The following is a 144,179-nucleotide window of genomic DNA, read 5'->3' on the forward strand; positions in this document are numbered from 1 at the left end:
CTAGTAGAAATCCGTGGGTAACAGAAGAGATACTGAATTTAATTGATGCAAGGAGAAAATACAAAAATGCAGTAAGTGAAGCAGGCAAAAAGGAATACAAACGTCTCAAAAAGGAGATCGACAGGAAGTGCAAAATGGCTAAGCAGGAATTGCTAGAGGACAAATGTAAGGATGTAGAGGCTTATCTCACGAGGGGTAAGATAGATGATACTGGCTAGAGGAAAATTAAACAGACCTTTGGAGACAAGAGAACCACTTGTATGAATATCATGAGCTCAGATGGAGACCCAGTTCTAAGCAAAGAAGGGAAAGCAGAAAGGTGGAAGGAGTATATAGAGGGTCTATACAAGGGCGATGTACTTGAGGACAATATTATGGAAATGGAAGAGGATGTAGATGAAGATGAAATGGGAGATATGATACTGTGTGAAGAATTTGACAGAGCACTGAAAGGCCTAAGTCGAAACAAGGCCCCGGGAGTAGTCAACATTCCATTAGAACTTCTGATAGCCTTGGGAGAGCCAATCCTGACGAAACGCTACCATCTGGTGAGCAAAATATATGAGACAGGCGAAATACCCTCAGACTTCAAGAAGAATATAATAATTCCAATCGCAAAGAAAGCGGGTGTTGACAGATGTGAAAATTACCGAAGCATCAGTCACGGCTGCAGAATACTAACGCAAATTCTTTACAGACGCATGGAAAAACTGGTAGAAGTCGACCTCGGGGAAGACCAGTTTGAATTCCGTAGAAATATTGGAACACGTGAGGCAATACTTACCCTACGACTTATCGTAGAAGGTAGCCTATCCCCGATGTTATTCAATCTGTATATTGAGCCAAGCAGTAAAGGAAACAAAAGAAAAATTCGGAGTAGGTATTAAAATCCATGGAGAAGAAATAAAAACTTTAAGGTTCCCGATGACATTGTATTTCTGTCAGAGACAGCAAAGGACTTGGAAGAGCAGTTGAACGGAATGGACAGTATCTTGAAAGGAGGATATGAGATGAACATCAACAAAAGCAAAACGAGGATCATCGAATGTAGTCGAATTAAGTTGGGTGATGCTGAGGGAATTAGATTAGGAAATGAGACACTGAAAGTAGTAAAGGAGTTTTGCTATTTGGGGAGCAAAGTAACTGATGATGGTCGAAGTAGAGAGGATATAAAATGTAGACTGGCAATGGCAAGAAAAGCGTTTCTGAAGAAGAGAAATTTTTTAACATCGAGTATAGATTTAAGTGTCAGGAAGTCGTTTCTGAAAGTATTTGTATGGAGTGTAGCCATGTATGGAAGTGAAACATGGACGATAAATACAGTAGTTTGGACAAGAAGAGAATAGAAGCTTTCGAAATGTGGTGCTACAGAAGAATGCTGAAGATTACATGGGTAGATCACATAACTAATGAGGATGTATTGAATAGAATTGGGGAGAAGAGGAGTTTGTGGCACAACTTGACTAGAAGAAGGGATCGGTTGGTAGGACATGTTCTGAGGCATCAAGGGATTACCAATTTAGTACTGGAGGGCAGCGTGGAGGGTAAAAATCGTAGAGGGAGACCAAGAGGGGAATACACTAAGCAGATTCAGAAGGATGTAGGCTGCAGTAGGTTCTGGAAGATGAAGAAGCTTGCACAGGATAGAGTAGCAAGGAGAGCTGCATCAAACCAGTCTCAGGACTGAAGACCACAACAACAACATTTTTGTATTGCACTGAAAATTTTTGCACGACAGCAAATTTTAGCTAATGGTCGGCTTGTGTCGTTTTGACATAACATGTAGCCGGCATTGATTACGTACTGTAGTGTATAATGATAGAACAGTTGAATACAGTGTGATAAAATTGTTCGTGTTTCGTCTACGGGCTGTTGCATTACTCTGTGCATTATGTTGTACGTTATGGTGATCATGTTGCGAAGGTAAGGTGTAACAAACAGATAAAATGACATTGACGTCAGTAGTCTGTCAAGAGCCATCGTAGATCATAGGTCACTTACTCCAAAATACTCAGAAAGTAACCTTGAACAAAACCCAAATTTCGCCTTAGAAATTAGAGCTCACCATGTATGTTTTGTATTCAATCTCCAAATAATTAATTTTAACCATTCTGTCTAGTGCATTCACTGGAATACTGTTGTAAATATATCTTTTTCAACAGAAAACCCAGAGATTTCCAGAAAAGTTATTGTATTTTGCAAATTTCGTGTTTTCTTGCCTTCGAGATATGAAATTACGCAGTTGAAGTAATAACACGATGAATAGTATGTACTGTAAAGTTCCAGTGTAACACGTTTCTAAGGCTTCCTAAAAAATTTTCATGATAGAAATTTCAGGATTTGACATGATATTGGCCATTACTTTTCAAGAGGAATGATAGCGGTAGGTCCGTACTTGACTGAAATGGTTCAAATGGCTCTGAGGACTGTGAGACTTAAGTTATGAGGTCATCAGTCCCCCAGAACGTAGAACTACTTAAACCTAACTAACCTAAGGACATCACACACACCCATGCCCGAGGCAGGATTCGAACCTGCGACGTAGCAGTCACGCGGTTCCAGACTGTAGCGCCTAGAACCGCTCGGCCACCCCTGCCGGCGATTGAAGAGGACTTTGATGAAAAATAAGAGGACAACAGCTGAAAAATTCACTGCGGAACTGAATGTCACACTCGTGAAGGCTGTCAGTTAGCAGCAAAACAGCAAAAGGATATTCGAGAAGCAAGGAATTGCGGGGCGAGCTGGAGTTTCAAACCCACTCGCCAGTGATGCAAGTGCTAGTAACGGGAAAACTTGGTACCAAAGTCTTAAAACCTGAAGTGTGGAGCAATGGAAGAAAGTCATTTGGTCATATGAATCTTGCTGCACACTGTTTCTGGCCGAGTTTACGTCCCAAGATTGTAACACGACGGGGGTTCGGAGATGATTTGGGCAGCCAAGGATTATCTGCCCGTTTTGGCTAATCAGGTCCATCCCATGGTAAAGTGTTTCTTCCCCAATAGTGATGCTATGTTCCAAGCTGTTCCCACGGCACTGGTTTTGTGAGCACGAGGATGAATTGTTGCATCTTCTCTGACCACCGCAGTCACCATATCTCAGTATTATTTAACCTTTATGGTCTACTTTGGAGAGAAGGGTGCATGATTGCTATGGATACCTCCATCATCGTTACCTGCACTTGCCACTGTGTTGCAGAAAGAATGGTGTAAGCCCACTTGAAAACCATACGAAGCATGTATTTATCGATTCTGAGACGACTGGAAAGTGTTCGGAATGCCAACGGCGTTCTACACCGTATTATGCTCGATAATCTGATGTGCTTTTGGTGTTTTGATATTTTTGCCCCACCCCTCTGTAGCTTGGTGGTCACAGCCCCATTTTCAAGCAATCAGACTGTAAGGCTTGTATATGTCTGGGATCTACACTACTGGCCATTAAAATTGCCACACCAAGAAGAAATGCAGATGATAAACGGGTATTCATTGGACAAATATATTTTACTAGAACTGACATGTGATTACATATCCACGCAATTTGGGTGCACAGATCCTGAGAAATCAGTACCCAGAACAACCACCTCTGGCCGTAATAACGGCCTCGATTCGCCTGGGCATTGAGTCAAACAGAGCTTGGATGGCGTGTACAGGTACTGCTGCCCATGCAGCTTCAACACGATACCACAGTTCATCAAGAGTAGTGACTGGCGTATTGTGACGAGCCAGTTGCTCGGCCACTATTGACCAGAGGTTTTCAGTTGGTGAGAGATCTGGAGAATGTGCTGACCAGGGCAGCAGTCGAACTTTTTCTGTATCCAGAAATGCCCGTACAGGACCTGCAACATGCGGTCGTGCATTATCCTGCCGAAATGAGGGTTTCGCAGGGATCGAATGAAGGGTAGAGCCACGGGTCGTAACACATCTGAAATGTAACGTCCACTGTTCAAAGTGCCGTCAGTGCGAACAAGAGGTGACTGAGACGTGTAATCAATGGCACCCCATACCATCACGCCGGCTGATACGCCAGTATGGCGATGACGAATACACGCTTCCAATGTGCGTTCACCGCGATGTCGCCAAACACGAATGTGACCATCATGATGCTGTAAACAGAACCTGGATTCATCCGAAAAAATGACGTTTTGCCATTCGTGCATCGAGGTTCGTCGTTGAGTACAGCATCGCAGGCGCTCCTGTCTGTGATCCAGCGTCAAGGGTAACCGCAGCTACGGTCTCCGAGCTGATAGTCCATGCTGCTACAGACGTCGTCGAACTGTTCGTGCTGATAGTTGTTGTCTTGCAAACGTCCCCTTCTGTTGACTCAGGGATCGAGACGTGGCTGCACAATCCGTTACAGCCATGCGGGTAAGATGCCTGTCATCTCGACTGCTAGTGATACGAGGCCGTTGGGACCCAGCACGGCGTTCCGTATTACTCTCCTGAACCCACCGATTCCATATTCTGTTAACAGTCTTCGGATCTCGACCAACGCGAGTAGCTATGTCGCGATACGATAGACCGCAATCGCGATAGGCTACAATCCGACCTTTATCAAAGTCGGAAACGTGATGGTACGCATATCTCTTCCTTACACGAGCATCACAACAACGTTTCACCAGGCAACGCCGGTCAACTGCTGTTTGTGTATGAGAAATCGGTTGGAAACTTTCCTCATGTCAGCACGTTGTAGGTGTCGCCACCGGCGCCAACCTTGTGAGAATGCTCTGAAAAGCTAATCATTTGCATATCACAGCATCTTCTTCCTGTCGGTTAAATTTCGCGTCTGTAACACGTCATCTTCGTGGTGCATCAATTTTAATGGCCAGTAGTGTAACTTGAACGGCTCGTGTAGGGAACGTCGCCGGACCACGCTCGCAAGCCTAGATGTTCTGCTGGTGTTGCTGGTGTCGGCACAGTGCGCCGTGGCCCCGTGGTGTGGCAGACGAAGCTGCTATCGCAGTTGACGTCCGCCCACCGCCTCGCCCACCAGATTACCACAGCAGACGGCGGGCCGGCTCTGATCGTCACTTCCGCCGCCATCCAGCGGCGAACGCTCGGCACGGCCAACTGTGGACAGCCAACACAACGAATGTTGCCAAGGCGAAGATCTGACTAATGAAGCGCAGTACGTTATACTGCCACCAAACGTGCGCCAGAAACAAAAATAACATCGTTTGCCAAGGAAACGTAATATGAAGGGGTTATTTCAATAGTGGTACAAGTCCATTTTTGTTCATTCTGAGATACAGAGTTCTAAAGTCAAATGAGCGCTGAAAAATCTGCAGTTGAGGTACCAGAAATACTCAAGTATATACAGGGTGGTCCATTGTTAGTGACCGGGTCAAACATCTCACGAAATAAGCATCAAAAAAATGTTCAAATGTGTGTGAAATCTTATGGGACTTAACTGCTAAGGTCATCAGTCCCTAAGCTTACACACTACTTAACCTAAATTATCCTAAGGACAAACACACACACCCAAGCCCGATGGAGGACTCGAACCTCCGCAGGGACCAGCCGCACAGTCCACGACTGCAGCGCCTTACACCGCTCGGCTGATCCCGCGCTGCTAAATAAGCATCAAACGAAGAAACTATAAAGCACGAAATTTGTCTAGCTTGAAGGGGGTAACCAAATGGCGCTATGGTTGGTCATCTATATGGCGCTTCCATAGGTCAAACGGATATCAACAGCGTTTTTTTTTTTTTTTAAAAAAAGGAACCTCCATTTTTTTATTGCGTATTCGTGTAGTACGTAAGGAAATAAGAATGTTTTACTTGGACAACTTTTTTCGCTTTGTGATAGAAGGCGCTGTAATAGTCACAAACGTATAAGTACATGGTACTTATAATCCGTCATGATTGCAATTTTCTTTTTATTCATATGACCGGTTTCGGTTCATTCAGAGCCATCATCAGATCTGTAACGATAATGATACTAATTTACTATTTCACAAAAGCAAATCTTTTTCATCCTATCTAATCAACATCAAATGTACCAAAACGTACCTGATATTTCAGGTACAGGAATAACCCGTCCAAATCCAGCAACTTTCACATGCTGCGTCACATAAAATTGGTTGGCAGAATGCACGTCATTTATATTAATTATAACACTATGTAAGTAGGCTGTTTAGGTTTTTATGTTGGTAACGCCACGTAGCGCTCTGTATTGAAATCACTGAGTGTGCTGTGTGCAGCCTGTGACTGGCTTCCATTGTTGGAATATTTGCTATTGTGGTCTTGGGCAGTTGGATGTAAACAGCGCGTAGCATTGCGCAGTTGGAGGTGAGCCGCCAGCAGTGGTGGATGTGGGGAGAGAGATGGCGGAGTTTTGGGAGCGGAAGATCTGGACGTGTGTCCATCAGAGACAGTAAAGTTCTGAGACTGGATGTCATGAACTAATATATACTATGACTTTTGAACACTATTAAGGTAAATACATTGTTTGTTCTCTATCAAAATCTTTCATTTGCTAACTATGCCTATCAGTAGTTAGTCCCTTCAGTAGTGAGAATCTTTTATTTAGCTGGCAGTAGTGGCACTCGCTGTATTGCAGTAGTTTGAGTAACGAAGGTTTTTGTGAGGTAAGTGATTCATGAAAGGTACAGGTTATTGTTAGGGTCATTCTTTTGTAGGGATTTTTGAAAGTCAGATTGCGTTGCGCTAAAAATATTGTGTGTCAGTTTAAGCAGTCATTTATAATTTTTCTAAGGGGACGTTTCAACTATTACCGACAGGTGGCGTCTGGTACATTTGTTACATTCCATTTGCACATATTGTATTCAGTAGATTTGTTTTGATTAACTTTTATCTCCAAAAATACTTATTTTAAATCTGTACATGTCAAGGTCTACCGAATACAATATGTGCAAATAGAATGTAACAAATGTACCAGACGCCACCAGTCTGTAATAGTGTTATAATTAATATAAATGACGTGCATTCTGCCAACAAATTTTATGTGACGCAGCATGTGAAAGTTGCTGGATTTGGACGGGTTACTCCTGTAACTGAAATATCAGGTACGTTGTGGTACATTTGATGTTGATTAGATAGGATGAAAAAGATTTACTTTCGTGAAATAGTAAATTAGTATCATTATCGTTACAGATCTGAAGATGCTTCTGAATGAACCGAAACCGCTCATATGAATAAAAAAAATAATTTTGCAATCAAATGGATTATAAGTAACATCATACAATCACTGGTTGCTGCTATCCCACCAGACATTATGTCTGTTATTGCAAAGTATAAGTACGTGGTATCACGTAACATTCCGCCAGTGCGGACGCTATTTGCTTCGTGATACATTACCCGTGTTAAAATGGACCGTTTACCAATTGCGGAAAAGGTCGATATCGTGTTGATGTAGGGCTATTGTGGTCAAAATGCCCAACGGGCGTGTGCTATGTATGCTGCTCGGTGTCCTGGACGACATCATCCAAGCGTCCGGACCGTTCGCCGGATAGTTACGTTATTTAAGGAAACAGGAAGTGTTCAGCCACATGTGAAATGTCAACCACGACCTGCAACAAATGATGATGCCCAAGTAGGTGTATTAGCTGCTGTCGCGGCTAATCCGCACATCAGTAGCAGACAAATTGCGCGAGAATCGGGAATCTCAGAAACGTCGGTGTTGAGAATGCTATATCAACATCGATTGCACCCGTACCATATTTCTATGCACCAGGAACTGCATGGCGACGACTTTGAACATCGTGTACATTTCTGCCACTGGGCACAAGATAAATTACGGGACGATGCCAGATTTTTTGCACGCGTTCTATTTAGCGACGAAGCGTCATTCAACAACAGCGGTAACGTAAACCGGCATAATATGCGCTATTGGGCAACCGAAAATCCACGATGCTGCGACAAGTGGAACATCAGCGACCTTGGCGTGTTAATGTATGGTGCGGCATTATGGGAGGAAGGATAATTGGCCCCCATTTTATCGATGGCAATCTAAATGGTGCAATGTATGCTGATATCCTACGTAATGTTCTACCGATGCTACTACCAGATGTTTCACTGCATGACAGAATGGCGATGTACTTTCAACACGATGGATGTCCGGCACATAGCTCGCGTGCGGTTGAAGCGGTATTGAATAGCATATTTCATGACAGATGCTTTGGTCGTTGAAGCACCATACCATAGCCCTCACGTTCACCGGATGTGACGTCCCCGGATTTCTTTCTGTGGGGAAAGTTGAAGGATATTTGCTATCGTGATCCACTGACAACGCCTGACAACATGCGTCAGAGCATTGTCAATGCATGTGCGAACATTACGGAAGGCGAACTACTCGCTATTGAGAGGAATGTCGTTACACGTATTGCCAAATGCATTGAGGTTGACGGACATCATTTTGAGCATTTATTGCATTAATGTGGTATTTACAGGAAATCACGCTGTAACAGCATGCGTTCTCAGAAATGATAACTTCACAAAAGTACATGTATCAAATTGGAACAACCGAAACAAAATGTTCTAACGTACCTACGTTCTGTATTTTGATTTAAAACACCTACTTGTTACCAACTGTTCGTCTAAAATTGTGAGCCATATGTTTGTGACTATTACGGCGCCATCTATCACAAAGCGAGAAAAGTGGTCCAACTAAAACATTCATATTTCTGTACGTACTGCACGAATATGTAATAAAAAATGGGGGTTCCTATTTTAAAAAAAACGCAGTTGATATCCGTTTGACCTATGGCAGCACCATCTAGCGGGCCAACCATAGCGCTATCTGCTTTCCACCTTCAAGCTAGACAAGTTTCGTTCTTTGTAGTTTTCTCGTTTGATGCTTATTTCGTGAGATATTTGGCCCGGTCACGATCAATGGACCACCCTGTATACTTGAATATTTCTGGTATCTCAACTGCAGGTTTTTCAGCGCTCATTTAACTTTAGGACTCCGTATCTCAGAATGAAAAAAAAAAATGGGCTTGTACCACTGTTGAAATAAGCCCTTCATATGAGCCCTTATGTTCTCAAACTACAGCGTGTTTCAAAAAGATTAACTCGATTTCACGGAACTGTACACTGTCTGGTCAATAGTATCCGGACACCTATTAATGGACATTAATACTGGGTGTGGTTACCCTTCGCCTCATTACGGCTTGAGCTCTGCTGGGGACTCTTTTAGTGAGGTTCTCAATGTCAGTGGAGGAATGGCAGCCCATTTTTCCTCAAGAGGCGAAACCAGAGCAGATAGTGATGTTGGACGCTGATATGGGAAGGGAAGTCGACTTTTTAATTCATCCCAGAGGTGTTTTAATGGGTTCACGTCAGGATTATGCCCACCCAGTCCGTTTCAAGAAAGTTACTGCCCCAAACGATTGCTCACAAATGCTACTTTACGAGAGGGTGCATTGTCATGCTGATAAACTATCATCGTCTCCGATTTCTTCATCTATTGTAAGCGGTACATAGTGCTGTAAAATGGTTTCATATCCTTCCGCATTTAGTATTTAATTAAGTACCATAACGGGACCACGCTCTAACCATGGAGAACATCCCGTAACGTAACACTACCTGGTACATATTTCACTATTGGCACTACAAATGATGGCAGGCAACGTTCTCGGAGGATTCACAAAACATAAAGTCTTTCATCGGATTGCCACAGGGTACAGCGTGGATCATCACTTAATATCACTCGAACACAGACATCCACCATTCTACGCCGTTCTCTTCAATTCCCTATGTGCAGTCATTGTCCTACCTGGACTGCTGGTAGCTTTTGGGAGCTGACGAGTTATTGTTCCCGCTGATATCATGCGATTTTTTACAACCGTCCTCCAAAATGCACGTCGTCCTCTGCCTGTCAGAACTTGAGGTCTGCCTAGAGTAGGTGTAGCTCTGGTTGTCCCTTCGGGTTTCCACTTCGCAATCACATCACAAACTGCCAACTTGGGCAGCTTTAGTAGGGTTTAAACGTCGCTGATGTATTTGTTATTAAGATGACATCCATTTACTATTTCATGTTCGAAGCTACTGAGCTCTTCCGACAGGTCCATTCTGCTGTATTGCCTCATTCCTGACACCAGAGATTTTTGTTTGTTTTTAAAATTGGGTGGAGCCCCTCCACGCCCACACCGCATGATGGCCAACACAAAAGGTCTACTACCATCTCTGTATATTGGTTAGTTTTCACTAAGTGAGATTTCACAGGATGTGGGCACTGCGATATCTGCGTACGTCTGCTTAAGATTAATCATTAATACACGCTCATCTGGAGATATATTGGGTCGAAAATTGAACGAAGGGTAGCGGTTTGAAGGGCAGAGGGAAGAAAGTGCCAAGGCAAGAGCCAAGGGAAAAAAACCTCCGCGATAGTTGGGTCGGTTTGCAAGAGCAATAGTGGTTTTCTTGCTGCCTGCGACAGGTCATGCAAGGGTGGAATTTGTTAGTAATGGGTATCACGTAAGTGGATACCTCTGGCGTTGTGCAGCGGCGTTACCCAGCGGCTGCAGCTGGGTGCCGGTGTTAGCTTCTCGGTCACCATCAGCATACCTGTAACAGTTGGGTTCATCATCGTTTGGTGTCCGACGGGTCATATATCGGATTCAAAGTGTAGGATAGTGTTGGCGGTTTGTTTGTGCGTTAGCGTGCGAGCTACTCGGCTTCCCTGCTGTAGCTTGTTGGTCGGCTTTGATAGCAGCTGGCATATCCAGTCAATGTTGCTGAGTTGCAGGGGCTTGCCGTAGTCGTCGCTTGCGAGTGTATGCTAGCTCGCCATACGTGGTTATGCACTAGCTAGCAGTGTCTTTGGCCGCTTACGCTTCCACCTATGGTTGTGACAGCAGAGTACTCCCAGTTTCCTTTTATACTAGCGGGATCGCCTCTCATAATTTTTAGTGGTCAATTCCGAATTACATAGGGTTGTCCAGATATTTTTTGAGTTGGAGGTGTACGTGTAGAGGTACCGCATCTCACTACTGTTGCTGTATGGCGTAGCAGTTCATCCAAATTTGTGGGGAGGAGAGGCAAATAGATAGAATCACTCAAGAGGACGACACAAAAAGAAAATCACATAGATCAGATCGGGCGGCCTTGGAGGCAGTGCGAGGTGTGTACGTCCCTTACCCTGCACGAGGTGCAATGCCGTACCCCCGACGTACTTCATGCCGCACAGTTGTAACTGGATTGCATCTGGTGGAACTGAAAGCACGAAAAGCCTTTTGCTGCTGCTGTATTGTCGCCATCTCGACTCAACGCTGAGTAGATAATGGACGAGCCACTCAGCCAACTAGCTGCAGCGACTGGCAGCCACATGGTCGGCAACTTACTCTGCATCAAAGTTTCACTATGACGAGCAAGTTAAAATTTGCCCTAAGTTGCTTTCAATACTCTTGTAGAAGATATACTCTTGTGAAATCGGATGATTCGTTTTTAAACACCCGTGTTGTTGTTGTTGTCGTAAGTCGGACGTCTGGTCCTATGCAGCTCTCCATACTCGTCTGTTCTCAGGACGCCCCTTCTTCTCAAAATACCTGCTGCAGCGTACATCCATTTGAACCTCCTCGTTCTATTCATGCGTTGGTCTTCTTCTACAATTTTCACCTCCCTCACTTCCTTCCATCACCAAACTTGATGCTCCAGAATTTGTCTTATCAACCGATCCCTTCTTATAGTCAAATTGTGCCACACATTTGTTGTTTCCCTAATTCGATTCAGTACCTTCTAGCTAGTTATTCCATCTACCCATTGCTACTTTTGGTGTCTCGTTTCCTAATGTACCAGTGTACGAGGTGTGTGAGAAAAGTAAAGATGCTGATTTTTTATCTACCAAATATTTTATTTTTTCGCCCAACAATATTGTCCCCTTAAAATTAGTTTCATTCGGTAGGTATGCACCGGCGGAGAAGTTGTTCCCAGTCGTTGTTCCCAGTCCTGGTAGAAGCGCTGAAAGGCTTCAACTTGTAACGTCTTTTAACATATCGGGCACATTTCTTTTAATGTTCTCCAGAGTCCCAAAACTGACGTCCTTTAAAGACATTTTCCAATTTCGGGAAAAGAAAAAAGTCGCGAGGACTCAGATCAGGTAACTACGCGGCTGTGGAACAACAGGTATGAGATCAAAAATTCCGTGATGGAAGTGGCCATGTGACACCGGGCTGTGTCATGATGCAGCAACCACTTGTCTGCAATGTCCAGCCTCACTCGATTAATCATTATCCTGGGCCTTTCAAGGGCTTCTTCGTAAAGTAATTTGTTGACAGTTTCTCCCGGAGGAGCAAATTCTTTATGCACGATATCCCTGCTGTGAGAAAAGCAAATCAGCATTGTTTTGATCTTTGATTTGCTCATTTGAGCATTTTTTGGTCGGGGAGATGTATCATCGTGCCACTCGTCTCAGGACTGTACTCCAAAATCGAGGATTCATCAACCGTGATCTCACAACTGAACCATTCGTGGTCACTGGAAATCCTGTCAAGAAGATCAACGCACACGTTTCTTCGATTGACCTGCTCAGTTGTGAGGGTTCTCGGAACCATTTTGGCACAAATCTTTCGCATATGCAGCCGACCGGAGTGGCCGAACGGTTCTATGCGCTTTAGTCTGGAACCCCTCGACCGCTGCGGTCGCAGATTCGAATCCTGGATGTATGTATGTGATGTCCTTAGGTTAGTTAGGTTCAAGTAGTTCTACGTTCTAGGGGACTGATGACCTCAGATGTTAAATCCCATAGTGCTAGGGACCGATGACCGTCGCAGTCTGGTCCCTTTAATCCCACAAACCAACCAACTCATAGTGCTCAGAGCCATTTGACCTTTTTTTTCGCATATGCAGAACTTTAGTCAAAATTTGATGTACCTTGAAAGTGTTTTAAGTTTGGCAGGTTACCCAACATCGTTATTGCTAAACGTTCGACGTTTTCGTCTGTTTTTGAAGTTAAAGATGTCCCTAAGTGAGTTTCATCCTCAATGTGTCCTCGGCCATCCAAAAACAATACGTGCCAGCGAGAAAGCTGTGCTCTTGACAAGTAATGTTCTCCACAGGTCTGTTTCTCCTTTCCAAAGGTCACACTCGTGGGTTCCCCAGGATTAACAAAAAACTTGACAGCATAACGTTGCTCTAAATTCCGCTGTTCCATTTTCGTAACACAACAAAGACGCAACTTCACTGATGGCACTCTCAAAAATCACGTGATGGCTGTACTGAGCTGAAACTCAGACTAAACATCTGGAAGGGATGAACACACAGGTCTACGCAAGTAGAACAACAGTAAGTTGTAGATCGCTCGCCGTGTTGCCAATTTCGTTACTTTTCATATACATCTCGTAATTCCCTCAGCAATGTCTGATTCAATGCAACTGCGATGAGTAACATTTGCTTTACTTATTCTAAGATTTATCTTAAACACTTCTTTTCTAGACTTTATCCAATTTATTCAACCTGCTCATCAGTGTCCTTTCTTGTTTCTGATAGAATTACAATGGAAAACATTAAAGTTTTTATTTCTTCTCCCGATCTTTAATTTCCTCTCCAAATTTTCTTGGTCGAGCATAGGCTGCAACCTTGTCTCAATCTCTTCACAACCACTGCTTTCTTTTCATGTACTTCGACTCATAACAGCAGTCTGATTTATGTACAAGTTGCATATAACTTTTCGGCACCTGTATTTCATTCTTGTTACCTTCAGAATTTCAAAGAGTATATTCCAGTCTATATACTCAAAACCTTTCTCTAAATTTACAAACGCAATAGATGCAGGTCTGCCTTTCTTTAAGGTTAATGATAACACACACGATCAGTAGTAATCGCACGTTCCTATATTTGTTCTGAAACTCAGCTGATCTTCCCCGAGGATAGCTTCCACTGAAGTTTTTGTAGGATGAAAGATTTAAGACAAGTGCATCTACAGAGAGTCTCTGTCTCCAAAGATGAAAAAAGTTGATGTTAGATTTAGGAATAAAACGAGAGGAATTTCTTCTGTGAAAATGCGATGTAGGATTATTTAACTGAGATAAAATATGTGACACATTATCTGTCGAACTACGGAACAAATTACAACAGTTGTTCTTAGAGGGAAATAAACTGAACAATAAATATTATGACATCTTCCAAGAGTGTAACTGAACAAAATAATCTTGTCTTTAATAGGTTATTAATTACAAACATACAAGATATACTAGTGAAATTAAGCAGATATGTGAAGGAGCTGTGATTATACAAAGTAAAATTTTTTAACAGGACAAGAAAATTATAATAACTGAAATGAAGGAAAAAATGGGGCATGCGAATGAGCGGTAATTTACGATATGGCATTGACGGAGTTATGAGTAGTACCTGCAGTTAGAAGTGGCGAGATAGGAAACTGTGACTGGTCATTCAAAACTAAGCTTCAGCAGATGTCCATTCAGTTCCAAGCTTGGGCAGATGTCCATGTTTCATGTCACACTATCTAAATTATATATATATAATTTAGATAGTGTGACATGAAACATGGACATATATATATATATATATATATATATGTCTTTATAACTGTGTAAAACGATCAAAGGAAGATTAAATATTGTTATTGTATCTGTAAACTGTTTTTCCAATATTAGGTGCGGCGTCGCAACGCATTTCCTTTCCGTAACTGTCGTTTCGTTGAAATTCACAAACAAGAATGTTGAACTCTGTTATCACGCAACGGAATAGTCCTTAACGCATGCCCATCGGATGGATATAATTATGTAAAAACGTCTGTTCTGTGCTCTTGAAGGTGACTGGGTATCCACTTGTTATTAGTTGTACAATGTAAATAAAGAAGAACAAAACAAAAGTGACTGCTAGCTGTAGTTGTATTAATATCTAAAATAGTTTTCCACCTTCATAGAGTTCTCTATAAGCCGAAAATGTATGGACGCAGGCGTGGAAAAACAACTTCACTTCAGAACCGCCCAAGTGGCAGATGTATCATGCAACACGTCCACTACGCTTTCGTGCCATTGATCTCAGAGCTGCTTTATCACAGGTTAAAGGCTAAAAGGGTGACGTGGCAACACCGGCTAGACAGAATGCTGTAATAAAACTACGAGGAAAACCTCCGTAACCTCCTATCAGTTCCGCCGGCTATCCGAAGGCGGAATTCTGGGGCAGTGACCGGACTTGGCAATGAGGCAAGCAGCAAAGACAGAGAGAACCGCGGACTTACAGTTGAAGCGTTATGAATACCGGCGACAGTGCTGACAGAAAACCAGAGAGTCTCAGACCGTAACTAACCAGCTCAGACAAAAGATGAACTAAGCTAAAGTAAATGTAACTAGAGCATTTAGAGAGGACCGAGCGAGGTGGCGCAGTGGTTAGCACACTGGACTCGCATTCGGGAGGACGACGGTTCAATCCCGTCTCCGGCCATCCTGATTTAGGTTTTCCGTGATTTCCCTAAATCGTTTCAGGCAAATGCCGGGATGGTTCCCCTGAAAGGGCACGGCCGATTTCCTTCCCAATCCTTCCCTAACCCGAGCTTGCGCTCCGTCTCTAATGACCTCGTTGTCGACGGGACGTTAAACACTACCCACAACAACAACATTTAGAGAGGTATTAAGTGAATTCGAAAGTAAAATATAGACAAATGATTAGACGAGAAACACTAAGAAGTCAATAAATGGATTGAAATCATAAACGCAGTCGCTCAGCGGCAGTACTGGTACCAAAACGGAAGATGACAAACAGGCGGCTGAAATACGGAAGTCAGCGTTCTGAGATTGTTTTGTTGTGGAAGACCACAATACGGTTCCTCCTTTCCATCATTACACTAACCTCGAAACGCAGATATTGAGATAAGTGATCGCGTCACGGAAACTCAACTAATATCGCTCAAGGCGCCTGGATCTTATGACATATCTGTGAGATTCTGCAGAGATTATGCAAGCTAACCTGCCCCCCTTCTATTAGCAGCCTATCGTTGGTAACTGAAGAAACGAAGGGTATCTTGCTATAGGAAAATAGTGTTTGTCTTTCTCTTTTCAAGGGTCGTCAGGTAGATGCACGTACAGTGTCTGATCAAAAGTATCTGGACACCCCTAAGTAACGCGGAATTCACCACCAGATGTCACGGGCATGGATGTGTGTGATGTCCTTAGGTTAGTTAGGTTTAAGTAGTTCTAAGTTCTAGGGGACTGATGACCGAAGATGTTAAGTCCCATAGTGCTCAGAGCCATTTGAACCATTTTTTTTGTCTGGGACTTACGTTTGAGAATTTCACTGATGGATAGCGGGAACTATATCTGTGCTATTGACTATTCAGGTTGTTGTGGAAAATATCTGTTATCAACTAGTAGTTTGCGTCTTTTTAGAAAGGTATACTTTCAAAGTTCATGTGGCCTGTTGCAGCTAGGCAGGCTGTATTGTGATAGTTGAATGGTGGAACAAATGGCTCTGAGCACTATGCGACTTAACTTCTGAGGTCATCAATCGCCTAGAACTTAGAACTAATTAAACCTAACTAACCTAAGGACATCACACACGTCCATGCCCGAGGCAGGATTCGAACCTGCGACCGTAGCGGACGCTCGGTTCCAGACTGTAGCGCCTAGAACCGCACGGCCACTCCGGCCGGCATGGTGGAACAAGTTTTCATTGTTAGTTACATACTTGTGAGTGGGAGGGAGGAGATATTGTTGGTTTGGACGGTGTATGGTAAGTGGTTAACCACTACCCACACCCACTCAGGTGGTCACGAGTAAGAATCTTCTTCAGTGGAATGTGTATTCATTTTTGCATATCTTGTGGGTGCCACATACATTGGAATTAACGATTTTAGTGATTCTGATAGATTTATTAATCCTCGAAGGAGTATACTGAACTTTGAAAAACTTTTCCTGGTGAGAAATGAAGTGCTCTTGAGTCTTGTGTGTTGAACTTTTGGGTCTCTCTCTCTACTAGTACTAACTATTTACTGCTTGTACTCAATATACAATAGATGCTTTTGTGAGTTATTTTTCTATTTTATGTGTTACTGCGAGAAACTTTTATTCTGAAAGCTTTTCTGACTTCATTCTGTGACCTTAAGCATACTGTTGGGTCTTGAGGAATAATATTTGATAGTGTTGTTGAATATTTCTGCTTTGCTGGAGCTATACGGACATTCTGGTGGGAGACTAGGACATTATTTCTTTATTGTCTATTGCCTAAGTCATAATTGTTACATTTGTGTCTGGTGTAGTGAGGTATTCATTGGGAAGCTTGCTTATTGCTTTGATATTTTCATCTTGTATTACAAAATGGAAAGAATTGGTGCAAACCAAAGAGAGACTGGGAGTAATAGATTGGATAGGGGCACTGATAGGTACCAAGAACTTAGGTCTGGGGCACAGCCAGGCACTAGTAGTACTCTGCTTTCTTCAAATCTATTACATACATACTCCGCAATCCACCATACGGTGCGTGGCGGAGGGTACCTCGTACCACAACTAGCATCTTCTCTCCCTGTTCCACTCCCGAACAGAACGAGGGAAAAATGACTGCCTATATGCCTCTGTACGAGCCCTAATCTCCCTTATCTTATCTTTGTGGTCTTTCCGCGAAATATAAGTTGGCGGCAGTAAAATTGTACTTCAGTCAGCCTGAAATGCTGGTTCTCTAAATTTCCTCAGTAGCGATTCACGAAAAGAACGCCTCCTTTCCTCCAGAGACTCCCACCCAAGTTCCTGAAGCGTTTCCGTAACACTCGCGTGATGATCAAACCTACCAGTAAAAAATCTAGCAACCCGCCTCTGAATAGCTTCTATGTCCTCCCTCAATCCGACCTGATAGGGATCCCAAACGCTCGAGCAGTACTCAAGAATAGGTCGTATTTGTGTTATAAGCGGTCTCCTTTACAGATGAACTACATCTTCCCAAAATTCTACCAATGAACCGAAGACGACTATCCGCCTTCCCACAACTGCCATTACATGCTTGTCCCACTTCATATCGTTCTGCAATGTCACGCCCAAATATTTAATCGACGTGACTGTGTCAAGCGCTACGCTACTTATGGAGTATTCAACATTACGGGATTCTTTTTCCTATTCATCTGCATTAATTTACATTTATCTATATTTAGAGTTAGCTGCCATTCTTTACACCAATCACAAATCCTGTCCAAGTCATCTTGTATCCTCCTACAGTCACTCGACGACGACACCTTCCCGAACACCACAGCATCATCAGCAAACAGCCGCATATTGCTATCCACCCTATCCAGAAAATCATTTATGTAGATAGAAAACAACAACGGACCTACCACACTTCCCTGGAGCACTCCAGATGATACCCTCACCTCCGATGAACACTCACCATCGAGGACAACGTACTGGGTTCTATTACTTAAGAAGTCTTCGAGCCACTTACATATTTGGGAACCAATCACATATGCTCGTACCTTAGTTAGGAGTCTGCAGTGGGGCAGCGAGTCAAACACTTTCCGGAAGTCAAGGAATATGGCATTCGTCTGATACCCTTCATCCATGGTTCGCAAGATATCATGTGAAAAAAGGGCGAGTAGCGTTTCGCAGGAGCGATGCTTTCTAAAGCCGTGCTGATCCACGGACAGCAACTTCTCTGTCTCAAGGAAATTCATTATATTCGAACTGAGAATATGTTCGAGAATCCTACAACAAACCGATGTTAAGGATATTGGTTTGTAATTTTGACGATCCGTCCTTCTACCCTTCTTATATACAGGCGTCACCTGCGCTTTTTTTCCAGTCGCTCGGGACTTTACGTTGGGCAAGAGATTCGCGATAAATGCAAGCTAAGTAAGGAACCAATGCAGTAGAGTACTCTCTGTAAAACCGAATTGTAATCCCATCAAGACCTGGCGATTTATTTATTTTCAACCCATTCAGCTGCTTCACAACCGCAGGGATGTCTATCACTATGTCCTCCATACGCGAAACTGTACGAGACTCAAACGGCGGTATGTTTGTACAATCCTCCTGCGTGAAAGATTTCTCAAATGCTAAATTTAAAATTTCAGCTTTCGTTTTGCTGTCTTCCGTTGCCAGGCCAGACTGATCAGTGAGTGACTGGATGGAAGCCTTCGACCCGCTTACCGATTTTACGTAAGACCAGAATTTCCTTGGGTTTTCAGCAAGATCTTTTGCTAAGGTATGACTGTGGTAGTGGTTGTATGCTTCGCGCATCGCTCTTTTTACAGCAGCACGAATCTCTACTAACTTTTGCCTGTCCTCATTCTCCCGATCTTTCTTGTACCGCGAGTGCAACTGTCTTTGCTTCCTGAGCACTCTCCGAATTGAGCTGTTAAACCACTGTGGGTCTTTTCCGTCCGTAACCCACTTTTTAGGCACATACTTCTCCAATGCGTGAGTGTTTAAAATTTGCCCGTAATTCTTCCACGTCCATCGCACCGGAAGTAAATAAAGTCGATTCATTTACTAAGTGGGATGCTAACAACTGCTTATCTGCTCTTTCTAGTAAGAATACTCTCCTAGCCTTCTTTACCGACTTTTTAACTTTCGTAACCATAGTCGTAATGACAACATCATTTCAAAATAGTGCAGTTCAAAATAATGAAAATACTATGTCTAATGATACTAGTAGGATAGTCAAGTAGAAAGTATTGATGTTAGTAGTGCTGACGTTGTAATTCAGGAAACAAGTTGCATCAGTGTGAGTGGAGGCTCAGGTGGCGCTGAAGTGATGACGTCACTTGAACCCACTGGCAGCTGTGAAGTTCCGTTAGGTAACTCTTTACCTTCTACTATCTGCAATGCTCAAGTTGAACTTCAGAATGTTGTTCCAAGTGCCAAAGGTATTCTTAATCAGGAATGGTTGAGTGTATTACTGGTATCTATAGGGGAGAAGTTAGAGACTAACGCAAAGTAACAAAATGAAGAGTTAGTTGAATAACTGGAGACCAGCACAAGAGTGCAATTAGAAGATAATGCAAAAGAATTAAACGAACGGCAGAGATAGGCATGAGATGAGACTAGGACTAGCATTAAAGAAGTCAAGGGACTATTGCAAAATTTGGAAAGCAAGTTCTTTAGTAGGGGGATATTTTGAGTAAGTTTAATGAGCTCAGTAATCAAATTTTGGAACAGCTGCAATTTGAATATGATGGAAGAGTTACTGGTGTTGAGAAAAAAAATCATGTTGAGTTGAGAGGAGCTGTGGAAGATCTGAATAAATCATTACAAGAAGATTTAAGTGCCTTGCTCAGGACCCATGCAAGAGACAAGACAGATATTTCAAATAGGTTAGATGCTGTTCCAAGTGAGGAGTTGGGGATCAGATTATGGAGCAAGTAACTAGTCATGCTACAATTCTGCGAAACCTCATACAGAGAGTAGAAGCACTAAAAGCCAATACTGAAAATGCATTTTCAGATAAGAAAGGGGAAGTACAGAAGACTGCCATGGAGCTTGAGGAGCTTCCACGAGAGGTAGCACAGCAAACTTAATGTTGAATGACCCTGACTTCTGTGAATGCAACGATAAACTCGAAATTTCGTTTCGAGTTGCCTAGTGCATTAACAACGCAAACACTGAACATGAAACTGGGTTTATTAGGCATTCATTGTAGCTCTTCGAAGTGAGTCATGCTGATCAACCACCTGACCAAACATGTGTAGTTAATCAGTGACATAATTCTCACCCTGGCAACATACAAGAACACCACTGTGAAGACAGCATTGCTACAACAATTGCTCACACTCCAGAGCAAGAAGTGCGCCAAGTGATCTATATTAAACAGTTAAGTAGGTGATCTTTACAATTGTGGTGCCAAGCACATTCTCTGGTGGACCCTCACTTTGATGCTGGCCTGATACTCTGGATATCGTGGATTCTCGATCTCCTGCCTTAGCTACACCTTGCATATGAGGCATAACCGTTGGATAAGAAACTCGCCTTGATGGACAGCACAGGCAATGCACCTATGTGTGTAGTGTTCTGCGGTAGTCAGGAAAGAAGTAACAGTCAAGTCTGAACACACTTTATTATAATTAAAGAAAAACGCCTTCTTGGCATGCACTATTTTTTAAACGCAAGAACAACAAGAAAAACCCCACAATTCTTGCGGTGGCAAAAACCAGATAAGAATACAGGACAATGAAAGAAAATAATGACCAAAATCTACTCTGCCAAATACGAGATACAACGTGCTACTGAATGCTACGGCGAGTGCATACTATGCCAGAGCCGGCGTAAGTACTGGCCGGAGCTGTTCTAGTGGTAAATAAACACTGCCGGTCTGACTGTCCGGGCGTGCTTATAAGGCAGAGTCGGCGGAGTGCTACATGAGTTCACATCAGTTCCGATTGGTGGAACACTGTCACATGTTGTCAGGCGACGTAGTTCCGTGTTTATTCGGAAAGCCTGTTATTGATGTCCAGATGTGGGTGAAATCTTACGGGACTTAACTGCTAAGGTCATCAGTCCCTAAGCTTACACACTACTTAACCTAAATTATCGTAAGGACAAACACACACACACCCATGCCCGAGGGAGGAGTCGAACTTGTGCCGGGACAGCCGCACAGTCCATGACAGCAGCGCCTTTAGACCGCTTGGCTAATCCCGCGCGGCAAAGCCTGCTATTGCTTAGATCCACTAGCGATGTTTCGCTCTGCGCTCTTGAAGGAAGGTTGGCAGCCCATCTTGTTTGTCCATTGTGCAGGCCCTCTAACTGATAAGGGGCCACTACGACAATGTGAGTGACACTGCGACCACCACCCAGTCAGCCGGCATGCACCCCGAACAAGTACACCCCTCCAAGCACTGGACAGCAGAATTCACATGGCACCCCATCACCAGCAGACAGCATTGCGTTAGCTGATCCCGTCATCTTGCAATTCCAGCGTTGTTGAAGTCATGAGCAATTTGGCGACAGTGCACGCAACAGTCAGCAGCTCTACTCTTACCCAAATGACAGAGGCAGGCTGCAGAAGGTGCGCCAGCTCACACCTCAACAACAAGTCACCTCTCTACCAAGAAGTTGACACCTGTTAAGGCCGTTTGTTTATCTAGGTTCAATCTACAAACAGGTACAGTACTTGACATCTTGGGTTGTCGGGTGTTCTGCCGGATATCAGCGTCGTACTTGCACGATATTTCGGTCACGTAGCTCGAGACCTTGATCAGGAACGACCTGAGACTGCTCCTCGAGTGAGTGGAGTGTCGGATGGGATATCTGTATCCCTCGTTTGTGATTCGAAGGGCCGGACTGCTCGAGCCCATACCTTCTGTCGGATAATAAGGGTTTCGAAATGATGGGTTTAGGAGAATCGTGAATAGTGTTTCTTTGGATGTTGGTAGGATTGTATTGGTAGGACAATTCTGGTATGGCTTAGGGTGTGGATTGATCTGAGATCGGGATAGGTTCGGATATCGACTTCTTCTTGGCTTCTCTGGCCCCAATGTGCCGACTGCGTTGTGGCTCGGCGAACGAACTCCCCCCCTCGAGGAGGAAGGCGAGATCGTTCCCGGCGTCTCGTGGTTTGGTCTGGACGTCTGTTGGCTGTCGTGAAATAGCTTTCTTCTGTTATTTGATGGAGACGGAGATCGGGGCTGCGTGTTCCTTGGTGGCTGCCTCAACCTTTTCGGAGGCGGCCAAAGCAAGCAACCCTTCCAGGTCCTTGGAGATCCGCATCGTCATCTTCTTCTTGGGAGGTGGTGGTGCTGGATCTGGGTCCGTTTCCATAGCGTCCATTTCTTTTGTGGGCTCCCCCCCCCCCCGTTGGGGTTGGAGCAGGTGGGGTGAGCCGCAGGGCTTTGGCCTATGGCCTTCCCCCTCCACCAACGGCTGCAGGCGCTTCCTCTGTGGTCCGCGCCCATTCCCTGTGACCTGCTGGAGCGTTGCTGCTCCGTTTTCCGTCCGCTGCGGTTCTGGGTGTTCCCTCTGCGGTCCGCGCCCACCAAACCCGCTCCTGGGGGTTTCATCTACGGTCTGGGGTACCAGGCGTTCCCCCTGCGGTCCGCGCCCGCTCACCACGACCTGTTGGAGCGTTGCCGCTCCGTTTTTCGTCTGCTGCGGCTCTGGATGTACCCTCTGCGGTACAGTGTTATAAGAGAATCGATTGAGATTAAAATGGCTGACGATCTTATGAATCGTGGACACAGGGTACCAGCTAAGCAGAGCCTGGGATCCGGCTCTGGAATTGTTAAAGGAACAACGGGGCCAGCTGCAACACTACACAAACAGAAGAACCAGAGACATGGAGATGGTAAACGAGCCCCTGACGGACTGCCAGGAGCACCAGACCGACGATGGAACACCCAGAAGTGGGACTGGTGGGCGCGGACCGCAGAGGGAACACCCAGAACCGCAGCGGACGGAAAACGGAGCGGCAACGCTCCAGCAGGTCACAGGGAATGGGCGCAGACCACAGAGGAAGCGCCTGCAGCCGTTGGTGGAGGGGGAAGGCCATAGGCATAAATACTGGACCAGGTCCACTCGAGGAGCAGTCTCAGGTCGCACCTGATGAAGGTCTCGAGCTACGTGACCGAAATATCGTGCAAGTACGACGCTGATATCCGGCAGAACACCCGACAACCCAAGATGTCATTAGATCGCCGGGAAAGCCTGAAGAGTTACAGGTACAGTACTTTCTTATTGATACTGGTTCAAACATATGCAAGGTACTCTGCTAAATGTTCAAACCGTGTTCCAAAGCTCTTGAGTTGCAGCTCTACGGATCTAACGACGCTAGCATCTGTGTGCATGGCATTACAAACCATGCCATACAACTTAAGAACGAGCTACGCTGCCCTTGGGCTTTCTGCATCACCGACATCACTGAATCTGTACTAGGGATCGACTTTCTCCATAAATTCGTCTTTCCATCTATATCGATCGTGTCAGTCAACCTGACAATATCAGAGGAGATCTCTTCCGAAAGCTCGTGGGCAGTAAACCACTTGACGCGGCTTGAAACCCGACAATGTTTTATTATCTTGACCTTATTGTTCAATTCGTCCAAACAGGACCAGCGTGCTGTTCTTCTTTTCTTGTCTGCCGAAGTACAAACACCACTAAAGATCCATCGAAGAATGAAGAATGTGTACGGGGCAGCACGCCTGCATCATTCTGGAATGCTGCTGCGTCATGACAACCCACATCCCTCTTTCGCAAATGTCGTAACGCAGAAGTTACGCCAACTCAGGGGGAGACATTCGAGCACCCGCCCTATAGTCCTCATCTCTCCCCACGCGATTATCACAACTTCAATCCTTTAAAAAAGTCCTTAAAGTGTCAACGATTCCCGTCGGATAAGAGGTGCAGCTGGCAATAACTGACTTCTTCACGCAGCGGAATACAGTATTTCACCAAACAAGTATCTTTACCCTGGTGCGTAGGTGGGATAATTGTCTCAACGCTTACGGTGATTTTACCTAATTGGCATACCGATTCTGGATAGTAAGACCTACGAATGGGAACTTTCTGACCGCCTATTATATATAGAGTGCTAACACATAGGCATACAAGGAACGCGATTGAGCTCAAATATTAAGCCATAAAATGGAAATAAGTGTGGAAAAATACTGACAACCGCATCCTTAATTCCCACATACTTTCAGTTGGTATGCAGTGGTAAATGAAACAGTACCAATACCACAGAAATCATACAAAATAAAATAAAGTCACATGCTATGCTGTGAATATTGACTGATACCATAGCTCACAGAGTAAGATCCTGAGAGAAAATATAGGTATGGAAATGGACACTCTTCATTATGAACAGGATGCCAGAGGAAGCAATACGTTTATGAACAGTACCTCTGAGGAAGCAATACATTTGAATCCGGTCAGCTTGGAGTGCTTACCCTGAATGAAAGAACAATACTACAATATGGCCTACAGGGCATTACATATATTTTTTCCTCACTAACAGGAAAGCAACAATGCAGGAATACGTCCAGCACATTGCAGAAGAGCCCTTATTTCGCAAAGAAATAGCCGAACTACAAGAAAATGTTCCAAATATGTCTTTACCTGACCTGACCTAGCTGAGCGGTTTAGCGGCGTTTGTGTTGTATTATATTTACTTCATGTTTCAGCTTCAAGGTGATAATCCATCCAACTGTTGTGTACCTTGCAATACAGACGTAACATATATGACGTAAAGAAATGTTTGTTGTTATTATATTTTTTGTGTCAGTTATGTAGTATGCTGTGATGAAATTGCATACTAATGAATACCATTCAATAAAAGTTTATAACTGAAAAAACTAAAAGTCAGAAAATACTCGACTACTGTTCTGCAACGCTGGGTTTCAATCCCATTGCCGTGCTCCTTTCACCTGTGGCAAAGATTTACTAACGTGAAAAATGTCTAGTAGCATTGGGGCACGGAGCACACTGGATTTCCAGTTCTGAGGTTAGGTTAGTATCCCCTGTTAGTGCTCTATGGTATGGAACCCACGTGCTCGATAAATATTCAAAAATGAGAGGCACAAGTTTTTTCTAAGCATTCCCCCGTTCAAAAGCTCTCATTAATTCTTCTCGGAACATGCTGCTTTGGGAAACTACAGTGCTTTCCTTTTCATTTGGGGTCTTCCATTTTTCTTGAAGCTTGCAATGTGCGATCCCAAAATCTCGGTCCTCACAGTAATCCCATGTTACTCGCACTGTTATGCAGTGTTTTCTAAATCTCATTTGCATCCACAAACTGGGCACATCAGTTATTTCACAGATATTCTGTTTATCATGTACCGTGCAAACACGATGCTTCAAATGAAAAACTCCACAGTTGTGACTGTAAATTTAAAACAAACGATGCTCTCGTGCTAACAAGAAGTTTCGTGGATCTATCTACACTCCTGGAAATGGAAAAAAGAACACATTGACTCCGGTGTGTCAGACCCACCATACTTGCTCCGGACACTGCGAGAGGGCTGTACAAGCAATGATCACACACACGGCACAGCGGACACACCAGGAACCGCGGTGTTGGCCGTCGAATGGCGCTAGCTGCGCAGCATTTGTGCACCGCCGCCGTCAGTGTCAGCCAGTTTGCCGTGGCATACGGAGCTCCATCGCAGCCTTTAACACTGGTAGCATGCCGCGACAGCGTGGACGTGAACCGTATGTGCAGTTGACGGACTTTGAGCGAGGGCGTATAGTGGGCATGCGGGAGGCTGGGTGGACGTACCGCCGAATTGCTCAACACGTGGGGCGTGAGGTCTCCACAGTACATCGATGTTGTCGCCAGTGGTCGGCGGAAGGTGCACGTGCCCGTCGACCTGGGACCGGACCGCAGCGGCGCACGGATGCACGCCAAGACCGTAGGATCCTACGCAGTGCCGTAGGGGACCGCACCGCCACTTCCCAGCAAATTAGGGACACTGTTGCTCCTGGGGTATCGGCGAGGACCATTCGCAACCGTCTCCATGAAGCTGGGCTACGGTCCCGCACACCATTAGGCCGTCTTCCGCTCACGCCCCAACATCGTGCAGCCCGCCTCCAGTGGTGTCGCGACAGGCGTGAATGGAGGGACGAATGGAGACGTGTCGTCTTCAGCGATGAGAGTCGCTTCTGCCTTGGTGCCAATGATGGTCGTATGCGTGTTTGGCGCCGTGCAGGTGAGCGCCACAATCAGGACTGCATACGACCGAGGCACACAGGGCCAACACCCGGCATCATGGTGTGGGCAGCGATCTCCTACACTGGCCGTACACCACTGGTGATCGTCGAGGGGACACTGAATAGTGCACGGTACATCCAAACTGTCATCGAACTCATCGTTCTACCATTCCTAGACCGGCAAGGGAACTTGCTGTTCCAACAGGACAACGCACGTCCGCATGTATCCCGTGCCACCCAACGTGCTCTAGAAGGTGTAAGTCAACTACCCTGGCCAGCAAGATCTCCGGATCTGTCCCCCATTGAGCATGTTTGGGACTGGATGAAGCGTCGTCTCACGCGGTCTGCACGTCCAGCACGAACGCTGGTCCAACTGAGGCGCCAGGTGGAAATGGCATGGCAAGCCGTTCCACAGGACTACATCCAGCATCTCTACGATCGTCTCCATGGGAGAATAGCAGCCTGCATTGCTGCGAAAGGCGGATATACACTGTACTAGTGCCGACATTGTGTATGCTCTGTTGCCTGTGTCTATGTGCCTGTGGTTCTGTCAGTGTGATCATGTGATGTATCTGACCCCAGGAATGTGTCAATAAAGTTTCCCCTTCCTGGGACAATGAATTCATGGTGTTCTTATTTCAATTTCCAGGAGTGTAATTTATGCGATGCACGTGTCTGAAAACTTTGAAATTCATTTAACACTTCGCTACAAAACCTAAATATTAGCGCTATGAAGGGGCACAGTACCGTGAACAAATTGCAAACATCGACTACCACGAATGAAATTCAACTGCAAAGAATGCCAATACATCTATCGGTTAGTACTAAACCAGCAAATTGTCTATCTTATGAAGTGAAGAAGGGTACCCAATCTGAACAGCTGATACCCTGGCTGCTGCAAGCGGCAGGTGAGTACCTCAGCACGGGTGCCCGCGGCTGAGATTGGCCGGCTACGTCTCCAGCTACGAGGCGCCCGAAGGTCCCGTTCCAGCCCAGCGGATGGGCGCTAAAGCCGTCTTCCTTGAGTGACGCCGACAGCCGGTCTCGTCAGCACAGCTTGCGACGGTCAGGCACTTCCATGGGCTCAACTGGAAGCGTAGCCGAATGACGACATGCTTGTGGCATGGGGAGAGCTGCCCGGGCTTGCTGGACCGCTGCTCGAAAGTTCGAGCCATTGCAGTACTAGTTAAAATCTCGCAGCTGCCGTTCGTCGCATTAAATTTTCGACCAATGGCAATCCTCATTCCACACCGCAGCGTAGAACATTATTTTTCCTTCATACATTCACTGTCTGCTTCAAATGGTGCAGGTCGTAAACAATAGCATGTTACGTCTCATTATTGTCCTTCCTTTATGTAGAATATGTTATCTATATTTTGTTTATATTATGCTAATGTTTATTTCTGACGTTTCTGCCGAATATCCTTTATCATTTAGCTACAAAATAGCAGGTCAGCAACTGGAAGCAGTTAATACCATAACTTATCTGGGAGTACGCATTAGGAGTGATTTAAAATGGAATGATCATATAATGTTGATCGTCGGTAAAGCAGATGCCAGACTCAGATTCATTGGAAGAATCCTAAGGAAATGCAATCCGAAAACAAAGGAAGTAGGTTACAGTACGCTTGTTCGCCCACTGCTTGAATACTGCTCAGCAGTGTGGGATCCGTACCAGATAGGGTTGATAGAAGATATAGAGAAGATCCAACGGAGAGCAGCGCGCTTCGTTACAGGATCATTTAGTAATCGCGAAAGCGTTACGGAGATGATAGATAAACTCCAGTGGAAGACTCTGCAGGAGAGACGCTCAGTAGCTCGGTACGGGCTTTTGTCAAAGTTTCGAGAACATACCTTTACCGAAGAGTCTAGCAGTATATTGCTCCCTCCTACGTATATCTCGCGAAGAGACTATGAGGATAAAATCAGAGAGATTAGAGCCCACACAGAGGCATACCGACAATCCTTCTTTCCACGAACAATACGAGACTGGAATAGAAGGGAGAACCGATAGAGGTACTCAAGGTACCCTCCGCTACACACCGTCAGGTGGCTTGCGGAGTATGGATGTAGATGTAGATGTAGATGTAGATATGAACCCATTCTGTGCACGTAATATGAAAGGAATCCGTCAGAACCATTGCGTATATTTGTGTTACCTAATTCTGTTTTTTCTGGGGTTTCGGTGCCTCGGGCTTCCTGTAAGTAATGCAAGCGAATCTTAAGGAAGGAAAAGAGCCGTGTTGCTTTTTCTCACATATTGTATCTATGTTTTGTTATCATAATTCTTTTTGCCATGCCCCAACCCAGTGTTTCCATTGTTCCATTGTGCTTGTCTAGCTTGAGCGAGTGAGACGACTGTGTTTTCTTGTAGATGAAGAAAGTCTTGTAGTCTGCAAGGACAGTTTAGCCAGCGTAGAGGGTTAGGCAGAAGGGCAGAAAGGTTTATCAACAGTCAGAGAGAGAGGATTTTGCATGAGAGGTTACAGAAGGGCTGGTATCAGGTAGCAGTAGTCTTTGCCTTAGCGCTCACTCCCTGTCTGGCTTCTGGAGCAGAGGAATGCTGGTCAGTGGAACCACTGCGCGCTCTTGTTCGAGCTCTCCGTAAGTCATGTTGTATCTCTCGAAGACACTCCGAGATGTGGATACAGGCACTGGAACGGTCATGGTATGTTTTAATTTTGTTTCACAGAGAGGTTTAAGATTTACAACGTTAGAAGAAAATATGAGTAATTTTGAGTATGATTTCGTATGTGCACGAATCTCTATAGACTGTATAACGACCACCCGGGGTGGTAAGGCAAAGGAACCATGCTTAATTAGATATTTTATTAAATCGTTTCACCCTCAATGTTTTAGATAAATTAGAGGGGTCTATTTACTTTTAACATGGTTTTGGTATTATAAATTTCCCGAGTTTTAAAGGACTTAATCATTGTATTTTTGTATGACTAATCGAGTGCTTGATTCTGTTTTCAGTTCTTTTGCTTATTAATCCAAATATTTCCTACTTAGTCCTCACATTACAAAGCAACTGTTCTAGGTTTGAAATAAACCACAGTACGTTTCCTATAATCTGATATTTATGGTTAATCTTATTATGAATGCAGATTATTGGCTTACATAAAGTACTGATTGCCTCATATAAATTGTGGTTTCCGTTGAAATTGAAAATAAATCTTATTTGTGAAGCCTTAAACAAACCCCAGGTCTTCTACTTTGCAAGCCTTGTCCCATCCTGGTCCATTCAGACGTAATTGATGTACAAAGTAGTTGCCCTAAATTCAGACAAAAAATGTTGCGTTTCCTTTGCCCAAATTAAATTTGAATGTCACTGAGCTTGATTTATGGTCAATGATAGTGAATTTGTCCCCCAGTAGTCACAGGATATGTTGCACATTTCAGAAAGGATGTTCCGCTAAGCTACAAAGCTCAGAGTAAATTAAATTCTATTACTAATAACAGCATATAGCTTTAAAATGTTATGTGTGAAAATATTGTATGGTTTACAGCGCCGATAGACTTTTAAGTATAGGTTAAGAAAAGCTGGGGGCAGTCCTTCTGTGTTAATGAGGCAAATGCACTCACATGAGTAAGGTGGAAGGCACATGGGGAGACTGCCAACTAATGACAGCTAATGAAAGTGAGCACATCCTGACTTGGATATGAGGTTAAGAGCTACACAGCTACATGGAATTATTTTCTCGTATCGTCATTAGCACCAATGGTAAAAATGTGGAATGTTTAAATAGTAGTCCATGCCACCTGTTAATTAGAATGCGAGCCATGTAAACTGTGATGATAAATCCACGTAATACTCTATGATACCTACACAAGGCTTCACATAGTTGTCTCCCGGCATTGTACTGTTTTGTTTAATATTGTAAATCACGTGGGCCAGTAGTTATTGTGTGTTATTTTGTCAATATAGTCTAATTTACGTGTGCATACTGACTGTTATTTAGCCGATTCACATTACCTGTGATAAATTCCTTGTCCAAATCCTAAAATTTACCTGAGTACCACGTACAAAACGAAAAACTGTCATATTTTCTCGACAAAGGCTGTCAGGAATTTTTGCCGATTGAGACTACGTAAGTGGCGCAGTGACTGAGTTGTACAGTGTTCAAGAGAAGTTAACTATTAATCCAAAAGAAATTAAATCTGACGGTTATATTCAACAAAAAGTTGTGATAAATGAGGAAGTTGGGTTTAGCATTTCATTGTTTGCGAAATGTAGAAAGTGTACATCCATTTACTTGTATTTGTAAATATGTTAGGGCTGCGAATTAATTTCCTCAGTTACTTTAGAGGTTGCTTTACTCAAAGCCTTGTAGAGTTATTTTTTAACCGTTAATGTGATTTTATGGCTAGTTAGTGCCTCACAACAAAGTGCATAATCAATATTAACACGTAAAAGTTGCTTCAACAGCTGTATCATGAAATATTTTATGTAGACAGTTAATTAGTCATTGAAATTCCCGGTTTAATTACTAAAGTTTTATTACTCAATGAAAAAATTGTCCGAATTGGACCGACGATCATAATTTTACCTTGCTATGACTCATAATTACACTTTTGTATGACCTAGCAGAAATGATTTACAATTCGCTTTGTTTTGTGTACTGACTGCGGCGTACTTCAGGAAAAAATACGAGGTATACAGGGTGTTTCCATAATACTTTTACAAACTTTGGAGACAGGTTACTTACAACAAAACAAGAAAAACAGTTCTTACAATATGTACGAAACTCCTTCGTTTTCGAGTTATTAATAAAAGTTGGCACCTAAGGAGCGTCGGAGGGGTTGCCTCCCCTCAGGCGCTACAGGCAGCTGCGGTGTACCACTCAGCTGAATGGATGTCGAAGTCTCTGTACAGGTACATTTTTAACGTGCTCAACAAATGTGCTTGGATGCACAGAAGGAATTGCTGAACTGGAGGGTTCTTAAAGGGCCCCTTTGCCCTTTTATTCACGCACATGTCAATGTTGCATCCTTCCAGGATCACACAACAGCAGGGCACGAAACAGGGGCGATGAAAAAACATAAAGACGCTTCGCCCCTCTGGGTCACGTTCGAATTTAGTTGAGTGCTTTTGAAGGGCCCCTAGTGGCTTCACCTGGTACACCAGAGCAAAACTTGCGGTCTCACTACACTCCAAAGGGGTTAGATCTTCTTCAATGGGGTTGCAACCCCACGATGTCCTTGGAGGAGGGCTGAATCGTCTGGGGCGTGTCAGCAGTGTCTAACGTTGTCAAGAACATCGTTTTATTGCTCATGACTCTGCGATCTACATCTACATCCATACTCCGCAAGCCACCTGACGGTGTGTAGCGGAGGGTACCTTGAGTACCTCTTTCGGTTCTCCCTTCTATTCCAGTCTCGTATTGTTCGTGGAAAGAAGGATTGTCGGTATGCCTCTGTGTGGGCTCTAATCTCTCTGATTATCCTCACGGTCTCTTCGCGAGATATACGTAGGAGGGAGCAATATACTGCTTGACTCTTCGGTGAAGGTATGTTCTCGAAACTTTAACAAAAGTCCGTACCGAGCTAATGAGCGTCTCTCCTGCAGAGTCTTCCACTGGAGTTGATCTATTATCTCCGTAACGCTTTCGCGATTACTAAATGATCCTGTAACGAAGCGCGCTGCTCTCCGTTGGATCTTCTCTATCTCTTCTATCAACCCTATCTGGTACGGATCCCACACTGCTGAGCAGTATTCAAGCAGTGGGCGAACAAGCGTACTGTAACCTACTTCCTTTGTTTTCGGATTGCATTTCCTTAGGATTCTTCCAATGAATCTCAGTCTGGCATCTGCTTTACCGACGATCAACATTATATGATCATTCCATTTGAAATCACTCCTAATGCCTACTCCCAGATAATTTATGGAATTAACTGCTTCTAATTGCTGACCTGCTATTTTGTAGCTAAGTGATAAGGGATCTATCTTTCTATGTATTCGCAGCACATTACACTTGTCTACATTGAGATTCAATTGCCATTCCCTGCACCATGCGTCAATTCGCTGCAGATCCTCCTGCATTTCAGTAAAATTTTCCATTGTTACAACCTCTCGATACACCACAGCATCATCTGTAAAAAGCCTCAGAGAAATTCCGATGTCATCCACAAGGTCATTTATGTATATTGTGAATACCAACGGTCCTATGATAGCGTTCTCGCTTCCCGCGCCCGGGTTCGATTCCCGGCGGGGTCAGGGATTTTCTCTGCCTCATGATGACTGGGTGTTGTGTGCTGTCCTTAGGTTAGTTAGGTTTAAGTAGTTCTAAGTTCTAGGGGACTGATGACCATAGCTGTTAAGTCCCATATTGCTCAGAGCCATTTGAACGGCCCTATGACACTCCCCTGCGGCACACCTGAAATCACTCTTACTTCGGAAGACTTCTCTCCATTTTCGACGGCGAAACGTGTGGGAATCAATGCCCCAAGGGAAGAGTGTTTTCATTGACGACCTATTTGCTTCCTCCTGAGGACCTCTCGTGTCGATTCTGAGCGGCGTTTTACCTTAAATGTTTTCCTCGGCAACCCAAAAGAAAACCGTGTGTCTCCAACGCTGGATGTCGCAGTTCTGACTTGCATAGCAGAGGCATCAAAAGAAGGAACAAAATGAGGGTAAGAAGAAGTATAATGACCTTCCAATCCGTGACACGTCCATGATCGTCTTGGACAGAACTGTGGTGCAATTTTGTGCTAATGTAGCATCATTAACCCATCTTACACCTCATATGTTCTTCTGAGCTGTAGCTTTTTTCCCGTATATTTCGACGCTATGCTGTTTGAAGCTTCTCCCAGTCCGAGTGTTACGTCATCGGGAAAATGCTTTTGCATCATTAGAGAGGAAAGTTGTATGCATCTTTGAGCCAAATTTCAAACGTATACTTCGCAATGAGAGACAGTTACAGGGGTTTCGCAAAAGTGACAACTATTTTCTTTTAAGTACTGGCAGTGTATATTTCGTCCATAATGGACGTCATTATTAGGGCTGCAACTTTTGATCAGTGCAAATAAAACAATTTCTGCGTGACTGACGCAGTAACTGTTTTATTTGTACCGGTAATGTACATTCATGTATGTTTTTGATAAGTTGTACATAATAATGTTTTTGATAATAACGAAGCATGTTGTCCAGTAATCAAGTTAAGAGTCCTTGCCAACTTATCATTGTCTAAAACTTAATTATGAACTAATCAAATTGTACTGAGTAATACATGCACCTCTGTTTGCATAATCATCTGCACTTCATCATGCTATGGGCCTTTTCTTACCTACATGGTAAACGTTTCGGCCCTATAACTTTATTGTTTAAGTCATACAAATTGTTCTATGTAGTTGATGTAAGAATGCTTGGGTCAGACTGCTACAAAAAGAAATAAAATGTCACATCTTTCTATTAATGTGCTTTATTAATTAATTCACAGCCAGAATACAATTGACAAATGAATCCATAAGCTATCCAGGATAGCTTTAGCTACTGGATAATAACATTACTTTTATAAATACATATGTTTGCGTAGTAAAAATATACTAGAACTGTGGTAACGTTATTAGATTCAATTACAGATACAAGGTGCAAGACACCATGATTCAAAGTTCACTAAATGAAAGAGAAGGGAAAATACCTATGTGATTAATATATCACATGTTTATTCATTATTAATTTTAACATCTTTTTCTTTGTTATAACAATATGGTGCTGTCGAAGCACATTTTATTCATCTGTTTTTCTATGGTCAACACGTTTAGTGTTTGGCGTCATTGAAATCGGCGTTTCATCGTTCACATTGTTATGGTTTTTGCTTAACTATAGAATCTTAAGTACAAATATTATAGCAAAAATGCTGTGTGGTGGCGTGTTACAGCAGCACCCTTACTACGCGTAGTGGGAGTAACGAATATAACTACGGTAGCGAAAGCCTGGAAGCGACTTCTTGCAGCAGTCACCAGACAGGGATCTACGTTAAGCGTGATCATCAGATCGGCCGTACGGCTGTGGTACTGAGACCAATTATTTTGTTTTTCTTTTTTTGCAATATCTTCGTAGGCGAGAGTCGTGATCTTGAGCTTTTGGAAATGTTTGTTGTGGGAAGATCATCATTTCGCGGTGCAGTCGGCACTTTATAGCTTAGCGTAGGTAGTTGCTTTGAACTATGAATTATTTTTTGAAACAGCTCACGTGCAACTTGGGCGGAATTTTGTTCTGTGGTGGACTATGAATTGTGTACTGAATTAAGTGATATGCTTCCTTGAATTACGAATTTCGTTATAGTTCGCTCCACCCTCCAATAACAGAGCACAGGTTTGCATTTTGTTAAATAAAACTGTGGCTCTACTGAACTTTAATTGCGGTGAGAATTGGCTACAGTTTTGCTGCAGCGACTGTTGGATTAGTAACAGTGATTCCAGTGATGACACGTTGTAATCGAGAGCTTCACTAATACAAGTGCAGTGATAATACTACCAACAACCATTCAGTCGAAATAGTCTGAGTGACCAAAAAATTTCAGTTTGCTGTAAACGTTATTCAGTAGTCCACGAGAAAATAAATACCAATAAAATACTGCCGTGTATATCCGTAAAGCAGTTTGGCTCTGACTGCTTTATGGCTATGTTATGAGCTCCCCTTGAGATCATCTTTGGCCAGATTGACGATATTAGATAAACTGAGTAATATTTAATCTGATGAAATTAAGTAACTTTTTGTTGTCTTTTAATAAATAGCAACTGATGAGTGTAGTGAGGAAGTCTGTGTCAAGCCTTGCTCTCTGCGTGGGATGTGTTTCAGAGTGTCTTAAGTGCCCACAGTTCGAGTCCCGCGTTGAGGCAGAACGTCAATGGAAGACGGCTTGTCTCAGTACGTCTATGGCAGCGGATATTGATCAAAATGGAGAAAAAATCTTAGGTTTTGTACGACGCATGCCGGCGACAGAAGCACCTTCTATTCTGAAGACGTAGATACTTTTTAAACACAATCCGCTTTCACTGATTTAATGCTCCAATATTTTCGAAATTAAGCAGGAAATGAGGCTGCTGGCCATTGACTATCGATTCAACTCAGGCAGCATGTACTTGGGAGGATACTCAATTATCAACACATCATAAAGTATAAAATGTGTAGCATCAATTAGTAAGCATTAACATATTAGCTGACCAATATTGGTTCAACAGGAACCAGTACATCTGGTAATGCCGTTGTTTGAAAGCGACTTTTACAGTTAATGAAGTGTCGGGCACATACACCTGTCTCAAAAACTAGGTAAGAATCCGGACCATTGTTCTTCTAAATGTATCTAACTCCGAAGGACTTGGTTGATCGTCCTGAGCAGAGGGTAGGTTGTAGAACTATTCAGGCCTTTGAAATCGTCTGTCTCCAGGCTCCAGATCATTCCACCGGCCAGCCCCATGTTGAGAACGTACTGCGACTGGAAACAAATACAAGAAATCATAGTTGTAGCTGATCTATAACTTTTTTATCAAGGTAGTTAACGCTTCGATATTTCTTATAGAATCACAACAAAGAACAATGAAAGATAGTAAGGAAGATTGCCATCAGTAGAAACTCAAACTCTACATGTTCCACACTGTTCATTTATCATGTTAACTATTTTTTGGCTTGCAAGGCTAACTTAAGCGAATAGTTTCACTCCAACATACTTTTTGTAAGCAGTGTTTCCCAGCTTCTAAACAGCTGAAGAAAGTCTTTTGTGACCCCCAAAAAGCTGCTGCATAGAATTATTGAGACTGGTTTGCTTCAAAAGATCATCTGCAGTCGAGAAAATTTGTAAGATTTTCCTGCAAAGAAAACTTTTGACGACTTAAGATGATTTTTTTTATCGAAATTAGCCTCTACAATAAAGAATATATCATTGCAACATCTTTATATGGTGAATGATGACGGTCTTCAAATGTTACTATCTCACTTATGGTCTCTAAGCGGGAAATTGGTCAACGAGGCTCAGATTAGTGTAGAACGTTCGTAGTTTGTGTTTCAAATTTATAAATACCAAACTTTTCTTTCAGGTTGTGAGAAAAGAATTCGACGCCATAAATAAGGAAGAGATGGAGGATTAGACTGTTCACTGTTACCTTCAGCCGGATGGACTCTTCGTTGTCATAACCAACCCACTGGTTTTCGTGAACTGCATACGGTACCTTCTGCTCTTCGTCCCATGTGACTTTCCACCCTCCAGATTTCAGTTTTTCCAGGATCTGAAAACATGAATAAGATTTGAGTATTTCCTGTAGCTGTGCTAAAAAATTGTGTCGTTGTGACCGCCCCTATATTCGTCCTGATGTGAGCTCAAGATTTGGGTTCTTTTAATTAGGAGTACAATGGCAGAATCAACGGAATGAGGAGGAAGAAGCTTCCTCATCGATTGCTTGTAGCAGATTTAGCAAAGAGTAGGGCTTCCAACTACAATATATTGTTCAACAACAAAATCAATTTATTAAGTGTAAATTTTACAGTTGACACTGGAAGCAATACTATTTGTTTCCTTTTTTTCCATTTCTCTAGTTGTTCACTGTTAATTTATTCACCATCTGCCACGACCAGTGAAGAGGTAAAGAGGCATACGAAATGTTTAATGACATATATTTGAAATCTCAACGAATGTTATTCTTAAAAATAAAACGTAGAGGTGTTATGTCCTAGCATATCACTAGATGAATGGATGGGGCACTCGTATGCGCATCACACCTCGCAGGTGGAACCGTCCTAATGGTAAAAGAGGAAAACAGTATCATGTGGAACATCAACCATGATGCAACTGCTTTTTCCTTACATAGACAGGTACCCACATATTCCGTATATCAAAATTGCAATCTCTCATTACGATGTGGAATGTGTCAGTTATTTTACAGCTGATACATCTTTCTCAGTGGAAAACATTGCAGTATGCTGACCATTTACATAATTATTTCTTACATTAATCATAAATTACAGTGCCTTTAAATTTTTTGTTCTGGTTTACATATAACTCCTCTCTCTCTCTCTCTCTCTCTCTCTCTCTCTCACACACACACACACACACACACACACACACACAGTTCAGAAATTATTCTATGGGCTATGGAGTAGAAGTAGTCATGCTGGAATGATTTAAGTTTGTGTTTGAAGTTATATAAGTTTATTTATTTATAAACTGCGACTGACGTATGCTTTCACAACTGGAGAACTTAAACGTGGCGCAAGTGGTGATTTGTTTCATAACGAACTTTAGCGGACAGTGTGGCAGCATCATTGATGAACGTTTACAGTACTGCACTGTCGGGGTCTTGACTTCGGTTTTGCTTAGGAGTTACCTGATTTAACTGGCGAATCTGCCAAATATTATTTGCAATTCACTTTGGTTTTGCTATCGAACTGCCCGATTTAACTGGCGAATCTGACAAATATTATTGCAGTTGACGCAGTGTTAACTGCACTGAGCTCCGATTTTAACTCTTTAACTTAAGGTGGAAACCAAAAGCCATATGCCGCGCAGGGTAGCCGCGCGGTCTCGGGCGTCTTGTCGCGGTTCGCGCTGCTACCCCCGTTGGAGGTTAGAGTCCTCCCTCGGGCATGGGTGCGTGTGTTGCCGTTAGCGTGAGTTAATTTAAGTTAGATTATGTAGTGTGTAAGCTCAGGGGCCGATGACTTCAAGAGTTTGGTCCCATAAGAATTTACCACAAATTTCCAATTTCCAAAATCCATTTAATTATTTTTTGTAGGGCCATCGTCTTTCTTTGTGTTTTTATTGCAAGTACATTACTCAACAGTCACCTTTAACTTATTTTACTGTTATTACTGCAGTGTGCGCTGGGTTTTATATGTTTAATAGGTACTTACCTAGCAAAACTTAGCATAGACAGCTAGGGCCGTTATTAGCGCAGCAACGCAGCGGCGGATGACCCACCCCTGCGACTACAAAACCGCACTTTCTCGCCAGAGTTTTTTACTGGCCCGGACTTCAACAGTCCTAGTACTTATCTGAGAACACGGTCGCGGATTGTCGTAATTATTTTCTCAGCTAGGAGGAGTCGGCTTGTAGGCTAGTGATAGAAACAGACAAGTGCAGGAATCTGCCAGTGGAAGCGGAAAGCTATCATACAAATGATGTAAAACGTTCAGTCCGAATTGCGTTTACTGGGCGCCGCCTTCAGTGTGAACTGCACTGATCTATTAATCATGTTGCCTTCAGCACTTATTATTAGTTGTACACTGAATGACAATACAATACAAAGATCGACCCAACATGCATGAGTTATCAGAACCATGCCAGAGATACTCAGTTAGCCTTATCAGGACTTCACATTTCGAACAATAGCTCATACATTATGGAGAGGGGAGACTCCCGTTCCTAAAGTCATCGGTACACGGGACGAGGCGGCTAACGTGGATGTGGAAGCAGACGGGATATCCCATGTCACGAGACAGAGAGCCATCTGGTTAACGTGAGTTTGCACTCTCAGCACTCTCCAGTTTGTTCACGAAAATGGCCGCGCGTTTATTAAAACTGACAATTTCTTTCTTGACCATATACTAGTCACGTTATCCGTCCGTGTTATATAAATAAAAACTTCAGTATCCGTGAATGTGTGATAATAGAAAAATGAAAGACATATGTCCACTGACGAAGGACATCAGCTTATAAAAGTTCACCAAATTGAACTAACTCATTCCTTATTGAGAGTGAACTTATGTTGGCATAGCAGTAAATATTACAGAAAATATTCCTATTAATTTCACAGAAATTCCCACAACCTTTCAGAAGGCACGAAGGTTGAAAGAAATTGGATACATCGGGACGCGAACCCTCTTCGATACGCCCTCGGTTTCGAATTGCGATGCAACGAAGTACACTATGGTGAAATTCGGCTTCTATAGGCCCCGTATATTAGCTCAACTTCTAAAGGTTTCAATGGCGGAAATGTCATAATTATAACAAATCCTAACAAGGACGAAACGTTATCGTGAATATTCATAGGTAGTTGGATTAACATGGCGTACTCTCAAAGCACGCGAGTTATGAGGCGGAAATAACTAACAAGGGGAGGCCGCCAATTGCGAAATTCAGATTCGATTCATACTGCGCATAATAAAAGCTCATGGCCAGAGGTGTAATGTGGCAAAGCACCAAGATGCACTTCTCAGCCGTTGTCGAGAAAATCGACAGTTAAAAGAAACCGTTGCAGTGAAATACTCTCTACGATTAATAATTGTCTATAGCGTCGTGGCGCAGCGGTAAGCGCTCTGGTTCGTAGTCCGAAGATCGCCGGATCGAATCTCGCGCTATGCAACTTTTTTTTTAGTATTTGTTTTTTACAATATATATATATATATATATATATATATATATATATATATATATATATATAATTCCCGGCGATCAGTTGCAACAATTATGCATATAATAAGTTGTTGAAAGTCGTTTGCCGTGGAAAAACTGGCGACTTCGAACATCATTATGTTTTCCGCAAACAAAGTTGTATTTCACAAATGTTATTAATTGTCTTCATAATGTTAACCACGTATAGTTAACGGAAGACCTAGAAACGAATACGTATAGGGTAAATCAAACGTTCGAATTAGAATAGAGACCCCACGAACACAAATTTGCTGTGGCAGGTATGAAATATAAACTCCGTTACTCGCTCGTTACACTTGAATTTCAAATGTTGAATGGGCCGTAACGAGCCGCCGCATAACAACAGCGTAGTTGCCTGCTAACTTCGAAAGAAGGTGGATGCGGTCCCTAGCGCAACTTATTAACATTGTCGAAAATCAGTGCGGACGGGCGAGCTTTGGTACACCCTGTTAAAAAAACGGAAAAATGGAGGCGGTACAATTGGAGAGCGATCCACCTTCACCAACATGCATAAGCAATTCATTAATAATTTATATATATATACAAAAACTAATAATAAAAAAGATTGCATGGCGCGAGATTCGATCCGACGACCTTCGGATTACGAAGCCGAGCGCTTACCGCTGCGCCACGACGCTGTAGAAAATTACTACTCGTCGAGAGTATTTCACCGCAACGGTTTCTTTTAACTGTCGATTTTCTCGACAACGGCTGAGAAGTGCATCTTGGTACTTTCCCACATTACACTTCTAGCCATGAGCTTTTATTATGCGCAGTATGAATCGAATCTGAATTTCACAATTGGCGGCCTCCCCTTGTAAGTATGAATATTCATTGACCACTGATATGACGTTTCGCGTCATTTTATTACAACAAATCGTACCAATAACGATTCGTTCTTGAGACATTCAGTGTGCTAGTCCTTGGAACTTGCGTGTATTCATAAGGTGTAGATGTAACGTAAAACGCACCGAATATGGACTTGTATTGAACATGACAAATACAGTATGGCGTCTTGCTTTCTCATTGTGACGCAGGGAGCGGCATTGCTTCCTATTGGTTCTACTTTAGATGGCACGTTGCCAGAATATCGGCGAACTTACTGTTACGGCACACAATAGTAAGGAGTAGAAATTAGAAAAAAATGTATTAAAACTCACTCACATTGCCTCAGGGAAATTAAAGTCATGCCAAAGACAGACGCGGAAGCAGGAACCGTTCCATTACCAGGGGATCAGGTCTACGACACTACTTGCTGAGTAAGGAATAAGCATTCAACAGGAAAAAGGATGGAAAACCAAAGGAAGCAGATAAGAATATTTGTTAGCTGGTTAGGAATGTTGCAAGAGCCTGTTCTATTTGATAAGAACTTGCGGCCAGGGACCGACAGAGCAGTTAACAACCTGTTAAGTGAATTCAGCAGATTAAGGAAGAGAATCGGTCATTACGAACCGAGATTTGCGTCATAGCCTCGCGCTAGCTCCCATTAAATACTCCAGCTTTTGTCATGAATTGATCACTGGAATTGAAGACATTCACAGTAATAGCACTCGATTTCATGATTACGATAGTGCAGTGAATCTGCGTCCTAGACGTTCCAGCACAGTCTATGAACTAGCCAAAGATCTACTCATAGTTATGGTCTTCACCAGACGAATCTCATGCAGCTAGCCGCCTGCTATCTACTGATGTAGAAACTGGTAGTCTTCTGAGAACACCACATCGCGGGTGCTGCCAGTACCCAACTTCAACGTGGAGGCCAGCAACACGGCCACATTGGGTCCGTGTTCCTGCTCAACATTGACACGCCTTCGAGAGATGGAACCTACCAGGAGTAGGGAGGAGATCAACCGAGCACACGACATCGCAGGTGGGTCATCAAGGATCATCGTAGAATACGGAATGGGACCGAGCACGTTCCGCAGCCGGCGCGAGGACGACTTCGCGCTGGCCAGCAGCCGCCGCGCCAACAGCGTCGCTGACGACACCTCCTGAGCGTGGAAACGCTGAGCTGACTCGACGGACGTCAGCTAGAATCCAGCACGCAGCTGAATTAGCAACAGCCAAGGACGCTGCAGAAGAACAATGACTTGTAAACACTGTGAATAAATAACTGAACTCTAATAACGTTTTACTTGCGTCATTAGGCTTCAAGGGTTCTCAACAATTGTTCTGTAATACACTACTGGCCATTAAAATTGCTACACCATGAACATGACGTGCTACAAACGCAAAATTTAACCGTCAGGAAGAAGATGCTGTGATATACAAATGATTAGCTTTTCAGAGCATTCACACAAGGTTGAAGCCGGTGGCGACACCTACAACGTGATGACATGAGGAAAGTTTCCAACCGATTTCTCATACACAAACAGCAGTTGACCGGCGTTGCCTGGTGAAACGTTGTTGTGATGCCTCGTGTAAGGAGGAGAAATGCGTACCATCACGTTTCCGACTTTGATAAAGGTCGGATTGTAGCCTATCGTGATTGCGGTTTATCGTATCGTGGCACTGCTGCTCGCGTTGGTCGAGGTCCAATGACTGTTAGCAGTATATGGAATCGGTGGGTTCAGGAGGGTAATACGGAACGCCGTGCTGGGTCCCAACGGCCTCGTATCACTAGCAGTCGAGATGATAGGCATCTTATCCGCATGGCTGTAACGGATCGTGCAGCCACGTCTCGATCCCTGAGCCAACAGATGGGGACGTTTGCAAGACAACAACGATCTGCACGGACAGTTCGACGACGTTTGCAGCAGCATGGACTATCAGCTCGGAGACCATGGGTGCGGTTACCCTTGACGCTGCATCACAGACAGGAGCGCCTGCGATGGTGTACTCAACGACGAACCTGGGTGCACGAAAGGCAAAACGTCATTTTTCCGGATGAATCCAGGTTCTGTTTACAGCATCATGATGGTCGCATCCGTGTTTGGCGACATCGCGGTGAACGTACATTGGAAGCGTGTATTTGTCATCGCCACACTGGCGTATCACACAGCGTGATGGTATGGGGTGCCATTGATTACACGTCTCGGTCACCTCTTATTCCCATTGACCGCACTTTGAACAGTGGGCGTTACATTTCAGATGTGGTACGGCCCGTGGCTCTACCCTTCATTCGATCCCTGCGATACTCTAATTTCAGCTGCCCTGGCCAGCGCATTCTCCACATATCTCACCAATTGAAAACATCTGCTCAATGGTGGCCGAGCAACTGGCTCGTCACAATACGCCAGTCACTACTTCTGATGAACTGTGGTATTATGTTGAAGCTGCATGGGCTGCTGTACCTGTACACGCCATCCAAGCTCTGTTTGACTCAATGCCCAGGCGTATCAAGGCCGTTATTACGGCTAGAGGTGGTTGTTCTGGGTACTGATTTCTCTGTGATCTATGCACCCAAATTGCCTGAAAATGTAATCACATGTCAGTTCTAGTATAATATATTTGTCCAATGAATACCCGTTTATCATCTGCATTTCTTCTTGGTGTAGCAATTTTAATGGCCAGTAGTGTAATAAAAATGTCGAGTGGCGAGGGCCTCCCGTTGGCTAAACCGGCCGCCTGGTGCAAGTCTTTTGAGCTGACTCCACTTCGGTGACTTGTGTGTCGATGAGGATGATATGATGATGAAGACAACTGAAACACTCAGTCACCGTCGGACAAAATCTCCGACCCAGCCGGGAATCGAACCCGGGCCCCTCTCATGGCATTATGCCGTACCTGACCATTCAGCTTTGGAGGTCGACAAACAGGTGTCCTGACTTCACGCAAAGGGGTCTCCGCTCAGCCCTCTGTATTATTTTGTGTTTCCCGTGACGAAATCGCTCCTCAACTAGAAATAGCAGGGAGTGACGTCACAAAACTCGTAGAGTGCCACGTCAAGATTAGATTAGATTAGTACTTGTTCCATAGATCATGAATACGACATTTCGTAATGATGTGGAACGTGTCAGGTTAATAAAAGGTGTCTATACAAGATTACATTACACAAAATATTACATGACACTCGATGTTTTTAATTTTTTTTTCTTGTGGCGATTGGGGAAATTACCCATTTTCTATATGCAAAAATTCATCTAATGGGTAGAAGAAATTGCCATTAAGAAATTCTTTTCATTTCCTTTTAAATGCTATATGGCTATCTGTCAGACTTTTGATGCTGTCAGGTAAGTGACCAAAGACTTTTGTGGCCGCATAATTTACCCCATTCTGAGCCAAAGTTAGATTTAACCTTGAGTAGTGAAAATCATCCTTTCTCCTAGTGTTGTAGCCATGTACACTGCTATTACTTTTGAATTCATTCGGATTGTTAATAATAAATTTCATAAGTGAATATATTGTGCGGCTACAGTGAAGATTCCTAGCTCCTTAAATAAGTGTCTGCAGGATGATCTTGGATGAGCTCCAGCAATTGTTCTGATTACACGCTTTTGTGCAATGAACACTCTTTTACTCAATGATGAGTTACCCCAGAATATGATGCCATACGAGACCAGAGAATGAAAACAGGCGTGGTAAGCTAATTTACTCAGATGTATGTCGCCAAAATTTGCAATGACCCTAATAGCATAAGTAGCTGAACTCTAACGTTTTAGCAGATCTTCACTGTGTTTTTTCCAGTTCAACCCCTCATCAATGCATACACCTAGAAATTTTGAATATTCTACCTTAGCTACCGATTTCTGATGGAAGTCTATATTTATTAATGGTGTCATTCGATTTACTGTGTAGAACTAATGTACTGTGTTTTGTCAAAGTTTAATGAGAGCCCATTTGCAGAGAACCACTTAATGATTTTCTGAAAAACATCATTTACAATTTCACTAGTTAATTCTTGTCTGTTGGGTGTGATAGCTATACTTGTATCATCGGCAAAAAGTACCAGCTTTACATCTTCGTGAATGTAGAATGGCAAGTCATTAATATATACACTCCTGGAAATTGAAATAAGAACACCGTGAATTCATTGTCCCAGGAACGGGAAACTTTATTGACACATTCCTGGGGTCAGATACATCACATGATCACACTGACAGAACCACAGGCACATAGACACAGGCAACAGAGCATGCACAATGTCGGCACTAGTACAGTGTATATCCACCTTTCGCAGCAATGCAGGCTGCTATTCTCCCATGGAGACGATCGTAGAGATGCTGGATGTAGTCCTGTGGAACGGCTTGCCATGCCATTTCCACCTGGCGCCTCAGTTGGACCAGCGTTCGTGCTGGACGTGCAGACCGCGTGAGACGACGCTTCATCCAGCCCCAAACATGCTCAATGGGGGTCAGATCCGGAGATCTTGCTGGCCAGGGTAGTTGACTTACACCTTCTAGAGCACGTTGGGTGGCACGGGATACATGCGGACGTTCATTGTCCTGTTGGAACAGCAAGTTCCCTTGCCGGTCTAGGAATGATAGAACGATGGGTTCGATGACGGTTTGGATGTACCGTGCACTATTCAGTGTCCCCTCGACGATCACCAGTGGTGTACGGCCAGTGTAGGAGATCGCTCCCCACACCATGATGCCGGGTGTTGGCCCTGTGTGCCTCGGTCGTATGCAGTCCTGATTGTGGCGCTCACCTGCACGGCGCCAAACACGCATACGACCATCATTGGCACCAAGGCAGAAGCGACTCTCATCGCTGAAGACGACACGTCTCCATTCGTCCCTCCATTCACGCCTGTCGCGACACCACTGGAGGCGGGCTGCACGATGTTGGGTCGTGAGCGGAAGACGGCCTAACGGTGTGCGGGACCGTAGCCCAGCTTCATGGAGGCGGTTGCGAATGGTCCTCGCCGATACCCCAGGAGCAACAGTGTCCCTAATTTGCTGGGAAGTGGCGGCGCGGTCCCCTACGGCACTGCGTAGGATCCTACGGTCTTGGCGTGCATCCGTGCGTCGCTGCGGTCCGGTCCCAGGTCGACGGGCACGTGCACCTTCCGCCGACCACTGGCGACAACATCGATGTACTGTGGAGACCTCACGCCCCACGTGTTGAGCAATTCGGCGGTACGTCCACCCGGCCTCCCACATGCCCACTATACGCCCTCGCTCAAAGTCCGTCAACTGCACATACGGTTCACGTCCACGCTGTCGCGGCATGCTACCAGTGTTAAAGACTGCGATGGAGCTCCGTATGCCACGGCAAACTGGCTGACACTGACGGCGGCGGTGCACAAATGCTGCGCAGCTAGCGCCATTCGACGGCCAACACCGCGGTTCCTGGTGTGTCCGCTGTGCCGTGCGTGTGATCATTGCTTGTACAGCCCTCTCGCAGTGTCCGGAGCAAGTATGGTGGGTCTGACACACCGGCGTCAATGTGTTCTTTTTTCCATTTCCAGGAGTGTAGTAAGAACAGCAGAGGACCCAAGACCGAACCTTGCGGCACCCCATTCTTGATTGTTCCCTAGTTTGACAAATCGCCAGTTTTTTGCATATTATGTGAACTGCTTATTTCAACTTTCTGCACTCTTCCAGTTAGGAATGATTTAAACCATTTGAGTGCTGTCCGATTCATACCACAGTACTTGAGCTTATCTAGAAGTATTCCATGATTTACACAATCAAAAGCCTTTGAGAGATCACAAAAAATCCCAACGGGTGACTTCCGGTTACTCAGAGCATTTAATATGTCATTAGCGAAAGTATATATAGCATTTTCCGTTGAAAAACCTTTCTGGAAACCAAACTGACATTTTGTTAAAACTTTATTTTTACAAAGGTGTGAAGCTACGCTACAATACATTACTTTTTTAAGAATTTTGGATAAGGCAGTCAGAAGAGAGATTGGGCGGTAGTTTTTGACATCAGACGTATCCCCTTTTTTATGCAGTGGTTCAACAATGGCATACTTCAGTCTATCTGGGAAAATACCCTGCTTCAGACAGCTATTACATATGTGGCTAAGAATCCCACTTATCTCTTGGGAAAAAGCTTTTATTATCCTACTGGAAATGCCATCAATTCCATGTGAGCTTTTATACTAACTCGTCCTGTGTACCGACGGCTGAAGATTAATTGTTTCGTTATGAGTGATGTATTACTGCCGACATAATCTCTCCAGACAAAATATTGATCAGACCATTAAACGAATTCACTGGTCAATTTCGAGCGCTGTACACGGTGCAGAACTGGTACCAGGCGGTCACGTGACTCTCCCACTACTGACATACGTCATGACAGTGAACTGGTGTCTGCGTGCCAGTCGCAGCAAATAGGGTTGACAAGGAGACATGGTGGGATGGCAGAAAGCAGCTATCGCGTTTAGACATATCCATGACCACACTGGAACGCAGTTGTCTCGTTTGTTGGTGTATGAACGTGGACTGGTCAACAAGTCTACGAGGAATGCTGTAGCACTCAGTGTAAGAACAACGGTCGTAGAAATATTCTAACCACCAGCTAGCCAGGGCAAGTGTGAAGCCTTCTAAATGACGATCGGTTTCAAATCCGACAGGAATCGCTGTCGTCGATGAATGCAGGTCCACCTCAACCACCGCGCGACTGCTACAGTCGCAGGTTCGAATCCTGCCTCGGGCATGGATGTGTGTGATGTCCTTAGGTTAGTTAGGTTTAAGTAGTTCTAAGTTCTAGGGGACTGATGAGCACAGATGTTAAGTCCCATAGTGCTCAGAGTCATTTGAACCATTTTGAACCATCCACCTCAACCAGTTTCCGAGCGATAAAACTGCGAATGGAATTGCAGCACGCAATGGACAATTGAAGTCTGGTAACATGCAAGAGACCACTGCTTACAGTGATACATAAAGCTGCACGTCTTCAAATTACCAAAAGACGCAGAAATCGGACAATAGCCGACTGGAACTGTGTAGTGTGGTCCAGGGGAGTTATCAAGGCTGGAGATGTTGTTACACGGTATTAACGTCACTTATCCTCGTGCGGCAATTTTTTTTATGCGGTGTGCTTAATGTTTATGTGAGGGCAAATAGCCGCCCCGGATTAGCCGAGTGGTCTAGAGCGCTGCAGTCATGGACTGTGCGGCTGATCCCGGCGGAGGTTCGAGTCCTCCCTCGGGCATGGTTGTGTGTGTTCGCCCTTAGGATAATTTAAGTAGTGCGTAAGCTTAGGGACTGATAACCTTAGAAGTTAAGTCCCATAAGATTTCACACACATTTGAACATTTTTGAGGGCAAATATACACGGTGATACGAGGCGTGTTTTTTAAGTGAGTACCGTTTTGAAATTAAAAAAAAGACGTGCTAAGATATCTCAATAATTTTATTTTTACATGAAAGCCTGTACCTTAATCTACTTTTCTACATAATTTCCGTCAATATTGAGGCACTTGTCATAATGTTGTACCAGTTTTTGAATACCCTCCTCATAGAAGTCTGCCGCCTGACTTGTTAACCACTGCATCACCACTGTTTTGACTTCGCCATCGTCTTGAAGATGCTGACTGCCCAGTTGTTTCTTCAAGTGCAGGAACAAATGGTAGTCACTGGGCGCAAGATCGGGGCTGTACAGAGGATGATCTAGAGTTTCCCATCGAAAAGATGTGATGAGATCTTTGGTCTGATTCACCACATGCGAACGGGCATTGTCTTGCAGCAAAACGATGCCCCTGCTCAACTTGCCACGTCTTTTGTTCTGAATTGAACGGCGCAGATTGTGCAATATCTTACAGTAAGCTGCTGCATTGATTGTCTCATTATGAGGCAGAAATTCCACAAGCAATACTCCTTTTCTGTCCCAAAAAACTGTGTACATGATTTTCCGGGCAGAAATTATCTGCTTAAACTTCACTTTTCTGGGTGAATCTGAATGCTGCCATTCCATGGACTGTTGCTTTGATTCTGGTGTGACGTAGGCCACCCATGTTTCATCGCCTGTAACAATTTGGCTTAAGAAATCATCACCGTTGTTGTGGTACCGCTCAAGGAAAGTCAATGCACTGTTTAAACGATTAGTTTTGTGCACATCCGTCAACATTTTCGGTACCCAACGTGCACACAATTTTCGGTAATTCAAGTGCTCGGTCTCAATGCCATACAAAAACTACGAGAAACATTAGGAAAGTCATCCCGCAAGGAGGAAATCGTAAAGCATATGTTTTCTCTCACCTTATTGTTCACCTCGTGCAGCAAAATTCCATTAGCGACCCAAGGATGCCCACTCCGTTGTTCATCATGCACATTTGTGCGGCCGTCTTTAAATGCTCTCTCCTACTTTCTTACCATTCCATCACTCAAAACGTTTGCTCCATAAACTGCACAGATCTCACGATTAACATCGATCGCTTTTAGGCCTTTAGCACTAAGAAATCTTATAACAGCCCGTACTTAACAGTCGGCAGGACTCACGATTATCGGAGGTATCTTAAACACTCAGTACACAACGTAAACAAGGAAGACTCAGACTGTAATGGCGTCAGTGCGTAGACAACAGATGTAGGCACCCAGTGCGCATGCGCAGAACGCCGACCGCAGCGCTGCGGCCACGGTGTAGCAAAACGGTATGTGTCCCGTGGGACACATAGGGTGAACCAGAACTCCAACGAGAGATTTTCTCGGGTGTTAATGTGGACCAAAAGAAGAATAATATTTCTGGTAAACATGGGCTCTAAAATGCATACCTTAAGATCTATGAGTACTTCTTCGTCTTCGATATCTTGAAACAAATCTCTTATACTACAAGCTCTGGTGTTCCATATTTTGAGAAAGGCAGTAGGGAGCAAAACAAGAAAAAATGTCCGGTAAACTTAGGCCTTGTTCATATTCGCTACTGTGAAACATATCTTTTCTACTGAACAACTGCCCAAAAGTTCTTAAGGTACGTACTTCAGCGCCCTACTTTACCGGACGTTTTTACTAGTTTTGCTTCATGCCACCACCGCTCAAAATATGGAAAGCAAAGAGCTTACAGTAGAAGAGATTTGTTTCACAGTATCGAAGATTAACTTCTCATAGCTCTCAAGGTAAACATTTAAGAGACCATGTTTGCTAGACATTTCTTCCTCGTTTTGGTTCATACTAGCACCTTTGAAAGTTTGTTGACGCGTTCTGATTCACCTCATTTGTCCTGTGGGACCCTGTATAAATAAGTTAATAGATTTCTGTTGGAGTAACAGCTATATCTGTTGGAGTAACTGCTTTTGTTGATAATCAATAATCACTCTTGGCCTTTTGGCGTCTGCTCTCGTACCCTTACGTATATCACCCTCTCCCCCCCCACCATCACCACCGCCACCCCGAGTCAACTCAAAAGCGGCTGCTGTTACCACCTGGTGTCCTCCTCCAGCGAGTGAACGACAAACGGAGCTGTGCTCCTGACTGAGGCGAGACGTCCTCCTCGCTTGCTTTAATAACGCTGTATTCATTGCAGTTAATTCACCTCCGTGGTCTAAGGCGCTGCAGTCATGGACTATGCGGCTGGTCCCGGCGGAGGTTCGAGTCCTCCCTCGGGCATGGTGCGTGTGTTTGTCCGTAGGATAATTTAGGTTAAGCAGTGTGTAAGCTTAGGGACTGATGACCTTAACAGTTAAGTCCCACAAGATTTCACACACATTTGAACATTTTTGACCAATTCACTTCCGTCTGATGGATAACAGTGTATTACGACAGCAATAAAACCAACTACATACGCTATTTTTATAAAGTACGAGGGTGAGTCAAATGAAAACCTTAAATACTTTTTTTAAATATTATTTATTGCGCAGAAGTGGTACAAAGCTGTATCACTTTTCAACACAATCCCCCCCACGCTCAATGCAAGTCTTCCAGCGCTTACAAAGTGCATAAATTCCTTTAGAAAAAAATTCTTTTGGTAGTCCGCGCAACCACTCATGCACCGCGTGGCGTACCTCTTCATCAGAACGGAACTTCTTTCCTCCCATTGCGTCTTTGAGTGGTCCAAACATATAGAAATCACTTGGGCCAAGGTCTGGTGAGTATGGTGGATGAGGAAGACACTCAAAATGCAGGTCTGTGGTTGTTGCAACTGTTCTACAGGCAGTGTGGGGCCTTGCATTGTCATGTTGCAAAAGGACACCTGCTGACAGCAGTTCATGTCCCTTTGATTTGATTGCAGGCCGCAGTTGATTTTTTAGGAGATCTGTGTATGATGCACTGGTGACAGTGGTGACTATAGGCATGGAATGCTCCAAAATGACACCTTTTTCGTCCCAAAAGAGAGTCAGCATAACTTTCCATGCTGATGGTTCTGTCCGAAACTTCTTTGGTATTGGTGATGAGGAATGCCGCCATTCCTTGCTCGCTCTCTTCGTTTTCGGTTGGTGGAAGTCAACCCATGTTTCTTCCCCAGTAACGATTCTCGCAAGGAAGCCATCACCTCCTCGTTCAAAGTGCCGAAGAAGTTCTTCACAAACATCAACACGTCGTTCTCTCATTTCAGGAGTCAGCTGCCGTGCCACCCATCTTGCAGACACTTTGTGAAACTGGAGCACATTATGCACAATGTGGTGTGCTGACCCATGACTAATCTGTAAACATGCTGTAATATCATTCAGTGGCACTCGGCGGTTTTCCTTCAATCTAGCTTCAACTGCTGCAATGTTCTGTGGAGTCACAACTCGTTCTGCCTGACCTGGACGAGGAGCATCGTCCACTGAAGTCACATCATTTTCGAACTTCCTACTCCATTCGTAGACTTGCTGCTGTGACAAACATGCATCACCGTACTGAACCTTCATTCGTCGATGAATTTCGATAGGTTTCACACTTTCAATACGCAAAAACCGAATAACAGAACGCTGTTCTTCCCTGGTGCAAGTCGCAAGAGGGGCGGCCATCTTTATACTTATACTGCGACGGTATGTGTGCATCTGCACTATGCTGCCACATGCAGGCCTTTCTGCACGCTGTTTGTAGCACGCTTACCAACTTACAGGATAACGACACGAAATTTCGATTTGTTATTACAAATTTAAGGTTTTCATTCGACTCAACCTCGTAGATGTCACATCTGCCCTCTAGGAAAGTTGATTCATACATAAAAAGAGGGACAAAGAAAGTAGGAAGAGAGAGGACTTTAGTTAACCAGATTCGCAATCGTGATACGAAAGCACGACTGACATCTAATTTGTACAATGAAAGTGAGAAGTGAGGTGGTAGAGTGATAAAACAAAGCTATCGTATTCATGACGATAGCAGTTCTAATCCCTACCCTGCCATTCGCGTTTACATTTTCTCTAAATCATTTAGGATGGCTGCTGAAATGGTTCCCATACCTCGCCAATCCTTCCCTAATAGCCTTCGATGGAAGAGTCAATAATGCAAATAAAAGACTGTCTTGACGTGATGGGAGCTGTTTGTCGCGGGCAGAATATCAGAGTGATATGTTTCGCCGGTACCGAAGTAGTCACTGAAAGCATGTAGTAATTCAGGGGGGTGCTTAATGAAAGAGTGGGTCCTAGAAGATGGCTACAATACGCATTAAAAAAAACTGAGTCAATGGAGTGCACAGCGGTTTGGCATATAGCTACACAGTGTGGTCTGAAACAGCCTGAAAAGCTTGTAAGGGTGTTGCAGAGTAGGTTGTGCTGAGAAATAACTGTTAAGGAAAAAAATTCGATACGCTACGCTGTTTCCGAGTTAATTAATGTTTACGTTAGCCAACCAGGCTGTGGTGCACGCAAATTCAAGCGAACCCCCCCCCCCCCCTACCCCCAAAGATTGTGTTGCCAAATGCGTTCTTCGTTTGGTTTCTTAAAATCGAACAAGAGTGCGATACCAAAATGTGAGACCGAGCGAGGTGGCGCAGTGGTTAGACACTGGACTCGCATTCGGGAGGACGACGGTTCAATACCGCGTCCGCCCGTCCTGATTTAGGTTTTCCGTGATTACCCTAAATCGCTCCAGGCAAATGCCGGGATGGTTCCTTTTGTGGCGGTGTTCGTAGCGACAAGCAATTCGCTGTAGAAACGGCTTACGAAGTCACCGCCACACTTTTAATAGCGGGCCGACCGGTCCGCTGGAACAGTGAACAGAAAGATGAAAACCCAAACACTCTGATTAAATAAAAGTCGGTACTTATCTTTATTAACGAAGATACAGAACACAGTAGTGAACGCCAGGTCTACAGAGATCTGTCTAGTTCGAGTCGGAGCGGCTAGGTCAGCGTCGGCTGACGACAAACAACAACTCTGCTGCGATGAACACACAACTGACTAGCAAGTACACAATTCGGTGGCGAGTATACAACTGAGCGGCGAATCCAGAACTGTCCTAGCGCTCGCGACTCCAGCGCTTAAGAAGCCAGAAGCCAGCGGTGGCGCGCGCAGACTTGCGGCGATTTCCTGTATCGCTGGCGCTGCTTATGCGGACGGCGTCCGGACTTTGATGCTGCCAACCTTTTGGCAGCGGGCTCGGTTGGCATTACTGGCTAGGATATAACAGTTCCTTTCAAAGGGCACGGCCGACTTCCTTCCCCGTCCTTCCCTAATCCGATGAGACCGATGACCTCGCTGTCTGGTCTCCTTCCCCGAAACAACCAACCAACCAAAATGTGACATGGGATGGTAGTAACGATCGAACCCGAGCCAGAGGCTGCATAGTCTCGTGCCCTATCATCTACGCTGTGAGAACAACTGACACTAATTGTTTCTCGCAGGCCGCTTGAATTTGCACTCATAACGACCTGATTGTCTAATTTCAATGTTAATTAGCTCGAAAACGGTGCATGTATTCCATTTTTTCTTAACAATTATTGTCGGTACATCCTACCTCACAACTCCCTTACATCTACATCTACATCGACAAGGATACTCTGCAAATCAGTGCCTGGCCGAGGGGTCGTGAACCACCTTCACAATAATGCCCCATTATTGCACTCTCGAACGGCGCGCGGAAAAAACCGAACTCCTGTATCTTTCAGTGCGAACTCTGATTTCCCTTATTTTATTATGATGGTCGTTTCTTCCTATGTAGGCTTGCGTCAACAAAAATTTTCGCATTCGATGGAGAGAGTTGGTGATTGAAGTTTCTTGAGAAGATTCCGCCGCAACGAAAAACGCCTTCGTTTTAATGATGTCCATCCCAAATCCTGTATCATGTCTGTGACACTTCCTTCCTACTTCGCGATAATGCAAAACATGCTGCTCTTCTTTGAACTTTCTCAATGTATACGGTTAATTCTATCTAGTAAGGATCCCTTACCGCGGAGCACTATTCCAAAACAGGACGTACAAGCGTAGTGTAGGCAGTCTTTTTAGATCTGTTACATTTTCTAAGTGTTCTGCCAATAAATCGCAGTCTTTGGTTTGCCTTCTCCTAAAATTTTCTTTGTGTTCTTTCCAATTTAAATTTTTCATAATTATAATTCCTAGGTATTTAGTTGAACTCACGGCCTTTAGATTTGACTCATTTATCGTGTAACCGAAGTTTAACGGATTCCTTTTACCACTCATGTGGATGATCATACACTTTTTGTTATGTAGGGTCAATTGCCAATTTTCGCACCATACAGGCATCTTTTCTAACTCGTTTTGCAACTTGTTTTAATCTCCTGATGACTTTACTAGACGATAAACGACAGCATCATCTGCGAACAATCTGGGAGTGCTGCTCAGATTGTCTCCCAAATCATTTATAGAGATAAGGAACTGCAGAGAGCCTATAATACTCCCTTGGGAAACGCCAGAAATCACTTCTGTTTTATGCGATGATTTTCCGTCAGTTGCTTCATACTGGGACCTCTCTGACAGGAAATCATGAATCCAGTCACATAACCGAGACGATATTCCATAAGCACGCGATTTCACTACAAGCCGCTTGTGTGGTGCAGTGTCAAAAGCCTTCTGGAAAAAAATTGGAAATTTGTGGTAGGGTCTTATGGGAACAAACTGCTGAGGTCTTCGGTCCCTAGGCTTACACACTACTTAATCTAACTTAAACTAACTTACGCTAAGGACAACACACACACATGCCCGAGGGAGGACTCGAACCTCAGACGGGGGCAGCCGCGCAGACCGTGACAAGGTGCCACTGACCGCTCGGCTACGCGGCGTGGCTAAGCCTTTTGCGAATCTAGAAATACGGAATCAATTTGAAATCCCTTGCAAACAGCACTCAACACTTCACGTGAGTAAAGACCTAGTTGTGTTTCACAAGAACGATGTTTTCTAAATTCGTGTTGACTGTGTGTCAACAGACCGCTGGCTTCGACATAATTCATTATGTTCGAATATAATATATGCTCAAAAATCCTGCTGATTATCTAAATTAATGATACGGGTTTGTAATTTTGTGGATTACGACTACTACCTTTCTTGAATATCGGTGTGACTTCTGCAACCTTCCAGTCTTTGGGCACGGACCTTTCGTCGAACTAGCGGTTGTATATGATTATTAAGTATGGAGATATTGCATCAGCGTAGTCTGAAAGGAACCTAATTGGTATAGAGTCTGGACCGGAAGACTTGCTGTTATTGATTCAAGATGCCTCACTACTCCAAGGATACCTACTTATAAGTTACTCATTTAGGCAGCTGACCTTGATACGAATTCTGGAAAATTTACTTCGTCTTTTTGGTGAAGGAATTTCGGAAGCCTGCGTGTAATAACTCTTCTTTGCCAGCACTGTCGTGGATTGTATTTCCATTGCAATCGCGCACAAATGACGTTGGTTGCGTCTTGCCGCTAGCATACTTTACATACGACCAGAATCTGTTTGGATCTTCTGCCAGGTTTTGAGACAATGTTTCGTTGTGGAAACTATTATAAGCATCTCGCATTTAAATCCGCGCTAAATTTCGAGCTTCTGTAAAAGACCGCCGCTCTTGGAGATTTTGCGTTCGTTCAAATTTGGCATGCATTTTTCTTTGTTTCTGCATCAGTATTCTGACCCGTTTTGTGTACCATGGTGGATAAGCTCCGTCGTTTGTTAATTTATTTGCTACAAATCTCTCAATTACTGTCGATACTATTACTTTGAATTCGAGCCTTACAAGCTTTTCAGACTTATTCTGACAACCCTGTACAGTACCGCTGTTGCAACCTCAGAGGGGGGTCAATTTGGACCGACCGACCAAAGTGTAGTCCTCGGCCAGTGGCGTCATATATGTGTATGTACGCGCGCGGGGAAAGGGGTGCGGAGGAGGGGATGCGGGATGGGGGGGGGGGTTAAGAGGGGGCGTGTGGTTAGTATACCGGTCTTCCGGCCGTAGTCGGCTTTGCAGACCTTAGATCCGCCACGTCTCATTCAAGCAGGCCCTCAGTTGGCATCACGAGGTTGTATGGACCCTGTTCCTGTCTTCCTACTGGGGAGAAATCCTTCACATTTCCGGGAATCCAACCCGTGTTCTCTGCACAGCACTCAGCTACTACGGAGGCAGACAAATGGCGGACGTGCTCGATCGATAAGCGTTAAACTTGGACGAGAGACTCTTGAAGGAACGAAAGAATTTTGCTTTCTCGAAAGCTGATTAGATAAAGGAAGATGCGATAAAGACATACCAGCAAGGATTACACAAGGGAAAAGGGCTTCCTGTGAAAAGAAACAGCTGATGAGCTCAGAAAAGGATTACTGAAAAGCTATGTTTTGCGGAAATTTCTGTGTGCGAAACGAGGACAGCGAGGAAGACAGGAATGAAGCGATTGGAAGCCTTTGAAATGGGGTATTACAGGAGACAGATTGAAGGTCAGAACATCTACATCTACATCTACATCTATACTCCGCGAGCCACCTTACGGTGTGTGGCGGAGGGTACTTATTGTACCACTATCTGATCCCCCCTTCCCTGTTCCATTCACGAATTGTGCGTGGGAAGAACGACTGCTTGTAAGTCTCCGTATTTGCTCTAATTTCTCGGATCTTTTCGTTGTGATCATTACGCGAGATATATGTGGGCGGTAGTAATATGTTGCCCATCTCTTCCCGGAATGTGCTCTCTCGTAATTTCGATAATAAACCTCTCCGTATTGCGTAACGCCTTTCTTGAAGTGTCCGCCACTGGAGCTTGTTCAGCATCTCCGTAACGCTCTCGCGCTGACTAAATGTCCCCATGACGAATCGCGCTGCTTTTCGCTGGATCATGTCTATCTCTTCTGATTGATCGAGTGTGGAAAGAAGAAATGCTGCAACGAGTCATTGAGATGAAATATCTAGCAGGAAAATGAACAGGTAGAATGACTGGACAGATATCATGACGTGCGCCACTGCTGAAAATTGTAGTTCAGGAGTGGTGGAGCGACTGTTGACAATACAGGATGCAACTGTTTTGTAGAAACGCCAGTGACAGCTGGAATGGATAACTGCATTAAACATTTAAGGTGATGGATGAATAAAACAATATCATTGGAAAAGCGACCAGAGGACAGCAAGCCAGTATTACGTGAGCGTTGCAGTACCTCGTTGTAGCCCATCATGCCAGCCTCGTTGGTGTACGGTCCAGCGGTCCCGGGTCCAGTCGTCGGAGCTCCGACGCCGGTGTGGGCGGTGCTGGCCAGAGTGAACGTCCTCCCGTAGGTGCCCATGCCCAGGACAAGTTTTGAGGGGTCTGCGCCATTCTGGATCCAGTAGCGCACGCTGGAGTCCTGGGGGCCACACAGAAGTAAGAAGTGAGCGGCCATTGTCCTCCCTGCTTCGCTTTGGGAGTCTCCAGTTACGGATTGGAGTAGGAGGGCAGGGCGTTGAGGGCGGCGGGGGAAGGGGCAGCAGCCACTCACCACGTTCAGCTGCCTCTCAGCCTCCGTCTTGTCAGCAGAGCTGGCGTACAGCGGGGAGTTTTGACCGGTCTTGTTGTCCCACGATCCGTGAAGGTCGTACGTCATCAGGTTGATGAAGTCCAGGTATCTGTCGAAAGTTAAGTGATGAACATGTTTCGCTACTGTCTCCACGCTGATAATGGAAAGATGGGTACACTTATGTGACTCGTCGTTTCAACTTACCTACATAATTGGGGTACATCGTAAGCAGTCCCAACTAGGTAACGACCAACACCCACTGCAGCCGTCAGCAGGTAACCGTGTTTATCAAATTCTCTTCTCAGCTCCTTGAGCAGTTCAACAAACGCCACCTGAAACAGAATTTTCCAATGCGTCATTTCTCCTGTATCCGTAAGCTCGCGGTGTGGATTATCCGACCTGTGGATAATATGTGCATACTTCAAAGATTTTTGAAAAAATAAAAAAGTAAGTCTGAAGCATTCTGTTCTAATCAGAACGAATATTTTCTTCAAAACATTTAGTATCACGAAGAGGTAGATGACGAAAATATTCGCGAGTGGGTACATAGCGATGCCTATGAGCCGGGATATGAGCAGGTGCAGTGAACGTGGTGTGGACGGCAGGGAAGAGAGCGAAGCCCAGGTGATCGAGATCCTATTATCACGCACACTGAACTGCATTGCCCTGTTGTTAGAGTATTCAGATGAGATTCTTTTGACGATAGCAATGGTTTGACTCTCCAAAAAATGAGAACCATCGTCGTGAAAAAACTGAATGGAAAAAAGAAAAAAATGGACGATCCTTTTTCTCAAAAGTAAACTGAAATCGGTGTGTGAACTGAAATGCAGTGTCATTTTGCAAATAAATTTTCAATTTCTAGCGAGCAACGCGTAAGTAATGCAATGCGCTTCCAAATGTGACATGCAGCACGCTTTGTGAATCCAGTAAACAAGAGCAGCGGTTTCCAGTGACAGGCTGATTCAGTATGTGACATCTAGCATGTTTTGTGAATACAGTAAGTACTGTTTCCAGTGACAGGCTGATTCAAAGGATTGCGCACACACTGAAGGAGCTGATAGAGTACTCGAAATACAACAACTCTGGAACAGGACCTTGTGGTCTTGGAAGTAGTCCTCAGGCAGTGAAAGTTTTGGAATGTCAAGAAGAACAAGGACAGTCAATGCACACTTGCCGAAGTCGAGCAACTGTTAGAGGGTATCTGACGTAACATGCGTCATCATATGTGGATACAACTAGACGGAGCTCGGGCATCCTGCTTTTCTGTGCAAGTAGGTGATGTTCTCAGTACCACATATTCCAGGCGTTGGCTCTGAGCACTATGGGACTTAACATCTGAGGTCATCAGTCCCCTAGAACTTAGAACTACTTAAACCTAACTAACCTAAGGACATCACACACATCCATGCCCGAAGCAGGATTCGAACCTGCGGCCGTAGAGGTCGCGCGGTTCCAGACTGGCTAGAACCGCTCGGCCACAGCGGCCGGCCCAGGCGTTGAACCAGAAGGGGAAGACCACATGCATATGGCCACCGAGCTCTCCTTATGTAACGAGGGTTTTCTTTTTTTTTCCTGTATCAGAACCCTCGTGTACGTGACACCAGTTCCCAACGAAGGAACAATTCTTTCCAGAATACTTGCAGCGTCTGAAGAGGTTGGTGCGACTCCTAGTGGACTTGGAAGACTTGGAAATTTGCCCTAGAGGTTTCTAATAGGATATTATGCCTGTACTGAATGCGATGATCGTCATTTTGAACACCTTCTGTAATGTACAACATTAATGAGTAAACATTGAACATCTTTGTCGTACTTAAGTAGCGCGTGCATCGACTGTCGTTGTTGTTCTTCACATTCCAAAGCTTTCACAGCTTCAGGATTACTTCCAAGACCACAAGTTCCCATTCCAAAGTGGTTGTATTTCGATTCCGCCATCAGCTACTTGTGTTTGTGCGCCACCTTTTGAATCATCTATATACGGGGTGATTCCGTCATGATGTTACAAACTCTCAAGGGTGATGGAGAAGGGTAAGCGAAAATCGTTTTAATATCTCTGACAGTGGAATCATGTACCTGTACTATTGTCGCTGCGACTTCACGAGAGGCAGCTTTCAGGGGCGCCAGTATGCACATAAACAAGAAAAAATTATCTAGTAAACATGGGCTGAAAAGTGCATACATCGGAAGCTATGTGCATTTGGTCAGTAGAACACATGTGTTTCACAGTAGCGAAGATGAGCAAGTGCTCACAAATCGTAACGCATCAATTTTAGAGCCCATGTTACCTGACAGTTTTTTGCTGTTTGGTCGATACTACCACCTCTAAAGTTGCCTATCCTGCAATCTTAGCAACAACAGTAATGGAACATGTATTCCACAGTCATAGGTATCAGAACGATTTTCGCTTATAGCTTTAGACTAGGTCTTCTGGAACTGCGTCACTTACGTCAAATTGATATATTTACCCCTCCTCCATTACCCCTGAAAGTCTATAACACCAATATGCTGCCGATATGGTTGCACTATCGGTCGGAGGATGGCATTCACGTATCGTACAGCCGTTACAGCGCCTTCCATGAGCACTGGCGGTGTACGTCAATTCCACATAATGCCACCCCAAAACAGCAGGGAACCTCCACCTTGCAGCACTCGCTGGACAGTGTATCTAAGGCGTTCAGCCTGACTGGGTTGCCTCCAAACTCGTCTCCGGCGGTTGTCTGGTTGAAGGCATACGCGACACTCGTCGGTGAAGAGAACGTGAGGCCAATCCTGAGAGGTCCATTCGGCATGTTGTTGGGCCCATTTGTATCGCGCTGCATGGTGTCGTAGTTGCAACGATGGACCTATCCATGGACATCGGGAGTGAAGTTGCGCATCACGCAGCCTATTGCGCACAGTTCGAGTCGTAACACGACATCATGTGGCTACACGGAAAGCATTATTCAACACGGTGACGCTGCTGTCAGGATTCCTCCAAGCCATAATCCGTAGGTAGCGGTCATCCACTGCAGTAGTAGCCCTTGGGCGGCCTGAGCGAGGCATGTCATCGATAGTTCCTGTCTCTATGTATCTCCTCCATGTCCGAACAACATCGCTTTGGTTCACTCCGAGACACCTGGACACTTCCCTTTTTGAGAGCCTTTCCTGGCACAAAGTAAACATGCGGACGCGATCGAACCGCGGTATTGGCTGTCTAGGCATGGTGGAACTACAGACAACACGAACCGTGTACCTCCTTCCTGGTGGAATGACTGGAACTGACTGGCTGTCGGACCACCTCCGTCTAATAGGCGCTACTCATGCATGGGTGTTTACGTCTTTGGGCGGGTTTAGTTAGAGCTCTGAACAGTCAAAGGGACTGTGTCTGTGATAAAGCATCCACAATCAACGTCTATCTTCAGGAGTTCCGGGAACCAGGATGATGCAAAACTTTTTTGATGTGTGTAGTAGTTAGGTTACAGTATATGTCGAGATTCATTGCAATTTAGCTTAGCGCGTCATTTCTTTTGAAAATCATTATTCGAGCACGTAGAAACTGTAAAAATATAAGAACTTCAGATCGGTAGAATTACTACAACCAGGAGAGTTTTACATATGTTTCAATGGCTCACTGGATAGGCTGACGGTTTATGAACGTAAAGGACGAGAGTTCGAATCTAAATGGAGTCAATTGTCATTTTTTTCATTTAGACCTGTGCTGGTAATATTTTAGACTTTAATTTGCTACAAATTGTGTAGTTGTAGGCTTTTTTAGGTTCTACATTATTTCAAAAGATTCCATTTATAATTGAAAATTGATGTGGTTTTTTTTAATTACTTCGACCGCCACCTGCTGTCTCTATAGTTTTCAGGTAAGAGAAACGTATTAGCTGATTGTCATACGTCATAGGTCTGCTTCAAAATGACTGATATGTATGCTTGCGACCCAACCATTGCTCTCTTTGAAAAACGCTGTTAGTGCGTTTGAGGCAGGACGTCGTTATGGTCCACAGGAAGGAGATGGATTAGACGATTTAGAGATAATGATGAGGTAGTGAGGCGTCTAATACCTGGAAGACCACGAGCCTCCACATGGAGACAAGATGACCAATTGGCCAGGCGGGCCCAGAATGGTCCTTTGTAAATGATCCGGGAACTAAGGAGAACTTCACATTTCCCGGGCTCTCCGAGAACTGCTCTCAGAAGATTAAAGGACCATGGAATCAGGTCCCGTCGTGCTCTTATCAAAGAACTGTTTTCTGACGAACGAGCCGTGGATAGACTATCAGCTGTGAGTTCCTGGGAAGATGTCGACTGGAGGAAAGTCATTTTCTCCGAGCAGTGCTCAATTGAGTCCGCAAGCAGAGGTCCTGCTCTTGTTTACCGCACAGAAGGGCAACGATATGACGCGCGCTTTGTGGCCACATGCGCTAGAGGCGGACGCGTAAGTGTGAAATGCTAGGGGCTGAATGCCTTACACGTGTGCAGGAACTGGAGAACGTATCCAAGGCAAGTTCAATTCAGAATACTATGAACATTTCCTTGAGAATGTAATCATCCCTGGAGCTCGATTCTGGTACTCCGAAGGTACCAACATGATAATCATCCATCACACACTAGCATTAGGATTGAGAACTGGTTTCAAAAGAGGGAGAATATTGTTCAGTGCCTTCCGTGGCCTCGAAAGTTGAACTGATCTCAGTTCCATAGAGCACGTATAAGCTCAACTTAAGAAGACTCTGCGGGACAATTGGCTAGACCTTCCTCCGGGAACTGTGTGTGAATGCTCTATGGGTTTTGGTACATTGTTTTTGGAAGAGAATTGCCATGGACGAGGAATTTTTCCATACAATTGTCAGTTCTATGCCTCGAAGGATCCAAGCTGTTCTTGATGCCAGTGGCATGTGGGCAAAATACTGATGCTATAGGTAGCCTACCATTCATTTTAATTTATTTCATGATAGAGGACATCAACCGGAATAACCCCTTCAGAGTACCAGAAGACCATTGCCATGACTGAGGGTGTGGTTTTGAACTTTTTCTTTGGAGGTGACGTAGTGTGACGCCACTCCGTTTCGTTTCCGGCTCGAAGAGATGAACCCATGATCCATCGATTTTCTCGAATGAGCACACGTTCCATCAGTGCAGGAGTCACAGCTGTGTGCGGCCAACCGGGAGATGGGACAGGTTTGCGCGACGTTGTTGCGATAATGACAGACGCCTCGCCCAACGAGTCACCGTGCTTTCGTTCAGAGTCAGGTCGCCGTAGACATTCTGCAAGCATTTATGAATATCAATGACGGCTCTCTGCTTGGAACGCACTTCCGTCACAGACGCCATTTTGAAGGCTCCATATAACGCAGCCATCTATCGGAACTTTATGAAACTACTGGCGGCTGAAGTGGGAATGTTCCACGATGTCCTACAACAAATTCCCAATTACTTAAACAGAAATTGGCTGAGAAAAAAATGTTTACATTACTTATTGAATGCATCTCGTGAAACTATAAATTATACGCTTAATGGCACAAATTACTGAAACAGTGCGTTTCAACTCCCTAGAGTGTTTCTAGAGCTACATGGACGGACGCCTCTAAAAAGACAGCTAATGAAAAAGCGGTATTTGCATTCCCACGTCTAAGCTCTAGGTTCATACAACTGATTGCGCTCCCCAGTGAGACTTCCAGTTGTTCTCCAAAAGGCACAGATTTACAGCACACAGAAAAAAAAGTCCGAAGGGATTGATACCAAGTACGTAGACTACATATGTTATTAAGAAATATAATCTGCTGGTAACAGACATTAAGAAAGCAGTTGCGGGAATTAAATGGTTTGGGAAGAAGGTAAAACTGGTGCACGTCGAGGGACTTGTTGGCACTGAATATAACTAAACAGTCAATGATCTAGTGAAGATGGTCAATAAAAGAGCTCACGTAAAAAGTATGTAAACTACCACCAGTAGACGTAAAGGCCGTTTCATACGGAGGAGTGAGATGCCAATGGAAATCAAAGATCAAATCTTAAAACTAGTAAGCAGAACATTGTGGACAAATATAGCCTTGGTACTACACAGCTGAAGTGAACAAAAAATATAACTTCCAGTTTATCATCTAAGCCCATATTTTTATAGTGATCTTCAGTCCAAAAGCTACTCTATCTTGTGCAAGTGTCTTCATCTTTGGATAACTACTGCAACCTGTATCTAGTTGAACCTGCTTACTGCATTCATGCCTTGGTCTGTCCCTCTACAATTTTTACCCCCTCCCACTTCCCTTCATTACAAAATTAACGATCCCTTCGTGCCTGAGGACGTCTCTTATCAACCGGTTTGTTCTTTTAGTCACTTTGTGCCTTAAATTTCTTTTTTCCGCTATTCATTTCTGTATCTCCTCATTAGTTATGCGATCTACTTGTCTAATCTTCCGCATTCTTCACTACTACCATACTCCAAAAGTTTCTATTCTCTTCTTGTCTTAACTCTTTATTGTGCACGTTTCACGGAACCCAAAAAATGGGATGTTTTTGGCTGATATCTCTGTCTTGCACTAAGCAAATGATAAATTAAATAAACATGAGAAATTTAAAAAAAGGTGATAGATCGGTCGCCTTAGAGGCGACTTTCTATCGCTGAGAGGATGATGAGTCTGATGTTCTGCAAGATGACGTCGTACACCGATGCCGCAGTGCCATTAGAGTCCAGTTAAGAAGACAGGTTCTTTTCATTTTGATTCGGACAGCCAACCATTGCATAGTACAGTTCAAATTAAAAACTAAACTAAAACTTCTCTCCGTCCGAGCAGGTCTCGCAAGGCCCAACGATACCGACTGACCGCTGCATCGTCCTCAGCCCACAGGCGTCACTGGATGGGGATGTCAGAGACATGTGGTCAGCTGGGACAGGAGATTTTCTCCGCTCAGGGACCGGGTGTTGTGTTGTCCTCATAATCATTTCATCCCCATCTCCGACGCGCAAGTCGCCCAATGTGGCGTCGAATGCAATTAGTACTTGCCCTCGGCTGCCGAACTTCACCGACTGGGGGACTCCCGGCCCACAATGCCATATACTCATTTTTTTCTTTTCTTTTTGCGACTGGAGCCGCTACTTCTCAATCAAGTAGCTCCTCAATTAGCCTCACAAGGGCTGATTACACTTCGCTCGCCAACAGCGCTTGGAAGACCCGAATGGTTGTGGGGCGGCGGGTGGAATTATGTTGTTGTTGTATATAAATGTTTGGTTTGTAGAATGTAAAACCAGTTCCTATTATTTAGAATGTTATTTATGCTGTCTTTCGCCGTTCTCAACACTGGCTCTCTAACTACAATATTGGCAACCAGAAACTGATTAGCAAAACGTGAAGCCTGTAATTAGAATTCCTAGTGCCCACTTCATCTGAGAATACATTTATAGTTACAGCTTATAGCTCTGAGGAATTAGGAGATTGCCGGGGATTTATAAACAAAAACGGTCGTGAAAAAACGTTCTGTATTCTGAAAGTCACAGATGAAAACAAAAGAATCCACACAATCTAACTAACAGAGCAGTTCAGAGTCTAATGCGCTGATGCAACTATAACTGTCCAAATTAAATATTTAAATGAATGCTCGCCATAATTTGATGATTAGGTTCATCAAACGCCACGCTAAATAATGGTAGAATGTTTGTCCCGTGGCGGCACGTGAAAATACGACAATACACAAACTGAAGATCGATAATTAAAGTCATCCCAGAATTAACACTTCACTCGAAAATGATTTCATGGTTACTCGTATCCCGAGTAACTAAATACGGCATCCGAGGCTGTCTATAGCAATGATACCGACGCGACGCGACTCCCGACACAGATTGCGTGCTATTCACTGTCTGGAGAGAACTGGGGCCTTGCTTCCTCGCGCAGCGTTCTTATATATAAAGCCGCGATGCGGACGGATAGGGGAACGCCTGATCAAATTGGCTCTCCCGACTAGCCGCTGGGCTAGTAATGCACCACATTAAATTATTTAATAAATCATAGCTTCTTTTGCTGATGGCCGATGAAGCTCTCAATTTAAATGTGCAATCAGCACACAGGTAAGTAATCATAATAAAAGTTTGACGTGGCTAAGTTAAATATTTTGGGCGAGAGAATTAATTTAATTATACTGCACGCAGTAGACGAGCTCTGAACCTGCCCTTTGGAGATACGCTATCGCTATAGTTTTATAGTTATTGAGTTGAAACTTCTCACATCTTTATGATTATAGTGGATCTCCATTCTAATTAAATCTAAACATCCTAGCCTTATTTATTAGCCTACTTAATCTATCTTGCTTCCTTAAGTTTTAAGACAAAAACAAGAAAATTATGAATTTCAACTAAAATCTTAATTTGTGAGATCCAGAACACTGTTTCTATTAAATTATTATGAAAAAGGAATCTAAATATAAATTTTTAAGTCTAGCTCTTTTCTGTTGCGCCAATGATTTTTACAGAAAAACGTCCATATTTCGAAAATGGTTAAAGTTATCGAACTGATATTCAGCACATATTAATTTAGTATTACTCCTAACATGCTAGAATCGTTTCAGGTTATTTACTTGATTTTTAAAGTATTGCGCAACATTTATGATGTCAGAGCTAGTTACAGCGGACTGGCTGGCACACAATGGAAAGACTGATGTGAATTTACTATGGCGTGAGTAGGCTGCTTCCCTACATGGTCACCCATCCAAGTGCTAGCCAAGGCCGACAGCACGTAACTTCGACGATCTGACGGGAACCGGTATCACGACTGCGGCAAGGCTGCTGGGAAGTTAATGAGAATAAGCTTAACTTATAGATATCAATTAATGTACAGTAAAAACTTCCTACATTAACACTACTTAATTCAGTCATATAATTTTCACTCGGAGTAATACCTCTAACTTTCCGGAAAGGAAAGGAGCGCCTTGTCCCCGGCATGAATCCGCCCGGCGGACTTGTGTCGAGGTCCGTTGAGCCGGCCAGTCTGTGGATGGTTTTTAGGCGGGCTGGTTCCCCTTATTCCGCCTCAGCTACACTATATCGGCGATTGCTGCGCAAACAAGTTCTCGACGTACGCGTACACTGCCATTTCTCTACCACGCAAACAGTGTTTGGGCATTTGCCACGACGGACATTTGCCATGCCGGACATTTGCCACGATTTTACCTGCTCCGAAGGGTTGGGTCCCTTGGCTCTCCCTCCTCCTCCTCCTCCTCCTCGTCGCTGTCGCGCAGTAAAGGTACTTACTGAGTCTTTCCGCTGGTTTACTTAACATAGGACCAGAATGTCTTTCGATTTTCCGCCACATCTCTAGAGAGACTTTCGTTGTGGAAACTATTAAATGCATCTCGCATTCAAATCCGCACCAAATTTCGAGCCTCAGTAAAACTTCGCCAATCTTGGAGATTTTGCGTTCGTCTAAATTATACGTGCCTTTTTCGGTGCTCCTGCAGCCGCTTTCTGTCGTGTTTTGTGTACCATGGGGCATCAGTTCCTTCTCTTATTAATTTATTTGGTAGGAATCTCTCGATTGCTGTGGATACTATTTCTTTGAATTTAAGCCACATATGTCAATCTGTATATTGAGCAAGCAATAAAGGAAACAAAAGAAAAGTTCGGAGTAGGTATTAAAATCCATGGAGAAGAAATAAAAACCTTGAGGTTCGCCGATGACATTGTCATTCTGTCAGAGACAGCAAAGGACTTGGAAGAGCAGTTGAACAGAATGGATAGTGTCTTGAAAGGACGGTATAAGATGAACATCAACAAAAACAAAACGAGGATAATGGAATGTAATCGAATTAAGTCGGGTGATGCTGAGGGAATTAGATTAGGAAATGAGACACTTAAAGTAGTAAAGGAGTTTTGCTATTTGGGGAGCAAAATAACTGATGATGGTCGAAGTAGCCGGCCGTGGTGGCCAAGCGGTTAAAGGCGCTACAGTCTGGAACCGCGCGGCCGCTACGGTCGCAGGTTTGAATCCTGCCTCGGGCATGGATGTGTGTGATGTCCTTAGGTTAGTTAGGTTTAAGTAGTTCTAAGTTCTAGGGGACTGATGACCTTAGAAGTTAAGTCCCATAGTGCTCAGAGCCATTTGAACCATTTTGGTCGAAGTAGAGAGGATATAAAATGTAGACTGGCAATGGCAAGGAACGCGTTTCTGAAGAAGAAAAATTTGTTGACGTCGAGTATAGATTTAAGTGTCAGGAAGTCATTTCTGAAAGTATTTGTATGGAGTGTAGCCATGTATGGAAGTGAAACGTGGACGATAAATAGTTTAGACAAGAAGAGAATAGAAGCTTTCGAAATGTGGTGCTACAGAAGAATGCTGAAGATTAGATGGGTAGATCACATAAGTAATGAAGAGGTATTGAACAGAATTGGGGAGAAGAGGAGTTTGTGGCACAACTTGACTAGAAGAAGGGATCGGTTGGTAGGACACGTTCTGAGACATCAAGGGATCACCAATTTAGTATTGGAGAGCAGCGTGGAGGGTAAAAATCGTAGAGGGAGACCAAGTGATGAATACACTAAGCAGATTCAGAAGGATGTAGGCTGCAGTAGGTACTGGGAGATGAAGAAGCTTGCACAGGATAGAGTAGCATGGAGAGCTGCATCAAACCAGTCTCAGGACTGATGACCGCAACAACAACAATGGTCGTCACTTACATAGTTTGGAAGGAGTGGAGACTCTCTCTTAGAAAGACGTCAACCGAATATTTAGCTGCTTTTATAAATAGATATATATCGCGTTTAGTTTTGGTGAATTTCTTTGTTATGGAATTGAGCCTCCTTCGACTGTGTGTTCACTAATCCCTGTATCCGTCGTGATGCTCAGGTTTATTTGTGGCTAAGAGGTCAAGTGTGTTTTCGTAACCATTTACAATTTGAATGGCCTCGTGAACTAATTGTTCAAAATAATTTTAAAAAAAGCATTTAGAACAGTTACGGAAGTTGTTTTCTATCTACAATAGGGTCTGAAAATGTATTTTTGTCAACATACGGAACGTAGATTGAAGTCACTGCCAACTATAATTGTATAAGTTGGGTATCTATTTCGGATGAGACTCGAGTTTTCTTTGAAATGTTCAGCAACTGTTTCATCCTCAGACAGGGGGTTGGTGAAAGGAGCCAGTTTTTAATTTATTCCGGTTGTCGAATATAACCTTTGTCCATACTAAGTCACAGGAACTACCTGCTTCAATGTCGCTTGTGAGCTGGAACACACATTACATTTTTGTTTAAGTTGTGCTTCTTATTTCTGTTATAGTGGAGATCATTACAATTACGGCTTTTCCCTCCAAAACCTAGGATGCTTTCTCTGTGACCCTGTAAATACCAGAGCTAAACAATGTAGAACAACAACGTACAGTACAAGCATTGCATTTTGTATTACTTCATTTCCTTATTTCTAACATTTTAAAATTGTACGTCGACTTTAGATGACATGTCAATCGTAGATGTTCTCATCTCTGTGTATGAACGTACTTTCAGTCATACTTTGAACATTGTCCCGCTACACTTTATTAACTAATGTTTCGCCGCAAAGGATATCGGATTTTAGAGAGTAAATTAATATGGAGTATGTCGTTCTTCTTTTCAAATATTCACATTCCCATTTCTTCTTTCCTTATTGTCTTTTGGGCATGCAGTTGTAGTAATTAAAGTAGGCACAAATGCAGTGATCAAAGAGAAATGATTAGCGTACATTAGCATTCTCTATACATCTTTCCTTTCTTGGTGCTCCCCTGCCGATGGGCTGTTTCTATCGCAATTAGTAAGCGCGAAAGGAAGCTACCATACAGAGAGGGGGATCTATATTTATACTTGGCAGAACTAATTATATACTGACATAATCGTCGGTATTGCTTTCGTTTCCCAAAAGCTATAAATATTTCGATTTCGGAAAAGAAGTTCTGTATTTCGCCAAGATGTCGAAGAAGAAGGTCCCTTACGTACTGGTTGTATCGAGTAAGATGTGGAGACGGCAGTTTGAAAGCGGACAGAAGATGTACGAGGAAGGGCGTCCCTTACCTGAGGGATCGCTACTCAAGCTACCTGGCGAAGGGGCAAGTGTGGCAATGTCCGGCCTGGCAAATGTCCAGCGTGGCAAAAGTCCGGCATTCCAAGGAAACATAGGGGTTACACTCGTCTGGTGTGAGACGTTCCCTGCTGGGTCCACCGGGGGCCGAACCGCACAGTAACCCTGGGTTCGGTGTGGGGCGGCGTAGGGGTGAAGTGGACTGCGGAAATCGTCGTGGGGTTGTGGGCCACTGCGGCTGCGGCGGGGACGGAGCCTCTCCGTGGTTTCTAGGTCCCCGGTTAACATGCAATACAATACCTCTAACTAATTTTATTTGCCATCTTTTACTGACCCAAATATGTTTATTTTAAGGCTGTATTTGCCATCTTTTACTGACCCAAATATGTTTATTTTAAGGCTGAGCATAACACATATGTACAAGGCAGTTAGATGATTTCCATACCTATATTGTGACGAGTTTACAACTGCGACTATTGTCGGAAGAAAGAAATGTGGTAGTTTTGAAATGTTGCGTAGGTGAATCGGCACTGAAATTCTATCTTGTCATTTATGGAAGCAGCAACATAGATATTTAGTCAGACCAGACCTCTGTACGGTTTCCGTACAGAAGAGCGCACTCGTCTGTGCAGGCAGTGACTCACCTTGTCTCCCGGGGAACCGCCGCGGTGCCCTGGGTACTCCCAGTCCAAGTCGAGACCGTCAAACCCGTAAGTCCTCAAGAACTGCACTGCACATTGCACGAAATGAGCCCTCAGCGACGGGTCGTTCACTACCTGCGCGGGGTAGAAGCAGATGTGGCAATGTCGTTAGAAGAAAACAAAAGAAGCGACTGATTTGTGCAGCATTCTATGTGTCACTTACAGCTGAGATCGTAGCAGAGCTTTCATTCCAGCCTCCGAGGGCGATGAGAGTTTTCGTATTGGCCGATTTGAGAGCATTGAAACGCTTAAATCCGTCTAGTGGAAAAGGAAAAGATAGAATCATATCTTGTACATCTTATTGTAAAAGTAAAGCCATTCACTGCAGCTTTGAAATAAAAACGCAGAGAATATAATATTGGGCATTTTACGTGAGTAAAGAAGAAAAATTTGATGTTTACCTTTTTCTCGTGTCTAGCACCAACAACAATGCCGACAGGCTTCTCCCGTCAAAGCAGAATCAATGCTGCCAATTCACCTTCCCGAACATCACATTCATTTACCCTAAGCTATGGCTATTTCCTTTGTTCGAGATGTCAATTTTAGACCGGTCTCCCCTAAATAATGTTTTCGTGGAAGTTACTGAATCGTTTTGCACAAATGGGCTAGCTTTATGTTTTGGAAAAACGCTGTTCACCCAGTTTTGTACTGTCAAAAATATCCCACCTCCTATTAACCTGGTATACCAACAACAAATAATAAACAGAATAGAAAATCGTAAGTTCTTTGGTGAATATATTGATGAAAACTTACATTGTGATATTCATATCTTATGCCTGCTAAAATGTTTAGGTATGGATACTTTTGATATAGCAATAATTGCCAACTTTGGACCTATAGAATTCAGTAAGTTAACATACGTTGCATATTTTCATTCAGTGATGTCTCCTGGGATAATATCCCAGGGTAACTCCTTCCTTTTGCAAAAAATATTCCTTACACAAAAGAAAGTAATCAGAATATGTGTGGAGTTCACAAACATGCATTCTGCAGGTAGCAGATAGGAATATTAACCACAGCCTAAAAGTACATTTATTCACTTATGAGTAACAGAGGTATTCACAAGTACAACACTAGAAGGAAAAATTATCTGCGTTATCCTTCAATGAATCTGCCTTTGGCGCAAGAGGGTGTGAAATGTGCACCTGTAAGACTCTTTGACAACCTGCCCATCCACAGAAAACGTCTGGCAGGTAGCAAATTTAGTTTAGAGGTGTTTCTTCTTAATACGGAAGTGGAAGTCAGTATCAAGGCAGGGTTGCTACGAAAGTAGCAGTACAAGGTCTGTAGCATATTGTATTGACTTAATCCTGAAAGCAGTAGATATGTATAAGAAATAAACAATTATGACGGAATTACATAGTTTATTTCATAGCACCATTAACAAAATAAGGCGCTTGCATTTCATGGGTGGAAGTTGGTATAAAGGCACTCACTGTCCTATTGTTTATTGCATTGTTAGAACTTTGTCCAACCTCAAAAATTGTCTTCGGTATTGATTTTGTTAGGGTTTTTAGTTCTTGTAATGAAATTGTCGCCCACTCTTCTCGTATCGTACTTTTCAGCTCACATACGGCTTCAAATTGCCTTCCATTGCGATAACACCTTGCAAATATTACCCAAAAGTTTACTACGGGGTTCATGTCTGGGATACATGCAGGCCAGGGCAAGACATCGGTATCTTCACCTTCAAACCAGTTTTGCTTGTAGTAGAAACATACACAGATGCCTGATAACGACTTGATTATTAGAATAGATGCACCAAAATAGCTGCTTGTAATAACTAATCTTTATTCACGACAGACTGTTTCGGCATTTATCGCCATCGTCAATTACGTCTACACTGATGTGACGTGCATATTAAGTCGTTAATGAACTGTCTTGTAGTTGTCACTGTTTTAATAAGATGATAAATGATGTAAATATATTGAAAATAAAATGTTAATTACAGTGTAACGGTAGTTTGACAGTTCCACTCTTACGAGTAACTACAACCTCGGAAAATAAAGTTATGTAATTAACTTGCTTGTTTGCTCCTGTAGTAGACACCTGCAGCGCTGGTATGCATGGAAACCCCTGCACCGAAGTACCGTAGAACGCCGCTAGCCGAGCCGAAACAAACGGCGCAGCCAATAGCCACTGTTTCAAATGGTTCAAATGGCTCTGAGCACTATGGGACTCAACCGCTGAGGTCATTAGTCCCCTAGAACTTAGAACTAGTTAAACCTAACTACCCTAAGGACATCACAAACATCCATGCCCGAGGCAGGATTCGAACCTGCGACCGTAGCGGTCTTGCGGTTCCAGACTGCAGCGCCTTTAACCGCACGGCCACTCCGGCCGGCAGCCACTGTTTCAATGGGCTGAGCCGTTCGGATTGGTTCGCCTAGGACGTTCTGCAGTACTGGGTCCTCAGACTTAAAGAAGAATATAATAATTCCAATCCCAAAGAAAGCAGGTGTTGACAGATGTGAAAATTACCGAACAATCAGTTTAATAAGCCACAGCTGCAAAATACCAACACGAATTCTTTACAGACGAATGGAAAAACTGGTAGAAGCCGACCTCGGGGATGATCAGTTTGGATTCCGTAGAAATACTGGAACACGTGAGGCAATACTGACCTTACGACTTATCTTAGAAGAAAGATTAAGGAAAGGCAAACCTACGTTTCTAGCATTTGTAGACTTAGAGAAAGCTTTTGACAATGTTGACTGGAATACTCTCTTTAAAATTCTAAAGGTGGCAGGGGTAAAATACAGGGAGCGAAAGGCTATTTACAATTTGTACAAAAACCAGATGGCAGTTATAAGAGTCGAGGGACATGAAAGGGAAGCAGTGGTTGAGAAGGGAGTAAGACAGGGTTGTAGCCTCTCCCCGACGTTATCCAATCTGTATATTGAGCAAGCAGTAAAGGAAACAAAAGAAAAATTCGGAGTAGGTATTAAAATCCATGGAGAAGAAATACAAAACTTTGAGGTTCGCCGATAACATTGTAATTATGTCAGAGACAGCAGAGGACTTGGAAGAGCAGTTGAATGGAATGGACAGTGTCTTGAAAGGAGGATATAAGATGAACATCAACAAAAGCAAAACGAGGATAATGGAATGTAGTCGAATTAAGTCGGGTGATGCTGAGGGAATTAGATTAGGAAATGGGACACTTAAAGTAGTAAAGGAGTTTTGCTATTTGGGGAGCAAAATAACTGATGATGGTCGAAGTAGAGAGGATATAAATTGTAGACCGGCAATGGCAAGGAAAGCGTTTCTGAAAAAGAGAAATTTGTTTACATCGAGTATAGATTTAAGTGTCAGGAAGTCATTTCTGAAAGTATTTGTATGTATTTGTATGGAAGTGAAACATTGACGATAAATAGTTTGGACAAGAAGAGAATAGAAGCTTTTGAAATGTGGTGCTACAGAAGAATGCTGAAGATTAGATGGGTAGATCACATTACTAATGAGGAAGTACTGAATAGGATTGGGGAGAAGAGAAGTTTGTGGCACAACTTGACCAGAAGAAGGGATCGGTTGGTAGGACATGTTCTGAGGCATCAAGGGATCACCAATTTAGTATTGGAGGGCAGCGTAGAGGGCAAAAATCGTAGAGGGAGACCAAGAGATGAATACACTAAGCAGATTCAGAAGGATGTAGGTTGCAGTAGGTACTGGGAGATGAAGAAGCTTGCACAGGATAGAGTAGCATGGAGAGCTGTATCAAACCAGTCTCAGGACTGAAGACCACAACAACAACAACCAGCACTGCATGTGTTTACCCGAGGAGCAAACAAGCAAGTTAATTACGTAACTTTATTTTCCGAGATTATCATTAAAACTTTGCGAATATCCTTCGGCCCGCAGCTCGTGGTCTCGCGGTTAGCGTTCTCGCTTCCCGAGCACAGGGTCGCGGGTTCGATTTGCGGCGGGGTCAGGGATTTTCACCTGCTCTGAGCACTATGCGGCTTAACTTCTGAGGTCATCAGTCGCCTAGAACTTAGAACTAATTAAACCTAACTAACCTAAGGACATCACACACATCCATGCCGGACGCAGGATTTGAACCTGCGACCGTAGCGGTCGCTCGGCTGCAGACTGTAGCGCCTAGAACCTCACGGCCACTCCGGCCGGCTTTTCACCTGCCTCGAGATGACTGGGTGTTGTTACGTCGTCTTCACCATCATCATTCATCACCATTACGGTCGGAGGAAGGCAATAGCAAACCACTTCCGCTAGGACCTTGCCTAGTAAGCGGCTTTACTGCATCGTCCCCTACGCTCTGTCATGGAGTATGGAACTTCATCATCATCAATGTCCTTCGCACAACTACAGAACATTCAAATTTGCATTTATGTATACATGGTCCAGTCACATCAATGTGATTACTGCCTGTGTTCGAAGTCAACGTGCTACAACCACTCACAGACAGCAGCTGGCAACACGAGAATGGAGGGTATATAAAACGTGTCAGGGGATGTGGACACAGTGAATTTGTTGTCATAATGCGGAAACGAAATGATTTATGTTCAAATGAATGTCAAATCTTATGGGACTTAACTGGTAAGGTCATCAGCCTGAGGGGCCGAGCGGTTCTAGGCGCTACAGTCTGAAACCGCACGACCGCTACGATCGCAGGTTCGAATCCTGCCTCGGGCATGAATGTGTGTGTTGTCCTTAGGTTAGTTAAGTTTAAGTAGTTCTAAGTTCTAAGGGACTGATGACCACAGCAGTTAAGTCCCATAGTGCTCAGAGCCATTTGAACCTAAGCTTACACACTACTTAACCTAAATTATCCCGAGGACAAACACACACACCCATGCCCGAGGGAGTGACTTATCTGACGTCCAAAAGGGCATGCTCTTTTTTTCAGTTTATTGTCTTCCGGGCCGTGCCATTCGGCTGCCTCAATTATGACGATACGAACGCAAGGACAACCAACACCCAGTTTCCGAGTGAAGAAAATCTCTGGCTCGGCCAGGAGGGCATGACCAAGGATGGAAGCATTTCTGAAGCGGTTAAGTTTGTAAACTGCTCGCTTTCTGCCTAGGTTAAAGTACACCATGCTTGGCAAAATGGTGCTATCCAAAACTGGCACCAAGGCAACTGTGGTGTACCATGAGCCATGCATGACATGGGTGAACGGCTGCTGTGGAGATGTGCATAGGCGAATAGACATGCAACTGTTGAGCGACCGATCGCCCAGATGGACCAAGGGGCTACCAAAAATGTCTCCTCAACGACGGTTGAGGGAGGGTTGCTGCGTAGGGGGCTTCGCAGCAGGCGGCCGGTTAATGCGCCCATCTGACTAGTCTTCATGGCTAGAATTTGCGTGCCAGTATCCCAACCGGACGTGTACTGAGTGGCGATAAGTAGCCGTTTTGGAGAATCACGTTCTAGGCTCCATCGAACAGATGGCTCTCGGCGCGCACGGCATGAAACATCTGAAAGAAAAGGGGTCCAGGCCGCATAAATGAGCATTATCGTCTGGAAAATGTTTTTGTGATATTCACTGGGTGATATTGTCATTCTGGAAGGCACAATCCTCTGTTCCATCCTTGGGGCCCATATTCACCCCTGCATGCAGTTTGTTTTTTCTCGGCACGATGGCATCTCTCAGGAGGACAATGGAATGTGTCACATAACTCGCTTTGTAGGTGCATGGTTCAAAGAGCACCGGGATGAAATTACCATACTCCACTGGTCACCAAAGCCAATGGATAATCTGCGAGACCATCTCGATTGGGCTGTACTTGCCATGGGTCCCTAGCCGAGAAATCTAGCTCAATTGGCCACGGCACAGAAGTCGGCATGGCCCCACGTGCCTGTTGATACAGTACAGAACATTACTAACTCTCTTCCTGCACCTGTTGCAGCGGTCCGCGCTGTAAAAGGTGGTTATTCAGGCTTTTGACAGGTGGTCACAGTAATGGGATTGGACAGTGTGCCTCTGTTTACTCCTTGTCGCTAAAATATGTGTTGTGAAAGCAGTTGTTTTCTTCTTAAGGTTACTTACTTTTTCCTTCAGGAAGATCCAGCCACGGATCAGTAATTCTAACCTCTCCTTCAGGCGTCATTCCAACGAAGCTGTAGATGAGGTGGGTGGCCAGTTGGGGCTGTATGTACTCTATTTCAAACTTGCCGTTGCCGGTCCTGTAGGCTGACCAGCTGCCATGGTAGCACACGACCTTTCCTGGAACAAAAGGCGGTGTCACTTCACAGCTGCGGATAGTAAAAGGAACAACAAACAACAAGTTTCACACACGTCTTCATTTGTCCTAGGCAAGCCATCTTGCAGTGTATGACAGAAGATCCTTCTGAGACCATTATCCTATCCCCCCTTTCCTGCCCTATTCGATAATGATCCGTGGGGAGGACGTATATAGACATTCCTCAATAGAAGCTCTAATTTCACTGGCTTTCTCGTTGTGATAACGAGGTAATATGGTAATATGTTGGCTGACTCTCCTTGGAAAGAGTGTCATCAAAATTTTCAGACTAATGTTTCCATTTGCAAAACGCCTCTCTTGAAGCGTTCGACGAGCACCTCTGTAATGCTCTTATTCTTACTAAACGAAACCTTTATGGAGCCCGCCTCTCTTCTTTTGATCTCCCCTCCTCCTCAGTTACTCCAACCTAGTAACTCAAGCATCAGTCGGATCTGGTGTTCTGTAAGCCACTCCGTTCGTCAATAAACTGCATTACCTTATGAATCTTGTGATGACTCTCAGCCAGGTATCCGCTTTCCTTACGACTAAACCGCCAGAAAAAATACAGCAACCTCGAGGACTGTGTTCAGTGGCACCAGAATATAATGTGTTGTAACGTCGCCTACGAAAAATTAAGCATGACTGTGCTGGTAAACTCCTACGTTATTTGATTTTCAAACAGATGAGCAAAACTCAACGTACTCAAACAGTATTCTCTTTACTTATTCTGATCATTACTGAGCTGACACACAATATTTTTTAGCGCAACGCAATCTGACTTTCAATAATCCCTACAAAAGAATGGCCCTGACTAACAATAACCTATACCTTTCATGAATCATTTACCTCACAAAAATCTTCGTTACTCAAACTACTGCAATACACCGAGCGCCAATAGTGGCAGCTAAATAAAAGATTCTAACTACTGAAGGCACTAAATGCTGATAGGCATAATTAGAAAACGAAAGATTTTGGTAGAGAACAGACAATGTGTTTACCTTAATAATGCTCAAAAGTCATCTTATATACACTACTGGCCATTAAAATTGCCTCACCACGAAGATGACGCGCTACAGACGCGAAATTTAACCGACAGGAAGAAGATGCTGTGATATGCAAATGATTAGCTTTTCAGAGCGTTCACACAAGGTTGGCGCCGGTGGCGACACCTACAACGTGCTAACGTGAGGAGAATTTCCAACCGATTTCTCATACACAAACAGCAGTTGACCGGTGATGCCTGGTGAAACGTTGTTGTGATGACTCGTGTAAGCGTGGCCGTGCGGTTAAAGGCGCTGCAGTCTGGAACCGCAAGACCGCTACGGTTGCAGGTTCGAATCCTGCCTCGGGCATGAATGTTTGTGATGTCCTTAGGTTAGTTAGGTTTAACTAGTTCTAAGTTCTAGGGGACTAATGACCTCAGCAGTTGAATCCCATAGTGCTCAGAGCCATTTGAACTCGTGTAAGGAGGAGAAATGCGTACCATCACGTTTCCGACTTTGATAAAGATCGGATGGTAGCCTATCGCGATTGAGGTTTATCGTATCGCGACATTGCTGCTCGCGCCCGTCGAGATCCAATGACTGTTAGCAGAATATGGAATCGGTGGGTTCAGGAGGGTAATACGGAACGCAGTGCTGGATCCCAGCGGCCTCGTATCACTAGCAGTCGAGATGACAGACATCTTATCCGCATGGCTGTAACGGATCGTGCAGCCTCGTCTCGATCCCTGAGTCAACAGATGGGGACATCTGCAAGACAACAATCATCTGCACGAACAGTATGGTATGGGTGATGGTATGAGGTGATGGTGGGGTGCCATTGGTTACACGTCTCGGTCACCTCTTGTTCGGAATGACGGCACTTTGAACAGTGGACGTTACATTTTAGATGTGATACGACCGTGGCTCTACCCTTCATTGGATCCCTGTGAAACCCTACATTTCGGCAGGATAATGCACGACCGCATGTTGGAGGTCCTGTACGGGCCTTTCTGGATATAGAAAATTTTCGACTGTTGCCCTAGCTAGCACATTCTCCAGATCTCTCACCAATTGAAAACGTCTCGTCAGTGGTGGCTGAGCAACTGGCTCGTCACACTACGCCAGTCACTGCTCTTGATGAACTGTGGTATCGTGTTGAAGCTGCATGGGCAGCTGTACATGTACACGCCATCCAAGCTCTGTTTGACTCAATGCCCAGGCTATCAAGGCCGTCATCACGGCCAGAGGTGGTTGTTCTGGGTACTGATTTCTGAGGATCTATGCACCCAAATTGCATGAAAATGTAATGACATGTCAGTTCTAGTATAATATATTTGTCCAATGAATACTCGTTTATCATCTGCATTTCTTCTTGATGTAACAATTTTAATGGCCAGTAGTGTATATCTATCAATTCATAACATCGATGTTTATAAATTTCCTTTTTCTGGCGGACACACGTTCAGATCGTACGCTTATAGTAACTTCTCAAAACTCTGGTATCTCTCTCTCCACAACCACCACTGCTGGCGTCTCACCTCCAACTGCCCAACGCTACGCACTGTTCACATCCAACTGCCCAACACTACAAATCGAATATTCCAACAGTGAGTCCAACCAGCCACAGACTGCGCACAGCGCAGTCAGCGATTTTCATACACAGCACTACATGGCATTACCAACATAAAAACCTAAACAGCCTACTTACAGTGTTCATACAGAGGGGTTGTGGTGTTAGTGATTCATTGGTCACAGTCATCGGCGATCAGATGGCTCTCAGGGCGCCTGACTGTGAAACCTCGGTTTCGACTCTGCATGCAATAATTGTGCTGAGATTAGAGGTGAACGTTTGCAACATGTCCCACCGGCGAGAACGTACGCGTGTTGAAAAGGTTCGGCCATTTGAAAGGACTGACACTGTGGGCCCGTGGGAAGTTGGATGGACATATCGACGAGTTGTTGCATATGTTGGGCACAATGTACAAGCGGTGTGTCGCTGCTTTCAATAGTGGTCTGTGGAACGCTTCCAAACCTGCAACTACGTTGACGTCCACGTAGTGCAGACACACGTCAATATCGACGCTTTGCGCGAGTAGCGGTGGACGGCCGTACATCATCCAGTCACGAAATCTGGGCAGCTGTAGCTGCTTTGACATCAGGAACCACTGAGAACCGTCTGCTTGCAGCAGGATTAAAACCACATGTGCCTCTGCCCAGGCTACCATTGACAAAACGACACTGCCACGCATGGGTACTCTGGCGCCGTGAAGAAGTTGCCTGGAGACTGGAGTGGAAGTCTGTAGTCTTTAGTGAAGTCAGTACATTCTGTCTGTATTCGAGTGACAGACGTCCACGTCTTTTTTCGTATTCCAGAGTCCATCCACGTGTATGCCGTATTTCAGAGTGTATTCACCCTCGATACACAGGTTCCATCCCTGGCTGCATGGTGTGGTGGGCCGTCACTTACCACTCGCGATCACATTTGGCGTTTCTGCAGGGTCAGGTAGCCAGTGCCTGCTACATTGCAGAGGCTACTGTTCCCGCGCTACTGCCATTTCTTCGAAGGGAAGGTGATATGCTTTTCAGCAGAACAGTGATGATGATGATGATGATGATGTGTGACTAGGGCCTCCCATCGGGTAGACCGTTCGCCTGGTGCAAGTCTTTCGATTTGACGCCACTTCGGCGACTTGAGCGTCGATGGGGATGAAATGATGATTAGGACAACAAGACACCCAGTCCCTGAGCGAAGAAAATCTCCGACCCAGCCGGGAATCGAACCCGGGCCCTTAGGATTGACAGTCTGTAGCGCTGACCACTCAGCTACCGGGGCGGACAGCAGGACAGTGTAACTGCTCTTCATGATGTAGAACAGCTGCCCTGACCAGCAAGATCTCTCGCCAATTAAACAGGTATGTCACATGACGAAGCGGTAACTTACTCATCCCCCAGGGCCTGCAAGAACTTTTGTCGAATTGCAACAAAAGTCGCAATATGATTGAGACGAACTATCGTAGGATGCAATTCGGCATTTGTACGATCGTTTGTGTGCGAGAGTACACGCTTGCGTTGCAGCCAGAGGGGGCCACACTGTGAATTTATGTGACTGGACACCGTTTGTTGTGACGAATTTTTCATTTGGTCTGCATTTGTTATCATATACTCCTACAATGAAGAACTGTATGTCACCCCACTTGTCAGTAAAATTACCTTGTCCTTGAGGGTGATGCATTTTTTTCCGGCGTTGTAGTTACCTCCACGTAGGGTTATGTAGTCGAATCTATCGTTCCTGAGGAGGGACAGAGAGTTACAATGCGACCCAGGCGACCCAGCATAAATTGACTACTGGAGAAATGCAGAAACATCCGACGCAATGCTGATCCAATGAATTCTCTTAGAAGATAGACCGAAGGAAGAAAAGCCCATATTTATAGCATACGAAGATTTAGAGAGAAATTATGATAATTTAACTGGAATACACATTGCACAAATTCTGAAATTATCGTGGGAAAGATACAGTTAACGAAAGGTTATCAATAATTTGTACAGAAACCAATATATAGTTAAGTGGTGAGAGACATGAAAAGAGACAGCAGCTGAGAAGAGAGTGAGGGAAGATTGTACTGTACCCAGCACTTTATTCAATCTGTACATGAGCAAGCAGGAAAGAAACCCGAAGATAAAGTTTGAAAAGGGAATTAAAGTCAATGAGAACACCAAAAACTAAATTTTCTGGAGTTGCAACTCCTCCATAGTTAAAAAACATCGTCCGCGAAGAGCCTCGTGGATCTTCCGACTGAATTCACCAGATCATACAGGACATAATTAAACTGTCACTGCTTGAGAAGTTCCCCATAAAAAGTGATCGTAGGTCAACGAAACTTTATAAAAATATTTGTTAGGACATGGGGAAGAGAAATACATTTTAGTTGCCATATGAGAGAGTTCAAATCCGGTGTTTTATTAATAACGCAGTTTGGAACGATCGGCAAATGATTCGTTTTTCTCTAAATATGCGTTACTGAGTAACCGAGCGACCTCACGAACAATGTGAGGTGCAGCTCCATCGTGCATCAGTTGAGTCCAAAGCACCTCTTTCTAGCAGAGCAGGGGTCACATGTTGACGAAGCAGATCACAAAATGGTTCAAATGACTCTGAGCACTATGGGACTCAGCTGCTGAGGTCATTAGTCCCCTAGAACTTAAAATGGCTCTGAGCACTATGGGACTTAACATCTTAGGTCATTAGTCCCCTAGAACTTAGAACTACTTAAACCTAACTAACCTAAGGACATCACACACATCCATGCTCGAGGCAGGATTCGAACCTGCGACCGTAGCAGTCCCGTGGTTCCGGACTGCAGCGCCTAGAACCGCACGGCCACTGCGGCCGGCTCCCTAGAACTTAGAACTAGTTAAAGGTAACTAACCTAAGGACATCACACACATCCATGCCCGAGGCAGGATTCGAACCTGCGACCGTAGCGGTCTCGCGGTTCCAGACTGCAGCGCCTAGAACTGCACGGCCACTTCGGCCGGCGAAGCAGATCACAGTATCCTTTCACACTGCATATACTTGGTCCTTGAGACCTGAGTTCCTCGAAGAAAAATAGACCAATCACGAACTGTGCCGTGAAGTCTCACCACACAGTGTCGCGTTGATTATGCAGGGGAACATTATGCACGTTCGTTGGCCGTGACGATCCCCAAATACAACGATTATGATCGTTTACTGCCCCAGCGAGCGCAAAGTGTGCTTCTTCACTCCACAAAATGTTCCAAGGCTACACGTCATCAACTTCCTCCCTTGCAGGTAAAGTAAAAGCAAAGTGTACTCGAATGTCTGTGTCACGTGGCGAAAGTTGGTGAGTAATGCGAAGTTTATATGGATACAATTTCACAATTATTCACAGCACATTTCGAAGGTGCCACATGGGAGGATTCAGATCCGTTGTCTTTGTAGTAACGCAGTTGACACAGCTCGAGCACTACTGGGAGATCGCACTTTGCGTCCAGCATTCAACAATCTGGTGCGCAATTAGCGTTTGGCGTCTCCCGGGAGCAAACCAAATCATTGGCCGATCGTTCCACACTCCGTAACAACCAAGATTATCAGAGTTGAACTCTTTCATGTGGAAATTATTATGCGTTTCTTTCAACGGTTTATTCGTTATTTGTCTTCTGCATATCCTAACAAATGTTGTAACAAAGTTTCGTTGTTCTACGATAACTTTTCATGGGGGACATCTCAAGTAGGGAAAGTTTAATTATAACCGTCCTGTACGTGAACGCATGTATTTTGTTCATTAAAAGACAGTGCAAACTGTATCGAATGCCTTCCCGAAGTCGAAGAACACGGCACCACCTCAGCGCTGTTGTCTGTGGCCCTCTGAATCTCATGGACGAGCTGATTTTCAGAAGATCTGTATTTGCAGAATCGATGTTGACTCGCATAGAGAAGATTTGCGTTCTCCATTAATGTTGTAACACGTTTGAACAAAACTTGCACCCATAATGACTTCTTTTGTTATAAAGTAATATTTTGCTTCCACCAGTAACATTTTCTCTTCTACCGACGCGTTTTGGGAAATAATTCACAGTATTACGTAAGTTTTTTCGTGCTGTCTGGCAGTTTTGGGTGACTTCACTGTAATGTAAATTTGCGCAGTTTTGCAATTACTGATGTATCTTTCTCTACAGATTGAGAGTAAGTTTCGTGTGCGAATTTCTTCTTGCTTTGTTATGTAGAAACTCATTCACATAATGCATAACTGTTACAGTCCACGTTCTAAAGCACGTGTTAAAATCACAAAGTCCCATGCAGAAACAGTCACAAAGATATGTTACGTATAGACAGGGTGCTTCAAAGTCTTTGCGACAAACGTCTAGGGGTGATATACCACGTCACTTTTGCTCGAAACAATTCACTGACGCTTCCCAGGTGATCCTTTAGCATTAGTCGGCCCTGGGACGACGAGATTCATAAAAGTAGGAGGGTCTACTAACTAGTGTACAGCGTAGTACCTACCCCAGTAAACTTATAGAGTGATTTTCAACAAGAAAACCATAAGAATGAGTGTTTCTAAGCGCAGAAATATATTTTAGAAACGAATCGGGAACATCAATTTTGTTAGGCTTTCAGTCTTCCACGCTGCAGGGTGCCTACGTCATGCCAACTCCATAGAGCGTAACCAGGCTTGAACAATGACTAGCATCACCAGGACGTATCAACGAACATTTTGCCTCTAAGAAAATCTATTACCCGTTACTCGATCTATCGTTCCTTCACGTTTGTCGCAAAGACTCTGAAATACTCTTTATAGTGTGTCAACAGAAACACACAGATGAGCCAAAGCAGTAGGAACACTTGCTTAACAGCATGTTTTTACGTCTTTAGAACGCAATACATCAGTGATTCTGCATGTCAGGGATCCGACAGTTTGTTGGTAGGTTTGTGAAGATATGTGGCATTAGATGTCTACATTAATTCGTCTAACTAACTGTCCGCTGATTTGCATATGCAGTAATGGCACCCGATAGCGACCCATAAGGGATCAATAGGATTTACATCAGGTGAATTTGGTCGCCGAGACATCGACGTTAGCTCACTATAGTGTTCCTCAAACCACTGCAGCACGGTTCTGGCTCGGAGACACTGCAGAAAGGTGACATCGTGGTCGGGGAAGACTTCACGCATGAAGTGCTGAACGAGGGTGGTTGGCAGCTGTCAGCGTGTCTTCGATTACTACCACAGATCTTATGCAAGCGCAGGGGCATGTCTCCCGCAACATAATACTGCTCCCACCAGCCTTCGTCCGTGGCGCGCTGCATGTTGCGAGCCACCGTTCATCTCGATGAAGGCTTTGTGGGGACGACCAGCGACTTAGTGTAGCAATTATGTGATTCACCCGAAATGCCGACACGTTTACATCGATCGATGGTCGAATCCCGATGGACCCACGCCCACTACAGTCGTAATTGACAATTTCGTTGGGCAGCAAGTCAACACTTACGGGTGGTCTGCTTTGGAGCTCCATATTCAACAACGTCCGGTGAACGGTGTGCTCCGAAACACTTGTGCGTGCACCGGTATTGTGCTCTTTTGGGAAGAGATGCCACAGATCAGCATAGAACTTTACAGAACAGGCAAGCCACCGAATCCCACGTTCTGTGGAGAATCGTGGGCGTCCAACCATTTAGTGCTTAGTTCTTCTACCTCTTTCTGCGGATATCACGACCGTAGCACGTGAACATTCGACCAATTTCCCCGTTTTCGAGATACTCGTCCACATGCTCTGCGCAGTAGTAATGTTCCCTTTGTGAAAGCCGCTTATGGAGCCCACATGTTCGCTAGCGTAATCCCCGCCCGTGTCTGTCCCGCTTACACACTTTTGTTACCGTGTCGCGTGCCTGCAACGCCATCAGGCAGCATCTAGCGTCGCGGTGGCCACTGGTCATAATGTTGGCTTATCAATGCATTTGCTATAGATCGTCCACAGAATACATACGCTATAATATGCTGCAGAGGGCGTTCTCCATCTATAATCTAAAACCATTATTTACGTGTATATTAGCTACAACGGTGTTTCTTTCTCTGAATAATATACGAGGGCTGTTCAGAAAGTAACCTCCGGTTGATTTTAAAAAATACACCAAGTTAAATAAAAGTATTTTAATATATACATCTTACAACTACATCTTTGCACTATTTTTCTACATAGTCTCCATAGCGATTGAGGCACTTATCGTATCTCTTCACAAGCTTTGAAATTCCTTCTGCATAAAAATCACCCGCTTGTGCCTGGAGCCAGCCTGTGACCACATCTTTGAGCTCTTCGTCGTCATCAAACCGCTGTGACCCGAGCCATTTCTTCAAATGCATGAAGAGGTGATAATCACTTGGCGCCAGGTCTGGGCTGTAAGGTGGATGGTTGATAACGTCCCACTTGAAGGACTCAAGAAGGGCCGTTGTTCTGCGAGCAGAGTGAGGACGGGCGTTATCGTGCAAAAAAACGATACCGGAAGTCAGCATACCACGACGTTTGTTCTGTATAGCCCGTCGTAACTTTTTTATTGTTTCACAGTACACGTCTTGATTAATGGTCGTACCACGTTCCATGAATTCAACCAACAACACCCCTTTGGCATCCCAAAACACCGTTACCATCAGTTTTCTGGCAGAAAAATCTTGCGAGGCTTTTCTTGGTTTGGTAGGCGAATTTGAATGTGCCCACATCTTTGATTGTTCTTTTCTCTCAGGGTCCACGTACTTAATCCAGGTTTCGTCACCGGTCACGATTCTGTTTAACAATGGTTCTCCTTCGTCCTCATAACGTGACAGAAAGTCTAATGCAGAGGCCATTCTTTGAGTTTTGTGGTGGTCGGTAAGAATTTCGGGCACCCATCGTGCACAGAACTTACGGTAACCCAATCTTGCTGTCACTATCTCGTACAAGAGAGTCTTAGAAATCTGTGGAAAACCAGTAGACAACTCCGACATTGAGAAACGTCGATTTTCACGAACTTTTGCATCAACTGTCTGAACGAGTTCGTCAGTCACCAATGATGGTCTACCACTCCTCTCTTCATCATGAACGTTTTCTCGTCCACTTTTAAATAAACGTACCCATTCACGGACAACTCCTTCACTCATAACTCTTGGTCCGTACACGGCACAAAGCTCACGATGAATAGCTGCTGCAGAATATCCTTTGGCTGTAAAAAATCTTATGACAGCACGCACTTCACATTTGGCGGGGTTTTCTATTGCAGCACACATTTCAAACTGCCACAAAAACTAAACTAGCGCAGGTACGACGTTCACTCGACCACGGCTTGATGCCGACTGACCTGTTGAGTGCGTGAACGCACAGATGGCGTCGCTACTCCCCCCACAACCCGCACTGTGACCAATCGGAGGTTACTTTCTGAACCGCCCTCGTATATTTTGCTTGTTTACGGAAACTATCGAAACATCTGAAGAAATTCACTCTGTTGCTTTCGAGTTCTTCATTCACTATTTTATCTTCATACTTTTTGTAGTGGGGATGTATCCCCAGTTCTTGTGACACATTCGTTTCATGACCTTTATTTAGTCTGTGACGTACTTATACGTTTTGCTCTGCTTTTCCAAATGTGTATTTGTGCGGCTATTGCTGTTGTTGTGTGATTACTACGTACGTAGGCTCTAATGCGCTCTGTATACCTGCTGTGGAAATCTCGACCTGTTTGTCTCGGGAAGAACATGGGACAGTCTTGACATGCTACATTCCAGAACCTGAATAAGCATCGTTTGATCACACTTTGTATTATGTATTATATTCTGTCGTAGTTTTTAGGTGGAGTGAATCCAGTTTTTAATCTTGTGTTTTTCAGGACATTTGCAACTTTCTGTCGTATGCCGCACGGAATGTTAGATGTATATATTTCTGTACTGTGGTTAGTACTTGGTCGTCTTCCATAATTTTACGTCAGACTGACGTCAGCGACATAGCTCCATAATTATGCGCGTGTGTCAGACATAGCTAAACATATTTCATTCCTTACTACTAAAAACAGTCTTGATCACGATTTATTTATTAAGGTGACCGGTTTCGACCACTACTGTGGTCATCTTCAGACCATTAAGTAAGAACCTCTTTCTGCTGGAGAATCACTACCGGTCACCTTAATAAATAAATCGTGATCAAGACTGTTTTTAATAGTAAATATTTGTAACACATTGATCACTGTCACTCCCATAATGTATTCAAAAGTAATATTTCATTCCATTTAGTCCTGAAAAGCTTAACAGTCTACGGACAGAAAGCAGGCAAGAATCGAATACCTGCAAATATTAAAAACCAAAACAAAAACGCACCTCTTTAACCACTGCTTCTGTAATTTATCAGTATATTAACTGTTTTCCCAGGCGCTGGCCTCTCTTAAATAGAGTGTTATAAAAAGTATTCCATATTTTGCCAGCCGATAATACGGACCAAAAAAAAGAAAAAAAATCAGTAAATATATAGTCTAAAATGCATACCCTAAGAACTATGAGCACTCGTTCGTCTTCGTTACTGTGAAACACATCGCTTCTACTGCCAACTCTTTGCTATTATGAGCGACCAACCGAATGCAGTAAACAAATGACACATTCCTGTTGCTACTGTCCATGGATAAAGCATGACGTATACATCTGTTAGTATTGTTACTGTAAACCGTATTCACAGCCTAGTTAAGTTAGTTCTAACGGAACCAGCTTATGTTTTCAGTAGTTTATGAAATACTTTTTTTTTTAAATGTGTGAAATCTTATGGGACTTAACTGCTAAGGTCATCAGTCCCGAAGCTTACACACTACTTAACCTAAATTATCCTAAGGACAAACACACACACCCATGCCCGAGGGAGGACTCGAGCCTCCGCCGGGACCAGCCGCACAGTCCATGACTACAGCGCCTAAGACCGCTCGGCTAATCCCGCGCGGCTGAAATACTTTTACCTTGTCGTTTTATCTTTGCACTTACCAACATGGAAGCCTATCATTCCACACAGTAAATGCTAGACGTGATCTTTCACCATTGATTCCATTAACCACACGATAACAGAACATCATTTCTGCCATTTTCTGTGTGGAATAATAGGCTTCCGTTATGCTGGTAAGTGCAAAGACAAAACAGCAATGTAAAAGTATTTCACAAAATATTAGTCCACAAACTGGTTCCACCAGAAGTAATGTATACGTTACATTTACCCAGAACTGTGAATACGGTTTAAAGTAACATCATTAACAGATGTTTATTGTATGCTATATCCATGGACAATAACAGACAAATATATTCTCATTTGTTTACTGCATTTTGTAGCTCTTCCGTAGTATCAGATAGCTTCTGGTAGAAGAGATGTGTATCACAGCAGTGAAGATCAAATGGCTCTGAGCACTATCGGATTTAACATCTTAGGTCATCAGTCCCCTAGAACTTAGAACTACTTAAACCTAACTAACCTAAGGACATCACACACATCCATGCCCGAGGCAGGATTCGAACCTGCGACCGTAGCGGTCGCGCGGTTCCAGACTGTAACGCCTAGAACCGCTCGGCCACCCCGGCCGGCGCAGTGAAGATCAGCAAGTGCTCATGTTGTTGTTGTTGTGGTCTTCAGTCCTGAGACTGGTTTGATGCAGCTCTCCATGCTACTCTATCCTGTGCAAGCTTTTTCATCTCCCAGTACCTACTGCAACCTACATCCTTCTGAATCTGCTTAGTGTATTCATCTCTTGGTCTTCCTCTACGATTTTTACCCTCCACGCTGCCCTCCAATACTAAATTGGTGATCCCTTGATGCCTCAGAACATGTCCTACCAACCGATCCCTTCTTCTGGTCAAGTTGTGCCACAAACTTCTCTTCTCCACAATCCTATTCAATACTTCCTCATTAGTTATGTGATCTACCCATCTAATCTTCAGCCTTCTTCTGTAGCCCACATTTCGAAAGCTTCTATTCTCTTCTTATCCAAACTATTTATAGTCCATGTTTCACTTCCATACATGGCTACACTCCATACGAATACTTTCAGAAATGACTTCCTGACACTTAAATCAATACTGGATGTTAACAAATTTCTCTTCTTCAGAAACGCTTTCCTTGCCATCGACAGCCTACATTTTATATCCCCTCTACTTCGACCACCATCAGTTATTTTGCTCCCCAAATAGCAAAACTCCTTTACTACTTTAAGTGTCTCATTTCCTAATCTAATTCCCTCAGCATCACCCGACTTAATTCGACTACATTCCATTATCCTTGTTTTGCTTTTGTTGATGTTCATCTTATATCCTCCTTTCAAGACACTGTCCATTCCATTTAACTGCTCTTCCAAGTCCTTTGCTGTCTCTGACAGAATTACAATGTCATCGGCGAACCTCAAAGTTTTTATTTCTTCTCCATGGATTTTAATACCTACTCCGAATTTTTCTTTTGTTTCCTTTACTGCTTGCTCAATATACAGATTGAACAACATCGGGGAGAGGCTACAACCCTGTCTTACTCCCTTCCCAACCAATGCTTCCGTTTCATGTCCCTCGACTCTTATAACTGCCATCTGGTTTCTGTACAAATTGTAAATAGCCTTTCGCTCCCTGTATTTTACCCCTGCCACCTTTAGAATTTGAAAGAGAGTATTCCAGTCAACATAGTCAAAAGCTTTCTCTAAGTCTACAAATGCTAGAAACGTAGGTTTGCCTTTCCTTAATCTTTCTTCTAAGATAAGTCGTAAGGTCAGTATTGCCTCACGTGTTCCAGTGTTTCTACGGAATCCAAACTGATCTTCCCCGAGGTTGGCTTCTACTAGTTTTTCCATTCGTCTGTAAAGAATTCGTGTTAGTATTTTGCAGCTGTGGCTTATTAAACTGATAGTTCGGTAATTTTCACATCTATCAACACCTGCCTTCTTTGGGATTGGAATTATTATATTCTTCTCGAAGTCTGAGGGCATTTCGCCTGTTTCATACATCTTGCTCACCAGATGGTAGAGTTTTGTCAGGACTGGCTCTCCCACGGCCGTCAGTAGTTCCAATGGAATATTGTCTACTCCGGGGGCCTTGTTTCGACTCAGGTCTTTCAGTGCTCTGTCAAACTCTTCACGCAGTATCATATCTCCCATTTCATCTTCATCTACATCCTCTTCCATTTCCATAATATTGTCCTCAAGTACATCGCCCTTGTATAGACCCTCTATTTACTCCTTCCACCTTTCTGCTTTCCCTTCTTTTCTTAGAACTGGGTTTCCATCTGAGCTCTTGATATTCATACAAGTCGTTCTCTTATCTCCAAAGGTCTCTTTAATTTTCCTGTAGGCGGTATCTATCTTACCCCTAGTGAGATAGGCCTCTACATCCTTACATTTGTCCTCTAGCCATCCCTGCTTAGCCATTTTGCACTTCCTGTCGATCTCATTTTTGAGACGTTTGTATTCCTTTTTGCCTGTTTCACTTACTGCATTTTTATATTTTCTCCTTTCATCAATTAAATTCAATATTTCTTCTGTTACCCAAGGATTTCTACCAGCCCTCATCTTTTTACCTACTTGATCCTCTGCTGCCTTCACTACTTCATCCCTCAAAGCTACCCATTCTTCTTCTACTGTATTTCTTTCGCCATTCCTGTCAACTGCTCCCTTATGCTCTCCCTGAATCTCTGTACAACCTCTGGTTCTTTTAGTTTATCCAGGTCCCATCTCCTTAAATTCCCACCTTTTTGCAGTTTCTTCAGTTTTAATCTACAGGTCATAACCAATAGATTGTGGTCAGAGTCCACATCTGCCCCTGGAAATGTCTTACAATTTAAAACCTGGTTCTTAAATCTTTGTCTTACCGTTATATAATCTATCTGATACCTTTTAGTATCTCCAGGGCTCTTCCATGTATACAACCTTCTTTCATGATTCTTAAACCAAGTGTTAGTTATGATTATGTTGTGCTCTGTGCAAAATTCTACCAGGCGGCTTCCTCTTTCATTTCTTAGCCCCAATCCATATTCACCTACTAAGTTTCCTTCTCTCCCTTTTCCTACACTCGAATTCCAGTCATCCATGACTATTAAATTTTCGTCTCCCTTCACAATCTGAATAATTTCTTTTATTTCATCATACATTTCTTCAATTTCTTCGTCATCTGCAGAGCTAGTTGGCATACAAACTTGTACTACTGTAGTAGGTGTGGGCTTCGTATCTATCTTGGCCGCAATAATGCGTTCACTATGCTGTTTGTAGTAGCTTACCCGCATTCCTATTTTCCTATTCATTATTAAACCTACTCCTGCATTACCCCTATTTGATTTTGTGTTTATGACCCTGTAGTCACCTGACCAGAAGTCTTGTTCCTCCTGCCACCGAAATTCACTAATTCCCACTATATCTAACTTTAACCTATCCATTTCCCTTTTTAAATTTTCTAACCTACCTGCCCGATTAAGGGATCTGACATTCCACGCTCCGATCCGTAGAACGCCAGTTTTCTTTCTCCTGATAACGACATCCTCTTGAGTAGTCCCCGCCCGGAGATCCGAATAGGGGACTATTTTACCTCCGGAATATTTTACCCAGAGGACGCCATCATCATGTAATCATACAGTAAAGCTGCATGCCCTCGGGAAAAATTACGGCTGTAGTTTCCCCTTGCTTTCAGCCGTTCGCAGTACCAGCACAGCAAGCCGTTTTGGTTATTGTTACAAGGCCAGATCAGTCAATCATCCAGACTGTTGCCCTTGCAACTACTGAAAAGGCTGCTGCCCCTCTTCAGGAACCACACGTTTGTCTGGCCTCTCAACAGATACCCCTCCGTTGTGGTTGCACCTACGGTACGGCTATCTGTATCGCTGAGGCACGCAAGCCTCCCCACCAACGGCAAGGTCCATGATTCATGGGGGGGGGGGGGGGGGGGGGATAAGTGCTCATATCATACCGCTAAGGTATACATTATAGAGCCCTTGTTTACGTGACACTTTTGTCTTGTTGCAGTCCATACGGAGTGGCCGTGCGGTTCTGGGCGCTACAGTCTGGAGCCGAGCGACCGCTACGGTCGCAGGTTCAAATCCTGCCCCGGGCATGGATGTGTGTGATGTTCTTAGGTTAGTTAGGTTTAATTAGTTCTAAGTTCTAGGCGACTGATGACCTCAGAAGTCAAGTCGCATAGTGGTCAGAGCCATTTGAGCCATTTTTTTTGCAGTCCATACTGCCGCTTCTCAAAATATGGAATAGTTTTCTAACACCCTGTAGAAGACAGTGGAAAGGAGGAAATCCATCTATTAGAGTAGGAGTACGTTGCAACACCTACGCATCTGAACTGCAACATGCAGATGACAATGCGTCTCCACCTCAATCCCCTGTGAGGCAGCAATCGTAAGTTGTTTCAGTAGTGCAAAAAAACGATCTTGGCTGACCTTCACCATCCCAAAAACAAAGGCAATCGCAGAACAGCTATTCCAAATTTCAATATCCATATTTCTAACACATCTTTGGAACCAGTAGCTCGCATCCTCTATCTGGGAGGTATATAATCATCTAATTGCTCATCGGAAACGGACGTGGAGAACATAACGTGTGCTGCCCATGTTGCACTTGGACATCTCAAAATGGTTCAAATGGCTCTGAGCACTATGGGACTTAACATCTGAGGGCATCAGTCCCCTAGAACTTAGAACTACTTAAACCTAACTAACCTAAGCACATCACACACATCCATGCCCGAGCGCCTAGAACCGCCCCTAGAACCGCTCGGCCACACCGGCCGGCTGGACATCTCAGACATTGGGTCTTCCTGAATAAAGACCTGACACTATGTACCAAACTGACAGGGTATCGAGACATTGTTGATTCTACCCTGCTCTACAGTTGCGAAACCTGGGAGCTAACTTGTCTTAAGAAACTAGAGCGCTTCAACTATCAGTAGCTTAGATGCGTTATGAACATCAAATGGGATGACTTCATATCAAGTACAGATGTGCAAAAGGCGAAGATGAACAGTACAGAAGCCACCGTCATTAGACACCAACTCAGGCGAATTCGTTGTCTCTAGCTAATGAAAAACGATGGATTTCCGCCAATAATTTTGTATACTAAAGTGAACACAGGTAGAAGGATCAGCAGTATTCCTCTGAATCGCTTTAAGGAACAATTCAAGGAGAACCTAAGCAGGCTAAACATTGACACCAGTAACTGGTGCTCCACTGCAGAAGATCGTACTCGCTGTTGTATAACTACCGTTTGATTATGATTATCGTACAGCAGCGAAACGTGGTAGATATGCTAATGCATTAACGTGGAACCGATTTATGCTGGGAAAAAATTAGTTCCGGTTTTGGTCACCAGGTGGGAATCTGGGGCTCTGCTAAGCCGTCAAATGCATCTCCACGGCAGAACTGCGGTGTAACACAGAAGATAAATAGAAACACGGAAACGATTACCAGCCGACGGCGAAGCTGCCAGCCTCGCTGCTCGCACTTCGCGGCATTGCCTGGCGATGATGAAACAAAATCCCACTGGAACTCACCAGCGCTTTTAACCTGCTGCATCGCTGCCCGCCAAGATTCACGCCAGTCGACGATGTAAACTCAGACTGGTTTGTTTTTCCAGCAGCGACCATCGGGGGCCCGTCCTGAAACGTGAGCCGTGATTGGCTGCTTCAAGGCCACTCTAGTCGCGCCGTTTTTGAGTTCTCCTCGTTGCGCGCTTTCTCGAGCAGTGTTTTTTGTTGCGAACTTGTGGAAACAGTTTCGGTTACGATATTAAAAAGGCAGTTAATTCAGCCGTTTTTGAACGCACAGCCGTCTGGTACTAGAGTCATACACAACATCACAACCGCTGTGTATTGGACTAACAAAGAAAAGACGTTTCTATATAATGTGAAACACGTAAGCTACACTTTAATATTCTTTTATTTAATCAGACAATATTTTCTTCAGTAAGGGACAGAGAAACAGATTTCTTGTGTCGATAGCCTCTACAAAATCTGCATTGTTCCTTCTTGATGTGCCAACTACAGGAAGTATGTCTCTGTAGTACGTAACGATCAGTGTATTCTCTTTGCCTACAGCGGTATTATATAAAACACAAAGAGCTTTTACAATAAGCTCTGTTGTCTCAACTTTCGTTTCAATCGGTTTTTCTAAATATTCGCTAGTGTGCTACTGCAATTCCAAATGCACATTCAGCCATTCTTCTGAGTCCTTAAAAGGCTTTGTTAAACCTATTTTTCGAATGATGAAGACTTTTCCTGGCACAATCTATAATCAGGTGTCCGAGTTTGAGCAAGTTTCATCTCCTACGAAGACAAAGGGGACTTTGATAGTAGTACTTGGGAGGAAGTCGCCCACAGGAATTCAAGCATATCTTATGCCATTTTATCGTTCAGTACGTACCTCCTGAAACTGCCTTCAGCACTTGTTTTCCACATGGCCCTGACTTCCGCAAAAGTGTATTTGCAATGTGCAAATACACTGCAGTATTATTGAGGAGTAGCTTTTATAATTACGAAACTTTGAGACTGATCACTTAGAGCTAAGAATTCTGATATGTTCCCCACTGATTGAACTTAGACATTTCTGGAACGCTCATTTCTTATAGAACATAACAGCTATTTCTTCGAATTCTTGTGCCGATTGTGGGTTCATAGACAACAGTTGTAATTTTTGCTACAGCACCGATAAAACCTTGCTGACAATAAGAGATACGGTAGTTATTCTCACTCTAAATTTTCCTGCTAGAAATGCATTCGACATCCCTCTTGCCATGAACCTGAAATTAAACAGCAAGACTGTAGAACAAACGTACTCAAACGTAAATACTCCCTCAACCTTTCTCAAATTCCCAGTGGCAAAATATCATCGGGTCTGCTACCATCAGCTTACCAAACAACGAAACCTGAGGATTCGACAGTAATTTAGTTCATTTTGATTATTTTTACATGCCATCCACTCTGAACTCTCGCGTCACACCTAAGGGCTTAGACATATCTTCCCCAACAGAATATGTTTTACCACAGGAAGCCGTAAGTGTTCCAAGTTTTGTAGGTACTGCTCCAGGGATTCCTGAATTGTTGTTATTGTGGTCTTCGGTCCTAAGACTGGTTTGATGCAGCTCTCCATGCTGCTTTATCCTGTGCGAGCGTCTTCATCTCCGAATAACTACTGCAACATACATCCTTCTCAATATGTTTACTGTATTCATCTCTTGGTCTGCCTCTACGATTTTTACCCCCTTACTTCCCTCCAGTACTAAATTGGTGATCTCTTGATGTCTCATAATGTGTCCTATCAAGCGATCCCTTCATTTGATCAAGCTGTGAAACAAATTTCTTGTCTCCCCAATTATTTTCAGTACTTCATTAGTTACGTGATGTACCCAAGCAAACTTCAACATTCTCCTGTAACACCATATTTCAAAAGGTTCTCTCCTCATTTTGTCTAAACCATCATCCATGTTTCACTTCCATACATGACTACACTCTAGATAATACTTCCAAAAAAAGACTTCCCAACACTTAAATCTATATTTGATGTTAATAAATCTCGCTTCTTCAGAAGTGCTTTTCTTACCATTACCGGTCTGCATTTTACATCCTCTCCAATTCGGCTGCCAAAATAACCAGAATTATGCTTACATATCTACACTTTCCCACCACAGCCCCACAAATAGAGGAGCCAGGGATGCTTTACCAGCCGGCAGGTGTGGCCGAGCGGTTCTAGGAGCTTCAGTCTGGAACCGCGCGACAGCTACGGTCGCAGGTTCGAATCCTGCCTCGGGCATGGATGTGTGTGATGTCCTTAGGTTAGTTAGGTTTAAGTAGTTCTAAGTTCTAGGGGACTGATGACCTCAGATGTTAAGTCCCATAGTGCTCAGAGCCATTTGAACCATTTTGATGCTCTACCACCATATTTTTTACGTCCTGATAACAGGTCGTATGTGTGAAATTGCTGTGCTGGAAACCACCCACACTCACTCACACACACACGTCCTTTTTATATTTCGTTTAACACTTGTGTTTGTATTAAACAGATTTTGACTTTAATAGTATACAGGCAATAGTGATCCGTATTGCAGAGTGGTTGGCTCATTATTTTTTGTCCTTTCAATCAGCCAGCGCAAGCCATCTGCTATACTGTTTTACCACCTTCTACCGCTTTTTGCCTTTCAGTTAATGTTTTCAGTTTTGGCTTCCTTCTTTCGTTTTCTCGTTCTGTGTGGTTACACAGTTCGTTTTACGCCTTTTGTTCGTGTCCCCGATCTTAAGTGATAGGATTCATATGGGGCATGCCCTCGGAAAAAGGGACTGATAATCCAGCAGTTGAGTCCTTCCCTCCCCAAACCAATCAACAAAAACAATAGTGATCTATGTTAAGTTACATAAATGTTTACTATGAAATAGGAGATGGAAGTGTTTTTCCAAAACTGACAGAGGAAGATGGCATTGTAGTGCCTCCTTGAAATCGTCGCACGAACGATAAAGTGGCTGATATCGAAATAAGTGACCATGGGATAGAAAAGCAACTGAAATCGCTCAACAGAGGGAAAGCCACTGGACCTAGCGGAATACCAGTACGATTCCCGTTTTCGAGATGGGTCGTCGAAGAGAAACACGAAACTATAGGAATATTTCTCTGACGCCGGTTAGTTGTAGAATTTTAGAAACTATTGTACCATCGTGTATTATGACATTTTTGGTGGCCGATAATGCCCTCTGTAGGAACTAACATGGGTTCCGAAAGCAATGATCGTGTGAAACCTAGCTTGCTCTGTTCGTCCCCGAGTCCCAGGAAGCAGCAGATACGGCCGCCCAAGTACAGGGCTTGTTCCTTTTCAGTAAGGCATTAGATACAGTTCCGCACTGCTGTCTAGCGAAAAAAATACGACCGTAAAGAATATCCGATCAATTGTGTGATTGGACTGCAGAATTTCTAGCAAACAGAAAACGGCAAGTCATTCTGAGTGGAAAGAAGCCTTCAGGCGTAAGAGAAATATCGGGCATTCTCCACAGGAGTGCTATAGAAACATTACTTTTCAGAATACTTACAAATGACCTACTACATAACGTCAGAAGTTCCAGGAGGCTTTTCGCGGATGATGCTGTAGTATACACAGAAGTCGTGAAGCTGGAGAATTGTAGCGAAATGAAGGAATACTGCAGAGTATCAACGCTTGGTGCAGGGAGTTGCAATTGTCCCTCAAAATAAACAAATGTAACGTATCAGGGTGGTCCCCTAAGTACCCAACCCAACAAAGAAACCACAAAAATTTTGTAAAAAGAATGTATTTATTTTTCAACATAATCTCCTTTCAGGTCTATACACTTTTCCCAGCAATGTTCAACAAGTTCGATACCCTTTTTATAATGAGAGCTGTCTAACTCCTCAGAATAGTCATTAGCTGCCGATGTCACGTCATCATTTGTTGAAAATCTTCGACCACGGAGCCATTTTTTCAAGTTTGGGAACTGAAAATAATCCTAGGGGGCTCAATCAGCAAATAGGGTGCATGAGGTAGTAATTAAAACTTTAATTCATTAATTTTGGCCATTAAATAACGGACTTGTGAGCTGGTGCACTGTCCTGAAGAAACAACACTTTCTGCTGGCCGGAGTTGCCGAGCGGTTCTAGGCGCTACAGTCATGAACCGCGCGACCGCTATGGTCGCAGGTTCGAATGGTTCAAATGGCTCTGAGCACTATGGGACTTAACAGCTGTGGTCATCAGTCCCCTAGAACTTAGAACTACTTAAACCTAACTAACCTAAGGACATCACACACATCCATGCCCGGGGCAGGATTCGAACCTGCGACCGTAGCAGTCGCGCGGTTCCGGACTGCGCGCCTAGAACCGCGAGACCACCGCGGCCGGCGGTCGCAGGTTCGAATCCTGCCTTGGGCATGAATGTGTGTGATGTCCTTAGGTTAGTTAGGTTTAAGTAGTTCTAAGTTCTGGGGGACTGATGACCCCAGAAGTTAAGTCCCATAGTGCTCAGAGCCATTTGAACCAAACAACACTTTCTTCTTGGCCAAATGCGGCCGTTTTTGCTTGACTTTTTCGTCCAAATGTTGCAGTATGTTCGCATAATAATCGCCGTTGATAGTTTTTCCTCTTTCAAGGTAGTCAATGAAAATTATCCCACGCACATCCCAAAAAACCGACGCCATGACCTTGCTCGCAGATGAAATGGTATTCGCCTTCTATGGAATCGATTCTGCAATTTGTGTCCACTGTTTTGATTGTTCTTTTGTCTCAGGAGTGAAGTGGTGGACCCATGTTTCATCCATGGTTATGAAACGGCGCAAAAAATCAGCTTAGTTGCTGCGAAACTTCGCTAAACACTCAACTGAAACATATTCACGACACTGTTTTTGCTCGAATGTGAGCAAACGCGGAACAAATCTTGCACACTGTTTTCTAATTTTCAGCTAACATGCGATGTACTGCACTTTTTGAAAAGCCTACTATGTCTGCTAGCTGGCGCACTTTCAGTCGACGATCATACAGAACCGCTTTGTGGACTTTCTTCACCATTTCTGGGGTCGTCACCTTATTTGGTCTACCACTGCGTTGCTCGTCTTGTCGTCTTGGCAGCTCGCACGGCCTCGTGTAAACTCAGCTACCCAATATTCTACTGTTGTCGACGAAGGAGCAGACTCTCCCAAAGTAGCATCTAATTCAGCTTTAATATTGCCTGTGCTGAGGCCTTTCAAAATAAAATATTGTATCACATAACGATCACCAGTTTTCTCCATTTTCGCAAGTTCACTCACAACGTTCACTATTGATGGCTGCCAAACAAGTACTAAACAATGTGGCGTCTTCTAACTTGAAACATATGCTTCGTAGATCGTATACTTTATAATACTGAGATATTTTTCAACAACGACTGCCATCTCTCGGTCAGACCGCGTACTTATTTACAAAAGAATCAATGGAAGCAGTTACTTTCATAAAACATATAAGAGTACGTGTTCCAAGCGATTTGAAATGGATCGACCACATAACCGTGAGTAAGGCAGATGCCAGACTATGATTCATTGGAAGAAACCTGAGGAAATGTAGTACATCAGCAAAGGAAGTAGCTTAGAAAATATACGTTCGACCAACACTTGAATATTGCTTGTTAGTATGCAAACCGCACCAGACACGACTGATAGTGTAAATAGAGGGGATCTAAAGAATAGAAGCGCGTTTCGTTAAAGGTTAATTTACGAGGGTTGGAACTTAAACAGTGGCAACTATTTATTCACAACCGATTCAAAAGAGTTACATGTTTGCACCTGTTACTGTCCTTCAGAGTAGTCACCAGCGTTGTGTAGAACCCGTTGCCAGCGATGTGGAAGGCGTAGTGTACCATTAGCAGAGCCTGTTCTGTTCAAAAAAATGGTTCAAATGGCTCTGAGCACTATGGGACTTAACATCTATGGTCATCAGTCCCCTAGAACTTAGAACTACTTAAACCTAACTAACGTAAGGACATCACACAACACCCAGTCATCACGAGGCAGAGAAAATCCCTGACCCCGCCGGGAATCGAACCCGGGCGTGGGAAGCGAGAACGCTACCGCACGACCACGAGCTGCAGACCCTGCTCTGTTGATGGTGCGAACGGAGCGGTCTAAAGTCATGGTGATTCTCGTGTACGACTGTGGTTCAAATGGCTCTAACCACTATGGGACTTAACATCTGAGGTCATCAGTCCCCTAGACTTAAAAATACTTAAACGTAACTAACCTAAGGACATCACACACATCCATGCCCGAGGCAGGATACGAACCTGCGACCGTAGCAGCAGCGCGGTTCCGGACTGAAGCGCCTAGAACCGTTCGGTCACAGGGCCGGCAGTGCGACTGTGATGATGTTATACCAACGCATTAAGTTCCTCCACCGCAGACCGTCAATTCACAGTATTACTGTTCGTTTTTGGAGCATCACCTGCGATCAGCTTTGCGAAAGAAGCGGCGACACTTTCTGCGCAACCCACCCATCACTTTGCACGACAATGCGCGGGCGCATACAGCGCAAGCTGTGGTTGCTCTGTTCGGTCGATGGGACTGGGAAGTACTGTACCATCCACCATACTCCCAGATTTAAGTCCTTGTGACTTTGCCGGCCGGAGTGGCCGAGCGGTTCTAGGCGCTACAGTCCGGAACCTCGCGACCGCTACGGTCGCAGGTTCGAATCCTGCCTCTGGCATGGATGTGTGTGATGTCTTTAGGTTAGTTAGGTTTAAGTAGTTCTAAGTTCTAGGGGACTGATGTCCTCAGAAGTTAAGTCCCATAGTGCTCAGAGCCATTTGAACCTTGTGACTTTGATTTGATTCCGAACATGTAACTCTTCTGTATCGGTTGTGAATAAATAGTTGCCATTAAGTTCCAACCGTCGTTGTAAGCACGAAAGCGTCACAGATATGATCAACTTGCTCCAGTGGCAGACTGAAAGAGAAGCCTTCTGCATCACGGTGTGTTTTATTGTTAGAAGTTCCGAGAGCGTACGTTGCTAGACGTGTCAACTAATATATTGCTTCCTCCTATGTACATCTGGCAAAAAGACTATGAAGATAAAATTAGGAAGATTCAAGTCCGACATAGAGGCTTACCGGCAATCGTTCTCCCCGCGAATTATTCGCGACTGGAACAGGAGAGTGGGGAAGTGACAACGGCAAACTACTCTCCGCCACACAACGCAAGGTGGCTTGCTGAGTATAGTTGTAGATATAAACGCAGCCCAATAGTGTAAAAGGAAAAAAGTGGCTTTTTTAAAAGTATCTGCTTTTCTGTTAATTCATATTAGTAATAAAGTAATTTAGAAGTAATTCCCGTAATTATCATGATGAGTAGGTTTGCACTAGTCGTGACTGGTTATTAGTATACTTTACAAAAGTAGCCTTCAGCGATTGCTTTAGCCATTTGATGTACAAACTAGAACTACACTTACTGCCTTCCGCACAATGCATGTCGGGTGACGCGGCGAGACTGTCACGAGAGCAAGCCAGGAGTCACGACTTCCGCCTAAGATAGCATGCGCTTCTGGTGGTACGCCTGCGTCAACTTGTGGCTATTGCGCATGCGCCAGGTTGCTGTCTCCCGTACCTGACTCACGCGCTGCGATCTGCATTGTTCCTTCGGTGAGCTTTCATTCATCGATTCTACATCTAAAATCTGCGGAATACTGTGAAGGGCATGGCGGAGGATACTTCCTATCGTACCAGTTATTAGCGAGCACAGGGAGAACTGTTGCTTTAACACACCTGAGAGTACTGCAATTATCTAACGTTCTCTCTGTAATCCCTGAGCGAGCGATATGTAGGCGGCTGTAGTACATTTCCTGATACCTCATAGATGCTTCTGGAAACTTAGCAAATATGCAGTCGCAAGAAAATTTGAGTCTGCTCCAAGCGTCAGTCTGTTCAGTTTTTTCAACATCTTCCTGACGCTCGACAATGGCTGAAACAATTCGTACAAAAATGGTTCAAATGGCTCTAGACACTATGGGACTTAACATCGGAGGTCATCAGTCCCCTAGACTTAGAACTACTTAAACCTAAGGACATCACACACATCCATGTCGAGGCAGGATTCGAACCTGCGACCGTAGCAGCCGCGTGGTTCCGGACTGAAGCGCCGAGAACCGCTCGGCTACCACGGCCGGCAAACAGTTCGTGCTGCTGTTCTTGTCACGAAGACCAATTACCGGTTTTCTTTGTCTAATGCATATTTTTCTGTTGCATTATACACAGACATTATACAGTGACAAAACTCATGGGATACTTCCTAATATCATGCAGTAGTGCAGCAACTCGACGTGACAAGGACTCAACAAATCTTTGTAAGTCTCCTGCAGAAATATTGAGTCATGCTGCCTCTATAGCCGTACTTTATTGCGAAAGTGTTGCCGGTGCAGAATTTTGTGCACGAATTAGCCTCTGGATTATGTATGTTCCATAAACGTTCGATGGGATTCATGTCGGACGATCTGGGCCGCCAAATACTCCTCTCGAACTGTCCAGAATGTTCTTCAAACCAGTCGCGAACAGTTGCGCCCGGGTGACATGGCGCATTATCATCCATAAAAATCCCGTTGTTGTTTGGAAACATGAAGTTCATGAATGGCTGCAAATGGTGTGCAAGTTGTCAAACATAACCATTTCCCGTCAACGATCGGTTCACTTGGGTCAGAGGACCCAGACAATTCCATGCAAACACACCCCACACCATTATGGAGCCACCATCAGTTTCCACGGTGCCGTGTTGACAACCTGGGTCCATGGCTTCGTGGGGTCTGCGCCACACTCGAACCCTACCATTAGCTATTACCTACTAAAATCGGGACTCATTTGACCAGGCCACGGGTTTTCTCAGTCGTCTTGCGTCCAACGCAGGTGATGTCGTGCTGTTAGCAAAGGCACTCAAGTCGGTCGTCTGCTGCCACAGCCCATTAACACCAGATTTCTGGGCAATGTCCTACCGAATATGTTCGTCGTGCTTCTCGCATTGATTTCTTCGGCTATTTTACCCAGTGTTGCTTGTCTGTTAGCACTGATAACAAACGCAGCTGCTCTCAGGCGCTAAGTGAAGACCGTTGGCCACTGCGTTGTCCGTAGTGAGAGGCAATGCCTGAAATTTGGTATCCTCGGCACATTCTTGAAACTGTGGTTCTCGGAATATTAAATGAATTTTATCCATAGTGGATGCTGTCGAACTCCGTGACTGTTCCTTTATAGGGTGTAGAAAAGTATCAGCTACCACCCACAATAAAAGGTTATTTATTTCTCATACGACCGGTTTCGGGCTTGCGCCCATCCTCAGGTGTTTATACATTCATGTACATGTTTATACTGCTGGAGATCGATAAAGATGAAGCATCATTAGTTACACACTTACTTCACATACATGCAAACATAGTGTATTTCACGAGTGCACATCGTAATAGTGAAATAAGCAGCTAAACTTTATAAAACTGAAATATGGACGTGAAAATGATAATAAGTGTGTAACTAAGTGGCAAAACTGTCACCACAGCGTAACTATAATAATGATGCTTCATCTTTATTGATCTCCAGTAGTATAAACATGTACATGAATGTGTAAACACCTGAGGATGGGCGCAAGCCCGAAACGGGTCGTGTGACAAATGTATAACCTTTTATTGTGACTGGTAGCGGATATTTTTCTACATCCTATCTCGGAATATTGATTTCCGAAATGGGATATCCCATGTCTCCAACTACCATTCCGCGTTCAAAGTCTGTTAGTTCCCGTCGTGCGGCCATCACCAGGTCGGAAACCTGAGTGCAAATGACAACTCCACCAATGCACTGTCCTTTTATACCTCGTGTACCCGATACTACCGCCATCTGTATGTGTGCGTAACGCTGCACCGTAGCTTTTGTCGCGTCAGTGTAGTGTAAAACAAAGCATAGAGCTGTAGCTATAGGGATGCTAAATGAAACGCTTTACGCTGTCAAGAGCGCAGTGCGTGAAGCCTTCAGTGATTATCGTAGCAGACTACTGTCAAACAATCTTTCACAAAACCCAACGAAGTTCCGATCGTTTGTAAAGACTGTTGGCGGCACCAACTTTAGCGTCCAGACACTCGTGGATGAGACAGGAACTGTAACTGATGGTAGCAAATCGAAAGCAGAAATGCTTAACTACCTTTTCAAATACTCCTTTACAAAAGAAAACGCAGGAAAATTGCCCCAATTTAATACTCATAATACTGAAAAGAAGAAAGAAATGTTACTGTCAGTGCCGTTGAGAAACAGCTGAAATCATTGAACCTGAAAAAAAGCTCCAGGGCGCAATGGAATCCCTATCAGATTCTATACTGAATTTGCAGCTGAGTTATCCCCTGTGTCAACTATAGTCTGTCGTAGATTCCTCGACCAAAAAACAGTTCCCAATGGTCGGAAGAAAGCATAGGTCACACACATTTAAAAGTCGGGTAGTACAAGTGATCCACAAAACTGCCGTCAAATATCCTTGACACTCATTTGTTGGAGAATCTCAGAGCATATTCTGAGCTCAAACATAATGTGGTACCTCGAACAGAACGACCTCCTCCATGGCAACTAGCATGGACTCCGAAAATTCAACTCGCTCCTTTCTCGCATGACATACTGGAAGCTTTGAATCAAGCCAGTCACGTAGATACAGTATTCCGTGATTTCTAAAAAGCATTTGACTCGGTACCACATCCTCGCTTATTATCAAAAGTACGATCGTAGGCGGTATTAAGCGAAATTTATGACTGGATTAAGGATTTGTGGACAATATCGATAGTAACCGGAGACTTTTTGAAGTTGCTGCAGTTATGTATAATGAAGAAAGAAGCTGCGTAAATATTCAGACAGATCTAGATAAGATTTCTAAGTGGTGCAAATATTGAAAACTTGCTTTAAATGTTCAGAAATGTAAAATTGTATGCTTCAGAAAAGTAGTATCCTATTCTTAAAAATGGATTTAAAACAGTCCTGACCGCCACTATTTTTTTCTTTTTACAATAGTTGCTGGTTCTGCTCAGAATGTGACCATCTTCAGACCATTTATACCATGACAGTAGGCGGTAACGTTGAACGGAGCAGTTGTGACTTCACGAACATAAACGTCAGAACAAATGACGTTGGTAAAGTTCAGCCCATGAGGTGCGGGTAGAATGACTGCCTGTGCATCTCTGTGCGAGCCGTTACTTCCCTTATCTTATCGGCACGATCTCTACGGACCAGGTACGTAGGAAACTGAAGAATGATTGTTCTCTAAGTTTTCTAAGCAAGCTCTCGCGAAATGTACCCCTGTCAATATTTTTTAAAAATTTCCGTTACACTCTCACGCCTGCGAGACAAGCCTGTGAGCATTCGCAATGCCATTCTTTGTATACGCTCATTGTACCCTATTGGTCCCAGAGAGGGGGATATCTGTGGAATGAGCTTAGTGAACTACGCACGTCGCGAATATCAAACCGTAATAGCCATGAGACTTTGAATAACACTGTTTGTTTACTTTTTGCACAAAGACAGTAGTATTTGTCCTTTTGTACACAGTTATTTATTGAGAGTAGCAATGGTGCGTAGTTTTTGCTGACACAGATGCAAATCGAAATACGTCAAAGGAGGGAAAGTTCATTTTCAAGGGTAAATACCGCGGAGGTCTGTGACTGCATGGCCATATATCTCGCCAGCCCGAAAAATTTTGTCACTGCGTTAATATAAAGTATAGTGAAAAAGCTAAGATGGCGGTTTTAATGCTTCAGGTGTTCTACATACACTGAGTAGCCATCACATTATGACTACCGATCTAATAGCGGTATGTCCACCTTTGGCACAGATAGCAGTGGCGACGCGTCGTGAAATGGAAGCAATTACGCCTTGGTAGGTCTCTGGAGGGATTGACACCACTTCTGCGCACACAAGTCACCTAATTCCCGTAAATTCCGGGCAGGACGGCGATAAGCTCTGACGCCACGTTCAGTCATATAACAGACGTGTTCAGTCGCGCTCAGATCTGGCGAGTCGAATGTCCAGCACATTAATTAGAACTCGCCACTGTGTTCCTCGAATCACTCCACCACACTCCTGCCTTGTGACATGGCGCATTATCTTGCTGGAAAATGCCACCAACGACGGGAAACATGATCGTCATGAACGGGTGTACGTGGCCTGCAACCAGTGTACGATACTCCTTGGCACCAGCTTCATTGGGCCCATGGATACCCACGCAAATGTTCCCCAGAGCATGATGGATCCGCGCCAGCTTGTTTCCGTTCTGCAAAATCGTTCAAATGGCTCGGAGCACTTAACATCTGAGGTCATCAGTCCCCTAGACTTATACCTAACTAACCTAAGGACATCACACACATCCATGCCCGAGGCAGGATTCGAGCCTGCGACCGTAGCAGCAGCGCGGTTCGGGACTGAAGCGCCTAGAACCGCTTGGCCACACGGGCCGGCTACGTTCTGCAGTACAGGTGACGGGGCGCTGTTCCCCTGGAAGACGACGGATTCGCGCCCTCCCTTGGGCATTACGAAGAATATGTCGGGATTCATAAGACCATGCATGTAACGCTGTGCCATTATATCTATGTCCAGTGCCGATGGTCACGTGCCATTTCAGTCGCAGCTGCCGATGTCGTTGTGTAAACATTGGCACATGCGTGGATCGTCGGCTGTGGAGGCCCATCGTTAGGAGTGTTCGGTGCACTGTGTTTTCAGACACACTTGTACTCTGCCCAGCATTAAAGCGTGGCATAAGTTCCGCCACAGTTCGTCGCCTGTCCTGTTTTACCAATCTGCCCAGCCAGCGACGTCCGAAAGCTGCAATGAGGGATTGCGGCCCAACCCCACGAAGCCTGGACGTGGTTTCACTTTGGTTTCGCCACGTGTTGAAGCCACTCACCACAGCACTCCTCGAACACCCGACAAGTCGTGCAGTTTCCGAAATGGGGCCATCACAATCCTCCCTCTGTCAGACTCAGATAGATCGCGCGTCCCCCATTCTACATATGGACGGCACGCTCAATGATACTACGTGCACCGTGAGTGTTGTTGACTAGCAGTCATTCCTTGCCAGGTGACGCTGTTATCGCCTGGACGGGTTTATGTCAATAGTACTGTAGTTCGGTGGTCATACTGTTCTGGATGAACAATGTAATTCCGCATCCCCCCCCCCCCCCCCACACACACACATACTTGAGTACAGTGCTCGAAACGTTCATACACACACGAGAAACTGTCAGCTCTGACGTGGCGATGTTCTTCAACTCGCGCGTCGTATTCGCAGTTTCTCCGGTCTTGGCGAACTAGCAGAGATCAATTTTACAATTCGCCGTTTTGTGGTAGGCTCATACTGATAACACCAAGTCTCGTCACCTGTGATTTTTTTCACGAGAAAATAACTGTCCGCGCCTTTTATGTCAATCAAGTCGCTGCACGCGTCCACGCGTCGCTGTTTTTGCTTGCGAGTCAAGGTATGCGGGGCAAACTCCACAACACCTTCCCCTTCTTCAAAGCATTCTGGAGAATGTTTTGAACACTTCATTTGTTTATGTTCAGTTTGTTGTTCCATTGCGATTTGTGACACAACATCGACACACAACAGCGGCACGCCCGCTGCATTAACACTGCCTGCTCACAACTGACTGGGCGAACGCACAACTGTTGCTTACAGTTATTAGTTCAAGCTGCCACAGTATTTACTGTGCTGACGTCACTTATACACCAAGAACAAAATGTCTTGGAACTTTTTAGGCGGTTGGTGTGTCATGAGACAAGTGCTAGGTAAATTCGGTAGTGACGGAGTGTGCTAAGAGTCAATCCGTTAAATATATATTTATTTTTTTAACCTGATTTGATTAGGGCCATCAGGACCTTTCTCACATCGGACGAAGTTGTCACACACACAGTACCTTTTTTACATTAGAGTTCCTAATAAATAACAATTTTAACATGACAAATAGTGTTGAAATGATTTTAGTGTTTGTAAAGGCAATGTGAGTAAATAATGCTGACTATGAACTAATAAAGTTAATGCTGGCAATACTTGTGCTACTGCAGCTGCTGCCTCTGATAGTGATATTAGAGGAAATTATGGACGAATATTAAAGAGCTATATAACATTCAAAATTTATTGAAAATGTAATGGTTTTTTATAAACACATTAAGTAATTTCTCCCATTTATGCATGAAAAATTACGTCTTCTATTTGACCACCCAAGAACGCGCGGCAACGAGCAACGCGTTCATTGAAGTTCTCGATGATGTGTTCACAAACAACTGCTGGGATGCCGATAATAACCCCTCTAATTTCATCCTTCAACTGGTGTATTGTTTGTGGTTAGTTCACGTACGCTTTTTATTTCACAAATGCCCACAAAAAGAAGCCACCAGGCGTAAAATCCGTAAGATCGCACCATCTTGTAGACCATTCCTGGTTGGCACGCAAAGAGATAATTTTTTGAGGAAAATTTTCATTCAGTAGAGCAATCGTTTCACGGGATGTGTGACATATCGCACCATTTTGTTGAAACCAGAAATCGTCATTTTCATCAATAAGAGGGAAAAACCAATCAGAAAGCCTGTTTCGGTAATGGTCGTCTGTCACAGTGACGACAGCTCCCTCATCACTTTCAAAAAAATACGGACCGATCGCTCCTCCTGCCCAGAACCCACACCACACAGTCGTGCGCTGTGGATGTATCTCGTCTTCCATAGTCACTCGCGGATTTTCGTTACCCCAAGTTCTGCAGTTCTGCTTATTGACATACTCGCTCAGGTGGAAGTGCGCCTCATCTGCGAAAATTATTCTTTTTTGTGAAGTTCTCGTTCTCCGCTTGTCGAGCCAAGACACATTGATCAGATCGATGTCTCCCTCCATAATCTGCAGGCTTCAGCTCTTGAGTAAGTTGAATCTTGTACACATGCATTTTCAGATCTTTTCAAAGGATTTCATGCAGTGATTCAATTGTTGATCTCGACGTCGCACCAATTTTCTGCGGGTTACGGTCACATTCTCACGCACGACAGCAATGTTCTCGTGCGTTGGAACAGAACGCGGTCGTCCTGTTTTCTAACGCCTGAAAAAGAACCCGTGCTCTCCTGCTTCCGGATCAATTTCCGAACTGATGATTCGGTTTGGGCAGCGTTACGTCCGAGTGTCACACGCAGTTCACGAACGGTTGCCGTGGGACTTTCACTGTTTTTATAACAACATTATATCACTAGGATATGTTGCTCAGTTCCATGATGAAAATAAACATCAAACAACAATGCTCACCACACAAAAGCTATCAGGCTATTAAAGGGGAGGATCGCAGGTAACAAACACGAAAAAAACCACTGCTGCCAACCGTTATATGACAAAATAGCGCAAAATTCAAATTCGTCCTTCCTTCCGGGACACCCGTTAGAAATTGTAATAATAATAATAATAATAGTGGCAATAATAACAATAATGATAGTAGCATATAAAAATAATTTATAGCTGTACAAGATAGAAGTTTTCTGGTGTAGCGAGTTCTGTGAAAAGGAATTTTAAGGAGACTGCACTAGCTAACAGTACTGGGCAAGGTGGAAGAGCTAGTTCGAAAGAAGGATGAACAAGGGTAACAAGTGCGTACAGGAAAAATGGTGATCATTATTTTTGCTTGAGTAGATGTGTCATTGACTGTCTTCTGAAGCTGGAGATGTTATTCACTTCTGTAATATAATGCGGGAGGTTATTTCAGAGTTGGGTTCCTAGAGCGTAGAAGGATTTTGAGAAAGTGGCTAAATGATGGAGTGGGACAGAAATGATTTTTCTCTGATGGGAGCGAGTGTTTCTGCCGCACTGTTCAGATAAGAGCGTTAAGGTTGAGGAAAGATACAGTATGAGGGACAGTCTTCGTTGATAAGCACTTGAGAAGACAGAGGGTATGGGAAACTCTGCGCACATCTGCACGTAGCCGAGCTGTGTATATGAGGGTGAAATATGATCAAAGTGTGGGACATCACACAGATAACAAACAGAGCCATTTATAAACAGTTCTAGACGCCGTGTGCTTTTCTGAGATAACATCGCACTAATCACTAACTGGAAGTATAAGTATTTGTACAAGTTTCTTTTTTAGTCAAGAGAGAATAGCTTTTTATGTTTTTATAGGACATAGAGTGATGTTGATACCTTCTTGAACATTGCATTTACGTGCTCAGTTCAATTTAGATTTTCATCTGTTATTACTCCTAGGCTGTTTACTGAAGGAGAAAATTTGATATTTGTCCCATTTAGGATTAAAGATGGCAAACTTACCTGATATTTCGGGCTAATGAGCCTAGAACGACCAACCAGTACCGTTTGGGTTTTGGACAGTTTCTGCTTTAATATTTTATCCTGCACCCACTTTGACAGTTGCGCACAGATCGGTTAGCTGTCTTCAGGTTTATTGGTTTTGCACTTAGATACAAGTGGGGTCATCAGCGACCATTTGATATTTGCAGAAGAACAAAACTGATGACAAATCATTTACATACAATGAAAAGAGTATAGAACCTAATATGGAACCCGGGGAAAGTCTGACACCACACGCAGTTCGAACAATGTTCACCTGCAAAGATGATTTATATTTGACAATTACTTCCCCTGTGTTCTAAAGAGACACAAATCATTATGCTTATTTTAAAGTGTTCTCTACAGGTTGCTGTATTACAGGTGCCTATGACGTGGAAAATGAACATGTGCTACGAATATTTTTGTTTCCCTAAGGATGAACGAATAATAGACGGATGGTACAAGAACGTGAAAACGGAAGAATTTCTTCACTAAAAATATTTCAAAATATGATAAATCGCGAATTCTATGTATGTGATAGCTCCAAGTTTTATGGGAGACTTCCACTTTGACATATTAGGCAGATATGTCGCAATGCCGTCACCGTCCCCGTTATTGAAACAGAGACTCGACAGTACGATCAGGGGAAGTATATAACCTAACAACCCTTCTTTTCCTCTAACAACAAAAATAGCGACTTCTGAGTTGTGACAATTGTCGCAAACAAGCTCCACGCCCTTGAATGTACCTCTCCAGATTTGTAAATAAGTGTATTGCAGGTATTATATACAAATTATTAAGACGCCTACGAGACGTTTGTACAAAATTCACGGAACTTTTGTGCTGGATCTGTCTCTACTAGGGATGTAACGGCGGTCAACATTGCAGGCCGCTTACGTACAAACCTCTTCGCCATAGCACAGTCACCTTACTTTGGGACAATGAATTTTGCCGACAAAACTTCATTGTGCGCTTTCGAATGCTCACTCCATCAATATTCTTAAGCCTGGTCTACACGTAATGACATGCAAGACCGACGAAAAGACTGACACAAGTCACTCAGCTGCACTATTCAAACTTCCGCTCACTATTTTGTTCAGTCTTTTGCTTAGTCATTTCGAAATCATCATGGGGGAAGAAATGTTCTTAGTGATGACGATTGGGCTATGTGCTCTTAAAGCAAAGCCTGAACGTCGTTCACGATGGTCCCAGGGTTGCTTGTTGACGACAGGGACATTCTCCCAATTCAATCTTCTCCGAAAACTTTAGCAGGAACCAGAAGACTAGCGCAGTTGCTGACGTATGGACATAGAAACGTACTGTAAACAATTAACGCTAGTAACCACAGAAACTGAAAAAGAAGCTAGTGTCATGATGGCAGCTATCAGCTCCCACAACTGACTCACAGCAGCGTTAATGTTTTTAGCGACTGGCAGGAGCTACAAGGACCTTGAATTCGCTGCCGTTATTACGAAACAAGCTTTGAGTCACGTCATAACAGGAATCTGTGAAGCCACATACAACGTTTTGAAAAATGAATATATGCGGTTATGTAAATAAAACGTACGAATGTTTGGCGTTTTAAAAGAAGAGTGTTCAATTAAAATAAGTGGACATTAGGCAAAAAATATTATCATATTAACACATTACGATTCAAAGTAAAAATTTTAAGTAAACATTAACGGCTTGAAAAATTAAACCAAACAAAATAATAAAAAAATGCTAAAAATATTTTATGGCCAGATATTCTCTAATTTATTATACTGATATTTGAAATAGTAATAAACTGAACTGGATGATTGAGCTGTGGATAACCCATTGAACTGCCTGGGAGTTTTTTTTAAGATCACGTAATTTACGCGCTATATTTTTCTAGTAAGCATCAAATTCATCGTCATAATGAATAGGTTTCAATTTTTATTAGCTAGTGTAAGTACTTCTGTGGCGTATCATCGCTTTTTTTGGTTGTTCTTCCTTTTTATGGAAGATTGGTCGTTGCTTGAAACAGTTTTTAAAGCACACTCTCGTGATTTCAGAGAAGGTGGTAAAACAACCTCTGTTTGAGATTCCTCTTCATTTACCAATTCTTGTTCATCTTCCTAGTACATAAAATAAATAAACCTGTTCATTTTTATCTATTACAGAAAACAAAAACTAAATTAAACATTTACTCAACTTTCACTGTTGTTTGACTGATCCAGCCGTTGTTCTTTTCAGTTTCCGAAGACCGAAAAAAGAAGAGACAGACATAGCTGAATGACACAGTTGACGGGAAGCATGTGAGAATCCCATCAGCAGGGCACAGTGGATTTCAGTTTTAAAAACACCCACAGAGTTGTACTCATGGTAACTGCCAACGCTTATTGTGAATTTATCTACTGTGATATTGGAAAAAAGACAGGATTTCCGATGGAGGAATAGTTGCAAACACGAAGTTCTATGACAAATGATACAAGGTAGCCTCAAGATTCCTAAAGCAGATAAAGTGTCAAATAATAATCAAGCATCTCCTTACTTCTTTGTCGGTGACGAAGCTTCTGGACCGCAGTCTCATTTTCTCAAACCAAATCCTAGAAGCAGCATAAGCCGGGATACACGATTTTTAACTACCAATTGTCAAGAGCTTGACGTGTCTTTGAAAATAGATTTGGAATAATTGCATCTCGTTTCCGAATTCCGCAAACTGCCATTAATTTGGATGTAAAAATTGTTGAAATCGTAGTGATGGCTTGCTATGTATGGCACAATTTTTTAGAAGAATATGTTCTCATAACTGTTTTTCACCTGATATAATCGATACAGAAAAAATAGAGGATGGGTCTGTGGTATTAGGAACGAAATGTAACCCCGAAATTACGCATAATTTAAACTTGGAAGACGTGGTGTGGTTCTAGAAAGCACAAAAATAGTGAGGGGCAGCTTTAAAATATACTACAATGAAGGATCAACACCATGGCAAGGCAAAGCCATCGCGTAACTTAGAACGTACATAAAACTGTGCAGTTCGAACGGGCATTTACAGGTCGCATCGTAAAAGTATACATATTGTGCTTTAGAAAAGCTTGACACTAACTAGGAAAACAATCAGTGCAGCGATTAGTTCTGGATCCATTGTGTTGCAAACTTTTTCTTTTGTTAAAAATACAGTAGAGTCTCACTGTAAGGTACAAAACTTATACTACACATAATACTTATAATGGTACTTATAAAAACACAAATTGCATAATTTCGTATGAGTGACTCAATAAATAATGGTTGCTGGCCACGAAAATTAAAATTCATTTTTACTACTTACCTTCTCTGAGGTTGGTCATCGACATTCAGGAAGGAAAGTAAATCAAAGAACCACAAAGAAGATTTCTAAATTCCCTCTGTTCCAGCTCCAGACCCCATGGACACTTTTATTTTCGACCTCTCTTTGCGGTGAACTGTTCGAGATCAGTTGATCTTTTTGGTGACCAACTCTATTGTTGCTTTGCGGTCCACTTCCATGTACTTACCAAAGAAGGCGACGTATGACTGGTTTTTATTGTCTCGGTTGTTGTGATCCTCAGTTTTTACTTGCCAGAGGCAAGGAAAACTTTAATACATCTCTATGAAATCAGTGAGAAATTCGTCAGTCCAGTGTCGTAAGTCTGCCATTTTATCTCGCCACTACACGCACTAAAACACTTGGAACCTCTAGAGCCACCGAGAGTAGACCCCTGGTGGTGCTAAATTTTAGCGATAAGCCGGCCACTGTGGCCGAGCGGTTCTTGGCGTTTCAGTCCGGAACTGCGCTGCTGCTACGGTCGCAGGTTCGAGTCCTGCCTCGGGCATGGATGTGTGTGATGTCCTTAGCATAGTTAGGTTTAAGTAGTTCTAAGTCTAGGGGACTGATGACAGATGTTAAGTCCCATAGTGTTCAGAGCCATTTGAAGCATTTTTTAGCGATAAGACTGGTGTGCCACTGCATGGACAGACTTGTCGGCAGGCTCGCATGTACACGAAGTTCCAGTCCGTCAGTGTTTTGCAACTTTGTCAAACATCGTACAATTGATGCAAGTCATCCAAACTTACGTCCACACGTACCGTTTTATTTCACATATCTGGCGTGATCATGCAAGACTGACGACTAAGCGTTGCTTACAGACCGGGATTGACTCTAAGCTTAGTATGTCCTAATAAGAATTCCACGCAAAGTGAGCAACAGTTAAGTACAGTGGCAAGTAAAGTGTTTTGTAAGCAATCTCTTTCGCAGTCAAAGCACAGGTTCTCAGTATCCTACCACTGCATCGTTGAACCTCATTTGCTTGACACACAAGTAAATTGTTTTAGTCGCTCGACTTCGTATCTCTACAGATCGTGACTTCCAACGATTTGTTTGACATTATTAACTTCAACTGTGACTTATTGATCCTGTAGTCGGAGGATACCATAGTTTTAAGTCTCACAGGGTGTACAACTTAGCAGTTCTCTACATTAAGAGCTAACAGCCACTGTCTGAGCTAGGCTGTTGTCGAACTCTCAGTGGATGTCACTGGCTTCTGAACATCATAGCGCAATGATTAAAACATTAGACGCACATTCGGGAGGACGACGGTTCGAATCCGCGTCCGACCATCCAGATTTAGGTTTTCCATGATTTCCTTAAATCGCTCTAGGCAAATGCCGGGAACGTTCGTTTCAAAGGATCGGGCTGATTTCCTTCCCCATCCTTGAAACATTCCGAGTTTGTGTTGCGTCTTTAATGACCTCGATACCGACGGAACGTTACACTTTAATCTGACTTCCTTCCTTCCTTGACCTGCATATAATTTCCTCATAAATAACCGCATCCATTGAAACTCATTCTTAGATAACCCCCACTCAGAATAACGAGCCGTCAGGAAATTTTCGACCCAGCTGCAACTGTGCTGTAGAAACGTGTACAGAACTATGATGTACTGAATCGAAAGTTTTTCTCAGGTCTAGAAAAATCGAATCAGTTTTTTTCCTCCGTCCATGGCACTAAGGATACCACGTGTGTAGAGGGCGAGTTGAGTTCCGCGTGTTTTCGGAGCCCGAGCTGAATCAAGGACAAGGTTATTCACGTTTCAGGCGTGGCATAATGTTGGACTCTCAGTGTTGTGTAGAACTCTCATGCAAATACACTGACGGAAAAGAAAATCACAACACCAAGATATAATTAATGTAGAGTAATGAAATTTCTGAAACACATTTGTCTAGGTAAGTGATTAACATTGCAAGTTCACAGGTTAATGTAAGCTCGAGATTAGCCATTGCAAATGTAAAATGCTGGTAGATTAATAACCAGTGGTACCACCAGAATGTTGACTGGGAGAATACAAACGTGCACACATTGTGTCTTACGGGTGCCGGATGTCAGTTTGTGGGCTGGAGTTGCCTGTTGAGCTTAATAGGTCAATACAGGGGCGGTTAAAGCTGTTTCTGGATGACACTGGACTTGTCGTCCGATGATGTCCCAAATGTGCTCGACTGGAGTCACATCTGGTGATGGAGCAGAGCAAGGCAACATGTCGACAATCTCTAGAGCGTGCTGGGTTACAACAGTGACATTTGGGTCACCGTCATGCAGTTGGGAAACACCCTCTGGAAAGATATTCACGAATGGCAGCACAACAGGTCGGATCACCAGACTGCCGTACAGATTTGCAGCCAGGGTGCGTGGGATGACCACGAGAGTGGTCTTGTTGCCATACAAAGTTGTACCTCAGGCCTCTAATTTCAAGCTTAGGTCCAGTGTGTCTAGCACGCAGAAAGGTCGGTCGCAGACCCTTAACTGGCCACCTTCTAACCGACACACGGCCATTTCTGTCACCGAGGCAGGACCAGCTTTCATCAGAAAACACAACAGACCTCCACCGTGCCCTCCAAACACTATTTGTTCTTGGTGCTACGATTTTCTTCCGTCGTGCAGTTCTGGAGATGACACCGTACCCACCATCCATGATAACACGAAGTCAGGAAGTTTTCGATCCATTCGCAACTCTGCTATAAAAACCCGTACAGGAGTATTTGATTTCGAAGACGTCGATGTTGTACTGAATCGAATGTTTTCCTAACATCTAGAAAAACCGTATCAGTTTTTTCCTCTGTCCGTGGGGCTATGGATATCGCTTGTGTAGAAAGCGAGTCGAGTTTCGCTTGATCCTTGTTTTTGGCGCCCGTGCTGAGTTCAAGGCCAAAGTTATTCTCATTCCAGGCGTGGCATAATGTTTGAACTCGGAATATGACGTAGAATTCTGCTGCAAATGAATGTCAGTTACATATGATAGTACTTCCGTGCATTCGTTGGAATTCCTCATTTTTAAATGTGTGTGAAGTGTACTCTTTCCTAGTTAGGAGGAACATATCTGTGCTCAAAGTATCTCCAGTAAATTATGGCGAAGAGTAGAGCTAATTGATCCGCAAATTATGTACGGAACTTGACGGAGACCCCTTATTGTTTTTTGGCGATTTAACCTGTTTTTCAACAACACTGGATTTGTGAATCTTCAGGTTTTCGCGGCGCAAAGACTTTGTGCCGCGAAAACCTGAAGATTCACATCAAGTACCTCTTCGGGGAGGAGATGATTTTATGTTTTCGACGACTGGACAAGCTACGACATTTGAGAGCGAGATTATTGAGCTCTTTAAGTTTTTAATCCGGCACTTTCAATATTGAACTTACAAAGACGTCGCTACAGTTCAGCTCCCAGTAATACATCGATCTCCCAGCATGGATCGAATGCGCAGCCACAGACGTAACATCTGTGGCCGCATGCGCAGTGGCGCGGTCCGCGAGTTTAAAAGGATGGAGCGAGCGCTGGAGCGTCAGTCGTACGGCTCTCTCTGAAGATGGCTGAAAGATATACAGCCGAAATATTAGAAGAAGAAGCAGAATTTATGCGGCTGCATTCCCGAAATTTAACACTGGATTTGATTACTATGTCACTCTGCAGTGGTATTGTTATAAAATGACGGGAGCTCTCCTTATTTTAATGTGAGAAGCAACATTTGAAGGTAGAATTCAATATTATGCAACTTGTTTTGCTACTTTCTGTTTTGGTTCCTGCCTCGCCACAAGTTTCTGCACACTGATGTTTTGTATCCAAATGGTTCAAATGGCTCTGAGCACTATGGGGCTTAACATCTGACGTCATCAGTCGCCTAGACTTAGAACTACTTAAATCTAACTAACCTAGGGACATCACACACATACATGCCCGAGGGAGGATTCGAACCTGCGACCGTAGCAGCAGCGCGGTTCCGGACTGAAGCGTCTAGAACCGCTCGATCATAGCGGCCGGCGTTTTGTATCCCTGACAGTTTTGTCGCATCAGCCATTTCGCGCGTTAGGTCTGTGGGCCTCTTCCTGTCCTGAGTCCTCGATTTCCCTGGTCTCTCCAAAACATCTTTCACCCGTCGGTCGGGAATCAGTAGCTTTCTTAGCCACTCATCGATTGTTTGGAGGCATGAGTGAGCCATTTTTGGATGTATTCTTCAATTTTCTCTAGTATAGCGAGGGTCTTCAATTCCCTTCTGATGTCATACCATATGACCAAAAATTCCTGGTGTTTTGAAAGAGGTCCTGTGACAGTAGTCGGTTCAGGTAGTTAACGAAGGCAGTGAGACTGAATCTTTTTCCAGGCTTTTTCCCATTACTAAAGCTGGAATGCGTAACTGTTATACTTCATTGGCGGTACAACTTTATTTTTGGGTGCGGAAGAGCTTTGTAAGATTGGCGATATACACTATGTGATCAAAAGTATCCGGACACCAGGCTGAAAATGACTTACGAGTTCGTGGCGCCCTCCATCGGTAATGCTGCAAATCAGTATGCTGTTGGCCCACCCTTAGCCTTGCTGACAGCTTCCACTCTCGCAGGTTTACGTTCAATCAGGTGCTGGAAGGTTTCTTGGAGAATGGCAGCCCATTCTTCACGGAGTGCTGCACTGAGGAGAGGTATCGATGTCGATCGGTAAGGCCTGGCACGAAGTCGGCGTTCCAAAAGATCCGAAAGGTGTTCTATAGGATTCAGGTCAGGACTCTGGCAGGCCAGTCCATTACAGGGATGTCATTGTCGTGTAAGCACTTCGCCACAGGCCGTGCATTACGAACAGGTGCTCGATCGTGTTGAAGATGCAATCGCCATCCCCGATTTGCTCTTCAACAGTGGGAAGCAAGAAGGTGCTTAAAACATGAATGTAGGCCTGTGCTGTGGTAGTGCCACGCAAAATAAGGAGTGCAAGCCTCCTCCATGGAAAACACGACCACAACATAACACCACTACCTCCGAATTTTACTGTTGGCACTACACACACTGGCAGTTGACGTTCACCGGGCGTTCGCCATACCCACACCATGCCATCGGATCGCCACATTGTGTACCGTCATTCGCCACTCCACACAACGTTTTCCCACTGTTGAATCGTTCAATGTTTACGCTCCTTACACCAAGCGGGGCGTCGTTTGGGATTTACCGGTGTGATGTGTGGCTTATGACCATGAAATCCAAATTTTCTCACCTCCCTCCTAACTGTCATAGTACTTGCAGTGGATCCTGATGCAGTTGGGAATTCCTGTGTGATGGTCTGGATAGATGTCTGCCTATTATATATTACGACCGTCTTCAACTGTCTGCGGTCTCTGTCAGTCAACTGACGAGGTCGGCCTGTACCGCCAGGAAGTTTCATATCAGCACACACTCCGCTGCAGAGTGAAAATCTCATTCTGGAAACATCCCCCAGGCTGTGGCTAAGTCATGTCTCCGCAATACCCTTTCTTCCAGTAGTGCTAGTTCTGCAAGGTTCGCAGGAGAGCTTCTGTGAAGTTTGGAAAGTAGGAGACGAGGTACTGGCGGAAGTAAAGCTCTGAGGACGGGGCGTGAGTCATGCTTGGGTAGCTCAGTTGGTAGAGCACTTGCCCGCGAGAGACAAAGGTCCCGAGTTCGAGTCTCGGTCCGGCACACAGTTTTGATTCGCCAGGAAGTTTCATAACAGCGCACACTCTGCTGCAGAGTGAAAATCTCATTCAGCTCAGTCCTTGTCGTAATGCGGAAACGGAGCGATTTATCTGACTTCCAAATGCCCATGATCATTGGCTCTCGGCCCAAGGGTGGAAACATTTCCGAAACGGCTAATCTGTTGGCGTGCCGCCGTGGTTTAAGTACACCGTGCATGGCAAAATGGCACCATCCGAAACCGGCGCCGAGGCAACTGTGGTGCACCACGGGCCGTTGATGGCAGAGGTGGACGACGGCTCTGGAGATGTGTAGGGCAAATGACGTGCAACTGTTGAGCAACTGACCGCCCAGATGAACCAAGAGGCTACCAACACCGTTTGCTCAACAACCGTTCAGAAAACGTTGCTGCAAACGGACCTCTGCAGCCGGCGCATGATTCATGTGCCCATGCTCAGCACCGTTCATCGCCGACAAAGGCTAGAATTTGCAGAGCAATACCGCGACACTGAGTGGCGACAGTTAGCCTTTCCAGACAGCGGATGATCGTTGGCGTATATGACGTGAAACGTCTCAAAGCAAACGGCCTGCAAAAATCGTCGGAAGAGTCCAGGCCGGAAGAGGGAGCGTTATAGTCTGGGGAATGTTTTCGTGCTTTCCTTCGGTGATCTTGTCAGTCTGGAAGACACATTGGATCAACACCAGTATACATCTATTCTTGGGAATCTATCCTCCCCTACATGCTGTGCGTTTTGCCTCTGCACGATGGCATCTACCAGCAAGACAACGCAACATGTCACACAGCTTGCAGTGCACATGCGCGGTTCGAAGAGCACCAGGGTGAGTTTACCGTACTCTCCTATCCATCAAACTCCCTGTATGTAAGCCCAATTGAGAATCTGTGGGACCATCTCGATTGGGCTGTTCTTGCCATGGTTCTACAGCCGAGAAACCTAGCGTAGCTGGCGACGGCACTGCAGTCGGCATGGCTCCACATCCCTGTCGGTATTCTCCACAACCTCACTGACAATCTTCCTGCACGTCTCGCAGCATTCCGCGCTGCATAAGGCGGTTATTAATGCTTTTGACCGTGACTTGACAGTGTATGTGTGTGGCATGGAAGCAAACAGCCTTCGAGTATCAGCTCGAGGAATTTCTTGTAGCGCCTGCAACACATGCGTCAGTTCATGAGACTGCTGGTTAGAAACTGGCATGAAAGTATACGTCTTCCCATCACATCCCTGTAACAATCTTGGGATAACAAATCGAGGGACTGAGAACGCCATTGTAGGACCTGTATATTCCTCAAGACATTTTTGGTGTGATCTGAAATGTGGGTATTTCATTATCCTGCTGGAATATGCTATTTGGTGCCCTACTCATGAAGGGTATGACGACAGGATTTACCGTTCTTGCCACATACTAGAGAGCATTCAGCCTCCCTTCAAGAATTACCAAATTATACCTGTTGTATTTTCGAAGAGTTTCCTGTACCATGTTTCCAGGAGTTGGAGAAGTATGCATGTCGAGAATTGCTGCTTCCTGTCATCTTTCGCCATCTCGGGTAAAGATAAGCTGGTATCGATCTAGCCGCCACAGACACGTGCGAGACTCACAGCTGAGTAACACAGAAAGCCACTCAATGTTCCAGTGGTCTCTGGTTCTTCACCATGCAAGTCACTCTTGTCTTTGGTACTGTGTACTGTGTCCGCGGTGAACTACGCATGTCAACTCGAAATCTCTGTCCAGCTTCCAGGAATTTATTGCTGACGGTCCGTGATGGCACCTGTAACCTCTGCCCCAATTTCAGCTGCCGGCATCCGTCTATTCGTCGGAGACAGCCGAACAGTCCTACTATTATTTCTTCGAGTAGTCTTTCTGGAAGGACTTGTGTGTTTTCTTGCCACACTGTCGCCCTGAGCCCACCTCGTCACGACCCATTCTACAGCCATGGCACTACAACCAGCTGTCTGTGATCTGTCGGTATGGTGCTCCCATATTTCTCACGTCTACGATTCGACGTTTCTAAAAGCCTAAAAGATGGCGGTAAACTGCATGCCCACGTCCTCTGAGCCTATGTTGCGAGCTGTACCTCGGAAGTTCCAATAACGTTAGCAATCATTTATTCACACCATTCATCACCTGTAGAAATATATTTTTTCTGTACTGAAAATAATTTCACTTAAGGGCGATATTTCAATCATTTTAGCCCAAAGGCTTGGAAATATTGCAGTATTAATTATAGTACCGTTCGGTCGAGGTTTTCATGGCGAAACACTTTCAGTTTCCGTCTGTGTGTATTAAGACGACACATAACAGGTAAGTACAGAAATACAGAAGCCTACATGCACTCTAACACAAAAACAGCGACACACCACGGAGGAATTATCCGAATGGGACGCAAACTATTAAATGTGATGTAAATGTCCAGACGGACAAATGATTGCAATTAGATGTTTTATTCAAGAGAAAGAATTTCACAAATTGAGCAAGTCAGTAATGCGTTGGTCCACATCTGTCCCCTACGCAAGCAGTTATTTGGCTTTATACGGATTCATAGAGTTGTTGGATGTCCTCCTAAGGGATAACGTGCCAAATTCTGTACAGTTGGTGCGTTAGATTGTCAAAATCCCGTCTGGTTGGAGGGCCCTACACATAACGCTCCAAACGTTCTCACTCGGTGAAAGATCCGGCGACATGGCTGGCTACGGTAGGTTTTGGCAAACACGAAGACTAGCCGTAATAACTCTTGCCCTGTGCAGGCGGGCGTTATCGTGCTTTGAAATGTAAGCCCATGGTGGCTTGTCATGAATGGCAACAAAACGGCCCGTAGAATACCGTCGACGTACCGCTGTGTTTTATCGGTGCCGCGGATGACAACCAAAGGAGTCCTACTATGAAATCAAATGTCCTCCCCAGACCATGACTCCTCGTTGTCGGGCCATATGGAGTGCGACAGTCAGTTTGGTACCCCACTGCTGTTCAGAGCGTCTCCAGACGCGTCTTCGCTGTTCTTCGGGGCTCAGTTCGAAGCGGGACTCATCACTGAAGACGACTCTACTCCAGTCAGTGAGATTCCAGACGGAATGCGTTCAGCACCATTGCAAATGGTCTTGTTGATGTACAGAGGACAATGGTACTCGCCGCAAGGGACGTCGTGAGCTCCGCCCCTTTCCTTGAGCCGCCTTGTGGTCAGTGAAGCATCGGATCTATGATAATGATGACCACGGGACTCTGAATACTTCTCCGGCAACTGCTCGTTCCTCGCGTTCTGTCGTCCTCCTAGGTCGACCGCTTCCTTCTTGACTCTGTGTTCGGTCATGGTCCAGCCATTCCTGCCAGCATCCTCGAAGAGTGGCATCGCTCCTATTGAAATGTCGAACGGTTAACCCATTACTCCAACCGGCTTCTTTAAACCAACAACATGTCCTATCTGAAACACTCACATAGGTTTAGTTACTGTCCAAATGAGTACACGACATGAATATCGCAGAGACTTTATGCTCTGGTATCAACATGTCCCCTGTTTTCCATCCCTGCCAGCTGCGCACTGAAACTGAGCCGGAGCGTCACACATTCATCCATAGACCGCCAAAATTTACAATTTTACATTTTCCGTCGATACCTGCATGAACATCAGTTTGTGATGAATTTGCATATCTCCTTCACGGTCATAGTTTTTTTTTTTTTTTTTTTTTTTTTTGGTCTTAGAGTGTGTATACGAAATGCGATATCAATCAGATTCAAACATTAAATTCATTCCAATAAAATTCCCCTCGGTGTGTGATCGTGCCATGGTGCGGTAAAATCAACGACGTTTCTTCACTATCGCAGGAACTGAAGTGGAGGCTGCGTGCCAAGGCAGCCGAAGCTCCAGCCGTTTTATCACACCTTGACGCGGTTACACACCCAGGGGAATTTTGCTGGGCTGAATTCTAGCTGCTGAAGCCTACGCCATTATATTAAAATAATTCTTTATATTTTATGAATGTCGCCTTATGTTGTACGAACGGGTGAGTCATTCAGTTGTTGGAGGCTGCCTTCGTTTCTTGCTATGAGTCCCTGTCTGATATACTGTGACAGCCTGCGATGTGTTCAAATACGCCACACTACTCACCATGTTTAAACAGTATACATAGTTTACATCTCAGCGATGGACAGAAGGTGATGGACCAACTAAGTGTACACCGCAATCTCCAGCCCTAACTTCTTCTTCTTCTACCTGAAACGCTTCTGCATACGCAGGTCGTTCATGGCGTCTCTTCCAAGCTTCTCTTTTCTGCCACAGTCTATCATTTACTACCTCCTCCCAATGAAGTCCTCTTTGATTCACATCATCCTTCACCTGGTCTCTCCATCATGTTCGCGGTCTTCCAATTGCTCTTGGTCCATATTCCTCTCCATAGTTTCTTTTAGGAGCTTAATCTGCATAACTCCTCCGGATATCTTTGTGTGGGGTTCTGAGGAAGATATTACGTACGCCCCGACGCGAGATAAGAGCATCTTCTAGACATTTTATACGTTACAGAAAAAGTTCATGAAGACGAAATATTTTTTTTTTTTTGGTTCAAAACGTTTTGAGTTACAGTCCTCAACAAAATTAAACGATCGTTAAACTCCGTAATTATTTCCCACTGCGACGTTGTAAGTAGTTCCATTACGTTGGTTAAGTATTACGTTGAGTACCGAAAACAATATAGCCAACTTGCATTGTTTAAGATTCTGCGATTCTCTATGGAAATAAATAAGTACTCAGATATCGATAGTAACAATCTGAGGGCGAAACATGGGAGTGCCAGTCTAAGCATTGTTGTCAGACGAGGTCTGTCCGCGAGAGTAAAATTTTAGTAGCGTTGGTCGAGAGCTCGGAGACAGAAGACGTGTCACGGTCACGCTGCCCTCATGTCGGTGATGGCAGATCTTACCACACTCAATGCCTGATTTCATTTATATAGCCAGGAGAGATTTAGATGGGTTAACTACGCTTCAAGATGGAATTCAAGGTAAAATTCGCAAGCATACCATAAAGCGCAATTGCAGGGTTAGGCTCGTGATTGCTAGTCCGAGTTTGCAATAATCCCATGTTTTGCTTGTCAGTTAAAGAAGCCTCCTTACCCTCCAAATAATAATAATTATTCTCCACATCTGATTCATAAATATGCTGTGGTTATTAAATTTTAATGTAGCTTTGAAATTGAAATAATCTGTTAATCTGGCCCTCAGCCATTATTCATACTTATAAGGTCATTGTCAGGCATCTCGCCATTATTAATACTTGTCAAACTATTACTGGTCATGATGATTTCTGAAGTTTTTAAATCGACTTAATTTATGAAATCCCTTCTTACAAGTTATTTAATAGCTAACAGGACCCAAGCAAACTCCTTTTTATTAAATTCGTTCTCAGTAACAATAAGTTTTAGCCACTGCTGCTGCATGCTGCTGCGAATTGCTGTAAACCACATGGAAAAAGGCAGTCATCTAAAGAGATGAGAGGGCAAAAACAGAGACACTGACACACCACAACATGTCATGTAATCTAATCCAGTAAATTCCTTTGCACAAGTCAGTTTCAGTATCACTTGTAAATTCTTATTCAAATACGCAGTCAGATAGCTTACCCAAATGTTAGTTTTAAGTTTTAACGATCTGTTGAGGGCTAAAATGACAGTGAAACTGACCCTCATAATACACGCACACAGTGTTATGCGCAAGTTAGATTCGATCACTCATTGCTTATCGAGTCCATTTTCACAGACGAATGTAGGCTTTATTTGTTGTAGGTACGTTACAACGTGTAAGTTTGCAATGTGGCCAAAGATGCCAACAGTCTGTAATGGTGCAAAAGCGATGCGTCCCGCGACGTCACCCTCGCACTTGGCGACGCTTCAAACAGCAAGGTGTCGACCATGGGAAGAAAGACCACAGCTCAGAAGCTCATGTCGGGTGTAAGGTGTTTTAATGATGTCACATTGGCACCAAATTTCACCTCAATTCCGCCAAACTCCAGCGTGGACGTATGTTACGAAGGAAAGATCATCGCACCCCCTCTTTCCCGCATTTTACCCCTTCTTTTGACGCCTCCGCGATAGAGGTTAGAACCTCGATGCCCAGTGTTGAAATCACTCTAATTTTTAAACTGCGGCAGAGAAAAATTTGTCAGATACACTGCCGCTCAGAATCAACACGAAAAGACATCAACGTGTGGCATGAAGGGCGCCAGTGAAACCACCAGTTCCGTGGAAGGGTTTATTCCTACACATTCTGTGGTCGAAAATGACAATTCACAGGAACAAGCCGAAGTTCTTGACAATATTTCACGCTGCTGATACCCCATGGACGCTCGAACCCTTCACAAAAGACATGGTCGGCCAGCAGTCTCCCTGATCGCACCCATTTGGAGAGCAGTGGGACCTCAGTTTTCGCTGTGATGCAAAGTGTGGAACCACAAGGGACCGTTCAAAATCATTCGAAGAAATTTGAACGCATTCCGAAGCAGCAAAGGACGCTTATGCCTTTTCAGCTCTCTGTTTTGCTCCTTTCTTCGGCGGGATCACGCAGGAGTCGGACATTGACACATGTGTAAATAAAATTCCAAGGGTTCTCTCTAACACCCACCAGTTCGGCAATACTACCAGTGCCACCCACCAACCGTTATTGAGCACTTTAAAAACGTGCCTGCACATGGAAAATCCGTGAGTGAGTCCTGGCCGCCTGCTAGCAGACATGCCGGAATGGAGAAATGTCAAGTGGTTGCCTATCTGCAGCCGCCTAGGATTCCTGTTACTAGTTTTCTATGTACAGATACATTTTAAAGCGCTCAACAAACTTGGATCGATGGCACTGAGGGTGTTAGCGAAGTGGTGTGTGTGGTGGTGGGGGGGGGGGGAGGGGGAGGGGGGAAGGAGTCTTAGAGGGACCATATAGTCAGTTCATACAGGTATGTGCTAAGTTTGAATGAGCAGTGTCGTGTTGAAAAATGGTTCCACAATACTGTCACATAACAAACTTGGATCGATGGCACTGAGGGTGTTACCGAACTGGCGTGTGTGGGGGGGGAGGGGAGGGGGGAGTCTTAGAGGCACCATATAGTCATTCCATACAGGTATGTGCTATGTTTGAATGAGCAGTGTCGTGTTGAAAAATGGTTCCGCAATACTGTCACATGAATGACAACGGATGAGGACACAGAATTTCCCTGTACCATTGTGTCGTCAGAATTTCCTGAATCACTAGCAACACAGACCTCAAGTCATACCTCAAGGCTACCCACATCAAGACGTCAGGAGGAACACCACTTCCTCTCCAAACCATTAGAAAAATGGAAGCTCTCTTCAGGTCACCGCCACAGTCATTGGGGCAGTGCAGAACCGCGATTCGACGCTGAACAGAATGTGATACAGTTCATGGGAATCCATGCTTCCTGGTCATGGCAACATACCAAAGGCAGCTGTTTAAGGTCAGCCCCCGCATGGGACGGTAATTCCACAGCTCGCTGCTGCTAATCTGTGACCAATAGCGTGGGGCAACACAGAATGTTACAGGGAGTCCGTTACTTGTTCTCAGATGACAGGAACAGATGAGAAGATGTTATGATATGCCAGGTTCACATATGACAGTCCTCCATCGTGGTGATCAGACGTGTTCGAGCAGAAGCCTGCTGACAAGAATCCCTGTTCCCATGCAATCCCACATTGGGCCACTGTCACGTCCGAATACCCCACAATCGTGGTTGTTGCACGATTCGACCTGCCGGCTAAGTGGAGTCCCAAAACGAGACCTCTTCCAAACTCTGTCAGGTGCTAATAACGCTGTCTCACTTGACTGTGCGTCATCTTCGTGTGATCATTCAACATCTGACGCCGTTATTGCCCCTTGTATATCCTACCAGCCTGGTAACAAAACTAAACACGAATAACAATAACACACTCTGGTGCCTGTCACACGGAATCGCAACTCTAATCGTTTAGATACGCACTGATGATGGTGTGTGCGTGTACAATGTTACCAAAGTTCAAGTGAGATCCGACCCTGTCTTCTGGATGCTTAACTTTTTTATGTCAGGCTGTTACAGCGTCTCCAAACGGAATGGGAGTATATGTGACTATGAATCCCAGTGGTATAAATTATTTAAAAATTTTCGTGATTCTTTTCTTTTGAGAAACGTTTCATGGAAAAGTGAAATCTGAGTAAAAAACCGAATAGCAGTCAAATGCGGCTAAAAGATATGTGCCAGACGTGTACGACAAATTTTATCAAATGAAGGGGTCGGAGAGATATAGTCATAAGCCACATCGAACTAGCTTTGAGATACAGCGAGTTTAAAGTTCCATAGAGGTCTGAAAATGTTTAATACACAATAGAAACCTTATTTCTACTGCAAACACTTGCTTAATACTTGCAAAGCATGTTGTTAAATAGTCAACTCTCTGCATGCTATAAAATATTAATTTTAGAATGATTCTAATTAAGATATAGTCAACGGTGGCTTATGACTATATCTCCCAAAAAATTGTTTAAAACATAAAGTATGAATTTGTAAGGATTTATTTTAACTACTCTTACACAGCAAGCAGAATATATAATTTTTACACATTAATATATACATGTCAGGTATCTGTGATGTATAAATTAATTTTTCATTTACACAGTTACATCGAGGAAGTTCCTCTACCTCATTATTGTACACGTTATTTCCAGTACATGACCAAAAGAAAGCTTGATTTGCTGCAGGTATGTATGGCTTAAGAGACAGTACATCATCAATTTCTTTCGGGATAATTGGTAGTGGCTTTCTGTACTTTATTGGCAGCTGATATGGATCTGGTTCAACTAGCTTTTCTTTTTGACACGAATATCCACTGAATGAAAGCTCCTATGTCTGAATAAGAGTGCTTTACACTTAGCTTGAAGGGATCTTCAGACTCAAACTTAAATTGAGTAGCTTCACTGAAATGGTGGGGATCTCCAGACGTGGACTCTGTACGTTTTGAGGTCAATGTCTTCAGGCTTTCCAGACTTCTGAAGTCTTCTCTTTCCATTTTAGTTACAATGAAATGTTTTGGACTCGCAGATTTTATTACTTCTGCCCATTCATCAGGAGTGTACACTATTGGGCGTCTGTTTCTTGCATACCGTTTAATGAAACCAAAATCACAATCGCAAGGTAACATGGTGTGACCTACCACAGGGAAGTAATGCTGGACAGAATCAAATCTTTTGGTAGCAACAAGGGACCTTTCCAAAGCAATAATAGTCCAATTCTTTGTCTGACCCTTGCAGTTGTCTATGATTATGTGGAAATGTTTTGTCTGAGGATTAGTTATCTGCAAGTACTTCAATAAGCAGCTCCCAACCTCATCTGTACCCCGTCTTCCATCTTTCTCGCTCCACAGAAACATATAATCATTATTTGATCCACAGTCGTGGATACAATAGTTGTATGTCCATATTTTCCTCTTGTAAAATGCTGGACCTGCTGTTAGTTTAGGTGTGGGGAATGTTTGCTGCATGTCCATTGCTATCGTATGATGCTCTTTCGAATTTTATTTAGCCAGAACAGTTAAAGACGCAATCATATTTTGTCCTCTGTCAGCCTTTTTGAGATGCAGTTCATAGTGTTGTTTGTTTTCTGTGACTTCTTCTGCACATAATTCTGGGTTGTTTATAGCAATTAGAAATCCATCACATTTTGAACAGGTGTCACTTTTTGGTAGTTTGAAGCCTACATTAAATTCAGATACGAAAATTTCTCTGAATTTACTTTCAAATACTGCAGGAACCTGCTTTTCCTTGCAGTATTCTGAGTATTTATCTCGAAATAAGGAAGCAGTTGTGAGATCACAATCCAAATACACTTTATTGGGGTTCTGTTGCCTACTGTAATGCCTGATATATTTCGGTATGGCGTTGAGAAATTCTCTAACACTTTGTACAGCTTTGTCTTGAAATTTATATGGGTAGTTTCCATGTTTTCCTGAAAGAAAAAAAAAGATGAGCTTATATCCTCTTCCTAATAGAAATATCTGTATAGTACTCAGTTTTAGTACATCCCTAACTTATAGCACAGAGTGACATACAAACCTCTTCCATATTCTTTCGGCACTGCAAATCCCTGCTTCATTTGATGTTGCAAATTCCTCACTCTTCGTGAATGTATCTGTAAGCCATGAACCCTTAGGAAAGCTTCCTTGCAGATCATGATTTCTATTCCGCATACCCTCACATTATAAGAAAATGTAACATCCCTGGATGATATTTTCTTGGAAGTCTTTTTTGGATAGCTTTGAAAGAAATTATGACAAATATAACAAAATGAAATAAATGTACAAAATATTGAACCATTTGTATTTAAATAGTGAACAAACCTCCGCTTTTTCGGTTCCATTTTCATACAGCTCATCAGGTAAGTATTCGGGGCATTAAAGTTTCTTATGTCCCAAAATGAATGAAAAATGTTTTCTTCCTCTGCAAGCAGTTTTGTGAAGCATTTAATTGAACAAGTACAGGGACTTCCTATAGTAGCAGCCTGAACAGTCTTGTGTGCTTTTAAAGACTTATACTGCTGACCAGCATTTCGTCGACTTTTTGCTTTATTTTTCTTCCATTGATCAATATTTCGCTTTCTTTTCCGTGAAGGCTTTGGTTTTTCAGGTGATTCTTCATTTATTCTACTTATTTCAAAGTATAATATGAAGAGTAAAATAGTCTAAGAATTTGTGTGAGATATAGTCATAAGCCACACAAAACATTAAATTTCGCTAAAATCACATTAATAAGAAAATATTTTTTACACATCTTTTGCCTTTGAAACTACATTATTGCACCATTAAGCAGTAATATAAATGTGCCCATCAAGTTTCATCATTAACACACAGGATGGCTGAGAAATGCGTTGCCAATGTTGAGAGAAACAAAGTCACTAGCCACAGGAAATTAATCACCAGAAATAAACCGTTTTATTTCCTTATCGAAACATCATCTGAGCTGGAACTGCTGGTCAATGGATGCCAAGATTCATCACTGTCAGGATGCAAAGGGTAAAGCTCTTCACTTCCACTACTGTCTGTGTCAAATATGCGTTGAAGACCCGAAGACGCTTCAGACGTTCCTGACCCACCCGCCATTTTGCCGTGGCTTGTGACTATGTATCTTCTGAAACTACCACCAAATGGCACAGCATAGAACTGCACTCCATCATAGCCTGCCATCTGTTGCAGTAACACAGAACTTTTTCAACTTATTGTGAAGAAGACATTGTTAAAAATGCCGCAACATGAATAACTCAATTTCGTGAAAGTTGTGGCTTATGACTATATCTCCCCGAGCCCTTCAAATGATAAATATCTTGCATTCAAGAAACGAATGCAGGAACCTACTGTAACATCCGAATACAAACAGGATGGATGGAGTTTGTTGAAAAACGTATGTTATCGATTTCAGATTGGGATGAAATGATCTTCAGTGATGAGAAGAAGTTTAATTTAGGTGGACGGATTTCGATATGATTGGCATGAACTGAGAACAGAGCAGCAGTTAAGAATGAGAAGAAATTTTGGTCGTGGAAGTGTTACGGTTTGAGGAATCTTCTGCACTAAAGGTAAATCGCGCATTGTTCGGATGAACACTACAATGAACTCTAACATGTACACTGAGATGATAGAGAGTATTGATTAGAATATATGAGGACCAAGAGAATGCATCTGTGCTGTTTCTCCAACAACCAAAAAGTGGTCTGAAGGTAAAGATATCGAAGTCTTGCACTGGTCTACACGTAGGCCAGATGTGAACCCTTAGGGGAATATTTGCAAGGCGTGTTTATCGCAATGGAAGGCAATTTGAGGCAGTATGTGAGCTGAGCAGTGCAGACCAGAAGAATGGGCTACAATTTCACTGCAAAAACTACAAACCATGACAAAATCAATGCTGAAGAGAAATGTTCACCTAATTAGAAACAACGGAGGTTAGTCAAACAATTAACATGCAATAACATAACAGGACAGTGAGTGTATTTATAACAATTTCCTCCCAGGAAATGCAGACGCCTTATTTTGTTACTCCTGCTATGCAAGAAACTACGTAATTCCGTCATGATTGTATACACCCATCATAAAACGTTTTGCATCATCTCGGTTCCAAGAGTTCCGCAATCTGTACAGAAAATTGGAATAGAGATCAACATAAACATCATTTCCGCCCTTTTATTGCTCATCAAAACCATACATTGCATGTTGTACCACCATACAGCGAGACCTTCAGAGGTGGTGGTCCAGATTGATGTACACACCGTACCTCTAATACCCAGTAGCTCGTCCTCAACGGCGATTCGACGTAGCTCCCTCAGATTGGTTGGTGGGTCACGTCGTCCATAAACAGCCCTTTTCAATCTATCCCAATCATATTCGATAGGGTTCATGTCTGGAGAACATGCTGACCACTCTAGTCGAGCGATGTCGTTATCCTGGAGGAAGTCGTTCATAAAATTCATAAAATGTGAATTGTCGTCCATGAAGACAAATGCCTCGCCAATACGCTGCCGATATGGTTGCACTTTCGGCCGGAGGATGCTTCCATGACCGCTAGCCGCGTATGTCGGCCCCACGTAATGCCACCCCAAAACAGCAGGGAACCTCCACCTTACTGCGCTCGCTGGACACTGTGTCTAAGGAGTTTAGCCTGACCGGGTTGCCTCCAAACACGTTCCCGACGATTGTCTGGTTGAAGGCATATGCGACATTCGACGGTGAAGAGAACGTGATGCCAATCCTGAGCGGTCCATTCGGCATCTTGTTGGGCCCATCTGTACCGCACTGCATGGTGTCGTGGTTGTAAAGATGGACTTCGCTATGGACGTCGGGAGTGATGTTGCGCATCAAGCAGCCTATTGCGCACAGTTTGAGTCGAAACACGAAGTCCTGTGGCTGCACGAAAAGCATTATTCAACGTGATGGCGTTGCTGTCAGGGTTTCTCCGAGCTATAATCCGTAGATAGCGGTCATCCACTGCAGCAGTAGCCCTTGGGTGGCCTGGGCGAGGCATGTCATCGATAGTTCCTGTGTCTTTGTATCTCCTCCATGTCCGAACAACATTGATTTGGTTCACTCCGAGACGCCGGGAGCCACGCGAGATTAGCCGAGCGGTCTATGGCGCTTCAGTCATGGACTATGCGGCTGGTCCCGGCGGAGGTTCGAGTCCTCCTCGGGCATGGGTGTGTGTGTGTTTGTCCTTAGGTTAATTTAGGTTAAGTAGTGTGTAAGCTTAGGAATGACCTTAGCAGTTAAGTCCCATAAGATTTCATACACATTTGAACATTTTTTGAGACGCCGGGACACTTCCCTTGTTGAGAGCCCTTCCTGGCGCAAAGTAACAATGCGGACGCGATCGAACCTCGCTATTGACCGTTGAACTACAGACAACACGAACCGTGTACCTCCTTCCTGGTGGAATGATTGGAACTGATCAGCTGTCGGACCCCTCCGCCTAATAGGCGCTGCTCATGCATGGTTGTTTACATCTTGGGCGGGTTTAGTGACATCTCTGAACAGTCAAAGGGACTGTGTCTGTGATACAATATCCATAGTCAACGTCTATCTACAGGAGTTGTGGGAACCGGATTGATGCAAAACTTTTTTTGATGCGTGTCTGTCTTATAAGTATCTACTACTTCCATAACAAAACCGATATAGTATGCTACAGACATTGTGTTATTATTGTCGTAGGAACCATGCCTTCATACAGATTTCCACTACTGTAATTTTCTTTAATTGGATTTGGTAATCGAGGGGCGGGGAGAAGGGTTTCATGTGGACACCCTGTACATTAACTGGCAAACAGTTGAAAAAAGCTGGCGTGTATCTAGCGTGAACCTGCTTATAAAACTTTCAGAGTGAAAACTACGAAGATTCTTCAGCCGGCTACGTCTCTGTTACGTAGAGATCGCGCTGAAAACATTAAGCAGAAAACATCTCACACAGAGGTACACAAGCAGTCATTATTAGCACCTATCTTCTGTGGTTGGAACAGGGAGAAGCTGTAATAGGCGTTACGTTGGAAAGTACCCTCTGCCGTGTACATCACAGTGATTCGCAGAGTTCAAAACTACATGTCAGTTTCCTTCAAATGTCAGCATCTGACGTGGGACAAGAATGTTTGGTCTACAAATAAGATGCTTTTGCAGTGCACAGTAAAGCTTTATTTAGTCAACGAACGCCATGGCGACTAGCGGAAGTACAATTTGAAGAAGCAGGTACTTGAGTGCAAAGCCGAGGTATCGGCAGACTACGGGAGAGCGTTCAGCAGGCGACGAGGCTCTTGTAGTTGCAGGCCGAGGAAGACTCGTCGAAGACGAGGTCCCCTGGGCAGGTGAACTTGCTGGCGATGTAGCCGCTGCCGGAGGCGGTGCACAGGTAGAAAACGCTGCAGTCGCTGGGGTCCCGAACGTAGCCCGCGGAAATGCACACGCCGGAGGAGGTGCTGGCACTCGCTGCCGTGTTGCTGCTGCTAGAGGAACTGGAACTGCTGCTGGAGCTCGAGCTGGAACTGCTGCTGGAACTGGACGAGCTGGAACTCTGTAAAATACGTCATAGGCTTCAATAAAGGCAGATGGTTCTATCTAATAGTACATCAGAGATACTGTGGGAAGTTGTTCAGCGCTCCCTGGAGTTCCACGCCGTGCTATTAGGCGACATGTTTTATGTGGTCATTCTGCAGCTGTCCTGAAAGCTAGAGAGTTGATGGGTGGCTTCATAAGTTACGCAATTGCTGAATTTCTTCGGAATCGTGCCGGCCATGTGCTCAGGGTATAAGCAAGTACATGTCTGGAAAAACGATTGAAGACTGGAGAACATATTTTTACGTATGTTTGTAACAGTGTTCTTTTTGCGTACATTGATGTATTTGATTACTTGTGTAATAAAGCTTGTTACATCGAAGTTCTCCTTACCATATACCCTAAGCCTTTCGATATTCCGAGAAGTTTGTGACATTTGAGAATTGTGAAAAAGACTTGCGTTCTATTTTGTAACATACACAGCATAAGATTGTAAGTTTCGTTGTGATTGAAAACTTTGTTCCTAGAGAGAAGGAAAGATGAATTACGTCTTTTTGTTTGCGCTTTATAAAGTAATTGATTCAGTTTTTGACAGTCCCAATAGGGATTATTCCAGTAGCTGTCTTTTTTATTTTATTTATGATTTTCTGGAAATGTTACGCTTGTGACCAGATAGTCATCCCTAAAAGTCCATCATGCATGAAGTCCATGAATGGCTCCGTGTAGTAATCGAACATTAACATTTCCAGTCAATGACCGTTTCACTTGTACAAGAGGACTTAGTCCATTCCACGTTAACATAGCCCACAACATTATGGAGCTACTACCAGCTTGCGAGTGACTTGTTGACAACTTGGGGCCACGGTTTCGTGGGGTCTACCCCACACTCGCAGCCAACTGTCGGCTCTTACCAACTGAAATCGGGACTCATCTGACCGGTCACTGTTTTCCAGTCATCTGGGGTCCAACAAATATTGTCAGGAGCCTCGGAGAGGCGCTGCAGGCGACGACGTGCTGTTAGCAAAGGCACTCGCGTCGGCCGTCTGTTGCCATAGCACGCTGTCCTAACGGAAACGTTCGTCGTATGTCCCACATTGATTTCTGCGGTTATTTCTAGCACTGTTGCTTCTCTGATAGGACTGACAACTACCGGTTGTTAAACGAAGGCCGTCGATCACTGTGTTGTCCTTGGTGAAAGATAATGCCTGAAATTTGGTATTCTCGACACACTCTTGACATTGTGCATCTCGGAGTACTGAATTCCCTAACGATTTCCGAAATGGAATGTCCCATGCATCTACATGCAACTACCATTCCGCGTTGATTCCCTTCGTGCGGCCATAATCACGTCGAAAACCTTTTCACACCAATCACCTGAGAACAAATGACAGCTCCGCCAATGGACTGCCCTTTTATACCTTGTGTCCGCGATACTACCGCCATTTGTACATGTGCATATCGCTACCCCATGAAATTTGAAATAAGGACTATGGGACCAAACTGCTAAGATCATCGGTTCCTAAGCTTACGCACTACTTAATTTAACGTAAACTACGAAGGGCGTGACCGAGCGAGGTGGCGCAGTGGTTAGCACACTGGACTCGCATTCGGGAGGACGACGGTTCAATCCCGTCTCCGGCCATCCTGATTTAGGTTTTCCGTGATTTCCCTAAATCGTTTCAGGCAAATGCCGGGATGGTTCCTTTGAAAGGGCACGGCCGATTTCCTTCCCAATCCTTCCCTAACCCGAGCTTGCGCTCCGTCTCTAATGACCTCGTTGTCGACGGGACGTTAAACACTAACCACCACCACCACCACGAAGGGCGTTCAAAACGTTTTGCACAGTCATCTCCAATTTTTTTGTTTTCTGCAGGAGAAGAATGAAACCTTTTGTGAACATTCTTGGAACATTTAACTATAAGTTGGTATATGAAAGTATTTTATTTACAGGTGAGCCATAATGGACCGTGAAGTAGATGTCAGGTTGCGACAACGGCCGGTGATGGAGTTCCTCTTCAAGACCGGCGATGACTCTGCCACATCGATTCACAGGAAGTTGCTCCCTGTTTGTGGGGAGGACACAGTGGATCGCAGCAGAGGACAATCCACGATGCGGCAGACCATCGACGGCACTGAGTGATGTGAATAAAGAGACCATTGATCAAATCATCGAAAATGACAGATGTGTGACGACACGACAGCTTGCTGAAATGACTCGTTTGTCATTGGGTAGCGTGGAATCACTGGTACAGCCACCAAGATACAGAAAAATTTGTCCACGTTGGGTGCCAAGGTTATTGATAAAAGAAATGAAAACGATGGGGAAGAATGTGTGCGAGGATGTCATGAAGATCTTTACTGAAGAGTGGAAATAATGTTTTGACGGCGTCACTACCTAGGATGAAACATGGTTGTTTTTGTCCGAACCTGAGAGCAAAATCCAATCCATGGAGTGGCGTCATCCGGGTTCCTGTCGGAAGAAGAAACCAAGACTTTCACGAACAGCAGGCCGAAAGGTGATGGCCTCCTTCTTTGGGATCAGTGTGGTGTCATTTTCATTGACTTTTTGGAACCTGACTCCACAATTAACCGGGACTGCTACTGTTTGTCCTTGGACAAACCGCGACGTGCCATCAAGACCCACAGACCACAGCTTCAGGGTCAGCTCATCAGACTACACCATGTCAATGACAAACCCCATACAGCCCTTACGACGCAGGAGAAAATCAGGAAAATGGGTTGGGAAATGGTTCCTCATCCTCCCTACAGTTCAGACTTGGCTCCGTCTGATTTTTACCTCTTTGGTCGTCTGAAGGCCCACCTGTGCGGTAAAATATTTGATAGTGAGAAAGACCTTATTTCCTGTGTCACGCGATGGAGTAAAAATCAATACCCAGAATTTTACCAAAGCTCATTTACATCATGGAAAGAACGTTGGGCCAGGTGCGTCACAGTTGATGGAGGCTACACTGAGTAGGCTCAATGTATAACTAAATGTTACAAGTATGTTCACAAAAAATTTCATTCTCCTCCTGCAAAAAATAAAAAAATTAGAGATGACTGTGTAAAACTTTTTGAACGCCCTTTGTAACTTACGCTAAGGACAAGACACAGACACCCATTCCCGAGGGAGGTTTCGAACCTCCGACGCGAACCATGACAAGATGCCCTAGACCGCACGGCTACGCCAAACGCCGCTACCCCATGACTTTTGCACCTCAGAAAGTATAATAAATTTCACAATAAGTCGGACGGAGCTTATAATGTTCGCTACACATACAGGGCGAGATAAATTAGCGCACTCCAGAGCGTTTTCTTGCATATTATCAGCACAGAAATGTATATGACAGTATTTCGCTGTGTGATATTTTCGGTAGAAAACTGACGTACGTGAATGTCGAACTGGCAACACTGTTCTCACATATACGACAAAATATTCATTAAAGACTTTGTAACAGCATTACCCAATTACTGGAGCAGTTAAGAGTATACGTTTGAAGTACTCTAGCCGGAGAGTTTCGCGTCCATTTGGGAGCGTGTTCGTTCTTATTTGGCAATTTTAGCCTGCATCACGGTAAGATAGCGCTATCTAGCTTCTTAATCGTTATACCGACGTTCTATCAGGTCTCATAAAAATCATGTGTTTTTGTTGTGGCGTTAACGACCAATATCTATAGAGCAACCTACCCGAAACTTAGGAGGCTCTAGATTAATCAGTTGAATTAATTTCACTGACGCGAAATTCAGTAAATATGGATGAAATCAATGAATAGGCAATGGCACCTAAAGATAAAAGCGAAGCAACATTTAAAAATTCTGAACTTCAGTCTAGTGAACAGTCGTGATGGCCCTCCATCCTGTTCCTACTTCTGGTATTCATCTTCACATGCAATTATATTTGTTCATAAGTAATAGGAAGTAATAGAAAGAACAGTTAGTGTTGGTGAAATCTTCAGTGAGGCACTGAGGCGCACTCAGATAGCTTGAGCATTCGGCGGCTGCCCGCGGAAAGAAGGAAGTTTTGGTTCGAGACGCAGTCTGGCACATACTTTAATTAATCAAGACGTATTCATTACTTTTAGATTAACCTGCACTACATTACATTCATGTAATTAGGTGATAAAAGTCAGGGGATAGTAATATGCACATATACAGACGGTGGTAATATCGTGCATACAAGGTACAAAGAGCAGTATTCAGGTGATTCAAGTGAAAAGTTTCCCGGCATGATTATGACCGCACGACGGGAATCAATATACTATGAAGGCGGAATGGTAGTTGGAGTTAGATGCATGGGACATTCCATTTCGGAAATCGTGAAGGAACTCACTTTTCCGAGATCCACAGTGTCAAGAGTTTGCCAAAAATGCCAAATTTCATTCATTGCCTCTCACTACGGCCAACACAGTGGCCGACGACCTCCACTTAACGACCGAGAGCAGCGGCGTTTGCGTAGAGTTGTCAGTGCTAAAACACAAACAACACTGCGTGAAATAACCGCAGAAATCAATGTGGGAAGTACGTCGAACGTATCCTTTAGGACAGCGCAGCGAAATTTGGCGTTAATAGGATATGGCAGCAGATGACCGACGCGAGTGCGACATCGCCTACGGCCCCTCTCCTGGACTCGTGACCGTATCGGTTGGACCCTAGACAGCTGAAAAACCGTGACCTGGCCAGACGAGTCCCGATTTCAGTTGATAAGAGCTGATGGTAGGGTTCGAGTGTGGGGCGGATCCCATGAAGCCATGGACCCAGGTTGTCAACGAGGCACTGTGCAAGCTGGTAGTAGCTTCATAACGATGTGGGCTGATTTTACATGGAATGGACAGATCATTGACTGTAAATCGTTATTCGGCTACTTGGAGTGACCATTTGCAGCCATTCATGGACATAATCTCAAACAATGATGGAATTTTTATGGATGTTATTGTCCCATGTTAGCAGGCCACAATTGTTCTCGATTGGTCTGAAGAACATTCTGGACAGTTCGAGCGAATGATTTGGACATATCGCCAGGCATGAATCCGATCGAACATTTGTGGGACGTAATCGAGAGGTCAGTTCGTGTACAAAACCGTGCACCGTCAACACTTTCGCAGTTATGGACGGATGTAGAGGCACATGGCTCAATATTTCTACAGGCGACTTCCAACGACTTGTTGAGTCCCTGCCACTTCGGGCTGCTGCACTACGCAGCGCAACAGCAGGTCCGACACGATATTAGGTGGTATTCCGTGACTTCCGTCTCCTCAGTGTAAACCTGCAGATTCTTCTTTTTTTTCCTTTTGCTAATGCCTTTGACTAGCATAGGCGCAGGGTCGGCATTGTTATTAACGAACTTGGCATGCTTAATTTAAGTTGTGGCCGGATGGCGTTCCTGTCGTCATCGTGTTACCCTCCTGGGGTGGAAAATATGTACCCCAACTTTTGCGTATCGGATTACGCATGTGAAAGTGAGAGACGATTTTCTGTACGTTTGAGAATCGTGTTAACTGTGACGCGACTAGGGTACCAACCTGCTATTCACCTGGTAGGATGTGGAAAACCGCCTAAAAACCACATTCAGACTGGCCGGCACATCGACCTTCGTCGTTAATCCTCCGGACGGATTCTATCTGGGGCCATCGCACCACCTCGTCCCTGAATCGGTGCTTTAACGCGCACGGCTATCAGGATGGGTTCATAAACACAAGTTGTGCATAAAAAATGAGGTAAGAAGGTAGGTGTGTAACAGCGCTTCAAACAGGGTTAGAGTTTTGTCAGGCAGGGGCTGCGAGCACATAGTTCTTGGAAGCGTGTAGGACCCTCTATCTCTCAGCTGGAACCACTCATTGCTTCCTTACATCTTCGCGTTACGTGTTTTCTAAGAGTGAGATTGGTATCATAGCAAAGAAGATGTCCAGGATGCTCTGCATTGAACAGGTGAAGCATCAAAGACACGTTCTAACGTCTCACATAAGAAAATAAAATTTTAACTACGTGAAAAATACATTGGAAACTAATGAAAAACTGGTTGTTGTAAATGGATATGAAATCGTCGGGATACGTGGGATATCATTCAGAGGAAAAAAAAAAGAACCAGAAGAAGGGAACGTAGGCAGTATAATGTGTATGCGTCATAAGCTGCTGTTAACTACAGTGACCACACTTACTGAGGAACTGCTGTTGGTGGAGGTGATTCCACGAAGGACCTCGTTGATGGTGCTGAGAAGAGGGTAAGTCTTCGAGCCGCAGAGGCCTTTGAAATCGTCTGTCTCCAGGCTCCAGATCATTCCACCAGCCAGGCCCATGTCGAGAACGTATTGGGACTGAAAACAAACATCAAAAAACATAGTTGTTGCCGATGTATATTGGTATATGCCATGCAGTGGTTGACATCAGAACATTACTCTAAGTTCATAGCTGGGAGTACAAAGGGGAAGGAAGATTAATTTTTATCAATGGAAACCCACACTGCAGATCTTCAACAGTGTTTGTCTTGCTAGATCCGAATCTGTCTTCTGTTAATAGAATGAATCCTATTTTTAGTGCTCCGATACCTTTTATTACTCTTTATGTATTGCTTGCTATTATTCAATGGCTGTTACTACGGGCAACTTGTTTTTCAATTTTTGTTCTTGGTGGGCATTGAATTTTTAAACATGTGACAGCCTTTATCTCTTGGTATTACTGGTTACCTAGTTGAGCAACTAGTCGCTTGTAGCGGTCTGTTTCTTTATCAACGTCTGAGGTGACTTATTAAGGAACTGAGGAACATCCTGACTTGACTACAAAGTTTCCGGGAGTATTCCTGGTATCGCCTAGTGGTTGGTTCCTCCTCAGCAGATAACAGGCCGGGAAGTAACTCAGAAAATGGAGTATGCGACGCAGCGCCTCATTTCGAAGCCGTTGCAATTTCTCAGTGTGAGATTTTGCTTTTGTGTCCCAGATGGAGCAGACAAGTTACATCGAACACCAGACTGTCGCTGCATGCAATGTGTAATGATGACCTTGCATTAATTAGTGGGTAAAATGCGCACAGGATTTGAGGTATCTTCTTCCACGCCTGGTTTGCGTGCTGTCTCCATGTAAGCCGTCGATTAACTCCCACTCCTAGGTATCTGTCTATCACTGTCCATTGAAATGGAGTGTGAGGGGTCTCCAGTTTGGTTCAAATGGCTCTGAGCACTATGGGACTTAACTTCTGAGGTCATCAGTCCCATATAGACTTAGAACTACTTAAACCTAACTAACCTAAGGACATCACACACATCCATGCCCGAGGCAGGATTCGAACTTGCGACCGTAGCGGTCGCGCGGTTCCAGACAGGTCTCTAGTTTTTCGCGATCATCTCTTGATGAGTGGCAGTGCCTGACTTTCGCTGCTGGCCAGGGTGGCCGAGCGGTTCTAGGCGCTACAGTCTGGAACCGCGCGACCGCTACGGTCGTAGGTTCGAATCCTGCCTCGGGCATGGATATGTGTGATGTCCTTAGGTTAGTTAGGTTTAAGTAGTTCTAAGTTCTAGGGGACTGATGACCTCAGAAGTTAAGTCCCGTAGTGCTCAGAGCCATTTGAACCATTTTTTTGACTTTCGCTGCAATGAGTCCAACTCGCCGGTCCGTTACCAAATGTTTGATATCTCTGCAGGCGTCCTGTAGTCAGGGTTAAGTGCAGCTGGCGAACGGCTCCTGCTTATTAGAGCAGTGTCATCTGAGTAAAAGCACTTGGTGACTAATGGTGAAGTTAGGAGGCAAGTACCCTAGGCACTGCACAAAACAGGTCCTATAACGAATCCCTGCGGCACTCCTGTATGAATCTGTCATTGAGACGATTCGCTGAATGCAATCCATACTGCGAAGGTACGCCAACAGAGGTAGTTCTAGAGATGCTCCACCACTGAGCTTAACATTCGCTAACTATTTATCTTGCTACCTCGAGTTTGCATTACAACATCAACTTCAGGCAACTGTTACTGTCTCACGAAGGCCTTGTAAGGTAAACACTTTAAAGTGAATTACATAAATGCCTTAGAATATCCACACTTGGTATTTTTAACTGGTAAATAACAAGAGTTTCTCCCAGGCTGTGAGGGAAGAATCCGCCAGAATGAATGTGGAAGGGTTTAGAGAATTATAGTGTCGGCTGTTACCTTGAGTCTGATGGATTCTTCGTTGTCGTAGCCAATCCACTGATTTCCGTTCACGGCATATGGCACCTTCTGCTCCTCGTCCCAAACGACTGTCCACCCACCAGCGTTAATCTTTTCACAGATCTGCAAATATGTAAAATATTATACAACCAGTTGTATTTATTCTAAAAAAAATAGTACGTTACTGAAATACATCTCGACGAGATCAATGAATAACGTAATGTACAGCCACTTAGGTAGTAGCAGTACAAAAGCAACTGTGACCTCCAAAATTTCGTCATTACAAGTGGTAAATATTATCTAAAGAAATTTATAAACCAATGAGCGAAATGGAATAAGCACTTGAACTGAAGAATGCCTCTGAAGGGTGTATCTGTATCAGCGGCCCAAACGGACACGAAGGTTGCAGATCGGCAAAAACATCGTAAACTAAGTATTACTCAAGAAAGAAATGTTTTCAGACGAACTTAAGTAATGATGGAGTGCTTTCTTTAGAATAAGAATCAGGTATTAAACAATGTTGTTGTTGTTGTGGTCTTCAGTCCTGAGACTGGTTTGATGCAGCTCTCCATGCTACTCTATCCTGTGCAAGCTTCTTCATCTCCCAGTACTTACTGCAACCTACGTCCTTCTGAATCTGCTTAGTGTATTCATCTCTTGGTCTCCCTCTACGATTTTTACCCTCCACACTGCCCTCCAATACTAAATTTGTGATCCCTTGATGCCTCAGAACATGTCCTACCAACCGGTCCCTTCTTCTTGTCAAGTTGTGCCACAAACTCCTCTTCTCCCCAATTCTATTCAATACCTCCTCATTAGTTATGTGATCTACCCATCTAATCTTCAGTATTCTTCTGTAGCACCACATTTCGAAAGCTTCTATTCTCTTCTTGTCCAAACTATTTATCGTCCATGTTTCACTTCCATACATGGCTACACTCCATACAAATACTTTCAGAAACGACTTCCTGACACTTAAATCTATACTTGATACAATAGAAATGTAAATTGATGGCAATTAATACGGCTGGAGAATACTATATGAGTCAGAGGTGGCCGTGAAGACACGCCCAGAGCAAATGGCGGAGGGAGGGAACGTCAGGCCCACTCATACCAACTACCCACCTTTTAGCTGCTCAGCACATCATATCCTCAACTTTTACCCGCTCAAAGGCACTATATCCGCAACTTTTACCTGTTCAGCACACCAACTTGCCCAAAATTTCCCTTAACGCCTCTACCCAAACTCCGTAACTAGAAGCAAATCTGTGATGATTTTCTCTTATCATCCTCCGCAACACTTCAGTGAAGCATATTTTGAGGAGTGCAACAATGTTAATCTAAAAATTACCATAACATTTTTGTTACAGAAGCTAAATCATTATATTAAACACCATAACTGTCAGAAAGACGACGAAAAAGTGTTCAAAGAAAAAAAATTATATAACAAAGAGCTCAATTGAAAGCACTGTTATGTAAAAGATAAATTTAAGTTAACAATATAAATTGCTACGAACTGTAAAGAAGACACGTTAAGTTGCAGACAGGCACAAATAAAAGACGCTTGCCCAAAATTTTAATTGTGCCTGTCTACATGTGAAAGGGTCTTCTTTGCAGCAAGTAGCAATTTACTTTTTCCTACATTGTTCATATTCCTACCTGGCGTTTCCATTGTTTGATAAATTTAAGATAACACACTTCAAAAATTGCAGTTTGTTCGTTCACTATCTTGCCACTGCGCAGTTTTGTTCTATTTGAATATTTTACAATAAAGGAAGTGTTAGAATTATATATTAATACCTTCAGCTGCTGACGGGCGTTGATATATATCAAAGGGGACAGGTGAAAATGGGATCTCCTTCTTACATGGCAGACGCTCTATGCATCTGAGCCACCGAGGGCACAGAGGATAATGCGACTGCAGGGACTATCTCGCGCACGCCTCCCGCGAGACCCACATTCTCACCTTGTATGTCCACACACTACATTCATAGTGTCCCATCCCAACACACTCATTACTCGTCGAAGACATTCTTTCCAAGTCCCGTAAGAGTTGGGGTAATATGTGTGCATCTGCACAGAAGAAGAAGGTCACGGCCGGTATTGCCAGAACTATATACTTACATGGATATGGTGCCTGTTCTTTCGGACATGTGGTGCCTGTCCGAAAGAACAGACACCATATCCATATAAGTATATTTAATGTGTTGTCCAACTGAATAATTTCTGAAGAAGCGCACAGACAAAAGTTTCGGTATAGGTGTTATCTAAACTGAAAAAAAGCTGTTGCCATCGGTAGAAAATTAAGAGAAACTGGATTGTTCAAGGCCTAGAGAGCCGGCCAAGGTTCTTAACAAAGAGTTGTTCAGACACGAAAATTTGAGTTGATGTTGTTGGATCTCTCTGGGAATGATTCATCAGCAAGCACCTGCTTACGTGACTACGAAATGCAGCCTTCAAAGAGGACATTATGCAGAGTGCTGGAGGATCATAAACAGTTTGCGAAAGGAATGAGGCCCAGCTCAGTCGTTGTATTATGTTGAAACTGGGACTCTGGTCTTGGCGGATGTTACTTTGGACACTTTATGAACCTCAGTTTTGGTATAAGATGTAAGCTGTTTGTATCAGTAAGAAACTAAATATTCATTTTCAACCATTACATCCTTGTCTCAAAGGATCGTCCATCATTTGCATAATGTTGACCATAAAGTATTGGGGTAACTTGAGTAGTAAATAAGTGTGGCAGTACCTCATTGTACCCCATCATGCC

At 44.0% G+C, this 144,179-nt stretch overlaps 2 protein-coding genes across 4 annotated transcripts in view; both read right to left on the bottom strand.

Moving 5' to 3' along the window:
- Positions 1-33,962: 33,962 nt before the first annotated feature.
- LOC124612536 (acidic mammalian chitinase-like) lies at positions 33,963-100,983 on the bottom strand. Of its 3 annotated transcripts, none has more exons than XM_047140804.1 (9): positions 100,925-100,983; positions 76,308-76,484; positions 70,461-70,555; positions 70,241-70,372; positions 57,784-57,911; positions 57,562-57,688; positions 57,244-57,429; positions 36,643-36,765; positions 33,963-35,978 (listed from the first exon to the last, which is right to left on the bottom strand). In XM_047140804.1, exons 1-9 carry the CDS (start codon positions 100,941-100,943, stop codon positions 35,847-35,849), a joined length of 1,119 nt encoding a protein of 372 aa, XP_046996760.1. In that variant the 5' UTR covers positions 100,944-100,983; the 3' UTR covers positions 33,963-35,846. The 3 variants fall into 3 exon arrangements, with proteins under 3 accessions (XP_046996760.1, XP_046996759.1, XP_046996761.1); XM_047140803.1 differs by lacking the exon at positions 100,925-100,983 and adding an exon at positions 93,514-93,568; XM_047140805.1 differs by lacking the exon at positions 100,925-100,983 and adding an exon at positions 93,428-93,517.
- A 32,005-nt stretch (positions 100,984-132,988) lies between these two features.
- LOC124612537 (chitinase-3-like protein 1) overlaps positions 132,989-144,179 on the bottom strand; it is a 20,203-nt gene continuing 9,012 nt past the window's right edge. The window contains exons 8-11 of the mRNA XM_047140806.1: positions 144,159-144,179; positions 141,410-141,532; positions 139,433-139,588; positions 132,989-133,296 (exon numbers count right to left, since the gene is read on the bottom strand). The exon at positions 144,159-144,179 is cut by the window's right edge and continues 165 nt beyond it. Of these exons, the coding sequence (XP_046996762.1) occupies positions 133,021-133,296; positions 139,433-139,588; positions 141,410-141,532; positions 144,159-144,179 (576 nt within the window). The 3' untranslated portion in view covers positions 132,989-133,020. The remainder of the gene's footprint in view (positions 133,297-139,432; positions 139,589-141,409; positions 141,533-144,158) is intronic.

This window comes from Schistocerca americana, chromosome 4 (assembly GCF_021461395.2).
Source record: "Schistocerca americana isolate TAMUIC-IGC-003095 chromosome 4, iqSchAmer2.1, whole genome shotgun sequence".
Classification (NCBI taxonomy): Eukaryota; Metazoa; Arthropoda; class Insecta; order Orthoptera; family Acrididae; genus Schistocerca; species Schistocerca americana.

Bases quoted from the DNA above. Each gene is read 5' to 3' on its own strand.
- LOC124612536 (XM_047140803.1), bottom strand. From the start codon at position 93,535: ATGCAGCAGGTTAAAAGCGCTG. The intron at 57,912-70,240 runs GTGAGTCACTGC...ATTCTGTTTCAG, and splicing joins GCGGTTCCCCGGGAGACAAG to GTGGCGTTTGTTGAACTGCT. The intron at 35,979-36,642 runs GTAACAGTGAAC...ATTTGTTTCCAG, and splicing joins AAGAGTCCATCCGGCTGAAG to TCGCAGTACGTTCTCAACAT.